General features: G+C 43.2%; 2 protein-coding genes across 7 annotated transcripts in view; both read left to right on the plus strand.

Annotated features, from left to right (window-relative positions):
* The first annotated feature begins 28372 nt into the window (after positions 1-28372).
* ankrd55 (ankyrin repeat domain 55) lies at positions 28373-102817 on the plus strand. The gene is made up of 11 exons (XM_033030314.1): positions 28373-28851; positions 32696-32815; positions 35315-35445; positions 54951-55060; positions 79945-80005; positions 81416-81544; positions 83115-83299; positions 86672-86839; positions 90947-91611; positions 101100-101201; positions 102253-102817. Exons 1-11 carry the CDS (start codon positions 28812-28814, stop codon positions 102519-102521), a joined length of 1980 nt encoding a protein of 659 aa, XP_032886205.1. The 5' UTR covers positions 28373-28811; the 3' UTR covers positions 102522-102817.
* A 40283-nt stretch (positions 102818-143100) lies between these two features.
* The window catches only part of il6st (interleukin 6 cytokine family signal transducer), a 74765-nt gene continuing 73686 nt past the window's right edge, over positions 143101-144179 (plus strand). For 2 of the 6 annotated variants that reach the window (XM_033030347.1, XM_033030366.1), the window contains exon 1: positions 143449-143545. The gene's annotated coding sequence lies outside the window, so the exon portion shown is untranslated. The other 4 variants (XM_033030356.1, XM_033030328.1, XM_033030337.1 and 1 more) reach the window with 4 other exon arrangements.

The following is a 144179-nucleotide window of genomic DNA, read 5'->3' on the forward strand; positions in this document are numbered from 1 at the left end:
ATACTGTTCTATGACCCTGAAACTATATTCTATTCATATTTGGAACATAATACATCTATCTCTAAGCTAAATAATTTTTCATAAGAGAAAGGGTTCTTTCAGTAAATGGTTATAATGCCATTTATTTGACCATGCATACCTTTGCTAATTACCTTAGATTAAGTTAAGTCTGGTTTACTTTGCTTCAACCCTTTGTTTATGGACTTCTTGAAACACATCCAACTCTCTAAATAGGCAAACTTATGACTTTCCAGTGAAACTACTTTCTGATGAAAGGTTCCATGCATTTTGAGAATATTAGTTCTGTCTGTTTCTGGCAACATATTAGCTGACCTTTTACAATGACGCACATGCATATCACATGATGCTTTTCCATCTAATTTCAAAGACACGTCCAGAAAATGAAATGTAATACATCATGCAATACAAAACATAATTCACGGGTTATTTGACACACATAGAATATTCTCCAGCATGCAATAATACAGCCCTTGTACAGACACAAGGAACTGCAGATACTTGTATCTTGAGCAATACGCAAAATGCTGGAGTAACTCAACGGGTCCAACAGCATCTCTAGAGGGAATGAATGGGCAGAATTTTGAATCGGTCAGCCTGAAGAAGGATCCTGGCCCAAAACATCACCTATTCATTCCCCCCACAGATGCTTCCCAACCCACTGAGTTACTTCAGCGCTTTGTGTTTAGGTCTTGTCCTCTTAGGCGACTGTAGGAGACTATGCGGTTGCCACATGGTCGCCACATGTTTGTGGATGGTTGTCGGGTAGTCGCCTTCGTGGTCGTGAGGAGTTCCCGCATTTGTTGAAAAATTAGCAGTGACCAGAATGAAGCCGCCATGGAGAGTAGTGAGAATTCTTGTGCCGTAGGTGGGTCGCCAGGAAGTCCTAGTGGGTTGCCAGGACGTTGAAGGTTCTTGTAGGTTCTCATAGGTTGTAGCCGGTGCTGACCAGTGAATTTCATTGGCTCATTGGGAAAAAAAATGTAAGCAGTAGTTTTCAGAACCAAGGATAACCGACCGGTAATGTTAAATGTCCACCGAGCTTCACAGCCGTGTATCTCTGGCTTCTTAAAAGTTGTCTCCACTCCTTCTCCCCCCTCTTTTAAAGGACTTACCTTACACTAGCCATCTTAATTACAGCGCCAACCTTCCTGTTCATCACGGTGTGTGTCTGTATCACCTTGGCTTTGCACCGAGTGAATTTCACTCAGACAGCGCTCCCCCCGCTTGCCCTGTCCCCCGCCTGCATAACGGGCTGGTAAATGAAGCAATGCGTTTGCGTGTGTGTGTTCCACTCTGCCTGTTGCCATTCCAGTTGCCGGTTTTTCAGGTGACCGCCTAAATAATCGTCTAAGTGAGACAGGCCCATTACAGATCAATCTGACAAAACATTGTCTGTCCACTTCCTTCTAGAGATGATGTCTGTGATTAAAATAAGTTGCCCAAACTCCTCACTTTGGTTTTGCTATCGTTGAGAGCAAGATTGTTTTTCTATCAAAATTATTGATCTCCCTCCTGACTCATCATTACCCGTATATCGTCGGTGAATTTAAAGACGGCATTAGACCTGTGTCATGCATTAGGGTTGGTGACTACATCATGTGGCATGTTAGCTGTGTCAGGGACTGGACATGTGATCCTGAGGTGTGGACCCATGCTGATGGTCAATGAGGAGTTGCCAGGACTAGAGGGTCTGAGCTACAGGGAGAGGTTGTAGACTGTGACTATATTCCTTGGAGCGCAGGAGGATGAGGGGTAATATTATAGAGGTGTACAAAATCATGAGAGAAATAGTTCGGGTAAATGCACAGAATCTTTTGCCCAGAGTAGGGGAATCAACAACCAGTGGACATAGATTAAAGATATGGGTGGAAAGATTTAATGGGAGCCAAGGAGTAACTTTTTTTACACAAAGTGCGGTGTGGGTATGGAAAAAGCTGCCGGAGGAGGTAGGTTTAAGAAACATTTAGACAGGTACATGGCTAGTATAGGTTTAGAGAGATATGGACCAAATGGAGGCAGGTGGGACTAGTGTAGATGGGCATGTTGGTCGTAGTGGGTAAGTTGGGCCAAATGGGCCAGTTTCATGCTGCATTGTTTATTTATTTTTTTCGTTTAGTTTAGTTTTCAAGATACAGCGCGGAAACAGGCCCTTTGGCCCTCCGAGTCTGCACCGACCAGAGATTCCTGCACATTAACCCTATCCTGAACACACAAGGGACATGTTTTACATTTACCGAGCCAATTAACCGACAAACTTGTACATCGTTGGAGTGTGGGAGGAAACCGAAGATCTCGGAGAAAACCCACGTAGGTCACGGAGAGAATGCATAAACTCCATACAGACAGCACCCATAGTCAGGATCGAACCCGGGTCTCTGGCGCTGCAAGGGCTGTAAGGCAACAACTCTAGTGCTGCACCACCATTCTATAATTGTCTTAAAAATTATTGAGTTATGATCACTGTTCCAAAAATTCTCTTCCATTGAAACACCAGTTACATGTAAATAAAAATTAATATAAATATAAAATTTTAGACATTCATAATAGGAAAAGTGAATTCTTCACCTCTGCAGAATTAGCTGAAATCTTAGGCAGTGATATGGCTATTACATCTAAAGGTCCAGGCATTAGACAAGGACAAATCAGATGCGGATCTGTGCAAATGAACATATAAAAACAAAATCATTATCAACTGAGATGGCCCTAATTAAATAACTGGTAGATTAGTGTATACAATGCAGTATTCGAATGTAAGGAAATATATTTGACAGTCTAATTAGGTTCCATATCTTTGATATGACAAAATCAGGTCCATCTTTTCCTTTACACCTTTCGCCCCTCCCACTAATCATTTTACCAAACCATATGGCCCATGTTCAGTTCTGAAGAAACCCAAGCTTCTTCCGATTAAACATTTGGAAAAATGACCTAATTTTCATGAATATTACTACTGCCTAACGATGCTTTGAAAACCCACTTCCCCATTTCAAAATAACGGCAAAATGTTTTTACAGCTTAATAAATGGAACATACAGCCCCATTTGGTCATGAGAAGGCAAGCTTCTTGAGATCATGAGATCCACAGCTTCTGGGCGTAACGGTCCTTGGACAATTTTCCACACTGCTAGTGGAATGAGAATGCAAGTTGGTCTCCTTGTGTCAGAGAGTGGACTGAACTTCAAAAAGAAGACACTAAAATGGAAAAAAAAAATTTAAAATACTAACCAGCCACCACTTCACTGTATCAAAAAAACTCCTAGTTCTCTCATGGGTATATTTTAGGGGGGGTTGTTTTTAATTATAAACAAGGAAACAAATCAGAAAAAAAAATAAAAACAATATTCTTAGTCTACATTATGCAGAGCGTTTGTATCACAACCTCTGTCTGCACTGACCAGCGATTGTGTTCGGCACGGACTAGAAGGGTCGAGATGGCCTGATTCCGTGCTGTAATTGTTATATGGTTATATGGTTATTAACCTCTAATGGAGTTTACAAATTTCTACATGAAAGTAAATAATAAAATATAAGCGGTAATAAAATATATAATTTCACACTTCGATGATTAATTTTCATTACAGCACATACAAAGCTGAAAATACAAATAAATCTTCAGAACCTTTTAGTATTGGCTGGCCTTGAAACTCCACAGCTCTTGTTTGGGCCTCTTAGTTTTGTTTACTTCAGAGAAACATCGCAGAAAACAGGCCCATGAAGTCTGCACTGACCAGCGATTACCGCACATTAACACTATCCTACACACACTAGGGACAATTTACATTTATACCAAGCCAATTAATCTACAAACGTGTATGTCTTTAAAGTTTGGGTAGAAACCGAAGATCTCAGAAAAAATCTTAAACTAATGTGGCAGGGGGATGGGTACAAGAGCAGAGAGGCAGGGGGGTGTAAAATGAGGGTAGAAGCAATAGGTAGCAAGGTGAAAAGTAAAGTGGCAGGCAGACAAAACCAGGGCAAAAATCAAAAAGGGCCACTTTTCAACATAATTGTATAAGGGGTAAGGGTGTTGTAAAAACAAGCCTGAAGGCTTTGTGTCTCAATGCAAGGAGCATTCGTAATAAGGTGGATGAGTTGAACGTGCAGATAGTCATTAATGATTATGATATAGTTGGGATCACGGAGACATGGCTCCAGGGTGACCAAGGCTGGGAGCTGAACATCCAGGGATATTCAATATTCAGGAGGGATAGAGAGAAAGGAAAAGGAGGTGGGGTAGCGTTGCTGGTTAGAGAGGAGATTAACGCAATGGAAAGGAAGGACATTAGTTTGGAGGATGTGGAATCGGTATGGGTAGAGCTGCGAAACACTAAGCAGAAAACGCTGGTGGGTTTTGTGTACAGGCCACCTAACAGTAGTAGTGAAGTTGGAGATGGTATCAAACAGGAAATTAGAAATGAGTGCGACAAAGGCAAAACAGTTATAATGGGTGACTTCAATTTACATATAAATTGGGTGAATCAAATTGGCAGGGGTGCTGAGGAAGAGGATTTCTTGGAATGTATGCGGGATAGTTATCTAAATCAACATGTAGAGGAACCAACGAGAGAGCAGGCTATTTTAGACTGGGTATTGAGTAATGAGGAAGGGTTAGTTAGCAGTCTTGTTGTACGTGCCCCCTTGGGCAAGAGTGACCATAATATGGTTGAGTTCTTCATTTGGATGGAGAGTGACATTGTTAATTCAGAAACAATGGTTCTGAACTTAAAGAAAGGTAACTTTGAGGGTATGAGATGTGAATTGGCCAAGATTGACTGGCAATTAATTCTAAAAGGGTTGACGGTGGATGTGCAATGGAAGACATTTAAAGACTGCATGGATGAACTACAAAAATTGTTCATCTCAGTTTGGCAAAAGAATAAATCAGGGAAGGTAGTGCATCTGTGGATAACAAGGGAAATCAGGGATAGTATCAAAGCGAAGGATGATGCGTACAAATTAGCCAGAAAAAGCAGCATACCAGAGGACTGGGAGAAATTCAGACCAGCAGAGGAGGACAAAGGGCTTAATTAGGAAAGGAAAAATAGATTATGAAAGAAAACTGGCAGGGAACATAAAAACTGACTGCAAAAGTTTTTTATAGATATGTGAAAAGAAAGAGATTAGTTAAAACAAATGTAGGTCCCTTGCAGTCAGAAACAGGTGAGTTGATCATGGGGAACAAGGATATGGCGGACCAATTGAATAACTACTTTGGTTCCGTCTTCACTAAGGAAGACATAATAATCTGCCGGAAATAGCAGGGGACCGCGGGTGAAAGGAGTTGGAGGAATTGAGTGAAATCCAGGTTAGTCGGGAAGTGGTGTTGGGTAAATTGAATGGATTAAAGGCCGATAAATCCCCAGGGCCAGATAGGCTGCATCCCAGAGTACTTAAGGAAGTAGCTCCAGAAATAGTGGATGCATTAGTAATAATCTTTCAAAACTCTTTTGATTCTGGAGTAGTTCCTGAGGATTGGCGGGTAGCAAACGTAACCCCACTTTTTAAGAAGGAAGGGAGAGAGAAAACGGGGAATTACAGACCAGTTAGTCTAACATCGGTAGTGGGGAAACTGCTAGAGTCAGTTATTAAAGATGGGATAGCAGCACATTTGGAAAGTGGTGAAATCATTGGACAAAGTCAGCATGGATTTACGAAAGGTAAATCATGTCTGACGAATCTTATAGAATTTTTCGAGGATGTAACTAGTAGCGTGGATAGGGGAGAACCAGTGGATGTGGTGTATCTGGACTTCCAGAAGGCTTTCGGCAAGGTCCCACATAAGAGATTAGTATACAAACTTAAAGCACACAGCATTGGGGGTTCAGTATTGATGTGGATAGAGAACTGGCTGGCAAATAGGAAGCAAAGAGTAGGAGTAAACGGGTCCTTTTCACAATGGCGGGCAGTGACTAGTGGGGTACCGCAAGGCTCAGTGCTGGGACCCCAGCTATTTACAATATATATTAATGACCTGGATGAGGGAATTGAAGGCAATATCTCCAGGTTTGCGGATGACACTAAGCTGGGGGGCAGTGTTAGCTGTGAGGAGGATGCTAGGAGACTGCAAGGTGACTTGGATAGGCTAGGTGAGTGGGCAAATGTTTGGCAGATGCAGTATAATGTGGATAAATGTGAGGTTATCCATTTTGGTGGCAAAAACAGGAAAGCAGACTATTATCTAAATGGTGGCCGATTAGGAAAAGGGGAGATGCAGCGAGACCTGGGTGTCATGGTACACCAGTCATTGAAAGTAGGCATGCAGGTGCAGCAGGCAGTGAAGAAAGCGAATGGTATGTTAGCTTTCATAGCAAAAGGATTTGAGTATAGGGGCAGGGAGGTTCTACTGCAGTTGTACAGGGTCTTGGTAAGACCACACCTGGAGTATTGCGTACAGTTTTGGTCTCCAAATCTGAGGAAGGACATTATTGCCATAGAGGGAGTGCAGAGAAGGTTCACCAGACTGATTCCTGGGATGTCAGGACTGTATTATGAAGAAAGACTGGATAGACTTAGTTTATACTCTCTAGAATTTAGGAGATTGAGAGGGGATCTTATAGAAACTTAACAAAATTCTTAAGGGGTTGGACAGGCTAGATGCAGGAAGATTGTTCCCGATGTTGGGGAAGTCCAGGACAAGGGGTCACAGCTTAAGGATAAGGGGGAAATCCTTTAAAACCGAGATGAGAAAAGCGTTTTTCACACAGAGTGGTGAATCTCTGGAACTCTCTGCCACAGAGGGTAGTTGAAGCCAGTTCATTTGCTATATTTAAGAGGGAGTTAGATGTGGCCCTTGTGGCTAAGGGGATCAGAGGGTATGGAGCGAAGGCAGATACGGGATACTGAGTTGGATGATCAGCCATGATCATATTGAATGGCGGTGCAGGCTCGAAGGGCCGAATGGCCTACTCCTGCACCTAATTTCTATGTTTCTATGTTTCTAAAACCCACGCAGGTCATGGGGAGAACATACAAACTCCGTACAGATAAGTACCCCGTAGTCACGATCGAACCCGGGTCTCTGGCATTGTAAGGCATTGACTGTACCGCTGCTCTACCATGTCGGGGTAGCGTGCTGCAGGCCAATAAACAGTTTGTTTGACACTCCATTGCTGCAACATATCCAGTGGCTATCATTTTCATATGATGCTCGCAAGAGTCCAGCCAAAAAGAGACACAAAGTGCTGGAGTAACTCTACAGGTTAGGTAGCAATCCTGGAGAACATGTACAGTATAGGTGATGTTTCGGGTGGGGACCCTTCTTCACTACCTCCCCTCCCCAGGTGTTATTCTGGGCCCCAGACATGGAGGATCTATCCCCTCCTCTCCAAATGAAACAGTGAGTCTGGAAATCACAGAATCCATGCTTCATGGATTGGGTTAAGGTTTTAAAAAATACTGTCCATTCATCAGTTGTTATGATCAGTTGTCATTCATCAGTTGAGCTTCATCCCTTTATAGATGCAGGCATGTCTTCAATTGCCTCATGTTTTGTTCATCTGTTATGCGCAGTTCCAGAAATTACACTAGGCCAAAAAACATTAATGCACCATTAACACTGGCACTAGCTGGAAACATGGTAATTTAGCGCATGCGTGAATTTTGCATACAAGCTGCACACAAACAATCTGGCACACGTCCCTCATCCAATGGCATTATCCAGCTAATTTCCAAGTGCAATTGTGTTTCATCTAGCTTGACCCAAACATGATGCTTTCTACCAGAATGCAAGTAATCCCCTGAGTGACAAGGATAAGTTAAATTCAATTAAGTAAACAAATTGCATAATTTTATTTGAAGGCAATTAAAGCCAGTCCTAAAGTCCCCAAATGATCTAGTCAATTTGACAGCTTTGGTAATCCCATTATCTAGTTTTTCGCCTTCTAAGTGATTTTTGTGTCACTAGTCTCACATATAGGCCAGGAACCAAACTGCATTATTCAGAGGTCAGGGGGTTAACAAGATAAAGTCTTCTTGTTTTTCAGGATCACAACTCTTCATTTGCATCATTTGTATGCGCAGCACATTTGATTTAGCTGTGAATTCTTGCCAAAGGTTCTTCCAATCTGGGTTAAATTAAGACTTCAAATCAGTGCTGGAATACCCTGGTTTACTTGGTTAGTATTACACCATACAATTGTGGAGTTATCCAAACCCAGTTGGGAAACCAAAGAAATGAAACAAGAAAAAAAATAGGTAAACAAACTACACCCCAAACAGCAGCAAGATATCAACTATTTTATCCAATCAAACTCTGACAATTTGGCAGCTTTGGGATTTGTTTGTGCCATGCTGACTTCAATGCTACTCTTGTTAAACAAACATTTGGTTATTTTTTCTCACATAATACATCATTGTAGTACAATAATTTTTCAGTAAACCAGTGACATTAAAGGGAGCAGAAAACATACAATCACTCTGTAGGACACAAAGTGCTGGAGTAACTCAGCAGGTCAGGCAGCATCTCAGTAGAACATGGGTAGGTGATGTTGCAGGTCACGTCTCCATGTTCTCCTGAGATGCTGCCTGACCTGCTGAGTTACTCCAGCATTGCAAATGTTGGTTGTACACAAAAGGACACAAATAGTTTAGTTTAGTTTAGTTTAGATTAGAGATATAACATGGAAACATGCCCTTCAGCCCACTGAGTCCACGAGAACCAACGATCACCCGTACACTAGTTCTATCCTAAATTGTCCCTCGGGTGTAGGATAGACCTAGTGCATGGGTAATTGTTGGTCAGCGTGGGCTTGGAGGGCTAAAAGGCCTGTTTCCATGCTGTATCACTAAACTGAACTAAACTAAACAAAACTAAACTAAATTAATCTACATCTGCAGTTCGTAGATTCTACAAGCACTCAGGATCCTGGTCCCAGATGTTAATATACTCTGGGTTCTGGATCCCCAACTCTTGCTGCAGTTACACACCTGGCCCACAGTTTGGACCCTGTCCACACACTAGCCCCACTTACACTCCCAGCACACACTCCAGGTTAGTAATTGAGCCACATGCTGTACCATCACAATCTCTGAATGATCAAATAATAGATTATTGCAGCTTTACTGTATTTATGTAAAATTTAGCATGATATCAGAATCAGAAACAGAATCAGAATGCTTTATTGTCATTGCATGTGTCACATACAACGAGATTACTGTGTCTCTCCATTTAAAAGAACTTCAAACATTCACATACTCATACTTTTTACACTCCCTCCCTCCCCAAACCCACCCATGGATTCACATTTACATACATTAACACTCTCTCCCCCCCCCCCCCCATCCTTCCCCATAACCCGCTCCCGAGACAGAGTTCCGTTCCAAGATAATTAGTTAGTTACCTAATTGTAGCTAATTTCAGACTTCAATTACTAGATCTAAACATCTATCCATTTCTTAATAAATGATTAACATTTTTAAATAGCCTAAATGTCCAAATAATATTCACAAATAATTCACAATAAAACATGATTTTTAAATCTCATTTACATTAATTTATAGGCCAAATGGAAGGAATTCAGTGTTCAATTGCTGTAAATAAATGCCCATTTAAATCAGCTTTCCAGTGGGTCCCTGTGAACGCGCTGGTTTAGAACGTTCACATTGCGGTAGATTTGTGCCTCAAATGCCGAGAAAAATACTGCGCGATATAATGGGCCCAAATTGAGCTACTCGCAATATTAAATTTTGTATAAAAGGATCTTTAGAAGCCCTTTTGAATGTAAAAATATACAACCTACCTTCTGCTATTTTCTTTATGAGACCCTGCGGTTGCTGACGGTCGCGGGTTTAAAGATTGATTTTTAAACTACTATAACTATTATTCTGCTGATGGGTAAAAGCTGTTCTTGAGTCTGGCAGTGCGTGACTTTAGCGACCTGTACCTTTTTCCTTAGGGCAGCAGTGTGAAAAGGTGGTGACAAGGATGTGTAATGTCTTTCACGATATTACAGGTCCTGCTGCGGCACCTGGAGTGGTAAATGTCCTCCAGAGGGGGCAGGGGGAGTCCAATGATACCCTGGGCAGTTTTTATCACCCTCTGGAGAGCTGCTCTGTCAGCTGCTGAACAGTTCCCAAACCAGGCAGTTATGCAGTAAGTCAGTATGCTTTCTACCGAACAGCGGTAGAAGGACTCCAGCAGTTTAGCAGACAGATGGGCCTTCCTCAGTGTTCTGAGGAAGTAAAGTCTCTGTTGCGCCTTTTTTACAACTACAGCAGAGTTCACAGGCCATTTAAGATCCTCACTGATGTTGATCCCCAGAAATTTAAAACTAGGCACCCTCTCCACCTCCTCGCCCCCTATCTCCAGTGGCCTGAGCTCCGCTCTATGTCGCCTGAAATCAGTGATGATCTCCTTTGTCTTTTTAGTGTTCAGAGAGAGATTGTTGTGAGCACTCCACTCAGAAAGTCTGTGCACCTCCTCTCTATAGGCGACCTCGTTCCCATTTGAGATAAGCCCCACCACGGTTGTATCGTCCGCCTATTTGCGGGGTGATGGGGCAAGCAGTCATGTGTGTATAGGGCGTAGAGGAGCGGACTGAGCACACAGCCCTGCGGTGCTCCTGTGCTGAGGGTCAGGGATACCCAAATAGCCAAAAAGTACTGCCGAGAAAAAGAACAAGTTGTAAAAGCTCTCGCATCCACACAATTAAACTTTAAGTTTCTTAAATACAAATTAGTGTTTAAGAGTGCCATCTAGTGGACTATGTATTAATTGCAGCAGACAGAAGTGCTGGAGCGAAGGAAATAGGCATTGTTTCGGGCCGAGACCCTTCTTCAGACGTTTGCTCTCTTTCTGTGTTTTATGTTGATGAGTTAATTGGATTTTTGGGGCCAGAAACTGTTAAGAATTGTGCATCTCGCAATAGGTATACCAGATTAGTTATTAGTTTCCCCAGCTTATGGATGTATTGTGTTTTTAGATGGAATCTGCTGCTGATACAGAAAACTATGGCAATTTTATCCAGGGAGCAAGCTCATAATGGGTCATGTGATATATTGCATTAACCAAGGCAAATTACTGAGTAAATAATGGTAATAAAGATATGGAGTGAGTTAGAGTCAATTTATATGTCAGAAAGGAGGGACAATAAGATTAAGTGTGAGAAAAAAAACACAAGAATGAAAAGTAATTTTGAAAAATGTTTTAGAAACAATTTACTACCAGCAGTAGGATTTCATTTTCAATAGTTCCCTTGGCCATTTCTAAGCGCACATAACATATTTTATGAGTATTATGCCATGAAATAATTGATTAATATGTTTTACTGCAGTAACCATTCAAGTTTACGGTACAAATTTGTCAATTTGTTGACGTTGACCAAGAAGTTTACAGACTCTCATTTGTTCAATGTTAGCAAAGCAGCAAAATAAATGCTGCAGTAAGCACAGAAAGCTTACATAAATCATCATGCACAGGAAAACATCTCAGAAAAAAGAAAAAAAAGAGAGAAATAAGCAACACAGAGGTGCCAGTAATCATGTACTTAAAATAACATTCTGGCAATGTACACCCTAAATACATAAGGTTATACATGATGAATAAATTTGGTTAATATTCCATTTCCTGAAATTATTTTATGAAGTTTTAACTGTTAATAATGGGATTTAGTAAAGTTAGTAATTGGAGTGTTCACTACATAATACTTAGGATATACTACAAAATTATGGAATTTATTGATAAGATGAATGTGGTTAAATAAGTTCGTACACAACCATTAGAAAAATTGAATTGGTTTATTCAGGGAAATGCTATATAATTGAACAATGGTAAAATGGTCCTCTTATAAAGACAAATTCTTAATATAAACTGGGACTTCAAAATGTAACATAATTGGCAATCCAAAGTAATTGGTTAAGTTTAAATATTTTGTTAAATTAAAGCTGGCCTACATAGGACCAATTAGGCTATGAATTTCTAGTAATAATTTGGCTGAGCATCTCTTTAGAGTACTAAAGATATACACACAATGCTGGAGTAAGTCAACGGGTCAGGCAACACCTCTAGAGAAAATGGATATGTGATCATTCACGTCAGGACACTTCTTCAAACTGATCGTAGTAGGGAGAGTGAGGAAAATAAAATTGGAAGCAAATAAAAGTACAAATCAGGGCTGGCAACAGATGACCCCAGGCAAGGAGGTTCTCTGATAGGCCAATGTTTGGATAGAGATGGTGATGAGCCCAGGAGGGAACGTCATTGTGACTGTGGAGCTGGTTAACAGACTTTTAGTGGAGGATGGGGGAGGTGGAGGAAGCATTTTGTGTCTATCTTTAGTACTTGATCCATTGAGTTACTTCAGCATTTTGTGTCTATCTTTGGTAATACCCGGCTCTATCCAAAAATCATCTATTGATCTCCTTGCCTGAGGTCAGCCCTGATTTTCCCTTTTTTTTTTGCTTCCAATTTTATTTGCACTCCCTATTACAATCAGTCTGAAGAAGGGTCCTGACCCAAAATGTCACCTATCCATTTTCACCAGAGATGCTGCTGAACACACTTGCTGCAGGGTGAAGTGCTCAGGGGCACTGGAAATCCCACTAACAGCACACCACTATCCCACCTGCAATCTCTATGACAACAAAACCTGGGAAGAATTACACAGAAAAAAAGCATATTGTACTTAAACTCCCATCTCCTATTTTTCAGCCCTTTTGCTGAAGCCTCTTAATTCAAAGCCTGAGTCCTGCACTTACACTCAAAACACAGCACTGCTTACATAGCCGATCCCAATAGGTCACTCCGCTAAACCTTTCCTTCCATTTATTGGCTGCTATGCCTGTTCCTGAGCCGATCAAATGCCTGCTTTTTAAATGTCCCTCCTTCACTTGATAAAAAGTTTCTTTCCAATGAGAAGCAGCTCTTTCAACTCTCCTGCCAATTTTTCAAAAATTCTTTCATTCCCCTCAAAATGGATGTTCACCAATTCCCTCTTTGATTTTTGAAGATTAAAAAACAATCTCCTCAGTTTGCATTGATGGTGCCGAAGTAGAGATGGTCGAAAACTTCAAATTCCTCAGAGTCAATATCACCAACAATTGTCCTGGACCACCCATATTGAAGCTATACATGGCATGCCAGATGTAAGTTGTATGAAAGCCTAATATTCTCAAGAATAGATGAAGTATTTATAATTCTTCAAGACTTATTCATCGGTTAGAATAAGTGTAATAAATGCGTGCATTTTAAAGTTATTGGAAACTTTATACCTCAAGCAGCCTCGGTAAGGCCAGCAGCAAGGACGAGTCACACAGATTCACAACTCTCTGGATGCACAGTATACAAAGGTCTTAGACCAATAAAATTGAGGAGGCGCGGAATAAAATCCAGGTGCCAGACAGCACACCAACAACCTTCATGAGCACTCGCATGAAGTGATGTATCTTTCACTGTATTCATACAGGCAGCACTGGTAAATCATTCTGGAATTAACGGGAAACAGAACGGCTGAGATTATAACACTTCACTTGAATTTGCTTTGTGCAAAATATTAAATTTTCAGCACTCAGATACAACAGCATTATACGATAAGGAATTGATTTTATGGAAACAGCATAAAAGTAGAGAAGATGATCGCATGCACCAAAGAAAAATTTACATGGAATGGTTGATGTTAGGCTCACTGCTATACTTATTCAAAAGGCATCGTATGAGTGCTTGCTAAACCTGTTTTCCTTGTTGGATTGCTGATACTTCAAGTGGTTCTTCATCGTTACCTTTGTTGCTGCTGAACCATTGGAAAATAAATGAAATTGTCAGCCCAGCTAAATAAAGTATCAGTTACTGTACCTCATGGTGGGACCTGTGAAATGCAAATTGGGACTTGACACTGCATATGTAACATGTACTTATTTGGAATTATACCAATGCATAGAGGATCAACGCTGTGGTGACTTTTACTGCTACTGCAAGAGCTGCACTGATAGTAGAGTGTTTGCAAATCTCTATTCAATAGATGGCAGTGTTGTCATTCAGCCTCCCGTCTTATTCTAAAGCTCTGCAGCCACTGCACTTCAGTCATTCCAAGGTAACTTTGCCAGGGACAATCCCGATATCTAACACATCCCATGTAGGGATTAACGGGTCCCTTTCAAAATGGCAGGCAGTGACTAGTAGGGTACCGCAAGGCTCGGTGCTGGGACCGCAGCTATTTACAATATACATCAATGATTTGGATGAAGGGATTCAAAGTAACATTAGCAAATTTGCAGATGACACAAAGTTGGGTGGCATTGTGAACTATGAGGAGGATGCTATGAGAATGCAGGGTGACTTGGACAGGTTGGGGGAGTGGGCAGATGCATGGCAGATGAAGTTTAATGCGGATAAATGTGAGGTTATCCACTTTGGTAGCAAAAACAGGAAGGCAGATTACTATCTAAATGGCGTCAATTGGGAAAAGGGGAAGTACAACGGGATCTGGGGGTCCTTGTTCATCAGTCTTATGAAAGTAAGCATGCAGATTCAGCAGGCAGTGAAGAAAGCGAATGTCATGTTGGCCTTTATAACAAGAGGAATCGAATATATGAGCAAATAGGTCCTTCTGCAGTTGTACAGAGACCTAGTGAGACCATACCTGGAGTATTGTGTGCAGTTCTGGTCCCCCAATTTGAGGAAGGACATTCTTGCTATTGTGGGAGTGCAGCGTAGGTTTACAAGGTTAATTCCTGGGATGGCGGGACTGTCATATGCTGCGAAAATGGAGCAGCTGGGCTTGTACACTCTGGAGTTTAGAAGGATGAGAGGTGATCTCATTGAAACATATAAGATTGATAAGGGTTTGGACACGCTAGAGGCAGGAAACATGTTCCCGATGTTGGGGGAGTCCAGAACCAGGGGTCACAGTTTAAGAATAAGGAGTAAGCCATTTAAAACGGAGGCAAGGAAACACTTTTTTTCACAGAGAGTGGTGAGTCTGTGGAATTCTCTGCCTCAGAGGCAGGTTCTCTGGATGCTTTCAAGAGAGAGCTAGGGCTCTTAAAAATAGCGGAGTCAGGGGATATGGGGAGAAAGAACGGGGTACTGATTGGGGATGATCAGCCATGATCATATTGAATGGCGGTGCTGGCTCGAAGGGCTGAAGGCCTACTCCTGCAACTATTGTCTATTGTCTATTGTTGCCTGCTTTGAAAATGCTAACATGTTGCCTGCTTTGAAAATGCTAAAGTGGCTTTTGCCTAGTGGAAAATGGAAAAGTGGCTTTTGCCTTATTGAGGGGGCAGGGACTATAAAACCCGAAAGTGTGGACGTGGCTCAGTCTCCGCAAGATGGGGAGGGAGAACTTGAATTTAGTTGCCTTGCACCCTGCTAGAAGTCGCATGAAACTGCACTTCAATTTGGTGGCCTTGCACCCTGCTTGAAATGGCATGAAACTGCACATGAATTTGGTGGCCTTCACCCTGCTTGAAGTGGTATGAAACTGCACTTGAATTTGGTGGCCTTGCACCCTGCTTGAAATGGAATTTCGAGGAATAGCCGTGAGTCAACTGCCAGCCCACCAGCCATGAATGAATGAGCTGCCAGCACACCAGGCTTGAGTGACTGCTGCCCGCCCCAGAATCCATTCGGTCCACAATGTCCATACTAGCTCTCCCGTATGAAGCTGGGACCCAATGGGTCCCACTTAGTCTAGTGTTCTTACTAGTCCTCTTCAGCTAAGTGAAGTGATACACTAATTCCAGTTCCCTTAGCTTTCCCATAGCTTAGGGATGACACTGTAATGCAGCAGTAGAGTTACTGCCTTACAGAGCCGGAGACCCAGGTTCGATCCTGTCTGCAGATGCTGTCTGTAATGAGCTTGTAAGGCAAGGCAAGGCAAGTTTATTTGTATAGCACCTTTCAACAACAAGGTAATTCAAAGTGCTTTACATAAAACATTAAAAGCATTGGAAAGAAACACATATAAAATGACATTTAGATGTAAAACGATTATTAGATTATTCAGATAAAATAATTACAAAATTAAAAGCAATCAAATAAAATATTTAAAATAGAATAAAACCAGGAATAGTTCAAGTTCAAGTTCAAGTTAGTTTATTGTCATGTGTCCCTGTATAGGACAATGAAATTCTTGCTTTGCTTAAGCACACAGAAAATAGTAGGCATTTACTACAAAACAGATAAATGTGTCCATATACCATGATATAAATATATACACACATGAATAAATAAACTGATAGTGCAAATAACAGAAAGTGGTTGGTAATAATCAGAGTTTTGTCCGAGCCAGGTTTAATAGCCTGATGGCTGAGGGGAAGTAACTATTCCTGAACCTGGTTGTTGCAGTCTTCAGGCTCCTGTACCTTCTACCTGAAGGTAGCAGGGAGATGAGTGTGTGGCCAGGATGGTGTGGGTCTTTCATGATACTGCCAGCCTTTTTGAGGCAGCGACTGCGATAGATCCCCTCGATGGAAGGAAGGTCAGAGCCGATGATGGACTGGGCAGTGTTTACTACTTTTTGTAGTCTTTTCCTTTCCAGGGCGCTCAAATTGCCGAACCAAGCCACGATGCAACCGGTCAGCATGCTCTCGACTGTGCACCTGTAGAAGTTAGAGAGAGTCTTCCTTGACAATCCGACTCTCCGTAATCTTCTCAGGAAGTAGAGGCGCTGATGTGCTTTTTTGATGATTGTTGATAGAAGTTACAGTGCAGTATAGGTAATTAATAAATTGTATTGTTTACTGAAAGGCAGCGGCAAACAGAAAAGTCTTCAGTCTAGATTTAAAAGAACTGAGAGTTGCAGCAGACCTGCAGTTTTCTGGGAGTTTGTTCCAGATATGTGGTGCATAAAAACTAAATGCTGCCTCTCCATGTTTAGTTCTGACTCTGGGGACACAGAGCAGACCCGTCCCAGACGATCTGAGAGGTCTGGGTGGTTCATAGCTAAGCAGAAGATCAGAAATGTATTTTGGCCCTAAACCATTCAGTGCTTTGTAAACCAACAGTAGTATTTTGAAATCAATTCTTTGACAGACAGGAAGCCAGTGTAAAGACCTCAGAACTGGAGTAATGTGATCTACTTTTTTGGTCTTAGTGAGGACTCGAGCAGCAGCGTTCTGAATTAACTGCAGCTGTCTGATCGACTTTTTAGGGAGACCTGTAAAGACACTGTTACAGTAGTCGAGCCTGCTGAAGATAAATGCATGGACAAGTGTTTCCAAATCCTGCTGAGACATAAATCCTTTAATCCTTGATATATTCTTTAGGTGATAGTAGGCTGACTTTGTGACTGTTTTTATGTGGCTGTTGAAGTTCAGGTCTGAGTCCATGACTACTCCTAAGTTTCTGGCTTGGTTTGTTGTTTTTAGCATTACCATTTGAAGCTGGGTGCTAACTTTTGATCGTTCTTCCTTGGCTCCAAAAACAATTATTTCAGTTTTTTCTTTGTTTAATTGGAGAAAATTCTGCTTCATCCAATCGTTGACTTGCTCAATGCATCTACTCAGTGCTTGTATTAGACTATAGTCTCCTGGTGATATTGTTATGTAGATTTGTGTGTCATCTGCGTAACTATGTATGTTCTCCCTGTGTGGATTTGCAGGTTAATTGGCTTTAATTAAATTGTAAATTGTCCCTAGTGTGTAGGATAATGCTAGTATCTGGCGTGATCGCTGGTCGGTGCGGACTCGGTGGGCTGAAGAGCCTGTTTCCACGCTGTATCTTTACAGTCAAAAGTAAAGCTTTCAACAGAGACAAATAATTAATTTTCAATCTAATTGATTAGCTCTGACTAAAGTTGTTTACATCAGCTGATAAAAGCAACAATCAATAATCAACTATCTTAACATGCAAAGTAACCACATTGGAAAACAGAGCAAAGTTCATCAGGTCCACTAATAAAACTTAATACTAAATACCAATTAGACACTTCTTGCCAACAGTAATATTTTAACATATGCTAAATCCAGGTATTAAGCACAGACTATTTTTGAAATTTCTTGCTAATGAAACAAAAATTATTCACACACAAAATCAGTACCCCGCTCCTGCCTTCTCCCCATATCCCTTGATTCCTTTAGCCCTAAGAGCTATATCTAACTCACTCTTGAAAACATCCAATGAATTGGCCTCCACTGCCTTCTGTGGCAGAGAACACAGATTCACAACTCTCTGGGTGAAAACGTTTTTCTTCATCTCAGTCCTAAATGGCCTACCCCTTATTCTTAAAATTGTGACCTCTGGTTCTGGACTCCCCCAACATTGGGAATTTTTTTCCTGCATCTAGCCTGTCCAATCCTTTAAGAATTGTACATGTTTCTATAAGATCCACTCTCATCCTTCTAAACTCCAGTGAATACAAGCCCAGTCGACCCATTATTTCATCATATGTCAGTTCCACCATCCTGGGAATTAACCTGGTGAACCTACGCTGCACTCCCTCAATAGCAATAATGTCCTTCCTCAAATTAGGGGACCAAATTTGCAAACAATGTTCCAGCTGCGGTCTCACCAGGGCCCTGTACAACTGCAGTAGGACATCCTCGCTCCTAAACACAAATCCTCTCGCAATGAAGGACAACATGCCATTAACTTTCTTCACTGCCTACTGTACCCCCAGTAGCATCATTTGAATTCCTCGCCTTCAAAGCCCTTTCCTCCATGACAGTCATCCTCATTTACCGGCCACCTAAACCAAACCCCTCCTTCCTATCTGACTTCACTGAACTCCTCACACTTGCCTCATCCCTCGCCCCACGTCTGCTGCTACTTGGTGACTTAAATATTCATATGGACTCCCCCACCTGCAAGCTCGCATCTGAATTCGCCTTTTTACTTGACAACTTCTCTCTCACTCAGCACGTCACCTTTCCCACCCATGACAAAGGTCACATCCTTGACCTGGTCTGCTCCACAAATCAACCGGTACTCGACCTCCATCCTTGCCTCTTCCCCCTCTCTGATCATAAGCTTATACGGTTCACCATCCCTTCTCCGACACCTCGCCCCCGCTTCCTCTGAGAAATCACCTTCCGTAATCTAAAATCCATCGATCCCCACCATCTCTCTGACCTGCTCTCCACCACTCTCCCCCTGGACTCAACCCATATCTCACCTGATGATCTCACAAACCATCTCAACTCCACCTTGTCTACCTCCCTTAACACTATGGCCCCCCTCAAAACAAGAATCGTAACTTTCAAGACATCTTCACCCTGGTACACACCTGCACTTCGTAAACTGAAACAGACTGGTCGCCGACTTGAACGACTCACAAAGAAATCATCTCTCACAGTCCACCTTGAAGCTTACAAACTCCACCTCACTGATTACAAAGATGCCCTCATTGCTGCAAAATCTGCCTACCTCTCCTCCATATTCACCGATCCCTGCCTAAACCACAGAACCCTCTTCTCCACAGTGGGCAACCTCCTCAAGCCTCGAGCCAACACTCTCCCTACCTCTACTCCGGTTCTCTGCAACTCATTCCTCCACTTTTTCGCTGATAAAATCAGCACCATCTATCAATCTTTATCCCCTGTACCCGACTCCCCAGTGTCTACTTCACCACCTACCAAGGCCCCTCCTTTCAACATCTCCACTGACCTCCTTACCCCTCCTCCACACTGCTTCCTCTCCCAGTTTGACCTGGTCACCCCTACTGAAATCTCCAAACTCATCAGCTCTTCCAAACCCACTACCTGCTCCCTCGACCCTCTCCCCACTCCCCTGCTGAAGTCCTGCCTCCCCGTTCTCTGCCCCTACCTCACTAATCTCTTCAACTCCTCATTGTCCCAAGGAATTGTCCCCTCCGCTTTCAAAACTGCTGCTGTCACACCAATCTTAAAGAAACCTGGTCTTGATCCCTCCTCTCATTAACTACCGCCCAATCTCAAACCTCCCCTTTCTTTCAAAAACCCTGGAGCGTATCGTTGCGTCGCAACTTCATTCCCACCTCCTTGCGTATAACCTACTTGAACCCCTCCAATCTGGCTTTCCCCCCCTCCATAGCACAGAAACTGCTCTCCTCAAAGTCCTCAACGACCTCCTCACCTCTGCTGACACTGGTTCCCTCAACATCCTCATCCTCCTCGACCTGAGCGCAGCCTTCGATACAGTGAACCATAACATCCTGCTCACCAGACTCAAAGACCTCGGCATTGAAGGCTCTGCACTCAGCTGGCTCCGTTCCTACCTTTCCAACAGATCCAACTTCATCTCTCTCCACAACCACACCTCTGCTACAGCCACAGTCACTCAAGGCGTTCCCCGAGGCTCCGTACTCGGCCCCCTCCTCTTCATCATCTACATCCTCCCCCTTGGTCAAATACTCCGCCACTTCAACCTGGACTTCCACTGTTACCCTGACGACACCCAGATCTACCTCGGCACCAAATCCCCCCACAATCCCCACCTCTCCCATATCAACTCCTGTTTGTCAGCTATAAAAACCTGGATGCAACATAATTTCCTCAAACTCAACAGCGATAAGACAGAATTCCTCCTCATAGGCTCCAAAGCCACACTCAGCAAAATCAATAACCCCACTCTCACCATCGACGGCACCACTGTCTCCCCATCTCCCCAGGCCCGCAACCTTGGCGTGATCTTTGATTCCACCCTCTCCCTTGAGCCTCACATCCGCCATGTCATTAAAACCTCCTTCTTTCATCTCCGCAACATCGCCAAACTCAGACCCTCTCTCACACCTCCCGCTGCTGAAAGACTCATCCATGCCTTCATCTCTTCCCGACTGGACTACTGCAACTCACTTCTCCTTCGCATCAGCTCCACCTACATCAACCGACTCCAACTGGTCCAGAACGCAGCCGCCCGACTCATCACCCACACCAAATCCTGGCATCACATCACTCCAGTCCTCAAACAACTTCACTGGCTTCCCATCTCCCACCGGATCAACTACAAAATCCTGATCCTCACCTACAAAGCCCTCCACCATCTGGCCCCCCCAGATCCGCAATTCCGTGTCCCTCACCATCTTCCAGTCCCGCCTCAAGACCCATCTCTTCACCACTGCCTATCCTTAGCCCCACGTCCCCCTCCCTTTTCATCTGTGCATTAATTGCCTCATATTGTGTTTTGTATTGAATTCTGTCTTTACTTTGTGTACTAGTCATGTCTCTACTATTTATTTCAGACTGATTCCTGGGATGTCAGGACTGTCTTATGAAGAAAGACTGGATAGACTTGGTTTATACTCTCTAGAATTTAGGAGATTGAGAGGGGATCTTATAGAAACTTATAAAATTCTTAAGGGTTTGGACAGGCTAGATGCAGGAAGATTGCTCCCGATGTTGGGGAAGTCCAGGACAAGGGGTCACAGCTTAAGGATAAGGGGGAAATCCTTTAAAACCGAGATGAGAAGAACTTTTTTCACACAGAGAGTGGTGAATCTCTGGAACTCCCTGCCACAGAGGGTAGTCGAGGCCAGTTCATTGGCTATATTTAAGAGGGAGTTAGATGTGGCCCTTGTGGCTAAGGGGATCAGAGGGTATGGAGAGAAGGCAGGTACGGGATACTGAGTTGGATGATCAGCCATGATCATATTGAATGGCGGTGCAGGCTCGAAGGGCCGAATGGCCTACTCCTGCACCTAATTTCTATGTTTCTATGTTTCTATTCCCCTTACATGTTTTTCCTCTACCTGCTAAATTTTTGTAAGGTGTCCTTGAGACTCTTGAAAGGCGCCCATAAATAAAATGTATTATTATTATTATTACCTGCACGCTTACTTTCAGTGACTAATGTACAAGGACACCCAGGTCTCGTTGCACCTCCCCTTTTCCTAATCGGACACCATTCAGATAATAATCTGCCTTCCTATTCTTGCCACCAAAGTGGATAACCTCACATTTATCCACATTATACTGCATCTGCCATGTATCTGCCCACTCACTCAACCTATCCAAGTCACCCTGCAGCCTCATTTTGCTATTTTGCTATTTTACTATTTTGCAAAAGTAATCCCATTATGTGCAATTCTGATGCAAACATGCTTCTTTATGGCAATCATTATAAAGTTTGAAAATATAGCACAAATTTGCAATGCTCTGACAGATTTGTGAATGTATTAATTTTGAATTTGTTTCCTGTGTGTTTTGTTGCATTTATATTAATATATCCTAATTGTAATAAAAATGCATCAAAATGTTAAATAGACATTATTTACCGTTTGGAACCATTACATTATTTCCCAACTATTACACCCAATTCACATACTCCATTGGTATTGAGTTGGGTCGGAATAGTGTCCATTATTGTAGCCGGTTGTTCGCTATAACATTTAAAAAAAGTAAAATACCATAATTTCATTACCGTTTGTAGATGAGAGATGGGCTTGTTATGTGGAGATCTTAGATTCTGCAACTTTTTACTGTGTCAGTGGAACTATGATGTTCCACCGGCTGTGTCTGTCCTTTCCATACACATCCTGGTGCCCGTCTAACAGCCTTTTAAATGCCATTATCATATTTGACTCCACCACCGTCCCCGGGAATATGTTCCAGGCACTACCACCCGCTGAGTAAAAAACATATCTCCTTTAAACTTTGTCCCTTTAACTTTAAAGTTATGCCATCAAATCATTGACGGTGCCACCCTGGGAAAAAGGTTCTGACTCTCTACCCTATCTATGTCTCTCATAATTGTGATTAGTGAGGATTATTTGCTACAATGATGGTAACAAGTTTGAGTGTCTGGGTTTCCTACCACTACTTGATATGAGTGCAGGCTCCCAACACATGATAAATACTGCATTTACCATAAATTAAATCCACCTTCCACAGATTTTTGTTAGCATTTCTTTTCCTTTAAATGAGATAATCTTGTCTCTTCTATAATGACTACATGGCACTTATTAACACATTACAGCTCCAATTGAAAATTCAACTACAGTTTATCGGCGGCAAAAAATCATCTGCACATTTACTTGAAGTGCATAACTTATTGTTCCACAGTTAAATAACTGTGCCTCTTCCAAATCCACCTACAACTTTTCTAATATTAGCACCGATCCACTGCTTCCATTGTCATACTTGCTAGTACTTATCAAAGAAAATCATTTTAATGCACTTTTCAGCCTGCGTGAATCTGAGAACTGCAGCTCCCACTGAGACACTTACTGTAATATCACTAACATTTTCCCAAACACAGATACAACATTGTGTCTGGCTGACTCACGACCGAGTTCACAAAACAAAGTGATATAGATTTGAGGTTTGACTTTGTATCATTTGCTAAACAAATTGTGAACTCAAACACAAAGAGGCAAGATAAAATAAAAATGATAAAAACATCACAGTCTGAAGGCTGTTTGAAATATGCATGACGAGAAAGTCTATGCAGATGGCTATGCCTTATCTTGTAACCATAGCAAAACTTTAGCAATGTAGAAACAAGGAACTGCAGACGCTGGTTTCCAAACAAAAGGACAGAAGGTGCCGGAGTAACTCTGCAGGTCTGGCAGCATCTCTGGAGGACATAGATAGGTAATGTTTCAGATCTGCAACCAGATTGTGGGGCAGGGGAGGAGGGGAGAAAGCTGATAGAGAGGAGAAGCAGGATAATGTGTGGCAGTTAATAGATGAACACTGGCGAGGGGTGGGGGGGGGGGGTGGGGGGGGACAATAATATGGTGTGCTGCTTAGGCATTTATAGTGCTAAATACTCATATAAAATAAATTATCCATGTTATATTCTGATTCTGAATGTTTTATTGTTTTGCATCAGTTGCTGTTGGGCAACAAGTTTCAACAGTGGGCAAAGTGAAGAAACTGAAGTTTGTTCAAAGTGAAGAAACTGAAGCACAGTGTTCTATGAGTAGGCAAAGTGAAGAAACTGAAGTTGTGAAAGAGGGGAAACTAAACAAAATCCTTACTTTCAGGGATCATCTGAGTGTTAAGAATTGCTCGTCATTGAGAACCCCTGGTTGATGATGATTCTGGAACCTTTCACCTTCATGACTTCACATGGATGCTCCATCTGCAAGTCATATTGCTAACTCTGATCCAGAAGCTTTCCTGAAAGAATCCAGTGGTGTATGGAGGCACTGAAAACGTGGAGGAAGAGGGTGTTATAGCTTCATAAACATGCCCTGTCTGTGGCTGACCATGCTGTACTGGCCATCGTGAAACTATCTATCTATACTATTACTAATACTCTCATCTTGACCACCTCCGGTTTGTGTTTTTCATTTATTTTGCACAAAAACGGTACCTATATTGTGAGTAAGATTTTCACCATCTTACTCACCATTCTCCTCTGCTCCAAGCGCACCAAGTTTTGTTCCGATCGGTGAGATATTAGAAAAGTTATGAAGGTTTAAAAAATCGTGATCAATTTTCGCAGATTGGTCTTCTCACCTGTCAGTCACCATGAAGGTAACGCCCCTTCTGGCACCCGCGGAGAATAAATTCCCGGAGGCGGGGCTGAGTCCGTGAGCAGCTTGCGGGCACACAGCAGCGTGCGGGCTGCTTCTGCAACGACCAGCATGGCGAGCCGGGAGCTGTTAAGTTGAATCAGAAGCCTCTGAGTGAAGTCGGAGTGGGTCCGGGAGCTATTGTGTAAGGCAGAAAGCTGAAAGTGCAGGGTGAGCAGAGTGCAAGCTGCGTCTGCTATGACCACCCCCCCTTCCCACAACCCCCCTTCACCCTCCCCCCTCACACCCTCCTCCCCCTCATCTTCCCTCCCCAACACCCCCTCCCCACACTCCACCTCCCCCAAACGGCCACTCCCCCACACACACCCTTCCCCACACACCCTTCCCCACACACCCCTCTCCCACACCCCCCCCTCCCCCACATCCCCTCCACCCCCACATTCCTCCCTTCCTCACCCCCCCCCACCCCACCTCCCCCACACCACCCCTCCCCCACCCCCCCCCACATCCCAACCTCCCCCTCCTCGACACCACCACCACCACCCTCCCTCCCCCTTACCCCTCTCCGCCACAACCTCCCCCACACCCTCCTTCCCCACACCCCCCCCACTCTGCACCCCACCCCCCTCCACCCACACCACGCTCTCCACCCCACCTCCACCCCGCTGCCCACACAAACCCCACACCCCTCCCCTACACCCCCACCCCCACACTCCTCCCTTCGCCACACCCCCCACCACCCCTCCCCCACATCCCAACCTCCCCCACACCCCCCTCCCCCACACCACCCCCCACACCCCCCCCCTTACCCCTCTCTGCCACAAGCCCCCCCACCCTCCTCCCCCACACCCTCCTCCCCCACACCCTCCTCCCCCACACCCCCCTCCACTACACCCCCCTCCCCCACACACCCCTCACTACACCCCCCTCCAACACACCCCCATCCCCCACTCCGCACCCCCTCCCCCCACACCACGCTCTCCCCCCCACCTCCGCCCCGCTGCCCACACACACCCCACACCCCTCCTCCCCTCCCACACATGAAGAGGAAGGGGGTGCTGGGGGATAAGGGGAAATGAGCCATGCTTGCGCAGTTAGGGGCTATGGGTGAGTTGTTTGCTTTGGGGGAACGGGTTGCGTTGGGAGTGGTGGAATATTGCGCTGGGGAATGGGTTGTGTTGGGGGGACCAGGCCTCCCATGTGACTGGGACCCAACTAGTCTAGTCATGATCATATTGAATGGCGGTGCTGGCTCGAAAATCCGTATGGCCTACTCCTGCACCTATTTTCTATGTTTCTATGTTACTTATGTTGCCACTTTCAGGGTTACGGTTTTGGATCATAATATCCCTCGGCTCATCAATGCTGTTAAGGGTCTCGCCATTAATTGTATATTTTATTATTAGTTGTATTATTTTTATTAATTGTATTAATTATGTATATTGAGAATGTCGATATGTACAATTGTATATATTGAGAACTTCGTGACCTGGTGTCGAGACAACAACCTTTGTCTCAGTCAACAAGGCAAAGAAGATAGTGATCGACTTTACGAAGCGGCCATGTGACAATAGATTTAAGTCAAGTCAAGTTTATTTGTCACATACACATACGAGATGTGCAGTGAAATGAAAGTGGCAATGCTCGCGGACTTTTGTGCAAAAGACAAACAACCAAACAACCAAACAAACTATAAACACAATCATAACACACATATTCTTTTACATAACAAATAATGGAAGGAAAAACGTTCAGTAGAGTTAGTCCCTGGTGAGATAGGCGTTTACAGTCCGTGGCCTCTGGGAAGAAACTCCTTCTCAACCTCTCCGTTCTCACCGCATGGCAACGGAGGCGTTTGCCTGACCGTAGCAGCTGGAACAGTCCATTGCAGGGGTGGAAGGGGTCTCTCATGATATTGTTGGCTCTGGAGTTGCACCTCCTGATGTATAGTTCCTGCAGGGGGGCAAGTGAAGTTCCCATCGTGCGTTCGGCCGAACGTACTACTCTCTGCAGAGCCTTCTTGTCCTTGGCAGAGCAATTCCCAAACCAGATGGTAATGTTCCCGGACAAGATGCTTTCCACCGCCGCTGCGTAGAAGCACTGGAGGATTCTCGGAGACACTCTGAATTTCCTCAATTGCCTGAGGTGGTAAAGGCGCTGCCTTGCCTTACTCACGAGTGCTGAGGCGTGTGATGCCCATGTCATAAACAGAAACACAAGCCAACTAAGGGCAACATATTGTTAAATTAGAGTGTTTAACTCAACCATTCAGCTATTACTGCGAACCGAGTTCCACACAGCAGAAAATCCTTCCTGTTGGACTCCCAAATGCTCTATTGCATTTACAGGCTGTACATGCTTCTGGCATTCATAACCGGGGAATGAGACTCAGCCCAGACCATCACGCAAACCAGCCTCCCTTCCATTAACTCCATCTTCACTTGACGCTGCCTCGGCAAGGCCACCAACATAATCAAGGACAAGTCTCCCATGTGAAAACGCATAACTCTAGATTCAGGGACAGTTTCTTCCCAGCTGCTATCAGGCAACTGACGCATCCTATCACCAACTAGAGAGCAGCCCTGAGTTACCATCTACCTCATTGGTAACAACTTTATATTACATTAAACATTATTCCCTTTATCCTATATCTATACACTGTGGACAGTTTGATTGTAAACATGTATAGTCTTTCCGCTGACTGGATAGCACGCAACAAAAAAAATATTTTCTCTGTTCCTTGGTACATCTGACAATGACGAAAGTAAACCTATACATTAATTCCCTCTCCACTCCACTCTGACTGCGGCCTCTTACATTGTTCTAATGAAGCCCAACATAAGATTGAAGAGTGAGCATCTCATGTTCACTTACTAGGTATGTAAAACCCTCAGGACTCAACACTGAATTACACAATTTAAGATAATCGACCTTTTCAGTTTGGTCATAGGTGGCCAGTTATGATGACAGATCTTCAATCGGAAACATTTCCCTTTCCACATAGACTCCTTGAACTGCTATTTCCAGCATTTTCTGGACGACAGCCCTTTCAACTCACAATGTCTGTGTCGAACATTATGCCAAGGCTATCATTTATCTATCTGTAAATAACCCAAGTCACTCCACATCCACATGCCTGTCCAAAGTCTTTTAAATGCTATTTCCAGTATCTTTATTTTTTTTTTGCTTTTTTAATTTGCTTCATATTTCTAGACAAATACTATTTTTGTCTGTATTCGGAGACCTATATTCTTAGTCAGAGACATAATACAGGAGATGATGGCAAAGTGTGCTGGGTTTTTTTAAATGTATTATTAATAACAAATTGTAACTATGTATATTTTCTTTTCCCTGAAGATAGACACAAAATGCTGGAGTAAAGTGCCTGTCCCACTTTCACGACCTAATTCACGACCTCTGCCGAGTTTGCCCTTGACTCATACTCGCAGCATGGTCGTCACAAGGTCGTAGGGGGTCGTAGGTAGGTCGTAATGCTAGTCCTAGGTACTCGTGGAATCAAGTAGGTCGGGGCGTTTTTCTAGCCTGATGAAAAATATCCACAAGTAAAAAAGGGTCGTGAATCAGGTCGTGAAAGTGGGACAGGACCTTTATTCAGCAGGGCAGGCAGCATCTCTGGAGAGCAATGGATGACGTTTCGGGTTGAGACCCTTCTTTTCCCTGCTTTAATAGTTTTTAGAAATTTACAAAGTAATTTTCCAAACTGCAACGGGTATGTGCCCTGAAAATAAACAGGTTATTCAGAATTCTGAAATATTCCAGTTCAGTGGCCCAGCAATGGTCCACTGGTTTTGCAATTTTATTAATGCCTCACTTATTCTTCAAAAAAATGTGAACAGCACCTTTACATTAATGATATCGTACTACTAGTAGTTATTTTTCACCAGCTTTTCAAGAAAAATAGAAAATGTCTTTAAAATAAACATGCTTGATATATTACTAAATATTCTGGATACCCAAAGTGCATTGCCAGTTTGCTCATGCTCAGTTTGGATATGAAAACCCTTGTTCATGATAAAATGCTGCTGTTTTATTTCAGGAAGTATTCCTTTGCTCCTTTCATCTGCACCTTCTTCGAGTGGGAGATCACTGGTGCCTGCTTCTTGGCTTCATGAATTGAATGTTGAGCACTCTTACCCGTACCTCTAGCAGGAAATCCTGGATGTTCTTCACTTTGATATCGTGTGGATATATTCAATGAGCTCATTTGTTTGCATCAGATGTAGCCTTCCAGAAGGTGCCTGTGAAAGACAATTTGTTTCAGTAATAGGTACAGGCCACCACTATTATTCTCCCCGACAACCAGTGGCCGTAAAGTGATTTATTCCCCAAAATATTGCTTGGCAACAGATGCTATTCTATTTACTGTAATCCCTGATTTTCCGCTTGAAATACTGGAGATGCTGTTCTCTTGGTCCTATTTTAAGTGATGATATAGAAATGGATTTTAGTTCTTCATCTGTTTTTGATCAGCACAAAGGTATGCTTATTTTTGTTCTGAATTAGTGTAACAGGATCCTGCATGCCTGCATGAATTTAGATTGAAATGCATATGGTTCAGAACTACCCGTGTTCTTCAAATAAAAGTAAATGGACTGATAAGCTGTGTATCAAAAATGCTACATATTCATTTGAAGTAGAAATACCAATTTTTATCGCATTTATATGTGTTTCACATGTTAAACTTAGAGCTTAATATAGTGGCTATTCCAGCAATGGTCGGGATATTATAGAAGAGGCCGTTCAAACAGACAAATCAAGGACAATTTTTTATGGAGGTCCACTATTCAAATTCACAACGTATTAGCATTTTAGCACAAATCTAATAAACTGAATTTTCTTTGTAAAACCAAACTAGTATTCTGGTGGGGGTGGAATTGCAATTTATACTATTTAATAGTTGTGTTATCTGGCAATATCTTTTGCAAGCAGGAAATATATTCATTTTGCTTTATAATTTTGACAAGTTGAAAAAATATTAGTTGGGAAAGCAAATATAAGATTGACTGCGTAGAATGAAGTATGGCAGGGAAGATTTATTCAGCTGTCGGCGAGGCAACACCTTGAGGACTGCTAACAGTTATTTTGAGAGGTTTACAATTGTCATTCATAGAGGGTTCACTGAATTGATTATTTGAATGAGGGAATTCTGTTACAAGAGATAGAGCAGCTTGAGCTCTATCTTTGAATTTTAAATTCTTTGAATTTAGAAAAATTAGAGGTTATCATATGGTAACTGATAATATTCATAGGGGACCAGAAGGCAAATCTTGAGGAGACGTTTCCACTAATGAGAGAGTCTAAAACCAGGAGGCATAGTTCCAGAATAGAAGATAATTCATTTATGGTGGAAATAAAAAGGAATCCCCAGAGACATGTCAAAACTGCATCCTATATCCAAGGCCAAATTTGAATTTTGGTTTATATGGAAGGTGTTGTTTATGGGAACCAGACGAGATAATGGAGTTGAGGTCCAGGTCAGATCAACCACAATATTATTGAATAGCAACGATGTTCACTTTTTAACAAGTAATTTTGTGTACCTCCAGAGTAGGATTCTTCTATAAGAGCTGCTAGTACCTGTACTGGAAAATTTAGGGCCAATACAATGAAAAACTTTCAAGTCATTCTGTTGATACACTGTTGTGATAAGTTTTATAATTTCAGAAGGGTATTTTTTTAGAGCGTTACTCTAACTCTAATGTGAAATTTCTTAAAATGTTCACCCATCTTTCTTCCTTTAAAGTGCACATTAATACTGCCTTAGGGAGAGTGATATAGGGCCAAAAGCCCTTACTGAATTAAAAACCATATAGCAGAAATGAACACTCAACATCTGACATCTCAGAAACCGGCTTTTCAAATTGATATGGTTGAGCTTTTTTATTTAAATTTAAATTTATCACTAGAATTGTTCATGGAAAATGTGTATATCCATTCTTTGTTAAAGTAAAAACGAATGCAGAGAATGTTTCATTGCAAGATAGATACTTCAAAACTGAAACAGTCATATATAGAAAAAGTGAACCGCCCAGCATTTGGGCAATCAATAATCTGCGAATAGTTTGGTTAGCATTAAAAGTGAATCTTCTTCCACGATTATAACATTGGCCATGTGCAGTGGGCTCAACCCCAAGCTTGCCTTCACCATCTCTGAATATTTGAATTCTTCTCTGACCAGCTTTCAGATTCCATCCAAGAGAGTTAGATTTAGCTCTGATGGTTAAGGGAATCAAGGGATATGGGCGAAAAAGCCGGAAAGGGGTACTGATTTTGAATGGCGGTGCTAGCTCGAATGGCCGAATGGCCTACTCCTGCACCTATTTTCTATGTTTCTATCAGCTTCAATTCATCCAAAGCACTGCTGCCCATATCTTACTCCTGTTTCAGTAATCAATCTGTCCACAATGGTCTTGAAGCTCCTAGTCCTGAATTTTAAATTCTCTTTGTCGCCATATCTAATACCCTCTGATCCAACAAACATCCACTTCATTCTCTTTCCTTCCCTGATTCTATCTTTTTGTGGAAACTTTTAACCTCACTGATGGCCATATTTTCAGCATGAATAGCCTGCATTATGTCTTATCATTAATTCTCATGTCTGATTTTATCAATTAAGTTCTGAAAACTATTTAGGTTGAAGAATATTTTGGTACAAGATGCTGCTCAACAATCGAATGGTTTAATTTTTAGAACAACATAGAAACATAGAAAATAGGTGCAGGAGTAGGCCATTCGGCCCTTCGAGCCTGCACTGCCATTCGATATGATCATGGCTGACAAGCATGAGGTCTTTACTCAAATAATACCCGTGACAGCAATAAATGGATTTATGATGCCCTGCTGGAAAGTAGAACATAGAACAGTACAGCACAGGAACAGGCCTTTCGGCCCACAATGTCTGTGCCGACCATGATAGCAAGATGAACTAATCCCGTTTGCATGTGGAAAAACTAATTTCATTCTGATAAACATTTTCAAAGCCTCCACATCCTTCCTGTTTTGGGGCAACAAGAACTGCGTGGAATGTTGTAAATACAGCCTCATCAAAGACATATAAAACTAACTGATGAGGCCAATGTACTAAAAACTTTCTTGACCACCCTATCAATCTGTGATGCCACTTTCAGGAAACCATGTATCTGTACTCCTACCTCCTTCTGCTCCACAACACTCTCCAGGGCCTATCATTCAATGTGAAGGTCCTGACCTGGTTTGACTTCCCATCATGGAACACCTCACACTTATTTGCATGAGACTCTATTACCCTTTCCTCAGCCCACTTGCCCAGCTGATCAAGAACCTGCTGTAATTTTTGGTAACCATCTTCACGATCTACGATGCCACCTACTATATTATCATCTGCAAACCTACTAATCGTGCCTTGTGTATTCTCATCAAATTTGTTAATATTAGCCACTAAAATGGGCCCAGCACTGATCCCTGAGGCACACCACTCACCACAGGCCTCCAGGCGAAAAACATCCTTCCACCACCAGCCCCTGCTTCCTGCCATGAAGCCAATTCTGTATCCAGTTTCCTAGCTTTAGACTTTCGGGACATAGTGTGGAAACAGGCCCGTCGGCACACAGAGACCTTGCTGACCAGCAATCACCTCATACACTAGCACTATCCTACACACAAGGGATAATTTTCAATTTACAGAAGGCAATTATCCTAAAAATCTATTAAAAAAAAAAAAAAAATCCTACAGATCTATACGTACAAATGTCAACCCATAGTCGGGATAGAACCCAGGTCACTTGCACTGTAATGCCCCTGTCCCACTTAGGAAACCCGAACGGAAACCTCTGGAGACTTTGTGCCCCACCCAAGGTTTCCGTGCAGTTCCCGGAGGTTTTTGTCAGTCTCCCTACCTGATTCCACTACCTGCAACATCCGGCAACCACCTGCAACCTCTGGGAACCGCACGGAAACCTTGGGTAGGGCGCAAAGTCTCCAGAGGTTTCCGTTCAGGTTTCCTAAGTGGGACAGGGGCATAATAAGGCAGCAACTCTACCGCTGTGCCACTGTGCCGCTCTCCATGGATCCCATGCGATCTAACCTTCCAAAACAGTCCACCCTGTGTAACCTTATCAAAGGCCTTGCTAAAGTCCATACAGACATGTCCATACAGTCCATGGCCTTGCCCTTATCAACATTTTTGGTTACCTCTTCAAAACACTCAATCAAATTCATAAGACAACTGTTAGGGGTGGAATACGATCCCTTGCCTCCAGTGTAAACGGCATCAGTTCTGGCATTAGGGTGGAAAACATAAATCTGTTCACTTAATAGCTGTTTTTTCATTTGTGAACTCATAGACTCTGCAGAGGAAATCGACCTCACTGAGGTTTATCAGGCAGCATCCAATGGAGATATCAACACCCTGACAGCAGTGATTCGTGAGGACCCTTCCATTTTGGAATGTTGTGACAATGAAGGCAAGTATGTTATTAATACACTTACCTTAACATTAGACCACATTTTATACACACACTAACTACCCCCCAACACACACGCTAAATACCTCCCCTTGATATTATATTAATATTATTAATTTGCTCCTTTTACCCCATAACCGCCCTATCCACTGACACATAGCCCCCAACTCGCAGGCGCGTCTAGAGAGGGAGTGGGGGTAGAGAGTGAGAGCAGAGAGAGAATGGGGAGAGACAGGGAGAAAGGGTCAGATACAGAAGGGCAAGAGACAGAGGGAGAGGGGGTGGAGGGGAGGAGGAGAGGGAGGGTGGGTGAGGGGGGAGGAGGGGTGAGAGAGATGCGAGGAGAGAGAGAGGGTAGGAGAGAGAGGGGGAGAGAGAGGGAGAGAGGAGGCTGAGAGGGGGAGAAGTGAAGGGGGGGGAAAGGGAGGGGGAGAGGTTGGGGGGAAGGGAGGGTGGGGAGGGGATGGGGTGGAGGGGAGGGGATAGTGGAGGGGAGGAGGGAGGGCAGATGGGGTAGGGGAGAGAGGGGGAAGAGTGGGGAGGGAGGGGGAGAGGGTTAGGGGGGAGAGAGGGGGAAGAGTGGGGAGGGAGGGGGAGATGGGGAGGGGGTGGGGGCAGTCCATCTATTCCCCACTCCCTATCACCCCCTCTCCTCTCCCTCTATTCCCACACTCTCCCTCCTCACCTCCCCATTCCCCCCTCTCCCTCCATACTCCCTCCTCTCCCTCAATCCCCCTCTTCACCTCCCCAGGATCTCGCCTGTCCTCCGGATCTGCAGAACATGCTCGTTCACAGAGAGGAACACAGAACAGGGAGGAATCAGAGAGCCAAATGCCAGCGTGCTTCGGGGGGGGGGGGGGGGGGGGGGGATGTTCACGTAACTCGGCCTCACGACGCTCGCAGCCATTGATAACTGCCAGCTGACAACAGCCCTTAGTTCTGCAGAACTTTCTCGATATTTCTGCGCCTTTAATCCACAGCGGCGGGGGGGTGGGTGGGCCTGGAGTGGTGGGCATGTGGGCATTGTGACGTCAGCAGCTGGTTAAAAATTGAGTTTTGTGAACAATTTTATTCAAAATCTCGGGAAATAATTGACCAAGGAGCAGATTTCTGAACTCATGTTAAATCCCTACCAAATTTGTAAAAATCTCTGCATTTTTGCGTCTGGTTTTCGAGGAGATACGTTTCAAAGGCAAAATGCCATACACACACACACACACACACACACACACACACACACACACACACACACACACACACACACACACACACACACACACACACACACACACACACACACACACACACACACACACAGTTTTAAAAGTATACTAGACCAAGTGCAGACCCGTTGGGTCTGTTCCCACAACACGTGGTTGCGAGGGGAGGGGGCGGCCTGAGCCGTCATACACACACTAACCAACCTCTCACACACACACACACACATACACTGACCACCCCCATTGATATTATATTAAGAAGGGAGGGAGGAGAGGGGTAGTGCCGCCCAGCAGCCGTCGGCTTCAGAGTGAGCCTCAGCTCCATGGCCTCACATCCTCGGCGCTTCAGACCCCGAGTACGGAGAGGGGGGAGGGTGGAGTGGGCGGGCGGGCATGATCCTGAGTGAGCCTGCCTGCCGTTAGCGGGGACGGTAAAAAGCAGCGGGGGACCAGCCGATCTGTGGCTTCGGCCAGCGTGACAGAGCCGGTCCTGGGGGGGGGGGGGAGGAGTGATGGAGAGCCGGGCGGCAGCAGCCATTATGGTCGCACGGGGCACGCGATGAGAAGGTGGCTGGAAGCAGGTGAAAAAATGAGTGGGGAGGGGGGGTGAAGGATTTTATTAAAAATGTGTAGAGAAAAATGACTAAATTTAATGAGGAGTGGATTTGCGAATGTAAAAGTGAAATCGCTAACAAAATGGTAAAAATCTCAGCGTTTTTGCTTTGGTTTTCGCGGAATAACGAATCAAAGGCAAAATCAAAATGACATACACACACACACACACACAGGTTTAATAGTATTTAGATAGATACAGATGGTATTCACTTAATTCAGTCTAGCCCCTGTTTTTAAATGGAACATGAAGAATATACTGATATAAAATTCAATTGACAATGAATAAAACCCTCTAACAGATAATTAACTGGTGTCAAGACCAAGCAATTATAAAACCAGATATTATTATTATTATAATTTGCTGTTAAACTCTTTTGAGGGGCCGCCCAGAAAATTATTCCTTATCTTACCGATATGACATTTCAGTCAGTAATAATAGTGTTAAAAATACATTTTATCCCAGCACACTTAATTTATGTCTGAAGCAACAGCAGTGAAATGAAATTCTCCTGCACCCAATAAAATTACCATACAACTGCAAGGGAGCAGCTATGAATTTTAGTGGTAGAATTATATTTATATTCTAGCTAGTGAAATTTTGAGAAAATCTTAAATATTGCAGTTGTGAGAACCTTGCAGGATTAACTGTTTTCAAATATTTCAGGGTCAACTCCATTGATGCATGCAATATCAGGCCGGCAACTTGATACAGTGAAGCTGCTGCTCAAGATGGGGGCTTCTATCAATACGGAAGATGCATGTGGACGAACAGCACTATCTCTAGCTACATACTTGGTACTGATTTCCTGTCATTTTCTTTATCTTAGTCCCAGTTTGCAATAAATGTTTACATCACATATACTTACAATATGTACTGATTAGGATTAGTCAGCATTTATTTTCCATATCTTGTTTTATTTTCATTTATAAAGATTAGTAGACATTTGAGTCCCTCGACCTCCATCTTCTAAAGATGCGGGGAAAAAATTGAGATCCCTATTGGATAGTTATCCCAGCTCATTGTGACATGCCACCAAAACTCATTGCAGTCAGAGTATGAGTGTAGACATTGGGAGATCATGTTACAGTTGTCAAGACATTGGTGAGGCCACATTTACAGTATAGGATTCAGTTTTGATCACCTTGTAATAAGAAAGATGTTAAGCTGGAAAGGGCGCAGAGAAGATTTACAAGGATGTTGCCAGGAATTGAGGGCCTAAGTGATAGGGAGCGGTTGAGCGGTCTACGACTTTATTACAGGAGGATAAGGAATGAGGCGTATAAGATCATGAGAAGAATATCATACATTCGACAAGTTCCGCATGGTAGGCTGCTCTGGAATGTTAGATCACATGCAATCCAAGAATAGATAGTTAAATAGATAGAAAATTGGCTTCATGGAAGGAAACAAAGGGTGGTGGCAGAAGATTGATTTTTGGACTGGAGGCTTGTGACTACTGGTGTGCCTCATAGTTCAGTGTTGAACCCACTGCTATTTAATAATAATAATACATTTATTTTTATAACACATTTAAAAACAACTCACGTTGACCAAAGTGCTTCACATCAGTGCAGGTACAAATTTGATACATACAACGGTAGACAGACCGTTGTAACACGTATATAAACTCAGAGGGGCTCAACAACGCTAGGGAGTAGAAATAGGTTTTAGAGGCATAGAAACATAGAAAATAGGTGCAGGAGTAGGCAATTCGGCCCTTCGAGTCTGCACCGCCATTCAATATGATCATGGCTGATCATCCAACTCAGTATCCCATCCCTGCCTTCTCTCCATACCCCCTGATACCTTTAGCCACAAGGGCCACATCTAACTCCGTCATAAATATAGCCAATGAACTGGCCTCAACTACCTTCTGTGGCAGAGAATTCCACAGATTCACCACTCTCTGTGTAAAAAATGATTTTCTCATCTCGGTCCTAAAAGAATTCCCTCCTATCCTTAAACTGTGACCCCTAGTTCTGGACTTCCCCAACATCGGGAATAATCTTCCTGCATCTAGCCTGTCTAACCCCTTAAGAATTTTGTAAGTTTCTATAAGATCCCCCCTCAATCTTCTAAATTCTAGCGTGTACAAGCCGAGTCTATCCAGTCTTTCTTCATATGAAAGTCCTGCCATCCCAGGAATCAGTCTGGTGAACCTTCTCTGTACTCACTCTATGACAAGAATGTCTTTCCTCAGATTAGGAGACCAAAACTGCAGTAGAACCTCCCTGCTCTTATACTCAAATCCTTTTGCTATGAATGCTAACATACTATTTGCTTTCTTCACTGCCTGTTGCACCTGCATGCCTACAATCTGAAGAAGGGTTTCGGCCCGAAACGTTGCCTATTTCCTTCGCTCCATAGATGCTGCTGCACCCGCTGAGTTTCTCCAGCATTTTTGTGTACCTGCCTACTTTCAATGACTGGTGTGCCATGACATCCAGGTCTCGTTGCATCTCCCCTTTTCCTAATCGGCCACCATTCAGATAATAGTCTACTTTCCTGTTTTTACCACCAGTGGATAACCTCACATTTATCCACATTATACTGCATATGCCATGCATTTTCCCACTCACCCAACCTATCCAAGTTACCTTGCAGCCTCCTAGCATCCTCCTCACAGCTAACACTGCCACCCAGCTTCGTGTCATCCGCAAACTTGGAGATGTTGCATTCAATTCCCTCATCCAGATCATTAATATATATTGTAAATAGCTGGGATCCCAGCACTGAGCCTTGCGGTGCCCCACTAGTCACTGCCTGCCAGTCTGAAAAGGACCTACTCCTACTCTTTGCTTCCTGTCTGCCAGCCAGTTCTCTATCCACATCAATACTGAACCCCCAATACCGTGTGCTTTAAGTTTGCATACTAGTCTCTTATGTGGGACCTTGTCGAAAGCCTTCTGAAATTCCAGATATAACACATCCACTGGTTCTCCCTTATCCACTCTACTAGTTACATCCTCGAAAAATTCTATAAGATTCGTCAGACATGATTTACCTTTCATAAATCCATGCTGACATTGTCCAATGAATTCACCACTTTCCAAATGTGCTGCTATCCCATCTTTAATAACTGACTCCAGAATTTTCCCCACCACCGATGTTAGACTAACTGGTCTGTAATTCCCCATTTTCTCTCTCCCTCCCTTTTTAAAAAGTGGGGTTACACTAGCTACCCTCCAGTCCTCAGGAACTACTCCAGAATCTAAAGAGTTTAAAAAAATTATCACTAATGCATCCACTATTTCTGCGGCTACTTCCTTAAGTACTCTGGGATGCAACTTATCTGGCCCTGGGGATTTATCGGCCTTTAATCCATTCAATTTACCTAACACTACTTCCCGGCTAACCTGGATTTCACACAGTTCCTCCATCTCATTTAACCCCCTGTCCCTTGCTATTTCCAGCAGATTATTTATGTCTTCCTTAGTGAAGACAGAATCAAAGTAGTTATTCAATTGGTCTGCCATGTCCTTGTTCCCCATGATCAATTTGCCTGTTTCTGACTGCAAGGGACCTACATTTGTTTTAACTAATATTTTCCTCTTCACATATCTATAAAAACTTTTGCAGTCAGTTTTTATGTTCCCTGCCAGTTTTCTTTCATAATCTATTTTCCCTTTCCTAATTAAGCTTTTTGTCCTCCTCTGCTGAATTTCTCCCAGTCCTCTGGTAGGCTGCTTTTTCTGGCTAATTTGTACGCTTCATCTTTTGTTTTGATACTATCCCTGATTTCCCTTGTTATCCACGGATGCACTACCTTCCCTGATTTATTCTTTTGCCAAACTGGGATGAACAATTGTTGTAGTTCATCCATGCAGTTTTTAAATGCCTTCCATTGCATATCCACCGTCAACACTTTAAGAATCAATTGCCAGTCTATCTTGGCCAATTCACGTCTCATACCCTCAAAGTCACCTTTCTTTAAGTTCAAGACCCTTGTTTTTGAATTAACAATGTCACTCTCCATCCTAATGAAGAACAACCATATTATGGTCACTCTTGCCCAAGGGGCCACACACAACAAGACTGCTAACTAACCCTTCCTCATTACTCAATACCCAGTCTAGAATAGCCTGCTCTCTCATTGGTTCCTCTACATGTTGGTTTAGAAAACTATTCCGCATACATTCCAAGAAATCCTCTTCCTCAGCACCCCTGCCAATTTGATTCAACCAATCTATATGTAGATTGAAGTCACCCATTATAACTGTTTTACCATTGTTGCACGCATTTCTAATTTCCTGTTTGATGCAATCCCCAACTTCACTACTACTGTTAGGTGGCCTGTACACAACTCCCACTCGTGTTTTCTGCCCCTTAGTTTTTCGCAGCTCTACCCATATCGATTCCACATCCTCCAAGCTAATGTCCTTCCTTTCTATTGCGTTAATCTCCTCTCTAACCAGCAACGCTACCCGCCTCCTTTTCCTTTCTGTCTATCCCTCCTGAATATTGAATATCCCTGGATGTTCAGCTCCCAGCCTTGGTCACGCTGGAGCCATGTCTCCGTGATCACAACTATATCATATTCATTAATAACTATCTGCACATTCAACTCACCCACCTTATTACGAATGCTCCTTGCATTAAGATACAAAGCCTTCAGGCTTGTTTTTACAACACTCTTACCCCTTATACAATTATGTTGAAAAGTGGCCCTTTTTTATTTTTGCTCTGGATTTGTCTGCCTGCCACTTTTACAATCCACCTTGCTACCTATTGCTTCTACCCTCATTTTACGCCCCTCTGTCTCTCTGCTCTTGCACCCATCCCCCCGCCACATTAGTTTAAATCCTCCCCGACAGCACTAGCAAACACTCCCCCAACATGGACATTGGTTCCATTCCAGACCAGGTGCAGACCGTCTTGTTTGTACTGGTCCCACCTCCCCCAGAACTGGTTCCAATGCCCTAGAAATTTGAATTTCTCCCCCTTGCACCATTTTTCAAGTCACGTATTAATCTGCAATATCCTCCTATTTCTACTCTGACTAGCCCGTGGCACTGGTAGTAATCCAGAGATTATTACCTTTGAGGTCCTACTTTTAAGTTTATCTCCTAGCTCCCTAAATTCACCTTGTAGGACCTCATCCCTTTTTTTACCTGAATCGTTGGTGCCAATGTGCACCACGACAACTGGCAGTTCACCCTCCCCCTCCAGAATGTCCTGCAGCCGTTCAGTGACATCCCTGACCCTTGCACCAGGGAGGCAACATACCATCCTGGAGTCTCGTTTGCGGCCGCAGAAACACCTATCTATTCCCCTTACAATTGAATCCCCTATTACTATTGTCCTTCCACTCTTTTTTCTCCCCTCCTGTGCCGCGGAGCCACCCATGGTGCCATGAACTTGGCTGCTGCTGCCTTCCCCTGATGAGCCATCTCTCCCAACAGTATCCAAAATGGTATACCTGTTTAGGAGGGAGATGACCACAGAGGACTCTTGCACTACCTGCCTACTGCTGCGCTGGCTAGTTTTGAGTCGTGACTTAAAGTAGTCGATGGAGGGGGCAGTTCTGATGAGGAGCGGGATGCTATTCCACAGTCTAGGTGCTGCAACCGCAAAAGCGCAGTTACCCCTGAGCTTAAAACTAGACCACGGGATTGTCAGTTGCCCCATGTCGGCTGACCTGAGGGACCTGGAGGTAGAATGGTGGGTTAGAAGATTTTTGATATAGGTGGGGTGCAAGCCCATTAAGGGCTTTGTACACTTATAAGAGGAGCTTATACGTATAGTTGAAGTTGATTCTGTACCGTACTGGGAGCCAGTGGAGAGAGGCCAGGATCGGGGTGATGTGGTCCATTTTACGGGTACCCGTCAGAAGTCTTGCTGCGCATTTTGGACCAATTGCAGGCGGGACAGCGATGATTGGCTGATGCCAGTGTATAGGGAGTTGCAGTAGTCAAGGCGGGAGAAGATGAATGCATGGATGATTTTTTCAAGGTCGTCGAATTTGAGGAATGATTTGATTTTAGCTATTGTACGAAGCTGGAAGAAACCAGCTTTTACCACAGAATTGACTTGCTTGTCAAACTTTAATGAGTCAAATGCGGTTTGACTAAGGAGGTTAGGCTTCCAATGCTGCCTGTTATCGTTTTGATGGTCAGAGGGGCCAAGTAGGATGACCTCAGACTTGCTCTCGTTGAGTTGGAGGAGGTTCTGAGCCTTCCAACATTTTAGGTCATCGAGGTAGTGCATGAGGCTATTTAAATTAGACTGTTTTTGGGTTTCAGAGGGAGATAGAGCTGTGTGTCATCTACATAGCAGTGGAAAGAAATGCCATGCCTTTGGATGACTTGGCCGAGGGGGGTATATACAGAGAGAAGAGAATGGGGCCTAGGATGGAGCCTTGTGGAACCCCGCAGTAAAGGCTAGCTGGGGAAGAGAAAGAATTGCCTATGTTGGTAGAGTAACTCCTATTTTTTAGGATGGAAATGAACCAGCTCAGTGCCATCAACACCAACCCCGTACCGGAGACGGTCAAATAGGATGGTGTGGTTCACTGTATCAAACGCTGCGCTGAGGTCGAGAAGGAGCAGGATTGCACAGTCGCCGGAGTCGATGACGAGAAGGAGGTCGATGTGTACCTTCAACAAGGCAGACTCTGTGCTGTGGTGGGCCCTGAAACCTGATTAGAAACTTTCTAGGATGGAATTTGAATTGAATTGAATGGAATTGAATTGAATTGAATTGAATAAGTTTATTGGCCAAGTATTCACATACAAGGAATTTGCCTTGGTGCTCTGCCCGCAAGTGACAACATGACATACAGTAACAGTTAAGAATGATACATAAAACATTAAAGATTAATAATAAAACATTATTGATTTTACTTCGGAGTCACGTGAGTGACTACGTGAAGAACCCGCCAGGACGCATGCGTGTCATGTCGTCTAACGCATTGCGTGACATGTCGTCTAACGCATTGCGTACGACTGGCAGGGTGAACGTAATTCTCCTGCCAACAGTCAGTCCTGAAGGTAAGTTTTTAAAAATTTTTCCAGGTTTTATCTTCCTACAGGAACCTCTACCTAGAGGTCCTGTTAAAGCCCGGGGCGAAGTCCGGAGGACCCAGTCAAGGGAATACCGGTCGCGACCTCGGGCATACCCGACATATAGCCGCATTAAAGACCGCGGAATGCGGGAGCGGGCGGCGGTGAATTTGCCTCTCGGGCCGCTGGCGTTGGAGCCAGCAGCTACACCCTGGTGCCGGTGGCACCTGGGGGGGGGGGGGGGGGGGGACATAGTGGATACCGCCCGACATATAGTAGCAATGTTACAAAATTTTGAGATTTAAAAAATCAAGTCTGCAATTTATCCCATCAGATAAAGCATAAACATAAGTTTAATTTGACACCTAATTCACTTTCATATCTCAAGTATTTAAAAAGTTATGGCCATTTTCATACTGGGAAATGAGCATCTTGTTCCCTATTGATTTTCTATGGACATAACAAAAAAGCTGTGATCGTGAACAGTCAAAAGCCCATAACTTTCTTAAAAATTAAGAGAACTGAATGAAATTTTCAGTTATCATAGATTGAAGCATTCTGAAACAAATATAAAATAATCTTACTTGGATGACCTGAAATTAAAGCATATAATTAGTTAGTTACCTAATTGTAGCTAATTTCAGACTTCAATTACTAGATCTAAACATCTATCCATTTCTTAATAAATGATTAACATTTTTAAATAGCCTAAATGTCCAAATAATATTCACAAATAATTCACAATAAAACATGATTTTTAAATCTCATTTACATTAATTTATAGACCAAATGGAAGGAATTTAGTGTTTAATTGCTGTAAATAAATGCCCATTTAAATCAGCTTTCCAGTGGGTCCCTGTGGAACGCGCTGGTTTAGAACGTTCACATTGCGGTAGATTTGTGCCCCAAATGCCCAGAAAAATACTGCGGGATATAATGCGCCCAAAATGAGCTACTCGCAATATTAAACTTTGTATAAAGGGATCTTTAGAAGCCCTTTTTAATGTAAAAATATACAGCCTTCCTTCAGTTGACTGCTTTATGAGACCCTGCGGTTGCTGGTGTTCGCAGGTTTAGAGGTTGATTTTTAAACTACTATAACTATTTTACGAGGCCTTTAAAACTAATAATAGCTTTTGCGACGGGGTCTTTCAGCGATTTTTCGTTAATAATTAACTAGGCTGAACATCCTCGATTTGAACAGCCTAGAGAAAATCGCGTTTTAAACCCGCCCCCTCTAAACGGCGCCAAAATCGCGCACACGGGCTGGGACAGATTTTCAGCGACCCTTCAGGTAGGCTTTGCAACATACCTACATATAGCCGCTTATAAGACCGCGGAATGCGGGAGCGGGCGGTGGTGAATTCGCCTCTCGGGCCGCTGGCGTTGGAGCCAGCAGCCTCATATTACCAGCACCTGGGAAACACAGCGGGGATACCCCGACACACAGCCGCTTGAAAGACCACGAAATATGGGTAGCGGGCGGCGGAGAAGTTGTCTCTCCGGCCGTTGGCGTTGGAGCCAGCGGCTTCATACTGGCGGGGATACCACCCGACAATGTATATCGCGGCTCTCCCTTTCACAGGAACCGCGGGGATACCCAGCACGGCGGGGGGGGGGGGCGACTATTAGGGAACCCCGGCTGCATACAAGGACCTCGAGACGAAGCTCGAAGGGGGGTGGAGCGTTGCCCCCGCAGCAGAAGGTTTAAAACAGGACCTGCAGGTAAATTCTTTACTCTCAGGTTGTTTAGTTCTATTTCTGTGAGGATGTGTTACAGGAAAGGAACCATGGACTAAGTCCAAATGGAGACTGACTGCGGAGGACCGCGGGAGTGCGGGCAGTCAGCAGCGGTTGGCTACACCTGGATCGCTAATCGATCATCACTCTCCGACCTGGCACCTGCACAGTCGGAATCGACACCTCAGACTGACGGGAAGGCCAAGCAAAGTCGGACAGGCCCGAAGACTCGGACAAGTCGGGCTGTGAAGACTCACCGCCGGCTGGAGCACTGTGATCGCATATCCCACATGGATTCAATTTCAATTTTAATTGTCATTGTCAGTGTACAATACAGAGACAACGAAATGCATTCGTTGAGTGCTGACAGGGGCGTTCTGGAGGGGGAGTTCTGGCTTTGATGGAGAACGATGGAAGAGGGGTGCGTGTCCAAAGCGATCTGCAGATCCAGAATGTAATCGATGACATGCTGGAGGATTTCCATTTTGCTGACTTTCTTGTTCTGCGGGTTGATGGAGCAGATGCTCCAATGTGACATGCTCTGGTATATGGAGTCTAGTCACCATGGGGTCCTAGGACGCCCTAGGCAGCACCTTATTGAGGGCTGCATAATGCATCTCCCTCAACAGAGGGGAGCATTAGGAGTCACTTCTGGGCTGACTCTGAAGACAGGGGTTTTTGGCTGAAGATACCACAAGTGTGCAGGGGGTGCAGGAATAACACAACCAGCAGCAGGAGCTCGACGAGAGCCATCGGGCTCAGGAAGGCCACATCATCACACAAGACCTCACATCTCCGGCGGCAGCACCCCTACGCACCCACCAGCAAACCACGATGCATTGAAGCTAGTGAAAGCTTGAAGGCCGTACAACCAGGACAAAGATCTTTTTTAGGCCATAGCCCAGAACGGTCTTCCTGGAAGATGCGCCAACCCCGTACTCGAGCTCCTCTACCTCCCAGGAGCAGAAGTGCAAAATCATGCACACATGGTTGAGGCAGCTCCTGGGTCGGGTTGCATAAGTCCTCCCATTCGGATAAAGGTATGGAGCCACATCGATGACGTCTCCCGTCACGGATACAAGTTGGTAATACTTAAACTGGTTTGAATATTTACACTGGTTTGGGATAACATAAGATTAGTTTATACTGCACAACAGGTATGGTGGAGTTTGCCTTTCAAGGCAGGCTCACAATATGGGATGTGGACTGATCAATGTCAACAGACTCAACCCGCATGTGCAATATAGACATTTCTGAATAACTTCCATGTGATCATTTCCTTTCACAGAAGATATTTGAAATTTAACTGGATGAGGCAACGATACACTCAGCAGCGTTGCAAAATGGGCTAACTTCAGTTTCCAGATTATTACCAAATCACTACAATCAGTGCTTCGACTGCACAGAGCTAACAAATAAGTGGCATGGCCAATCTGGATGATATTGAACATACTATATTTTACTAAATTAGCCTTTTCAGCCACGTAGCTATATTTGAGAAATTGAGGTTCTCACCCGTCCAGTTAAATTCAAATTAAGTTGATACCAACTGAAACTATTGATTATTGGGATACAATCAAACCATTTATTTGTCTGGGATCAGCTCTGAGAAAAGATTAGACCTCTGCTATTCTCAGCTGAAACTAACAAAGTCACAATGATGGACGAACAGTATTCAGTGTTGCTCCACTAAAAACCTCTCATCTGTAAATCTTCAGTCATTTCCAAACTGATGCTATTGCCCAAAGATGGGAAATCTACTAATACCATCTCTAGTTACGGAGGCAGATGGGATTAGCATGAGTTATCAAGTGTTCAGTTATGGTATCAACTGCCAATGGACACCAGGTGCATTCTGTGCATTAAAGGGCATGTGGATATGCATAACCTGCAAGCACAAGTCCAAGGTGATACACTTTGGTGGTGGTATATGTTAATCACAAAGGTACAATCAAATCAAAGTATCAGGTGATAGTTTTACCTAACCGCATTTAGCACTGGTGTATTATCATGCAAAATCAATGACAACACAGAGTGAATGTGTGATCACAAAGCATTTAATAACATTGTGGATCGATGGAACACTAACGATTGAGATGCTTGCATCCAGGCTCAATCAACAGTTGCAAAAAAATACAAGGCATATAAGTGGCGATGGGTGCATTCTCGCTACACAAGGGACGAATGTTCTTTATGTCTTCCTCCATTTGGCCTCAATAGACGGGTCTTGCAAAATTCAGCAAGATTCCCGCTTCCGGGTTTCATAGTCCCTGCCTGGGTTATATACCCATGATTCCCGCTGATGTGGGGAATGAGCATAAAACCTTACATGGTTATTTCCGGATAAAAATTATGCTGGTTCAGTTGTGATGTTGAAACCATCCTCTGCATGATTAATCAATTCATAGACTTACAGACTCTGAGAGACCCTTTCCTGCGGCTCGGGTTGTCTAACCATAAGCATTAGGAGTACCCACTGCAGATTGCAGGGATAGCACCAAATAGCAGCAAACCGAATAGGAGATGGGAAGTATTGTTTATTCTTCGTTACGTTTAACTCGGCACGGATGACTGACACATTGAAATTCAGTTTTATGGGATTATAACATCAAGTTAAAATTCCATTTACTGTGCCTGAAGTACCTCCTCATCATTTGGCTGCGGAGTATATAAACCACTCTTTCCGGTCTCACCCTCTGACGTCTAGATTATGAAGGGTATCGTCAACTAAAAACCTCCTAGGCCTAGGGACGCAGAGATATGGGTTGTTAACATTGTGCTACATCATTTCGCCGATAGGCACCAGCAACATCCCTGTCCTTGGTCAAACCCACGTACTAGTGGTTATGCCATAGCATTGAGTACAGCGCTACGGGTCCAGTCATTGCTACACTGGATAGAATGATCATACCTGTGGGCTATAATAACATGTTTTGTTTATGATTAGTCAAGCAGAGTAGACAGGGACACAGACCAAACTAGATGTTGCATATCCCATGGACCTTGGGTTGCTTGTGATCACGCATCTACACCAGTATGTCAAGGTCCCTAAGAGCCTCATAGACTCTGACAGCAATATTGTTAGTTACATAAAACCTCGTTAGAATGAATCACTATGAACCTTCTCCAGAGGGTTAAATGGGTCTGGCATATACAGGAGTGTACATTGAAATTGAGTCTCATTCTACCAGGACCGCTAAACCTCAGCAGCAGGCTTATGGACCACATCCTAGCGGCTGCAGGATGGTCAAACTATTAATCTGTACAAATATTCAGAATAAACCCATTGCCAGATCGGGGGTATTTGCCAACTCTATGTTAGATATGGTTCATACTTCCTCCAGGTTGAGGGAGGTTACGATTCCCACTATTGTTCATCAATAGCATCAACATGTCTATATCTATGTCATGTCTGAATGCTATATTAATATTCACTCATCATTGGCCCACTGATGCTGTGTATGATGCCTGGACTCGTTTCCATGGCATGAAATCACAGAGCTTTAAAATCTTCACGTAGTCACTCACGTGACTCCGAAGTAAAATAGTAAGGTTAAACGAGAACTTACCAGTTTAAAATTTGATCTTTATTTTATGAGGAGTAACATTGAGGGATTACGTGCCCTCCACGCCCATCCTCGATCATAAAGTTCAACTGGTATCCTATTTCTCTAATCTTACTATGTTCAGTTCATTTACTGTTATCTGTGATTTCACACCGCTGCTTTGAAGATAGACACGCATGCGTCCTGCGGCTTCTTCACGTAATCCCTCAACGTTACTCATAAAATAAAGATCAAACTTCAAACTGGTAAGTTTTCCTTTAATCTTACTATTAAACATGTGAATTAAATAAAATACCAGATCAAAAGGAGGCTACAGATTTTTGGTTATTGAGTAGAGCTACTACTCGTGGAAAAAAAGCTGTTTTTATGTCTGGCTGTGGCAGCTTTGACATTCCGGAGTCGCCTTCCATAGGGAAGTGATTCAAAGAGTTTGTGGCCAGGGTGAGAGGGGTCAGAGATGATCTTACCAGCTCGCTTCCTGGCCCTTGCAGTGTACAGTTCGTCAATGGAGGGAAGGTTGCAACCAATAACTTTCTCAGCTGATCGGACGATTCGCTGCAGCTTCCAGGTGTCGTGCTTGGTGGCTGAGCCAAACCAGACCATGATGGAGAAGGTGAGGACAGACTCTACGATGGCAGTATAGAATTGGACCATCATTACCTGTGGCAGATTGTGCTTCCTCAGCTGTAGGAAGTACATCCTCTGTTGTGCCTTTTTGACTGTGGAGTCGATGGTACCCCCCCACTTAAGGTCGGTCCTTGGAGATAATGGTTCCCAGGAACTTAAAAGATTCCACAGATGTGACTGTGGTGTTGTTGATGGTGAGTGGGGTGAGGGGAGGGGGAGCTCTCCTAAAGTCTACTATCAATTCTACTGTCTTAAGACCATTGAGCTCCAGGTTGTTGCAATGGCACCAGGACACCAGCTGTGACACTTACTGTCTGTAGGCAGATTCCTCCCCACCCTGGATCAGTCCAATCAGGGTTCCGTTGTCCGCAAACTTGAGAAGTTTGACAGAGGAGTCTGTGGAGGTGCAGTCATTGGTGTAGAGAGAGTAGAGAAGAGGGGAGAGTACGCAGCTTTGCGGTGCTCCTATGCTGAGGGTTTGCGGGTCCGAGATGTGCTTTCCCAGCCTCACATGCTGCTTCCTGTCTGTCAGGAAGCTGGTGATCCACCGACAGAGGGGTTCAGGCACAGTCAACTCGGAAAGTTTGGAGTATAGTAGGTCTGGCACAATGGTGTTGAATGCAGAGCTAAAATCAACAAATAAAATCCTTGCATAGATCCGCTGGCGGTCTAGGTGCCGGAGGATGAAGTGCAGGCCCAGGTTGATTGCGTCAACCACAGATCTATTGGCCCAATATGCAAACTGCAGAGTTCAGCAGGGGGTTTGTGATATTTTTCAGCTTGGCCTGCACAAGCCTTCCAAGGGTCTTCATGACTACAAAGGTCAGTGCGACAGGCCTATAGTCATTAAGATCAATAATTCTTGCCTTTTTGGGTACAGGGACAATAGTGGAGACTTTGAAGCAGGCAGGGACAGTACAGGTTTGCAAGGACTGGTTGAAAATGTCTGTGTAGACTGGTGCCAACTATATCATCTTGTCATCTACAGTATATCAATGATTTGGATGAGAATGTACTGGACAATGTGGTATTATAGATAATGAAGATGGTTGTCAAAAATTGCAGCAGGATTTTGATCGGTTGGCCAGGTAGGCTGAGGAATGTTTTATGGAATTTAATGCAGAGAAATGTGAGGTGTTGCATTTTGGGAAGACTAACCGGGACAGGACCTACACAGTGAATGGTAGGGCTCTGGGGAGTGTTGTAGAGCAGAGGGATCTAGGAGTGCAGGTAAATAGTTTGTTGAAAGTGGCACCACAGGTAGATAAGGTTGTCAAAAAGATTTACGGCACATTGGCCTTTGTCAGTCAGAGTATTGAGTACAGAAGTTGGAAGGTCATTTTGCAGTTTTCTAAGACGTTGGAGAGGCCACATTTCGAGTATTGTGTTCAGTTCTGGGCACCATGTTATAGGAAAGATGTTGTCAGGCTGGATAGGGTGCAGAGAAGATTTGCAAGGATGTTGCCGGGATTGGAGGGCTTGATCTATAGGAAGAGGTTGAGTAGGCTAAGACTCTATCCCTTGGAGCTCAGGAGGATAAGGGGTGATCTTTTTGAGGTCTACAAAATCATGAGAGGAATAGATCGGGTAAACGCACAGAATCTCTTGCCCAGAGTAAGGGGATCGAGAACCAGAGGACATTGGTTTAAGGTGAAGGGGGAAAGATTTAATAGGAACCTGAGGATAACATTTTCACCCAGTGTGTTGGGTAAATGGAACAAGCTACCAGTTGCTGGAGGTGGTAGTTGAAGCAGGTAGTATCGCAACGTTTAAGAAACATTTGGACAGATATATGGACAGGACAGGTTTAGAGGGATATGGGCCAAATGCAGGCAGGTGGAACTAGTGTAGATGGGACATGGTGGTCGGTGTGGGCAAGTTAGGCCGAAAGACCTGTTTCCACACAACTATGACTATGACTATGACTCTAATAGACAGAGTAAATGCACATTTTTACCCAGAGTAGGGGAATCAAGAACCAGAGGACATAGGTTTAAGGTGAAGCAGAAATATTTAATAGGAACCTGAGGGGCAACCCTTTTACAAAAAGCATGTTAGATATATGTAATAAGCTACCAGTGGAGGTAGTTGAGGCAGGTACTTTCACGATGTTTAAAAAACATTTGGACAGGAACATGGATAGGATAGGTTTAGAGGGATTTGGGCCAAATGTAGGTAGTTGATACTAGTGTAGATGGGGTTTATTGGCCAGCATGTGCAAGTTGGCCGGTGGGCCTGCTTCAATGCTGTATGACTCTATAATTGTCTGTGAAGTCAACGGATCAATGCATCATGTTGTTCCCTTGTATGCAGCAAGTTCAAGATTTTGTTTTAAAAATGAATGCCAGCTGTGAACAGTAAGGGACCTGTTACAGGGCAACAAATGAACAAATTGTAAATCTCCTTAAGCAATGTAATTTAAAGATTGAGAAGCATAATGAGAAAGGACTGAAAATGAAAGCGAATTAGAGTACATGATGTCAAATCAGGTAAACAAAACGTAAATAAAAAGGAATGAAAGACGCCAAAACAGGCAGAAAGAAAAGAAAGAAAATGTAATAAAAAATTAAAGTCTAAAATATATATATTTACAACCAAGTACACCTCAATTTTCAGAAGGCAAATTGTCGAGAAGGCTCTTTATTAATCACTATACTTACGTTTGTTGGGTAATTAGGGTGTGAATGCAGCAAATTCATGAACATAGTGACTTGCTAAGTGTGAAACGCTGTTTATGTAAAACTGAAGCAGCGAAATCATCCAGCAATTTACGATGACTCACAAAATGTATATCAAAGAGGTGAAAATAAAGTACTTTGACTTTGTCTTCTATTCTAATTGGGGCTGAGCACTGTGTTTCCACTATGAAGGAAATTACCCAAAATTCGGGAAATTCTGGTTGTCCGGGTAATTTTAGGGAAATTAAACAATTTTGAGAAATTTCCGCATCCGGCCAGCGAAGGGGTCCAATCCGGCCCGCGGGACGATTTGGTGAAAAAATATATATTTACGACCATAGTTGTAGGGAGACCACAGTTGTAGGAGAGGCCGTCAGCCGTGTCACAATTGAAAATGGTCGCGGTAGGGACGCAAAATGACGCTGTCTCCCTGCACGTGCGCAGTGAGCCCGGTATCTGCGCATGCGCAGTTGGGGTGGCAGTTGGTTTAGAAAATTGGTTTTCCAGACAGGAAACAAAGAGTAAGGGTTACCAGGTCCCTTTCACAATGGCAGGCAGTGACTAGTGGGGTATCGCACGGCTCGGTGCTGGGAACGCAGCTGTTTACTATATATATCAATGATTTAGTTGAAGGGATTACAAGTAACATTAGCAAATTTGCAGATGACACAAAGCTTGGTGGCGGTGTGAACTGTGAGGAGGATGCTATGAGAATACAGGGTGACTTGGACAGGTTGGGTGAATGGGCAGATGCATGGCAGATGCAGTTTAATGTGGATAAATGTGAGGTTATCCACTTTGGTAGCAAAAACAGGAAGGCAGATTATTATCTAAATGGTGTCAAGTTGGGAAAAGGGGAAGTGCAATGGGATCTGGGGGTCCTTGTTCATCAGTCAATGAAAGTAAGCATGCAGGTACAGCAGGCAGTGAAGAAAACGAATGGCATGTTGGCCTTCATAACAAGTGGAGTGAGTATAGGAGCAAAGAGGTCATTCTGCAATTGTCGAGGGCCCTAGTGAGACCACACTTGGAGTATTGTGTGCAATTTTGATATCCAAATTTGAGGAAGGACATTCTTGCTATTGAGGGAGTGCAGCATAGTTTAACAAGGTTAATTCCTGGGATGGCGGGATTGTTATATGCTGAGAGAATGGAGCGGCTGATCCACAATCAGTACTCCGTTCCTGCCTTCTCCCCATATTCCTTGACTCCGCTATCTTTAAGAGCTCTATCTAACTCTCTCTTGAAAGCATCCAGAGAATTGGCCTCCACTGCCATCTGAGACAGAGAATTCCACAGATTCACAACTCTCTGGGTGAAAAAGTTTTTCCTCATCTCCTTTCTAAATGGCCTACCCCTTATTCTTAAAATACAGACATTGGTATAAAATAGTTGACCAAAAACACAATCAGAACACAATATTAGAGATACAAACAGGAATAGCCCATTTAACATCTGTTTCATTATACAATATAATCATATCGAAACAAGAAGCGCAGTGCTGGTTTATTTTTTTTAAAAGGGACACAATGAGCTGGAGTAACTCAATGGGTGAAGCAGCATCTCTGGAGAACATGGATATGTGATGTTTCGGATTGGGATTCTTCTTTAGACTGATTGTAGGAGAGGAAAGAAAGTTGGAAGAGTGGTAGACTCTGGGGCACGTCTGTGTGAATGGAATGGAATGAATTAGGAATCAAGTTTACTTCAAATAAGTGTAGATGTTGCATTTTAGGAAGTCAAGCCAGGCCAGGACCTCCACAGTGAACAGATGTTCACCGCCTGACTTCACTACAGTGAATTCAGATGGTGAACATGCCAATAAGATGCAATTTATGTTGCATCAAGTGAATAATGACAGAAAATGTTCATGGTGGTTCAGTCCCGATTAGAAAGGAAGAAAAGTCAAAGTACTTTATTTTCACCTATTTGATATATATTTTGTGAATCATCTTAAATTACAGGGGAGTGTTATGGACCAGAGGGATCCAGAAGTTGCAGTAAATAGTCCCATGAAAGTGGTGTCACAGGTAGATAGGGCTTTTGGCACATGTTTATTACATGTAACATCTGGTTTCCTGTTGTCTACAACCAATTTAATGATTTTGATTGGGAACCTTGGTATAAAGCTGGATGGTACTTTGAATTGAGAGGAGAAGGTCTACATTATAGGGTGACAGTCTCAAAATAAGGAATCAGCCATTCCAGACTGGGTTGAAAAAGAAATTTTAAAAGAAAGATCAAAACAGAACATAATACTCCAAATGTGGCCTCACCAACACCTTGTACAGCTGAAACATAACATTCCAACTTCCATGCTCAACACCCTGACTAATCAAGGCCAATGTGCCGAAAGCCTTCTTGACTACACTATCTACCTGTGATGCCACTTTCCAGGAACTATGGTGGTCTGTAAGAGGAACAAATGTACAACCTTGTCATTACTAGTTTTATGTTTGTACTAGATTACCTTTGTATTCTACTTTCCTTTTTTAATCAATTTCTTGGTCTTCCTTTGTTGAATTCTGACTCTTACTCAGTCCTCAGGCTTACTGCTCTTATTGGCATCGTATGACATAGGTTGAGCATCTGTTGAGAAAACCTTCAAATGCAGCATTTCAAAGCAGTACATGTGTAAAATTAGATTATTCTAAAACAGTCATTTTCTAATTGTCCCTAAAGTGCTCATTTTAAATGGCATCAGTTTATCATAACTTAAGCCTGGAACAGCACTTGGTCTTCAGATTCACAACTCATGTTAACTGATTTCAAAATCTTGCCAGGATCCAGCCTGCTCAAAGCTCAATAAGTGGAGTATGAGAAATCCAGTGAATGAGATTGTATTCTATTTCCAGGGCAGATCCACAATTTTCACAGCATTGCTCATGTAAGAAATGTTCACCAGTCCGAACTCCAAGCAGAGAATTGTATTTACCAAGTTTTACCATGTTTTTACCAAGTTTTAAGTAAGAATTGACTTGTGTTGATGGTTCAAGTAAATAGCTTCCTGCAGTGACCCAGCTGTCCAAAAACGGTTACATTTCTTGGACCTTCTTAGAAGAGATCTCATTTGAATCAATGTTTAAGAAAGAACTGCATCTGCTGGAAAAATCGATGGTTGAAATTCTTAAAGGTTGTCGGAAGGAACTGCAGATGCTGGTTTACATCGACAATAGACACAAAAAGCTGGAGTAACTCAGTCTGGATTCGGCAGAAAATAATCGAATATAGGAGCAAAGAGGTCTAAACACACATTTTTGTCTCCTGTCTGCTCCCTAAGATCCACAAGGCAATGAAGAAAGCTAATGGCATGTTGGCCTTCAAAACAAGAGGAGTTGCGTATAGGAGCTAAGAGGCCCTTCTGCAGTTGTACAGGGCCCTAGTGAGACCACACCTGGAGTATTGTGTGCAGTTTTGGTCCTCTAATTTGAGGAAGGACATTTTTGTTATTGAGGGAGTGCAGCGTAGGTTTACAAGGTTAATTCCCGGGATGGGGGGACTGTCATATGCTGAGAGAATGGAGCAGCTGGGCTTGTACACTCTGGAGTTTAGATGGATGAGAGGATATCTCATTGAAACATATAAGATTGTTAAGGGCTTGGACACGCTAGCCCTTGAAAGGAAACATGTTCCCGATGTTGGGGGAGTCCAGAACCAGGGGCCACAGTTTAAGAATAAGGAGTAAGCCATTTAGAACGGAGACGAGGAAACACTTTTTCTCACAGAGAGTGGTGAGTCTGTGGAATTCTCTGCCTCAGAGGGCGGTAGAGGCAGGTTCTCTGGCTGTTTTCATGAGAGAGCTAGATAGGGCTCTTAAAAATAGCGGAGTCAGAGGATATGGGGAGAAGGCAGGAACGGGGTATTGGGGATGATTGGGGATGATCAGCCATGATCACATTGAAATGCGGTGCTGGCTCGAAGGGCTGAATGGCCTACTCCTGCACCTATTGTCTATTGTCTATAAAAGAAATAGGTGATCTTTCAGGTCGTTACCCTTCTTCAGACTGAGGGTCAGGGGAAGGGGAAAATAGAGGTATTAAAAGATAATCGGAAGTCTGAAGAAGGGTCTTGACCTGAAACATCACCTATTCCTTTTCTCCAAAGATGCTGCCTGACCCAATGAGTTACTTCAGCTTTTTGTGACTGTAATTATTAAAGGACTTGAGAGGATAAATGCTAATTTCCCCATTGGCGATGTCCTAGAATCAGGAACCCTACTATCAGGTTAAGACGTTGAAAATTAGGATTAGAACATTTTTCATTAAGTGGATTGCAAATCTTTTCAATTCTCTTGCTCAGGGAATCATGGGTTCCCAGTCAATGAGTATATTTAAAGCTGAGATTGACAGATTTTGGAGTACTAACAGAGTCAATGGGACATGGAGAGACAGCAGCATAGTACAGCTACTGTATAAATTCAGCCATGATATCAATCACTGGCAAAGCAAGCTTCAGTGACCAGAGGCCCACACTTGCTCAATTTTATAGTTTTTATGTGCTGAATCATTTTTGGCCTACCAATCTCAGTTAATGAAAATCCAGACAGAATGACATCATGTTTCTACAAATAAAATGTTCGTTTCTTTTACAATCATTCCTTTTTAAACATCCACTAATTATTAACAAATTAAGTCGACAAAAAATTTAAATTAATCATAGAAAATTTGACGAAGATTTTCATTTACAGGGCTGGCTAGATGGTTGTGTAACACTACTTCGAAATGGTGCCAAGCAAAATATCCCAGATAAAAATGGAAGACTTCCCCTTCATGCAGGCACTGCTGAAAATAATGTCAGGTAAAGCTATTTATTTATATTTTTTAAATAATATAAAAGGTATGCCTATCTAATGAAATTCCATTGTTATGTTATCTTCACCTATTTATAGAAGAACATAGGATGGGGATATTTTCCTAATTATATGAATATTTATTTTAGAGCCTACATATAAAGTTGTTCTGAGACAGCCTAAGGAGACTCAATTTCACATAAGTTTCAATTTATTGATTAAGACTTGAAATGAGATTGGTGTATATCGGAATCACATAAAACAGTTTGTTTCAGAAGACTAATAGTGATGTCAAGACAAGAGACATTTATTGTCACATGCACCTTTTGGTACAGTGAAATTTGGCGTCACCATACAGTCATACGAATAAAAAAGAATACAGAACACGATAGTCTTTAACATAAACATCCCCACACAGCGGAATCAAAGTTTCCCACTGTGGGGGAAGGCACCAAAGTTCAGTCATCCTCTTTGCTGTCATGCACTGCCTACAGTGCATTCAGGAAGTATTCAGACCCTTTCACTTATTCCACATTTTGTTACATTACAGCCTTATTCTAAAATTGATTAAATTCATTTTTTTTAATCATCAATCTACACACAATACCTCATAATAAAAAAGCGAAAACAAGTGTTTAGAAATTGTTGCAAAGTAATTAAAAAGAAATAACTGAAATATCACATTTACGCAAGTATTCAGACCCTTTGCTATGACACTCAAAACTGAGCTTCGGTTCATCCTGTTTCCATTGATTATCCTTGAGATGTTTCTACAACTTGATTGGAGTCCACCAGTGGTAAATTAAATTGATTGTACATGATTTGGAAAGGCACACACCTGCCTATATAAGGTCCCGCAGTTGACAGTGCGTGTCAGAGCAAAAACCAAGCCATGAAGACGAAGGAATTGTCCGTCGACCTCCGAGACAGGATTGTGTCGGGCACAGATCTGGGGAAGGGTCTAAAACAATTTCTGCAGCATTGCAGGTCCCGAAAAGCACAGTGGCCTCTGTCATTCTTAAATGGAAGAACTTTGAAACCACCAGGACTCTTCATAGAGCTGGCCGCCCGGCAAAACTGAGCAATCGGGGGAGAAGGGCCTTGGTCAGGGAGGTGACTAAGAACCTGATGGTCACTCTGACAGAGCTCCAGAGTTCCACTGTAGAGATGGGAGAAACTTCCAGAGGACAACAATAACTGCAGCGCTCCACCAATCAGGCCTTTATGGTAGAATGGCCAGACGGAAGCCACTCCTCAGTAAAAGGCACATGACAGCCCACTTGGAGTTTGCCAAAAGGCACATAATTAAGATTCTCTGGTCTGATGAAGCAAAGATTGAACTCTTTGGCCTGAATGCCAAGTGTCACGTCTGGATGAAACCAGGCACCGCTCATCACCTGGCCAATACCATACCTACAATGAAGCATGGTGGTGGCAGCATCATGTTGTGAGGATGTTTTTCAGCGGCAGGAACTGGGAGACCAGTCAGGATCAAGGGAAAGATGAATGGAGCAAAGTACAGAGAGATCCTTGATGAAAACGTGCTCCAGAACGTTCTGGACCTCAGACTGGGGCGGAGATTCACCTTCCAACAGGACAATGACCCTACATCACAGTCAAGACAATGCAGGAGTGACTTTGTGACAAGTCTGTGAATGTCCTTGAGTGGCCCAACCAGAGCCGGGACTTGAACCCGATCGAATAACTCTGGAAGGACCTGAAAATAGCTGTGCATCGACGCTCCCCATCCAACTTGACAGAGCTTGAGAGGATCTGCAGAGAAGAATGGGAGAAATTACCCTAATACAGGTGTGACAAGCTTGTAGCGTCATACCCAAGAAGACTTGAGGCTGTAATCGCTGCCAAAGGTGCCTCAACAAAGTACTGAGTAAAGGGTCTTAATACTTATGTAAATGTGATATTTCAGTTATTTCTTATTAATTACTTCGCAAAAATTTCTAAACAACTGTTTTTGTTTTTTTATTGTGGGGTACTGGGTATAGATTGCAGATTAAAAAAATGAATTTAATCCATTTTAGAATAAGGCTGTAACGTAACAAAATGTGGAAAAAGTGAAGGGGTCTGAATACTTTCTCAATGCACTGTATGTAGCCAATTACTGGCATTATTGTCAATGATAATTCATTGATGCTTTACAAAATGGAGGATACGAGATAAACTCATGTGCGGCCTAGCGATGGAGTTAATCTTGCCCCGTGTTTTGAACTTACTATGCTGTTTGGTTGTGGACACATACTTTAGTCAAAGATCAAGTTGGACATCATAACAAGCACAATTGTTGTTTTCCAGGCAGATCATGATGTAATTCTAATGATGTAATCCTGATTTAGGACCAGAGGTCTTCTTTGTACCTCAACACCGTGTTCAGGTATGGTCTTCCTGCTGTCGGAAAGATGCCATTAAGCGGAATAGGGTGCAGGGCAGATCTACGAGGATGTTGTTAGAACCTGAGGGCCTGGTCTACAGAGATTCTGCAGGATAGGACTTTGTTCCTTGGTGAGCACAAGACTGAGGGGTGGTTTATAAAGGTGTATAAAATCATGAGGGGAATAAATAGTGTGGAATGGACAAAGTATTTTTTTGGAAGTAGGGTAATGAAGAACTAGATTTAAGGTGGAAGGGGAAAGAATTAATAGGAACCCAAGAGGCAAATTTTAAACACAGAGGGTGGTGTATATATATATATATATATATAGAACTAACAGCTTGGGTAACTATTTGATGCAAGTCCAATATGAGCATAGAAAAGACACATTTACAAGTGTTTGGATAGGAAAAGTTTAGAGAGATATGGGACAAACGCAGGCAAATGGAACTAGTTTAGATGGGGCATCTTGGTTGGCATGGACGTTAGGTCAAGGGGTCTGTTTCTATGCTGCATGCCTCTATAACATCAGCATTTGTCCAGCATTGTACAGCTGAACATTTATTGAGCAGCAGAGAGCAAACCAACGAGCACTATTAACACAGATCATCGACTGTTCAGAAATCTAAACAATTCCAGATGATGGAAATCTGAAATAAAAACAGAAAATGTTGGAAACACTCAACACTTCAGACAAGATTCTGTGGAAAGAAACAGACCTTGTATTTCCGATTGAAGACCCTTGTCAGAACTTTATTTTTCTGTCCACAGATGCTGCCTGACCTGCTGAGTGTTTCCAGTATTTTCTCTTTTTATTATATCAACTGCTCAGAGGTTAGTTGGTGTTTGATTTCATTTTCTGAATGTTGATAAGATTTTGCAAGTGTACAATGTTATTTTCTATAGTGGTAAAAGTCTACAGTCTACAGGGAATGTTGAAGGACTGTTTTCTGCCTTGAAGGATTCTGTACAAACTAATTCCGCCTAGACATGGGAATATTAGTAGGAACTAGACTAAGTGGGACCCGTTGGGTCCCTGTCACACGGGAGGCCTGGTCCCCCAATGCAATATTCCACCACTGAGCCATAGTCCCCAACTGTGCATTATCGGCTAGCGGGCCCGCACTAACGGCAGAAGTTGTGTTGTTGCGGGAGCTCCGTAAAAACAGGTCACCAACCTGTGGCCTGCGAGCTCCCGACGATGTTGTACACTGGGCCCGTGGCCGAGCCCCGATTTCAGGTCGCCAACACCGCCTCAGCTCCGAAGCCCCAAAGCCGGGCCACCATCACCGGAACGCCGGAACGCCGGAACGCCGCCACAACCCGAAATCTGCCAGCCTCGCGCTGGTAAGTCCTGGCTGGCTCTGCCTCCGGAGCCTTGAGGTCGGTCGCAGTTGGAGACCTCCGCCATTAGGCCTCAGCGCAGACGGAGACAGAGAAGGGGGATACGACAAGAAAAAGTCGCATTCCCCGAATGAAGAGACCAAAACCATGTTTCACCCCCCCACATACACAACCTAATAAATTAAAATGTAACTAAAACAGGACAAAAGAAAACAACAAAAAAAGAAGAGACAGACGGACTGCAGGCGAGCGCCACCACCCTTCCTCTCTATCTTGTATCAGTCCAATCAGGGTTGTGTGATCCACAAACTTGAGAAGCTTGACAGAGGAGTTAGTGGAGGTGCAGTCATTGGTGTAGAGAGAGTAGATGAGAGGGGAGAGTACACAGCCTTGCCTGGGGGTCTGCGGGTTTGATGTGCTTTCCCAGCCTGGAAGCTCTCAGGAAGCTGGTGATCCACCAACAGAGGGGTTCAGGAACAATCAACTTGGAGGACACAGTGGGAGGCAGAGGAGGCACTGGGAATAAACATAGTCAAGAGCAATGGGATTCTGTGGGGACTTTTCGTAGATACTAGCTGCTAACCTGTTCTTTAGGATAGAGATCCAGATGTCAAAAAAAGATAGGGAAACATATTAAAGATGGACCATGTGGATGTAAGAACAGGGTGAAAGTCAGCATCAAAGATAATGAAATTCTTGAAACCTGTACTGGCAGCATCAATACATTATCAATGATTAGGAAATCAAAATCAGAAAATGGACAGAGTGTAACTAAAACAAGGATTTCTCCATGTATCTACAAATGGACAGCCCGACCTTGATACATGTGGATTTCCACAGCTGCACTTTGATTTAGCGGTCAAGGTCAGTTTATTTTCACATGTACCAATTAAGGTACAGTGAAATTTGAGTTACCAGTTGGACAGGGCCCTAGTGAGACCACACCTGGAGTATTGTGTGCAGTTTTGGTCCCCTAATTTGAAGAAGGACGTTCTTGCTATTGAGGGAATGCAGCGTAGGTTTACAAGCTTAATTCCAGGGATGGCGGGACTGTCATATGTTGAGGGAATGGAGAGGCTGGGCTTTTACACTCTGGAGTTTAGATGGATGAGAGGGGATCTTATTGAAACATACCAGCGGGTCCTGGAGCGACGTTTCCTGAGGGGACCTGGCCAGAACCTCGGCTTTGGCGGCGGCACAGCGCTGGAGCGCTATTGCGGAGCGGGCGATGCCTTTCCTGGGTCGCCGCGCTGGAACTCCAGTATGCTGGGACCGCCGATGAAAACATTGTGGAGCCGCGGTTCTGTGGAGCGGCCAGCTGCGGCGCTGAACTTTACATCCCGGAGCCTGGGATCTCTCGCCGAGATCGCCAGTGTGTGGAGCTCCGTCAAACGCGGTCTGTTGGCTTGGAAGCCGCGGTCTCCGGTAAGAAGGCGGCCGTTCCTGGCACCCCAAGCCGCTGAGGGTTCTCCCGACGCCGGAGCACCATCACCCGGCGAGAACATCGGGCGCCGTGGCGGCGACTGTGGAGGCCTCAATAGGCCCGACTCTGGGTGGACAAGAGGATGGGGACTGGACTTTGTGCCTTCCCCCACAGTTTTTGTGTTTTGGTGTTGAACTTCTTGAATGCTATGTTGTATTTTTATTAGTGTGCTGCAAGAACATCTGAATTTCCCCTGAATAAGGGGATTAATAAAGTAAATCTAATCTAATCTAATCTAATAAAATTGTTAAGGGTTTGGACACGCTAGAGGCCGGAAACATGTTCCCGATGTTGGGGGAGTCCAGAACCAGGGGCCACAGTTTAAGAATAAGGTGTAAGCCATTTAGAACGGAGACGTGGAAACACTTTTTCTCACAGAGAATTGTGAGTCTGTGGAATTCTCCATCGTGGAGGGCGGTGGAGGCAGGTTCTCTGGATACTTCCAAGAGAGAGCTAGATAGGGCTCTTAAAAATAGCGGTCAGGGGATATGGGGAGAAGGCAGGAACGGGGTACTGATTGGGGATGATCAGCCATGATCACATTGAATGGCGGTGCAGGCTCGAAGGGCCGAATGGCCTACTCCTGCACCTATTGTCTATTGTCAATTGTGAATCAGCTTCTACTGCCTTCCGAGGCAGAGAATTCCACAGATTCTCTGGGTGAAAAAGTGTTTCCTCATCTCTGTTCTAAATGGCCTACCCCTTATTCTTAAACTGTGGCCCCTGCTTCTGCACTCCCCCAACATGTTTTCTGCCTCTAGCATGTTCAATCCCTTAGTAATCTTATATGTTTCAATAAGATACCCTCTCATGTTTCTAAATTCCAGTGTATATAAGCCCGGTTGCTCCATTCCTTCAACTTATGACAGTCCAGCCATCTCAGGAATTAACCTTGTGAACCTACGCTGCACTCCCTCAATAGCAAGAATGTCCTTCCTCGAATTTTGAGACCAAAACTGCGTACAATACTCCAGATGTTGTCTCACTAGGGCCCTGTACAACTGCAGAAGGGCCTCTTAGCTCCTATACGCAACTCCTCTTGTTTTGAAGGCCAACATGCCATTAGCTTTCTTCATTGCCTTGTGGATCTTAGGGTGCAGACAGGAGACAAAAATGTGTGTTTAGATGAGTATGCGTATGAGCTCATCTTTGTTCCACTAAACTGTGAAAACCATAATCTTAAATAATTTTAGCCTTGCAAAAGCCTCAATAATGACGGTGAGCACCATTTGTTCTCTGGGATAAGATCATGCAGCTAAGCCAGTACTCCATTAGTTAACGGCTGCTATCTCCATTTGTGCACCACCTTGTCTTGCATGAGAAAGGCAAGTGTTTCAGTGAACAATGTACTATTTGGGTGATGCATCTGCTCAGGCTAAATACTGTAGTTGGCAGTGCATACAGGGTGTGAGAAGTGAATGTGACACTTGCACTAAGTTCATGTTCAAGTTCAAGTGAGTTTATTGTCATGTGTCCCAGATAGGACAATGAAATTCTTGCTTTGCTTCAGCACACAGAACATAGTAGGCATTTACTACAAAACAGATCAGTGTGTCCATACACCATTATATAAATATATACACACATGAATAAATAAACTGATAAAGTGCAAAAAACGAGAACTTACCAGTTTGAAGTTTGATCTGTATTTTATGAGGAGTTACGATGAGGGATTACGTGAAGAACCCGCTCAGCGCGCATGCGCGGCATACTTCCAAGCAGCGGTGTGGAATCACAGATAGACACAGTTATTGAAGTAAACATAGTAAAGAAAAGGAGACATCAGTTATCAGTTTGACCTATATTATGAGGGTGGGAGCGGAGGGCACGTAATCCCTCATCGTAACTCCTCATAAAATACAGATCAAACTTCAAATTGGTAAGTTCTCGTTTAATCTTACTATTTTACTTCGGAGTCACGTGAGTGACTACATGAAGACTTCAAAGCTCTGTGATTTCAAACCGTCTAACAGTTTTATTTCACTCACTGCCGAAGTTCTTGAGGGAGGAAGTGTGTTATCGTAACCAACCAATGAATCTGTTTTTCGAGAAACAAAAATGGTATTTAGTAACAATAACAAATTCAATTGCTCCCCCGGGTTTAAATTAAATATTTGCAGTTTGTAAAAAATTTCTGCAAACAAGTCAGGTTTCGCCAACGGCTTATTGTAAAAATTTCTGAATGTCGTTTCCCTCGACCATTCTGCTGTCGTCAGAATATGGTCAACCGGTACGTCCATTCTTTCGGCCGTTGATGTAGACGCAGCCCTGGTGGAATGAGATTTGAAAAAAGTTAGTCTATTCCGGCAGCCTTTAGTACCTGCTTGAGCCATCTTGCAATGGCTTGGCTCGTTACCCGGCCATGAGGTTTTTTGTGGCTGACCCATAAGGCTTTTTCACTCCCTCTGATGTTATAGGTTGTGTCTATATATAGTAGATAGGTCATGACACACAACCGCGGCTCTGGCGGGTAAGCCCGGAACACCACAACTGGATTGGCTATACCTGGCCTGCTCTGTTCTCCCAGACCCTGGATGATGAACGAGATCTGGTCTGGGGTGGTCACCATGTTGTCCAGTCGCAATCGACGTAGTTACTGGACCCTCTGAGTGGATACAAGTGCCATCAACATGAGCGTTTTCAGGGTAGTTTGTTTGAGGCTGAGGGATCTGGCTGGTGGCCATCCCCTGAGGTACATCAGGACCACACTGACATCCCATAAATGGGTATACCTTGGTCTAGGGGTTTGATGTTATAGATGCCCTTCATTAATTTGACCACCAGTGGATGGGATCCCATCGGCTGTTGTCCTGGTGCTGGTTTCAAATAAGCAGACAGGGCACTCCTTGCTGTGTTGATGGCACTGTAGCTGATTCCTCTTTGTGGTGTAGGTAGGCCAGGAACTCCAGTGCGTTGGTGACTGTTGCTGTTGTGTAAGTGGTCCTTGTTTCCTGGCAGTACTTCTCGCATTTCTTGATGCTGGTTAAGTACTGCTTCTTAGTGGATGTTCGAAAGGGATGCTGACATGGTGTTGATGGTTTGTTCTGACAATCCCAGTTCCAGATAAGGTCTGTTTAAAACCCTGCAACCCATGAGTTTGATTTTCTCATGGCATGGGTGGCATATCGGGTGAGTTGACAACTCTGGGTCACTGGGGAATACCATCGGTGTTTCAACAAACATGTTGAATGGTTTCAACAAACATGTCATGCAGTACTGGGAACCATGGCTGTGTAGGCCAGTCGGGTACTATCAAACCCTGAAAAGAGTCCATCTGTATTTTTCGTAGTACCTGACTGATGAGGCAGAAGGGAGGGAAAACATAGAAGAAAGAATTTCCCCAATCCAGCGTGAAGGCATCTACTACCGCTGCTGCCTCTGGGTCTGGTTCCCAAGCGACATGCATAGGTATCTGGTGATTTAGCCTTGATGCAAATAAATCGATATCTGGCGTGCCATATAGCTTGATAATGTTTGCAAATACTTTGGGTTTTACATACATTCGATGTTGTCATTGAATTTGCGTGACCTGGTGTCTGCCACTGTATTTAGCTTACCTGATAGGTAAGTTGCTGACAGCCAAATATGTCTTTTTGACACACCATTGCCAAATTGTGTTGACCAATTTGTCGCATGATAACGATTTTATGCCTCCCATATGGTTAATGTAGGCCACCACCGTAGTATTATCCATTTGTAACCGTACATGCAGTGATGCATATTTGATGTATATGCTTTTAATCCATAAAAGGCACCCAACATCGCTAAATAATTAATGCCCCGTGTAAGTAGTAATGATGGCTTTAGGTTAGTCCATCTACCACCTGTTAGATAATGATAGGGCTGAAACTATGCCAACTGTTTTGATATAGTTTCAGTGGGTAATTTCATGACCCGATCATAATGACCTGCATGATATTTTAATGCCTGTACCTTTGCTCTTTGAAGATTTTATAATGCAATGGTCCGAATTGTGTAGCCAGGAATGCTGCTACCATTTTCCCAATTACTCTTGCTACTTGTCGAATAGTTGGTTGCTCGTTGACCATTAAATTGTGCCATAATTGTGCTAATTCAACCGTTTTGTCTTTTGGCAAAGTTACAGTCATATGGACTGAATTAATTGTGAAGTCTAAGTAGTCCATGATAGTGGATGGCTTCAACTTTGATTTATCTGGATGTAAAACAAACCCCAGGGTTTCGAAAACTGTTTTGTAGCTGAAAAACAGCTGACATAGCCAATTCCATGGTCTTCTTATTAGTTTTGCCAGGGCTGGTTTTAGTATCTTGATGAATAACCTTGAGCTGACGTTACCCCATGGGGTAATGCTTTAACTGTCATAGTTGCCCCATCCAGGTAAATTTTAGGTATCTGCATAGATCCTTTTGAATGGGTACTGAATAGTAAGCATATTTGAGGCCAATGCTTGCCATAAAGTATCCTTAGAAATTAGATTCCTTATTTTACATATTCTTGTAGGCACCAGACCCACCTACCTCCATGGATATGGGCATTTCTTCTGTCTCTTCCCAGACCAGCGAGTCTGGCGCGTTGTCTGATGTGGCGGTGATGTTGGGGGGTGGCGCATTTTCCATGGGGTCCTGCTCTGGGCCATGGTCTAAAAGACTCCCGGGCATAAAAAAATGCGGTCCCCGAGCTTTCACCAGTCCCATATGGTAGGCGTCGACTGGTGGACGCGATGGGATGCTGCCGCTTGGGTATTGTATTTTTGGGGTTTGCTCGTCCTGGGGCCTGCCCTCATGAGGCCGAAAGTTTATTCCCATGAGGTTTTTTGCCAAAGAGCAGTGAGGCTGACTCAGTGGCTGGGGTTTAGCACAACCCAAATACGGGATTTAGGGCAGGTCTTATGATTTATATACGGAGGTAATTTATCTCGCTCTGCGTGTTGCACAACAGTGCGAGAGTGATTTGTTAGTTAGTGGTCATCTCCGTATTGTCCACAGAAAACGAGCAAATGGTGTGATGGCTGACGTCAGGAGCCTGAGGATCCGCTGCAGTATCAGCTCCTGTCCGAGTATTTGTCCCGACGTGCCCCCAGATTTGGCTGTTGAGTGCCGGAACTTTGAAGGACTATAATTCATTGGAGCTGTACATTTTAAGCCTTATTAACCACCTGCTCCTGTAGGTGCCTGTCGGAGAGGTGGTCAACGCTGGCCGTTAGTTTTTAGGCTCTAATGGCCTTCCTGCACGTGGGGTAGCCACGTAGCGGTCCACACACACCCAGCAGCTCTTCCTGTTCCTGCACCCCTGGCATACTCCCGAATTCTTCAGCCAGCGACCCCCTCTTCATGACCAGCCCAGCCCTGGTCACCCCAAAGCTAACCACACTAAGGAGGAAGCGATGGGCAGTGCCTAGGCACTGTGGAGGGTATGCCTGAACCCTCCAGCGAGACTGCCCCTCACGTAGCGTGTCTCGGAGGAGCTCCTGCTCCAGGAGCCGCTCCAGCGGCTCAGGCGGCTGTCTCTCTCCCATACGGGTGGAGAGACGTCCCCTCCGACAAGTCGGAAGCCACCGGCCGGATGCCTCTTCGGATGGCTAAACATCCAGCCCGCAGCTCAGGCACTAGCGGGACTGGGCTCGGCGCGGTGATGGGGATAGCGGCGCGCCCGGTAATTGTTCCTACCGCCTGTTGCTGCCCCCCCTGCAATGGAACGCTCCTCCGCTGGAGTCGAGCGGGGGACAGGTTCTTCTAGAGCTTTTGTGCCTTGTAGAAGCGAGAGCGCCCCTCAAGCAGCGCGTCTCGCAGGCACCTGCTCCGAGAGCCGCTCCAGCGGCTCAGGCGGCTCTCTCTCCCCCCGTGCGGGTGGAGAGACGTCCCGTCCCAAATCGGGAAAAACACCTGCCGGATGCCTCTTCGGGTGGCTATGCATCCAGCCCGTTGCTCAGGTACTAGCGGGCTGGGCTCGGCACGGTGTCGGGGAATAGCGGAACACCGGGTAAACGCTCCTACCGCCTGTTGCTGCCCCCCTCCCCAACGGAAAACGTTCCTCCTCGAACGGGGGACAGTTTTGTTCCAGAGCCTTTTTCTCTGCCTGTAAAACACAAGCAGAAAAAGGCTCCCCTGTAATAGAAACCCGACCTCAGGGTACTCACCTGACGGTCCGTTTCATTCTGTAGCGGGAGCGCCTAACTCCCGCTGCAGCCGCTGTTGCACTGCTGGCGTTAATGCCGCGCATGCGCGCTGAGCGGGTTCTTCACATAGTCGCTCACGTGACTCCGAAGTAAAATGGGTTATTAATGGTCATAGTTTTGTCCGAGCCAGGTTTAATAGCCTGATGTCTGTGGGGAAGTAGCTATTCCTGAACCTGGTTGTTGCAAACTTCAGGCTCCTGTACCTTCTACCTGAAGGTAGCAGGGAGATGAGTGTTTGGCCAGGATGGTGCGGGTCTTTGATGATACTGCCAGCCTTTTTGAGGCAGCGACTGCGATAAATCCCCTCGATGGAAGGGAGGTCAGAGCCGATGATGGACTGGGCAGTGTTTAATACTTTTTATAATCTTTTCCTCGCCAGGGCGCTCAAGTTGCCGAACCAAGCCACGATGCAACCGGTCAGCATGCGCTCTACTGTGCACCTGTAGAGGTTAGAGAGAGTCCTCCTTGAAAAAAACGACTCTCCGTAATCTTCTCGGGAAGTAGAGGCGCTGATGTACTTTCTTGATAATTGCAGGAAAGATCTTCAGAGATCTGCACACCCAGGAATTTGAGGCTCGGTGTGTGGGGTGAAAGGAATCACATGAATATTCAGTCAGAATACTACTTGATAGGTTGGTTGGTGAGTGATGGGGATGTCGTGAATTGTGCGGTGTCTGCGGCTAATAGTGCAGGTGATAGTATATGACCTTTGCATAACCTTGACCATGCATGAGACCATTAAACTTCTTGCAGTTCTGCATCCAGATCCATGGGGCTTGAATCGTTGTCTCGATTTCCTGCTCCCATTGCATTCAGAGCGTCTGTCTAAACATGAGGAATAGTGGATATCATTGTTTTTTCCCACCTCTTTTAACAAGTCCTGCAGTAATTACTCAAGAGTTTGAAGTCTGCCCTTTCTCCTGCAGTGACATTCCACACTCTTACCCAGGTTAAATTTACTTCTATCATGATCGCCAGTTCCCGTTCCAGACAAAATTCCCTTCCCTTTTAAGAGCTACAAGATTATTTTAAGCAGTCTAACCAGATGTAGCAGGGACTGGTAGATTATAATATTGGGCTCTTCGCCAATTAGGAGTATTTTATCTTTGTCCGAAAACTAAATTCCGATAATAAGCTTCAGCATGGAATAAGCATGTTGCCTCCCTTGCGATCAATTTTCTGGAACTATACGATTTGGCTGCTGGGAAATCCATTCCTGGCTCCACACACTCCCATGTCGCTCATCCTATTAAGTCCAGTCTTATTCGTTCTTTTCCTTACAAGACACAACAATATATTTTATGTAAGCCAGTGATCTGATGCAGCACATTCTGATCACCAGATTTGATTGGGTTCCTATTGGATTTATACCAGGAATGTATCCAAAGGCTTGCAACAAATAGAGATTAGCACTTGGCACAGCCTCCAGCAGCAGCAGCACTGCCAGATCATGTGCATTGCTAATACCATTTCCAGGAGCTCAGCAATGTCAAAACAAGCCATATACAGTGAACACTGACAATAACGAACCATGGTGCCCGTTATTGTCCATTGTCCGCTAGAACCGGGTATGAAGGGTAAATATTATTTTTTAACCCAAGGCCGGGTGGAAAGAAATGTGGCATCGTAGTGGGAGCAGGGAGGGTGGGGGTTGGTTAAACCAACAGGTATTCACAGGTCCGGAAGCCACAGAGCCCCTAGTCCCACATGCGGTGCATCGGGACGGGCTTCACACTCATGCCGTCTTCATGCTGCTCGCTCTCTCGGCTCCCACAACCGTAAGCATGGCACGTAGCGCCAGCTCATGGAGTAACCTGGTGGAAGTGGGAGGCAGTGCAACGGGAGTCTGGTGCCAAAACCAGGTGACAGAGGCATGTGTTGCCAGGGCGACGCAGGCGTAGGACCTCGCGTTGTGGCGGCCACTGCAAACCTGTTCCCAATGCAAAGCTCTTCAAGAGTATGTTACTGTTCACTCCCCGCCGTCACCTTACCAATGTGCTGTGCACCGCCTGCCAATGGCCTCCACGATAACCAAACTATTATTTTGAGGTCTGTAATTGCAAGGGTTTACTGTAGTCTTCAAAGCACATTGCTTTAGATTTACTTTGGATTTTACAAACTGAATTTCATAAATTATTTTTCATAAATTATTTTTCCATTTAGTTAAATGTACAAATAAGCAAATGGATCCTGCCAGCCAGTTCAATTTTGGATGCAAATTACACAATTGAGCATTTCAATGAACTGTCGACAATAATTTGCTGATGCTTGGCCTTTCATTTCAGAAAAAAAATTGCTTGATTAATTACTTATTTTAGTCGTCTATTTTGAAGGGGCTACTATTGACATTATATGGTAGGATCTCTACAGTCAACACAAAATTAAAATGTTCCTCAATCCAAATATTTATCTTGCACAACATTTTCTCGGAAATCGAAGGATATCCATTGACAGCTCCAGGAACTTGGGTTAATGTTTGCATGAAATCCCCTGAAGAACAGTTTGCATTCATAATGGGAGCAACGTTTTAGCAGCCAAGCGTATCAGGCAGCCTCAGCCTGAAACATAACTATTTTTTGTACTTATGCTTCCATATTACTAACCAGTTGTCAAAAGCTACGACACAAATATCCAAGAGTCCTTCAGCAGAACAAAAAAGGCCTTCAGCCACCAAGTCCAAGTCCAAAAATTTTGCACGGCAACAGCCTGCCGGCCCGCAGCCACCTCGACAGCCTACGCACCGCCTTGACGGGCGTGCGCAGCGTCTCGACGGTGTACGCAGTATCTTGATGCCGTACGTCACGCGCGAACTTCCCGCAGACTTCGCACGAACTTCACGTCACTCACTCGACCTCCGCGCAGCCTCCGCTTCCGGTTTGGTCACGCTCGCCGCATGCAGACGCATGCTGTTGGGACCAGCCCTGTACGGGGATAACTCGAGCTCCGCGTGGCCCCCGCTTCCGGTTTGGTCGCGCTTGCCGCATGCAGGTCGTATGCTCGTGGGACAGGCCCTTTAGGATCTGATATATCCAGGAGTTGATATACGCCATAACCAACCTCTCGAAGCCATTCATCACCATGGACATGAATGAGTACAACTAGTTCATAGTTATTGAGATCTTGGGCACTATCCTTTTAAAGCAGGTGGGGATCTTGAACCATAGTGAGTGGATGTTATGAAAACTCCAGCCATTTGGTCTGCAAAGGTTTTAAGAATGTAGCCAGGTACACCATCAGGGATCTGAGGAGTCGGCTCATGAAAGATCTTCAACCTCAGAGACTGAGATCAGTAACAGGATAGCAGTAACAGGATCGGTCCGAGTCAACATGGATTTACGAAGGGGAAATCATGCTTGACTAATCTTGTGGAATTTTTTGAGGATGTAACTAGGAAAATGGACAAGGAAGAGCCAGTGGATGTAGTGTACCTGGACTTTCAGAAAGCATTTGATAAGGTCCCACATAGGAGATTAGTGGGCAAAATGAGAGCACATGGTATTGGGGGTAGGGTGCTGACATGGATAGAAAATTGGTTGGCAGACAGGAAACAAAGAGTAGGGATTAACGGGTCCCTTTCAGAATGGCAGGCAGTGACTAGTGGGGTACCGCAAGGGTCAGAGCTGGGACCGCAGCTATTTATAATATATATTAATGATTTAGATGAAGGGATTACATAACATTAGCAAATTTGCAGATGACACCATGTGAACTGTGAGGAGGATGCTATGAGGATGCAAGGTGACTTGGACAGGTTGGGTGAGTGGGCAGATGCATGGCAATGCAGTTTAATGTGGATAAATGTGAGGTTATCCACTTTGGTACCACCTGGGTGTCATGGTACACCAGTCATTAAAAGTAGGCATGCAGGTGCAGCAGGCAGTGAAGAAGGCGAATGGTATGTTAGCATTCATAGCAAAAGGATTTGAGTATAGGAGCAGGGAGGTTCTACTGCAGTTGTACAGGGTCTTGGTGAGATCACACCTGGAGTATTGCGTACAGTTTTGGTCTCCTAATCTGAGGAAAGACATTCTTGCCATAGAGGGAGTACAGAAAAGGTTCACCAGACTGATTCCTGGGATGTCAGTACTTTCATATGAAGAAAGACTGGATAGACTCGATTTGTACTCGCTAGAATTTAGAAGATTGAGGGGGGATCTTATAGAAACTTACAAAATTCTTAAGGGGTTGGACAGGCTAGATGCAGGAAGATTGTTCCCGATGTTGGGGAAGTCCAGAACAAGGGGTCACAGTTTAAGGATAAGGGGGAAATCTTTTAGGACCGAGATGAGGAAAACTTTTTTCACACAGAGAGTGGTGAATCTCTGGAATTCTCTCCCACAGAAGGTAGTTGAGGCCAGTTCATTGGCTATATTTAAGAGGGAGTTAGATCTGGCCCTTGTGGCTAAAGGGATCAGGGGGTATGGAGAGAAGGCAGGTACAGGATACTGAGTTGGATGATCAGCCATGATCATATTGAATGGCGGTGCAGGCTCGAAGGGCCAAATGGCCTATTCCTGCACTTATTTTCTATGTTTCTATGTTTCTATGGTAGCAAAAACAGGAAGGCAGATTGTTATCTAAATCAGGGGTCGGCAACCTAAGGCCCCCGAAATCATCCAGCCCATAAGCGGACTTTTTTCCCCGTAATCATCCGGCCCACCAAGCATGGCCGAAGCAACGAGCGCCAAGCTCTGGCTGTACCGCATCCTGCGCAAAGCCGCCGGCACGGCCGCACACCTTCTGTGAACATGTTTAAGAAAGAACTGCAGATGCTGGAAAAATCAATGGTAGACAAAAATGCTGGAGAAACTCAGCGGGTGAGACAAGCAAGGATTGCATGAGGCTGCCTCACCCGCTGAGAAGGCATTTTTATCTACCTTCTGTGAACACGTGATTTGATGCCTGTCATCCGGGGTGGAATAGGGGGTGGGATCCATGTGTACACGTGATAAATGTGGCCCGCAATCCGCTCACAGACATGCGTCCTGGCCCAAATGCAGAACAAGGTTGCCGATTCCTGATCTAAATGGTGTCAAGTTGGGAAAAGGGGAAAGTACAGTGGGATCTGGGGGTCCTTGTTCATCAGTCAATGAAAGTAAGCATGCAGGTACAGCAGGCAGTGAAGAAAGCGAATGGCATGTTGGTCTTCATAACAAGAGGAGTTGAATATAGGACCAAAGAGGTCCTTCTGCAGTTGTACAGAGCCCTAGTGAGACCACACCTGGAGTATTGTGTGCAGTTTTGGTCCCCTAATTTGAGGAAGGACATTCTTGCTTTTGAGGGAGTGCAGCATCGGTTTACAAGGTTAATTCCTGGGATGCTGTGACTGTCATAGGCTGAGAGAATGGAGCAGCTGGGCTTGTACACTCTGGAGTTTAGAAGGATGAAAGGGTATCTCATTGAAACATATAAGATTGTTAAGGGCTTGGACACGCAAGAGGCAGGAAACATGTTCTCGATGTTGAAGGAGTCCAGAACCATGGGCCACAGTTTAAGATTAAGGAGTAAGCCATTTAGAACGGTGACGAGGAAACACTTTTTCTCACAGAGAGTGGTGAGTCTCTAGAACTCTCTGCCTCAGAGGGCAGTGGAGGCAGGTTCTCTGGATGCTTTCAAGAGAGAGCTAGATAGGGCTCTTAAAAATAGCGGTCAGGGGATATGGGGCAAAGGCAGGAACGGGGTACTGATTGGGGATAGAAACATAGAAACATAGAAACATAGAAATTAGGTGCAGGAGTAGGCCATTCGGCCCTTCGAGCCTGCACCGCCATTCAATATGATCATGGCTGATCATCCACTCAGTATCCCGTACCTGCCTTCTCTCCATACCCTCTGATCCCCTTAGCCACAAGGGCCACATCTAACTCCCTCTTAAATATAGCCAATGAACTGGCCTCGACTACCCTCTGTGGCAGAGAGTTCCAGAGATTCACCACTCTCTGTGTGAAAAAAGTTCTTCTCATCTCGGTTTTAAAGGATTTCCCCCTTATCCTTAAGCTGTGACCCCTTGTCCTGGACTTCCCCAACATCGGGAACAATCTTCCTGCATCTAGCCTGTCCAACCCCTTAAGAATTTTGTAAGTTTCTATAAGATCCCCTCTCAATCTCCTAAATTCTAGAGAGTATAAACCAAGTCTATCCAGTCTTTCTTCATAAGACAGTCCTGACATCCCAGGAATCAGTCTGGTGAACCTTCTCTGCACTCCCTCTATGGCAATAATGTCCTTCCTCAGATTTGGAGACCAAAACTGTACGCAATACTCCAGGTGTGGTCTCACCAAGACCCTGTACAACTGCAGTAGAACCTCCCTGCTCCTATACTCAAATCCTTTTGCTATGAAAGCTAACATACCATTCGCTTTCTTCACTGCCTGCTGCACCTGCATGCCCACTTTCAATGACTGGTGCACCATGACACCCAGGTCTCGCTGCATCTCCCCTTTTCCTAGTCGGCCACCATTTAGATAATAGTCTGCTTTCATGTTTTTGCCACCAAAATGGATAACCTCACATTTATCCACATTATACTGCATCTGCCAAACATTTGCCCACTCACCCAGCCTATCCAAGTCACCTTGCAGTCTCCTAGCATCCTCCTCACAGCTAACACTGCCCCCCAGCTTAGTGTCATCCGCAAACTTGGAGATATTGCCTTCAATTCCCTCATCCAGATCATTAATATATATTGTAAATAGCTGGGGTCCCAGCACTGAGCCTTGCGGTACCCCACTAGTCACTGCCTGCCATTGTGAAAAGGACCCGTTTACTCCTACTCTTTGCTTCCTGTTTGTCAGCCAGTTCTCTATCCACATCAATACTGAACCCCCAATGCCGTGTGCTTTAAGTTTGTAAACTAATCTCTTATGTGGGACCTTGTCGAAAGCCTTCTGGAAGTCCAGATACACCACATCCACTGGTTCTCCCCTATCCACGCTACTAGTTACATCCTCGAAAAATTCTATAAGATTCGTCAGACATGATTTACCTTTTGTAAATCCATGCTGACTTTGTCCAATGATTTCACCACTTTCCAAATGTGCTGCTATCCCATCTTTAATAACTGACTCTAGCAGTTTCCCCACTACCGATGTTAGACTAACTGGTCTGTAATTCCCCGTTTTCTCTCTCCCTCCCTTCTTAAAAAGTGGGGTTACGTTTGCTACCCGCCAATCCTCAGGAACTACTCCAGAATCTAAAGAGTTTTGAAAGATTATTACTAATGCATCCACTATTTCTGGAGCTACTTCCTTAAGTACTCTGGGATGCAGCCTATCTGGCCCTGGGGATTTATCGGCCTTTAATCCATTTAATTTACCCAACACCACTTCCCGGCTAACCTGGATTTCACTCAATTCCTCCAACTCCTTTGACCCGCGATCCCCTGCTATTTCCGGCAGATTATTTATGTCTTCCTTAGTGAAGACGGAACCAAAGTAGTTATTCAATTGGTCCGCCATATCCTTGTTCCCCATGATCAACTCACCCGTTTCTGACTGCAAGGGACCTACATTTGTTTTAACTAATCTCTTTCTTTTCACATATCTATAAAAACTTTTGCAGTCAGTTTTTATGTTCCCTGCCAGTTTTCTTTCATAATCTATTTTTCCTTTCCTAATTAAGCCCTTTGTCCTCCTCTGCTGGTCTCTGAATTTCTCCCAGTCCTCCGGTATGCTGCTTTTTCTGGCTAATTTGTACGCATCATCCTTCGCTTTGATACTATCCCTGATTTCCCTTGTTATCCACGGATGCACTACCTTCCCTGATTTATTCTTTTGCCAAACTGGGATGAACAATATTTGTAGTTCATCCATGCAGTCTTTAAATGTCTTCCATTGCATATCCACCGTCAACCCTTTTAGAATTAATTGCCAGTCAATCTTGGCCAATTCACGTCTCATACCCTCAAAGTTACCTTTCTTTAAGTTCAGAACCATTGTTTCTGAATTAACAATGTCACTCTCCATCCTAATGAAGAACTCAACCATATTATGGTCACTCTTGCCCAAGGGGGCACGTACAACAAGACTGCTAACTAACCCTTCCTCATTACTCAATACCCAGTCTAAAATAGCCTGCTCTCTCGTTGGTTCCTCTACATGTTGATTTAGATAACTATCCCGCATACATTCCAAAAAATCTTCTTCCTCAGCACCCCTGCCAATTTGATTCACCCAATCTATATGTAGATTGAAGTCACCCATTATAACGGTTTTGCCTTTGTCGCACGCATTTCTAATTTCCTGTTTGATACCATCTCCAACTTCACTACTACTGTTAGGTGGCCTGTACACAACACCCACCAGCGTTTTCTGCCCCTTAGTGTTTCGCAGCTCTACCCATACCGATTCCACATCCTGCAAACTAATGTCCTTCCTTTCCATTGCGTTAATCTCCTCTCTAATCAGCAACGCTACCCCACCTCCTTTTCCTTTCTCTCTATCCCTCCTGAATATTGAATATCCCTGGATGTTCAGCTCCCAGCCTTGGTCACCCTGGAGCCATGTCTCCGTGATCCCAACTATATCATAGTCATTAATAGCTATCTGCACATTCAACTCATCCACCTTATTACGAATGCTCCTTGCATTGAGACACAAAGCCTTCAGGCTTGTTTTTACAACACTCTTACCCCTTATACAATTTTGTTGAAAAGTGGCCCTTTTTGATTTTTGCCCTGGATTTTCCGGCCTGCCACTTTTACTTTTCACCTTGCTACCTATTGCTTCTACCCTCATTTTACACCCCTCTGTCTCTATGCTCACACATTTAAGAAACCCTTTCCCTTTAACTCCATCCTCCACTAGCCCATTCGACACCCCACCCCCCTTATTCAGTTTAAAACCACCCGTGTAACAGTGGCAAACCTGCCTGCCAGAATGCTGGTCCCACACCTGTTAAGATGCAATCCGTCCCTTTTGTACAGTTCCCCCTTACCCCAAAACAGATCCCAGTGATCTAAGAATCTAAATCCCTGCCCCGTGCACCAGTTCCTCAGCCACACGTTCAGGTCCCGTATCTCCCTGTTCCTGCTCTCGCCAGCACGAGGAACTGGAAGCAAACCGGAGATAACAACCCTGGAGGTCCTGCTTTTCAGCATTTTTCCGAGCTCTCTAAAGTCACGCTGCAGAATATTCATCCCCTTCTTTCCGACATCGTTTGTGCCGACATGCACTACCACTTCCGGATGTTCACCTTCGCCCTTGAGGATTTTCTGCACTCTGTCCGTGACATCCTGGATCCTGGCACCAGGAAGGCAGCACACCATCCTCGCATCCCGTCTGTTGCCGCAGAAACCCCTGTCCGTACCTCTCACAATGGAGTCTCCCACTACAATGGCATTGCCTGCCTTAGGCCTTTTTGGTTTTGGCTCAACAGCCCTATTCGCATCACAAGCCAGTCCGCCGCCCAGTGTAAACACCTTTTCTGTCCCGACAGCTTCTAAGTGGGTGAACCTGTTCACAAGAGGTACAACCCCCGGGGACGTTGGCATTCCATGCTTCCCTCCCGTTCTCACTGTCTCCCACCTTCTCTCTTCCAGTACCTTAGGTGTAACAATCGTACTGTAGGACTTGTCGAGGAACGACTCCGTTTCTCGGACGAACCGGAGATCATCCACTTGCTTCTCCAGTTCCCCAACACGGCCCTTCAGGAGCTCTACCTGGATGCACTTTTCGCATTTGTAGCAGCCAGAGGCACCAGCGTTGTCCTTGACCTCCCACATACTGCAAGCATCACACTGAATCAGCTTGCCTGACATCTCCTTCTTTCGTCTCTCCCTCTGCAGTGTTTTGCGTAGTCTCCTCTCCTCAGCCTCCTCTCCGAAGACTCTCGAGCCAAAGACTCACACTTTACTCACAGGGCACTTCCCTCGCAAGGCCGCTCACTCACTGCCGCTCCCTAAGAGCAGTCTTACTTAAATTGACTGATAAATTGCCTGATTTACCAATTTACAAACCAAATTCCTCAGTTTTCAGCTGTTTTCCCAGCACTGACTCACTTCTCTCCTCCCACTTGGGCTAGAGCCAATCAGTCGTATCTCTTGCTAATCTCCTCCTGCTGCTGCTGTTGTTGCTCCCAAAGCCATGCTCACATTGAATGGCGGTGCTGGCTCGAAGGGCCGAATGGCCTACTCCTGCACCTATTGTCTATTGCATATTGTCTGTTGTCTATCACAGTGTTGTTGGGGATTCTTGAAGGTACATCCTCATTCTCTTTTTTGAAGCAACCATAGAATGAAATAGGTAAATGTGTCACTGTCACTGTCACTTGAACTACTTGGTTTCTCGTTAATAGAAGTGATGATGTGAAATCCCTACCACAGTTGCCAAGCATCATCTGATCCTCCACTTTAGACCAAACGTGTCTCCATGTTCTTGATGGCCTTTCGGGGATCCCACCTGGACTTATATGTCCCTGTATCGCCTGACTTGAATACTGCAGATCTGGTCCTTGGTAGTCTGGTTCTATCCAGAGATGTCGCCTGTCCCGCTGTTACTCCGGCATTTTGTGTCTATCTGGTCCTCAGTAGATTCTGGACATTCTGGTTTCTGGTTCAGATGTTACAAGGCCTTCTACGCCCGCACCTCCAGACTCAGGAACAGCTTCATCCCCAGAGCTATAGCTGCAATGAACCGGCCCTACTGAGTGCCCCCCACCCCCATGAACTGTCTCCCTCGGATGGTCATGTCGCACATCGAACCGGCACAGACACATTTGCACTTTAGACTGTTTGACTGTTTTACTGTTCTTTTTATAAATCATGTTTCTCGGGGTATCTAAATCTAAATTTTATTAGTTGTTTACGTTATGACATTGGATGGAAGCTGCATACCAAATCTCGTTGCACATATGTGCAATGACAATAAAAGATATTATTATTATTATGATTATTATCCAAGGTTTCCATTTAGGGAACACTCCGATGGTCTAACATTGAGCCCAGGCACCCTAAAAATGCTGGAGTAACACAGCGGGACAGGCAGCATCTCTGGAGAAGGAATGGGTGACGTTTCGGGTTGACACCATTTTTTTGGCTACTTGAAGTTATGAAAAGTCAATGTTCATACCACTAGTGTGTAAACTACCCAAGCGAAATATGAGACATTGGAGGAGGCCCAGGACAGAAAGGTCAGATTGGGAATGGTAGGAGGAGTTAAGGTGCTAAGCAACCGGGAGATCAGGTAGGTTTAGGCAGACTGAGTGGAGGTGTTCAGCGAAACAATCACCGAGCCTGCGCTTGGTCTCACTGATATACAGAAGTTGACAATTGGAACAGTTGTCAGGGCTGACTTTCTTGAATGCACAGATACCCCATTATTGATGGACAGACATATATGCCTAGGACCATGTTGATGTGCAGTGACAAAAAAGTCCAGAAGCTTCCCCCATTTCTATCACAATGATGCAAAATAACAAAACAAAGATTCCTAGTTTGATGAAGACCAATTAACATAATGCATTCTTCTGCTGCCTATGTGCAGGAAGAAGGAGAATGCAGACAAATGGAATGATTTCTACAAATTCTTTCTCTTGAGATCCAGTACCAACCTGATTTTCCCAGTCTACTTGCATATTCAATTCCCCCATGACCACTGTAACATTGGCTTTCTTACATGCCGATTCCAACCAGGTTCATTCCTTACCAGCAGGACCGCCCCACCCCCTCTGCCCGTGTTGTGTCCTGAAGTCACCACTAGAGGGCTCTGTCTCATAATGAAGGTTTCCTCAGGGAGGGTCCCTGGGAGATCTGCAGGGTTTTAGCAGTAGTCATGTTTGGCTTGTAATAAATACACTTTGGGTTCTGTACACCAAGTGTAGTTTGTGAGTTATTTAGCCCTCGAATACAACAGCTCGCCCGCCTGTCTTTGCAATAGGATGTGTATCCTTGGATGTTGTGCTCCCAACTCAACCCTCTTTCAGCTGTGGCTATGATGGAGAAGGCATCGGGTTGCATCATGTGGTGTTTGTTGACCATGTAGAGCAGCTCCTCTAGTGCTTGTCAAACGTCTGCCTGTGGCAGGATGTAGACTGTTGTCATGAAGACGGAATGAAGAGGGATGGCTCTTCACTTCTAGATGTTCCTGGAGGCGAGAGTAGTAGTTGTACAAGACCACCATGTTCATGCACCGTGAAAACTCTACCATGAGGTAGAATCGGTAGATGATGCCGTCCGGTCCATACAAATGATCAAGAAACATTTGTGATGAAGGCTCGAATCTGGAGAGCTGGGGGTAAGTCACGTTTCTGCAAAACTGAGTATGAGATTCCCTCATGACCCTTTGGTAAAACAGTCTTGCCCTCAGGTCACCCAACACTATTTTCTAGGGATAGTACATTGGTCAAGGAAATTCCAGGGAGAGGGAGGGTCATAATCCCTCACACTTCATTTCTACTCGCATCCTCTCCCAGTGGCCATGTTTCAAGGCACAATGGAGAGCTCCCCTGTGCTTCTGGATATTGAAAACACTGTGCCTGCTTGAAACTCATATGTCCCAGCAACTAAAGATGCAGAACAGTTGTTGGCAACTCTTCAGCATACATTGCTGCATTCCTATTCTATGAATGAATGTGATTTCCAGAATAATCTTGGCATGGAAAGGCACCCTAGCTGTCAAGATCCAATTGGCTATACAGTCCAGAAAACCAATGTAGATTCTGATGTTTGGATATAGGAAAGATCCATGGACAAAAATAATGCTGCAATTAACTTGCCTCAATTATAATATCCAATAGATGGGGTGGAATCTTTATTTCTACATCTGGTCTGAAATAAGCATAAAGGGTTTCATTTTCCCCTGGGATCATATTGTCACTGTGGTTTATTCGATATGCAGGGAGCTTTCAGTGTGAAGAAAGGTCCCAACCCGAAATGTCACCTATCCATGTTCTCCACAGATGCTGCCTACCCGCTGAGTTACTCCAGCAATTAGTGTCCTGTTATGCTGCCTGACCCGCTGAGCTACTCCAGCACTTTGTGTCTTTTTTTGTAAACCTGCATCTGCAGTTCCTTGTTTCTACATCTGAGCTTTCATCCGTGTAGTACTCTCAAGAAGATTCTTCCCACAACTAAATCAGAACATCCAATATTTGCAAATTTCTTCTTCAACAATGTTGTACACAAATGGAGAACAGTTTTATATCTGGCAAATATGCTCGTTCCAGCAAAATCTAGTATTGTAACTAGTATCCAGGGTTTAAATATATATATGTAGGAACATTTTTTATAAATAAGATACACTAATTGCAAAGATAGACACAAAACGCTGGAGTAACTCAGTCAGGCAGTATCTCTGGAGAAGGGTTCCGACCCGAAATTTGACCAATTATTTTTCTCCAGATATGCTGCCTGACCCGTTGAGTTACTCCAGCATTTTGTGTCTATCTATGATATAAACCAGCAGCTGCAGTTCCTTCCTATACATTAACACTACTTCTTCCAATGATGCCTTTGAAATCTACAAATGAACACATAAATTACTGTCTGTTGTAATCATTTGTTTAAAAACTATATTTTATTTGCTCTAGACTCCTAGGTCTGCTGTTGCAGCAAACTACTATGTGTGAAATAAACCACCAAGACAATGAGGTAAGTGAAAATGTGATTTATATTTAACATTATTTACATTGTTCCAATAAATGCCTGTGAATTATTGGTGCATTAGAACCATGTTAACAACGTTAAAATCCTGTCATCTGTAGTTCTCCAACAGACAGGTGACCAGAAGGAACAATATAAATTAAAAAGAAAGATTGGGGTACTCTTCAGAAAATGTGCTACATTTTTTGAATAATACATAAAACAGACGAGTTGTACTAGCAAATGAATGAATGAATGAATAAGTTTATTGGCAAAGTATTCACATACAAGGAATTTGCCTTGTTGCTCCGCCCGCAAGTGACAACATGACATACAGTCATGTTTTACAAAACAATTTATATTCATCCAGAAATTCTGGTACTGAAAAGCACATTATTTGCGACTTCAGTCCTCACCTGTTTCTTCATTTACTACATACCTCGTCGGCTTAAAATGACATTGCCGGGAATTGAATCAGGTATCTGGGCATTCACTCCCATCTTCACCCAACGTCTAAAACAAATCTAGTTGAATGATCCACTCAGCCTATAGCTCCAATGCTTTTTGCCATGTCAACTTGTACTTTCAATACTATAATGTAAAATAATGGAGCAAAGGAATTAAAATGTGGAAGAAGTTTGCTTAATTTATTCAGTTAGTATTCGACAAGATTAGTTTAGTTTATTATTGCCACGTGCACCAAGGCACAGTGAACAGCTTTTTGTTGTATGCTTTTCAGTCAGCGAAAAGACTATGAATGATTACAAGTAAGCCTCCCACAGTGTGCAGATACAGGATAAAGGGTCTAACATTTAGTGCAAGATAAAGTCCAATAAAAGATACTTAGAAGGTCTCCAATAAGGTAGATGGGAGGTCAGGACCGCTCTCTAGCTGCTGAGAGGACAGTTCAGTTGCCTGATAAAACTATCCCTGATTCTGGAGGTATGCGTTTTCTAACTTCTGTACCTCTTGCCTGATGGGAGAGGGGAGAAGAGGGAATGACCGGGCTGAAACTGGTCCTTGATTCTGCTGATGGCCTTGCCTGTCCATAGTCGAATAACAATGGACTCTCAAAGTCTTGTGCAATACTTTATCGTTTCACATTTGACTTACTGCCTGAATGATCATAGATGCCTGAAAAATAGCACTTGAAGATTACATTTCAGAAAAACCTAAACTGCATATACTAGCTTGAGAAAAATAAAAAGTTGTAAAAATGTTACATAAATATGCAAAACTTTGGAAACTTGATCTTTATTTTCAAGTTCATAACATTGCAGTCTTCATTATGTTAAAACTGTGCAAAAACACTCATAACAACTCAATCATAATTATTTTGGGGCACATCCAAAAAATCCCAACACATGACAATGAAAAAGCTTGTTACTGGTTTGTAACACGAATATCTTAATGTTCCAGGGTATGACCCCACTTCATTGGGCTGCTTTTCATAACCGGCCACAACATGTCCAGGCTTTATTACAAAAAGGAGCTGATCCAACCTTGGTTGATAAAGACTTTAAAACAGCCCTTCACTGGGCAGTGCAGGTAAGATTATGTTTTAAAATCACATTCAGTTACTTAAGTAGCTGGTTACTCGAGTAGTATATGGAGGGGTAAACTGGTATGATCTGGAACTAAACTAAAAGGACAAGTCCTAAGTTCATTGATTGACTGTTGCATAGGCAAATGGATATATAGGGAATGGAGGGAATCAGGTTTGATATGGACATTGCTCAGCAAAGGACTTACTCCTGTGCTACATTCTATCTACTTTCATCATTCTAAATTCTAGTGAACATGGGTCTAATCACTCCTCTTGTACCAGCCCTGTCAACCCAGAAATTAATCTGGTGAACAGTTATTGCAGTCATTCCAGGACATGCATATCCTTTCTTCAGTAAGTTGAACACATAATACTCCTGATGTGGTCTCACCAAGTTCCCACATAATTTTGGAAGAATCTTTGCCACTGTATTTAAATCCTGTTATTATGAAGGTCAACATAGTTATTTGGCTTCTTAACTGTTTTCTACACCTGCTTTTTGCTCTCAGAAGAAGAATTCCGAGCCAAAACAGCATTCCAGAAATGCTGTCTTACCTGCTGAGTTAATCCGGCACTTTGTGTTCTTTTTTTTATAAAGCGACATCTCCAATTCCTTGTTTCTACATGTTTCCTTTCAGAAAGAGGGGTACAAACACATCAACTATTTTCAATTTATTGCCATTTAAGTAATATTCTGCCTTTCTGTTTTGCATGCCAAACTTAATAATTCACAATAATCCATATTAATTGTTTTATGTCTTAAAAGAATAACTTTCAGACTGTCTAAAATCTCTTCAAAACCAATTGAATATTAGCCAATAGCCTCTGGTGCTAAGTTGCGATGCAATTGTAATGTAGCAGATTATGATTTTCTTTTAGCTCTAAGCTTTATGCCAAACAACTATTGTGTACAAGACATGGTGAGAGTGTAAACGTTAATATTTGTAATACATTTTTAATAATGAAAGCATTATAACTGACTTTGCAGATAACCTAATAGCATTTCTGAATAATATCAGTCTAACATGTCACTCAATACACTCAAGACTGGATAGACTCGGCTTGTACTCGCTAGAATTTAGAAGATTCTTAAGGGGTTGGACAGGCTAGATGCAGGAAGATTGTTCCCGATGTTGGGGAAGTCCAGAACAAGGGGTCACAGTTTAAGGATAAGGGGGAAATCTTTTAGGACCGAGATGAGAAAAACATTTTTCACACAGAGAGTGGTGAATCTCTGGAATTCTCTGCCACAGAAGGTAGTTGAGGCCAGTTCATTGGCTATATTTAAGAGGGAGTTAGGTGTGGCCCTTGTGGTTAAGGGATCAGGGGGTATGGAGAGAAGGCAGGTACAGGATATTGAGTTGGATGATCAGCCATGATCATATTGAATGGCGGTGCAGGCTCGAAGGGCCGAATGGCCTACTCCTGCACCTATTTTCTATGTTTCTATGTTTCTATATATTTTTTATCAATTCTACTTTGTTGATTCTACCCCAGCTCATAATATCAGAAAATGGAAGACTACCATCACTGTTGAATGTTGCAATGTTCACCCTTTGTCCTTTTCACCAGAGTGGGAATAGAATCATGACTTCTATAATTTTGGATCATCACCTGACCCCATCTATAATAAACTATGATGATGAAAATGGAAAGACCAGTGTTCATATAGCAGCAGCAGCTGGGTACAGTGATATCATCTATGAACTTGCAAGAATACCAGAGTGCAATCTGCAATCACTTGATGTGGATGACAGGTACTATAACTATTCCATGCGATGTCATATCTTATGTTTGTGTAATTTGTAGGAAAATCCATATATAATTATATTAGCACAAAAGTTACATACTATGCATTTAAGGATACATGAACCAGAACTATCCCAGGACTATCAAACATACTAGTATTTCCTGAACTACTACCACCTCTTTGCTTTTGTTAGGCAGTATAAAGTAAATTGTGTTGCTAAATGCCTTATTAATAACACACATGCACAAATCCATTTATTTTGTTATTTACATTTAAGCAAAAAAGAAAGCAGAATGGAAGATACTCTTTTTTCAGTTTCTTTAAGGTTTTTTTGGAGCAAAATTTCTAATATAGCGTCATGCAGTTGCTATTTAGTCGAAGGCATACTTTTGCAAATCAGAGAATTGATCACTAAAGTTGATGCCCTGATATCAACATGTCCAATCTTACAGAAATTAAAAAGGGAACAAATAAAATGAGAGAAAATGAAAGAAACAATTCATCGTTGATGGTTTCCTAGTGTGTCCATTTAGGAAACATAGAAACATAGAAAATAGGTGCAGGAGAAGGCCATTTGGCCCTTCGAGCCTGCACCGCCATTCAATATGATCATGGCTGATCATCCAACTCAATATCCCGTACCTGCCTTCTCCCCATACCCCCTGATCCCGTTAGCCACAAGGACCACATCTAACTCCCTTTTAAATATAGCCAATGAACTGGCCTCAACTACCTTCTGTGGCAGAGTGTTCCAGAGATTCACCACTCTCTGTGTGAAAAAGGAAGGCATCAATGAGCGAATAGGGTGCCTATAGGAAGTGTCTTTGAGGGAATAAGGTTGGGGGTTCTTATTTCAAGGTTGGCTGAATCATCTCCAAATCATCTTTGCTCCCATTCATTCTTCACTTACCACTTGGTCAACTTTACCTAGTACCCCAGGTCCGCAATTGCAGTAATGTTCTATTCCCCTCAATAGACAATAGGTGCAGGAGTAGGCCATACGGCTCTTCGAGCCAGCACCGCCATTCAATGTGAACATGGCTAATCATCCACAATCAGTACCCTGTTCCTGCCTTCTCCCCATATCCCCTGACTCCGCTATCTTTAAGAGCCCTATCTAGCTCTCTCTTGAAAGTATCCAGAGAACTGGCCTCCACCGCCCTCTGAGGCAGAGAATTCCACTGATTCGCAACTCTCCGTGTGAAAAAATGTTTCCTCGTCTCTGTTCTAAATGGCTTACCCCTTATTCTTAAACTGTGGACCCTGGTTCTGGACTCCCCCAACATCAGGAACACGTTTCCTGCCTCTAGCATGTTCAAACCCTTAATAATCTTTTATGTTTCAATAAGATCTCCTCTCATCCTTCTAAATTCCAGTGTACAAGCCCAGCCGCTCCATTCTCTCAGCATATGCCAGTCCCGCCATCCCGGGAATTAACCTTGTGAACCTACGCTGCACTCCCTCAATAGCAAGAATGTCCTTCCTCAAATTCCTCACCAGCCAGGTAATGGAGTTGACCAGCTTTAGTTAGAACTCCAGTGCAAATTAGTGTAAAGAGTTTTGCCAGTTAAGGTTGTCTTTTGGTTTGAGGCTTGCATGCATCATATCCACCTTTCCTTCATAAAAGCTGAGATCATAATGTCAAGCTTTGCCTAGTAATAACAGTTTCATCTTTGATTCACCTCAAAGACATAAACACCTAGTCAAGTCTAAACTTTCAGCATTGCTCATTGGAGGTGGCTTCCTTTGCAAGATTCTGCTGTGGTCCTTACAATGCTTTTATGCCAACATAAAAGATCCCACCGCATTAATTGAATAAAGAGCTGGGGAAGTTTTCCTTGTGTCCCATCTAATAGTTATCTCACAACCAACATTCCAAAATCAGGTTTGTGAAAACCTTACAGTTCAGCAGAGACCATATTTTTTTTAAATAATATAAACTAAGAAGCACTTCAGAACTTCCTGCGAGGTAGTATATAAAATTTGGTATTTTAACTTGGACAACAGCTTAATTTTTAAATTATATATACTCTTAATGTTGAAATACATTTGTTAGAGAGCTTAATTTTGCTATGTAATACTGTGAGAATGGAAAAATCAGAGGAAGAGTGTTTATGGATGAGAGTAAAAGCATGTACTGGAGGGGAAGGGCTTGGATCGCCCTCACTGTGAATACTTTTTATTCATCAGGCAGCTGTGCAGAAAACCTGAGACATCGGCTGTTATGAAACACGACAAAGGAATCTGTTTTTGCCCATTTCTTAGTAAATGGTTATATGAGCATAAGGGATCAAAATACAGATGTCAAGCGACATATAATCTCTGTTTCATAAACAGAAAGAGATGATGAGCAAACATATTGGACTGCATTATAATCATTATTGCCCATTTCAGCAAAATAATAAAAACAATTTAACAAAAAAACAAGTTGCAATAATATAGCTTTCTATCGTGTCTACAGACTATTCTAAAGCTTTTAGCATTTAATGATTTCCATTCTAGGTTATTGTTGTATGTCATTAGACATTACTATCAATTAGTGCAGAAGAGGATTCCATAAATAGCAGAGGCGTAATCGCTCTTTTGGAACATTGAAAACGTTTAGTTTCATTTGCCAGCTTTATACTAAAGCACATTATGATTTATAGATTGAAAATTTGGTGATAGTGCATTCCTAACCTTAGAACATGTATTCCAAATTACCTTACTTTTTAAAATAAATTTATGCAGTTCCCAGGGTAGGAGAGTCTAAAATTGAAGGACATTGGTTTAAAGTGAGAGGGGAAATTTTTAATTAGGACCCGTGGGTTAACCTTTTCATACAGTGGGTGGTAGATCGATAAGAAAGATTTGAAAGAAGGTGGTCCAAGCGCAGGCAAGTAGGATTAATTTAGTTTATCAACTTGGCCAGCATTGATAGGCTGGGCTGAAGGGTCTGTTTCTGTGCTACATAGCTCTATGACTATACTGCTACCGTTCCTATTCTGTGCATGTGAGATAGCAGTAAACATCCTTGCTATTATTTTATCTGACAGTTTGCAAGTTCTCAGAAGTGTTCTGGTTATAGATAAGTTCTGCTTATCTACCCTGAACCTCTGAACAAATTTAAAGAGCTCCAGGTTCAAACATCATGAATCTCTTTCTGCTTCTCAACCCAGAGTTGCAGTTTCACAGTATAATCAGTGAGAAATGTACACTTTGAAATCTATTCTTACCCTTAAATCTTCTTTGTAATTTTCACCACATAGCTTTCCCACTGTACTCATATCGAAGCATCTGATCAAACATGCATTGTTGATATGTGTATTAAGAATCAATGGTATTTACTAACAAGGGGTAAAATATGTTGCCTTTTTGATATGTGTTATCATTTCCCCAGGACACCACTTCATTGGGCTGCTGCTGCTGGGAAGACAGACTGTGTGCGATCTTTGATAGAGCTAGGCGTGGATAGCAGTCCAAGAGATATCAATGAAAACACTCCTTTAACATATGCAATGTACTGTGGGCACACAGCATGTGTCAAGCTGTTTTCACAGGAGAATAGGTGGGTTGCACAGAAACCTATCAATTATTTGTGTGAAGAGCATGTTGGATAAATAATACATTGCCCCTGATCTAGAGTATCACCTGGCTACAGTATAAATATGTTCAAATGAAAGATTGCAGCTTTTCTGTATTTTTCAACTCGAGGTTTTTTAGCTTTGGTGAATTGAATTAAGTACTTACGGTATAACACAAAAAGTGAATCTATCAGGCTAAATAAAGGATAGTATTCAAACTAATGATCAGGTTAGCTCATCTCTCTCAAAAGCCGTACTATTTTCAGATGAGACTGCATGTGTTGTGCTAATTATTGCAGAATTATGGACAGCTTTTAGGGCAATGTTGGAAACAAAGTCTGATAGGTCATGTTCAACATCATGCAAATAACTCTATTCAAAAGACAAACCACCAGGATACAAGATAAACTGAAGAATAAAAATGATGCTACAAAGCCGACACTAATTGCAAGAACTAATGCTAACTTTTTCCCAGTAATAATTATATTATAAAGTTACTATGAAAATGTGTTAATTAGTTATCCTGTGGTAGTAATACCATCTTAAAAATTAAATTAAATTAAATTAAATTGATTGATTGCTAGATACAGCATGGAAACCGGCCCTGTGACCCAACAGGTCCATGTCAACAATCAATCACCCATTCACACTATATTATCCCACTTTTGCATCCATTCCCTACACATTCGGGTCAATTTATAGATACAAATTAACTTACAAACTCTCACATCTTTGAGATGTGGGAGGAAACCGGCCTCGGTGGCACAGCGGTAGAGTTGTTGCTTTACAGCGCTTGCAGCGCCAGATACCCAGCTATGGGTGCTGTCTGTACGGAGTTTGTACGTTATCCTTGTGATTGCGTGGGTTTTCTCCGAGATCTTCAGTTTCTTCCCACACTCCAAAGAAGTACAGGTATGTAGGTTAATTGGCTTCGTGTTTTGTATAAAATTGTCCCTAGTGTGTGCAGGATAGTGTTAATGGGCGGGGATCGCCGGTCGGTGTGGACTTGGTGGGCCGAAGGGCCTGTTTCCGAGCTGTATCACTAAACTAAAAAAAAAACGAAACCTGGAGAAAACCCATGGGGTCACAGGAGAACGTGCAAACTCCACAACAACAACAACAACATCCAATGTCAGGATTGAACCCAGGTCTCTGACGCTGTGAGGCAGAAGTTCTACAACCTGTGCAGTGATACAACATAAATAAACAACATTGCATACATAGATAGAATTTTTAGGACACCAGGATGCTCCCTATAATTAAAATACCCTAAAATAAATCAACAAGTAGATTGGTCAGTGGTAGCATCTTCACTTGTCAGTTGTAAATATTATTGAATATGGGTTATCCTTCTACTTCCCTTCCTTCCTTCCTCTTCCAGAATACAGTTAGGCAAGTTGAGTAGTACAGGTAGAATAGCATAATTTACATGTCTCCAAGAAACTTATCGAAGATAGACACAAAAAACTTGGAGTAACTCAGCGGGTCAGGCAGCATCTCTGGAGGAAAGGAATAGGTGACATTTCGGGTTGAGACCCTTCTTCAGGCTTATCAAAATGTATTTCATAATAGCCCAGAACATGCTGTGATATATTTCTCATTATTACTGGATAAAAACCTCTGGCACCTGAAATTAGATAGGGATACAAAGGAATGCACAAAGGAATATTTGTGTTTCCTTTCTCCTCCAATTGATGCACTATTTAAGTCTCCAACAATGGAACCATTAATGAAAACACTATAAAGGCATAAACAAATTAATTGCCTTGCATAATTGAACAAGAAAAATAAAACACAATTAAGTTTATTTTTCAGTTGAGTTTATAGCATCACAGTAGGTTACAATCATAGTGAAACACCTCACAGACAATGAAAATTTAATTTTAAAATAAGAAAATTAATTTATGCCATTTTTTAAAATTAAAGTTAAAATAGTGCCTTCCTGTTTAAATTTCTGCATTAGTCCCGTGCAGATATCCCAATCATTACCTTGCGTTCTATATAACATTTAAGTACAATTTAAATTTCCTTCTTTTACTTCCTATTTTGCCACCTCTAAGGATTATTTAAACTGATTGGTCAAATCAGTTTGATTTTGCAGAGAATGTCAAATTCAGGATGTCAGGAAGAATTCTGTGCTCTAAAGCTGCAAAAACATTGTGAACAATGCTCTTCCAAGGCGAATAGGATGATTCTTTCATCAAACAACAAAAGGCTGGAGGAACTCAGCGGGTCAGGCAGCATCTGTGGAGGGAATAGACAGATGACGTTTTGGGTTGGGATCCTTCATCAGCCCTATGTAGCTGGCGGCGGAAAGCAGGAAAGGGAGAATAAGGTGGGGTGGAGGTGGGGCAAGTGATAGATGGATACATAACATAGAAACATAGAAAATAGGTGCAGGAGTGGGCCATTTGGCCCTTCGAGCCAGCACCGCCATTCAATATGATCATTGTTGATCATTCAAAATCTGTACCACGTTCTGGCTTTTTTCCCCATATCCCTTGATTCCCTTAGCCCTAAGAGCTAAATCTATCTCCCTCTTGAAAACATCGAGTGAATTGGCCTCCACTGCCTTCTGTGGCAGAGAATTCCACAGATTCACAACTCTCCGGGTGAAAAGGTTTTTCCTGATCTCAGTCCTAAATGGCCCACCTCATATTCTTAAACTGTGACCCCTGGTTCTTGACTCCCCCACAATCGGGAACATTTTTCCTGCATCTACCCTGGCCAATCCTCTAAGAATTTTAAACGTTTCTATAAGATGCCCTCTCATCCTTCTAAATTCCAGTGAATACAAGCCCAGTTGACCCATTCTTTCATCATATGTCAGTCCCGCCAACCCGAGAATTAACCTGGTGAACCTACGCTGCACTCCCCCAATAGCAATAATGTCCTTCCTCAAATTAGGAGACCAAAATTACACACGATACTCCAGGTGCAGATACAAGTGATGAATGGCAGATTGGTGGAGTATGTAACAAAGGCTAGATGTGAAAAGGAAACAAAAGAGCGACAGATAAGTAAATTGTTAAATGTGAATGCAAAGGGGGGAATATGTGTGGACATGCACAAGTGGGGAGAGAAAAGTGGGAAGATAAAAAGGTAATTATGGGACTTGGAGATGGAGGATGACGAGGGGAAAGGAGCAGGATGACTTGGGTGGTGGAAATAAGTGCAATTTGTGTATCCTGGGATGAAGATTAAGGGAAGGAGAGAGCAAGTGGGAAATTGGAGAAATCAATGTTAAATCCGTTGGGTTGTAAGCTTCCCAAATGGAATATGAGGTGTGTTCTTCCAGTTAGCGCAGGGCCTCGCTCTGGCAATGGAGGAAGCCATGGGTAGAAAGATTGGTATGGGAAAGGGAAGGAGATTTAAAATGGTTAGCAGAATGCAAGTGTTCAGCAAAACGATTGTCTAATCTATCTTTGTTCTCACCAATGTAATGGCTGAATAGCTTGAGAAGTTACAAGTTTCTTCCACCACCATTTACCTTTGAATGTCCAAATTAAAATCATCCCTGGTGAAAAATAGAGAATCTTTGGAGAATGATATGGTTTTATTCACATAGGAGAACATATTATTCCGGCTGATAGGTTTTTTGCAACTAACACCGAAAAATGAACTAAATGGCTAAAGCTACAATTGGTCCTCAAATGAAAGCTAGCCCAGTTGAATTTACAACTCAAGTAAGAATAAAATGTACAAATTAACATGCCCCTCAAAACACTAATGGTAACATTAATCCCTTCACATAAAATCGGCACACAAGAGCATTTGCCGGTACAAAATGCACTTGGTCGGTAACAATATCAAATAAGCAAATCAGTAACTGTGAACAGACTTCAATATATATATAGTAATAAAAAATGTAAAAATAATTCATTTAAAGTAACAAACTAAATACAGGGAAGAAAACTATAAAAACATGATTTATGTCTCTCGCCAATGATCAAACAATAACATAGTATGAAACTAAACATTACAAAAAATCCATAAAAATCAATGGTTACTTAATGTTTTAAATAATAGTCAAATTAAAAATGTAATAAAATCAATTTAAAAATTCTTGCAAATGTTATTATTTACCACAGATCTGACCCTATAAGACAGCAATCTGCTCAAAGCACAAAGAAGAAGGAGGGACGTTTTAGTGTTTTGAACCAGATATTCTCCTGTAAGAAGAAAAAAGATGAGCAAAAAATCACTCGGAAAGATAAAAACAAGGACAAATGTCTGAGAGATGAAACTTCTGAAGTTGATGAGATCATAACAACTTTTGATTGCATTTTGGATCCCAAAAATTGTGATGACCTGGAAAAGCGGGTACAAGAGAATAGACTGAGGAAAACAACTGCAGAGCTTACAATTCGAAAATGCCGGCCTTCAAACAAAAACCAAATATATAAAAGTCTTCCCCCTATACAGACAGAGAGCCTTCCGCCACCAATGCGTAACTATCCTCTGTTTTCAAATTCACCTTGTATGATTCAGAACGCAGATAGTAAAGCTAGTACACATCATTTTGCGCACATATCCCAAAAGAGCCGCAGTGAACATGACTTGTTTGTGAATCGAACCAGTGCTCAACAAATTTTGGATGGTCTTTGGGCTAAAGATACCAATCATATTTTGCCTCACAAAGCATGGACTGCTCCTCCTTCAGCAAAGTTGTTGGAAGTTTTTCTGCAAGAAAGGGCCAAACATATGGAACTCTCACAGCATCCTCACCTTCCCTACTTACACAGCAATCCTAAAGGTAATTCTTAAAATATTGTATTAAAATTATTGACTTCAAATAGCACTATATCTCAAAACTGTTCATGCATTTAAATGGTACAATGTAATGTAGATAAACCTGTTACTAACAGATGAACGCTAAAGGTTTAGAAAAATCTCTCTGCACTTCAACAAGTGCACTAACACAACTTTTCACGAGGAGCCCACACCTTTATATCCCAGTCTATCTGACAAACTGATTCCATGCTAATTAACATCAATGCTCTGAAAGGGATGTTTACTACTCATTTGCACCAATGCTGATAATCATCCAAGAACTGCAGTGTGATATCTTCAATTGCTGAAGAGTGACCAAGAATATTTGACAGATTTCTAGAGCCAGGAGTGATTCACTGTGAACGGTCCCAGCACTCTGTACTCCCTCTAAGGCAAGAATGTCTTTCCTCAGATTTGGAGACCAAAACTGTACACAATACTCCAGGTGTGGTCTCACCAATACCGTGTACAACTGCAGTAGAACCTTCCTGCTCCTATACTCAAATCCTTTTGCTATGAATGCTAACATACCATTCACTTTTTTCACTGCCTGCTGCACCTGCATGCCTACTTTCAATGCCTGGTGTACCATGACACCCAGGTCTCATTGCATCTCCCCTTTTCCAAATCGGCCACCATTTAGATAATAGTCTACTTTCCTGTTTTTGCCACCAAAGTGGATAACCTCATATTTATCCACATTTTACTGCATCTGCCATGCATTTGCCCACTCACCCAGCCTATCCAAGTCACCTTGCAGCCTCCTAACATCCTCCTCACAGCTAACACTGCCCCCCAGCTTCGTGTCATCCGCAAACTTGGAGATGTTGCATTCAATTCCCTCGTCCAAATCATTAATATATATTGTAAATAGCTGGGGTCCCAGCACTGAGCCTTGCGGTACCCCACTAATCACTGCCTGCCATTGTGAAAAGGACCCGTTTACTCCTACTCTTTGCTTCCTGTTTGCCAGCCAGTTCTCTATCCACATCAATACTGAACCCCCAATACCGTGTGCTTTAAGTTTGTATACTAATCTCTTATGTGGGACCTTGTCAAAAGCCTTCTGAAAGTCCAGATATAACACATCCACTGGTTCTCCCTTATCCACTCTACTAGTTACATCCTCGAAAAATTCTATAAGATTCGTCAGACATGATTTACCTTTCGTAAATCCATGCTGACTTTGTCCAATGATTTCACCACTTTCCAAATGTGCTGCTATCCCATCTTTAATAACTGATTCTAGCAGTTTCCCCACTACCGATGTTAGACTAACCGGTCTGTAATTCCCCCTTTTCTCTTCCCCTCCCTTTTTCAAAAGTAGGGTTACATTAGCTACCCTCCAATCCTCAGGAACTACTCCAGAATCCTCAGGAACTACTCCAGAATCCTCAGGAACTACTCCAGAATCCAACATATTCAACTCTCACTACCACCGTAACAGACACAAGTACAGGAAAAACTTGCCAGTCTTCTTTATGGCAATGCATCCATTCAAGCAGGCGTATTAATGTTAAGCTTCTTCATGGTGAGGCTATCACTTAGCAATGCATTTTCAATCATTTTTCTCACTGGAGTGAGCTGCATGCTTGGTGGTCGCTGCAAACTTCAGTTATTATCCTTCATTTTATTTTAATGCATCTCAAACATGATAATCTTTTATGGAAAGGCAGGTTGACAATATTAGAGAGTGGTGTTAGAGAATATTAGAGAATATTGTTCTGTATCCTGCCACCTATCAGTGCCTAGTAAAGGTGAAGTCTGGGCATTGGTTATGTCTTTGATAATCAAGTGGACATTACATCAACACTACTTGATGCTGAAGCAAGCAACATCCTAACCCTAACACTGGAGTGTTGCCATCATGTACTGTCTGTGGAATCCCTAAAGCCATGTGGTATATTTGCCTAAACTACTCCCACTGTCTGGGAGTAGAGCTGAAGAGGATCTTCAGTCTGTGAGATGTATTTTGACAGCAACGCAGGGAAGGGCTGGCATAGTCCTCCTTTGCCATTCTTCCAGGGTTTCTGGGAAATTGTTCTTGTTCAGTTTCAGTTTAATATATTGTCACGTTTTCACTCCTGCTTCAGAGTTCTTCACCAAGGTCTGTCTTACTGGTGGGTTTCTCTCCTTTTACATCTGGTTATGCCACACCGAGGAGCCACCATTGAAACATCCACAACAAAGACATATTAACCGACAAAAGTCATGCTGCACTTACCATTAGTTTAGAATTCATATTCTGCTGGAGCAATCATCTAAGGTCATCTGTACCTGACTCGCAAACAAAGTCATCTATTTAAATAACCAAAGTGCATTGGGTGCGTATAGATGGTGCACATTGCAGCCACGGGTGGTTGATGGAATGAATGCATTGGTAAATTTATAAAGTATCAATCAAGCAAGCTGCTTTGTCCTGAAAGTTGTTGACACAGCATTCCTCCATGTGAATAGATTTCAGTTACGCTGTTATGCTCTGTTTCTGTTATGCTCCTGTTTGTCTTAAAGATGGTGAAAAGGCCTGGGGTGTCAAGAGATGAGTCATCTACCATAGCATATCCACCATCTGAAATGTTCTTGCAGCCTTGTTATTTATGTGACTGGTCCAGGTGGGATTATGTTTAATGGTGACCACAAGGTATTGATGGTTAGAGAACTTGGCAATAGTGAAATCATTGAATGTCAATGATAGGTAAATAACCTCTCTCTTATCAGAGATGCTCATTGCCTTGCATTTCTGCCTTGCCACATATATCAGCCCATGTCTGACTGTTATCTGGCCTACCTCATTTGTTGAAGAACTGTAAATTGTAAAGAGTTATGAAGGAACATGCTTGGGTAACATCTCCACCCACATGTAGCAGGGTCCTGACAAAACCTCCAAATTCAGAATAATTTGGATATTCTGGAATTGGTTCCAGCATTATCATCATCTTAGTTTGGTTGCAACTTGTTTGGTAACAAGTAGTCGTAATAGTACTGCAACAGCTTTCGAAACATGGGCTACAGCTTAATAAGCCAGCTGTCACAATGTAAGAGAGATCTGATGCATGGCACAAGGTTCCAACGTTTCTCAGTCTTCAGCACAGATGCTACTGTCCCAGATATTTCAGAGGGGATAGGATCTGTTTATGGTGGTCAAGAAAAGCTGTCAAAGGGGATATTTAAAGGCATGACCAAAACAGTCAACTATTCAACAAATTCATAGGTATAACAAGAAAAGCATGCTAAAAAGAATCAGGCAAAGCTTACAAGATTGCACAGTCCTGCATATGTGTAAAAAGGAACTGCAGATGCTGGTTTACATCGAAAATAGACACAAAGTGCCGGAGTAACTAGGGGTTCAGGTAGCATCTCTGGAGAAAAGGAACAGGTGATGTTTCAAAGCAAGACCCTTCATCAGACTGAGAGTTACTGAGGGTTCCCTGACTCTCAGTCTGATGAAGGGACTTGACCCAAAACCTCACCTATTCCTTTTCTCCAGAGATGCTGCCTGAGCCACTGAGTCACTCCAGCATTTTGTCTCTATCTACAGTCCTGTAAATATTTGCTATTTACAACCACCCTGCCACACATTTTAAATGTTTGCTGTTGATATCTACAAGCCACTACATGGCTTTAAAAACCTCATCTAGCATTACACACGTGGTTATAAACATATGGTAAATACTCCTTTGATGTAACTGTCATCCTCCTCGATTTTTATGCCTTAACTACATCGCATGATAATCAAGGGATACATTTCTCCAAGGAAAATGTACTATAGTTGATTCCCTTCCAAACTTAGAATATAAGAACATACAAAACAGGAGCACAAATAAACCTATGAGACCCTTCAGTCTGGACTGCCATTCAATAAAATCACGATTGTTCTAATTTTAACATCAATACTTTGTTCCTGGTGGTTCAAACCTCTGCCTTAAATATATTCACTAATTCCCAATTCCACATTTGCCTGGGATAAAGAATTCCAAAGATCAATGATCCCCTGAGAGAAGTCATCTATATTACTAAAAGTAAGATCTTGACCACTTCCTGTTTTTCTGTTTCATGATTTTTGAAATAACGCTGCCACTTACGACTGAATTTTGGCCATCTTACTCAGAGTCCACCTCCGCTGCGTAGGACAAGAGGATTTTTCCCATCGATGAAAAATAAAAGAGTTATTAATGTTTAAAAAATGTTGACATTCTCTCTGCTGCCCCTGCTGGTGGGAGGGGGGAGGGACTATAAAACCCGGAAGTGTTGTGCCTCACTCAGTCTCTGCAAGATGGAGGAAGCGAGAGGGTCACGTCTCTCTGAGCTTTGAATAACACGGAACACATGTCTACTCAACTATGAGTGCCCTTAATGTGGTTTGAAAATGAAAATGTGGTTGCTTTGAAATGCTGCACTGCAAATGGTTGTTGATGGTGGCGGTAATAGCTTTGAAATGCTGCACTGCAAATGGTTGTTGGTGGTGGCGGTAACTGCTTTGAAATGCTGCACTTCAAATGGTTGTTGGTGGTGGCGGTAACTGCTTTGAAATGCTGCACTGCAAATGGTTGTTGGTGGTGGTAATTGCTTTGAAATGCTGCACTGCAAATGGTTGTTGGTGGTGGTGGTAACTGCTTTGAAATGCTGCACTGCAAATGGTTATTGGTGGTGGTAATTGCTTTGAAATGCTGCACTGCAAATGGTTGTTGATGGTGGCGGTAATAGCTTTGAAATGCTGCACTGCAAATGGTTGTTGGTGGTGGCGGTAACTGCTTTGAAATGCTGCACTGAAAATGGTTGTTGGTAGTGGCGGTAACTGCTTTGAAAAGTTGCACTGCAAATGGTTGTTGGTGATGGTGGTAACTTGACAACTTCCTGTTTGCACTGTATATTGATTTTAGATAAAATGATTCCACTTACGGCTGTGATTTTTGGCCACCTTACTCAGTCCCCCTCCGCTCATCAGCTGCAGAGGATTCTTCCCATTAATAAAAAAATAAAAGTGTTATTAGTGTTTAAAAAATTGTTGAGAATCTCTCTCCTGTCAATCACGCAATGAAACCACACCCTTTCCGGTGGGAGGGCGAGGGATTATAAAACCCGGAAGGGTGGGTGTGGCTCAGTCTCTGCAAGATGGGGGAGGGAGAGGTCACGACTGTCTGAGCTGTGAATCAACTGAACACACTGAATGTCTATTGAACTGTGAGTGTGGTGTTTAGGTGGTGTTTTGTGTGGGTTTTATGGTGGTTTCACCCTGCTTGAAATGGTATGAAACTGCATTTGAATGTGGTGGCCTTGCACCCTGCATGAAATGGTATGAAACTGCATTTGAATTTGGTGGCCTTGCACTCTGCATGAAATGGTATGAAACTGCATTTGAATTTGGTGGCCTTGCACTCTGCATGAAATGGTATGAAACAGCACTAGCATTTGGTGGCCTTGCACCATGCTTGAAATGGCATGAAACTGCATTTGAGTTTGGTGGCCCTGTACCCTGCTTGAAGTGGTAGGAAACTGCACTTGAGTTTGGTGGCCCTGCACTCTGCTTGAAGTGGTAGGAAACTGCACTTGAGTTTGGTGGCCCAGCACCCTGCTTGAAGTGGTATGAAACTGCACTTGAATTTGGTAGCTTTGCACCCTGTTGAAGTGGTAGGAAACTGCACCTGAATTTGGTGGCCTTGCATCCTGCTTGAAATGTTAGGAAACTGCATTTGAATTTGGTGGCCGCGCACCCGGCTTGAAATGGAATTTCAAGGAATAGCCGTGAGTCAACTGCTCGCCCACCAGCCGTGAGTGAGCTGCCAGCACATCAGGCTTGAGTAACTGAGCTGTCACCCCAAGAATCCATTTGGCCCACAATGTTCATACTAGCCCTCTGGAAACCAGTCCCTTCAGCCCACAATACCCATACTAGCGCTCCAGAAATTGGAATTGGTGGAGAGGTGGAATATTGCGTTAGGGGACCAGACCTCCCGTGTGAACATGGGACCCAATGGGTCCCACTTAGTCTAATATTCCTTACAATAAGGGCCAATGTTTCACTAAACTTCCTGATTACTTCCTGAATCTGTATGTTGTAGCGGGGACTCGTAGGAGTCCAGCCTAAAACTAGTCGGACACAAGTGTGTGCACTAGACGTGTATAATCTCTCTAATACAGTTCCCTACTCTTCGAAGGACACGGGCGTTGCCCGGCCTTAAATACCAAATCAGGTACTGACCCCGTGACTAGCGCCTCAAACACCAAGACCCCGCCCTCTAGAAACGATGTTTCGTTGTGACCTTGGATTGTCACCAGGTGCCACCACAATGTGAACTCAGAGTACTTCCTTTGTTCTGCAACATTTTACTGTCTCATCACAGTTAATAATATTTTTTAGTATGCTTGTCACCCGCCCTAGAAAAGGATGTGTTAGGGTAAGAAAGATTGCAGGGGAGATTCACCAGGATGTTGCCTCGAATAGAGGCCATTACCAAAAGGAGAGATTGGAGAGAGGCACAAGAGAATCTGTGGCAAAAACAGGAGAGTAACTGGAGGAACTAAGTGAGTCATGGAGCAAGTGGAGGGAAATGGATAGTCGACATTTGGGTTGAAATCCTTCATCCAGTCTAGATTTCCATGTGTCTGCTACCCTTGTTCTTCTTGATGGTAGAGATCATTAAATTGAAAGGTCCTATCAGAATAGCTTACTGCATTGTCTTTTGCAGGCGATACATACTTCAACCACAATGTGTTAATGGTGAATAACTTGAATGTGTAGGGTAATGGATAAGCTGCCAAACAAGTGAGTTGCTTTGGCTTTATTTTGTAAATCTTCTTCATTGTTGTATTTTATATTTCTGGCAAGTCTGTCAGGGGTAATGCCCTCTAGCTGAAGAATGTCAGTGTCAGGATATCTGCTTTGGAAAGGAAATAATCTGTCTGGAGGATCTGCAGGATCTGTCTGGTCTCTAAACTATTTAGATTTGGTAAGTCAGTTGGAATATTGAGTCTTCTTCTTCTTCTTGCGTATGGCGTGCACAGCCTAAAGTTGTAGGACAACTTGTTCTATTTGGTTGATTGCATTCGTCGAAACAGGGCGGACCACGTGAAGGTTGCAAACTCCCACCCCGGAATATTAAGTAAATATATTTGGATGAAAGGAATTTGTAGCTTGTGCCCTGTGTTGCGCTCTTCCTATATTTTATACTGCTGCCTTCAAAACTATTAGACTATTGCTTTTTCTAAAAGATGTTCCTTGACAAAGGTCTGCTCTAAATATGTTATTTACCTTCTATTACTTTATTTCTACTTAAGCAGAAACATTTTCTAACTATTATTGTATTATATTGTATTCTGAAGACATATATTCTGAACTAACTGTCTCCAGGATTATTCCCAGGATCCAATTATGCCCACTGATAATACATTTAGCATATCTCTTTGGTTTCTCCGAATTATTGTAAATTATGCTGCTTTCACAGAGCAACTTTACCAACATGAGACAGATAGCCTCTTGATATATTTATTCACAAATCTTTCAAAGACAGTCTGTTTATGTAAATAGTTGTAACTGTAACTTTGAGATTATCTCTATCAAACAAGCTTCCTGATCCATTTGAAGAACATTTTGTTTAGTTCAGAGATACAGAGTTAAAACAGGCCCACTGAGTCTGTGCCGTCCAACGATCACCCTTACAGAAGCCAATTAATCTGCATGTCTTTGTAATGTGAGAGGTAACCAAGACCAGGGGGAAACCCAGGCGATCACAGGGAGAATGTACAAACTCCATACAGACAGCACCCGTAGTCGGGATCTAACCCGGGTCTCTGTCGCTGTAAGCCAGCAACTCTACTGCTGCAGCACTCTGCTGCCCTAGTATGCTTATTATTATCTTTCTCCCAGTGGGCAATGAATGCTTTATCAATGTGTATTACCCAAACTCCTGAAAGCAAAATCTAACCATTCATGGAATACCTCAGTTACTCCAGCACAAGATTCCACCATTCGCATTTCCTTCTGTCTCTCTGACGATGCATGCCTGATATCATTATCATCATCCCATCCCTGTACAGCTGAGGTCACATTAATTTGTACTCTGTAAACTCCCCCAGCCCTCTGACATATGCAAATCAAAACCCAGTTGCAAGTTCCCCCATAGGAATTCTGTTCTCTAGATATGCTGCCTTACCTGCTAAGTCACTCCACCACTGTGTGTCCTTTTGTGTAAACCTCAAGTATCTTCAGTATTAAAAAAGTTATGGCCATTTTCATACTCGGAAATTGGCATCTTGTTCCCTATTGCTTTTTCATTGACTTAACACAAAAGCTGTGATCGAGAACATTTAAAAGCCGATAACTTTCTTAAAATTTAAGAGAACTTAAATACATTTTCAGTTATTATAGATTGAAGCATTCTGAAACAAATATGAAACAATCTTACTTAGATGACTTGAAATTAAAGCATATAATTAGTTAGTTACCTAATTGCAGCTAATTACAAAATTCAATTACTAGATCTAAACATCTATCCATTTCTTAAGAATAGATTAACATTTTTAAATAGCCTAAGTGTCCAAATAACATTCACACAAGAATTCACAATTTAACATAATTTTTAAATCTCATTGTCATGGGTTTATAGGCCAAATGGAAGGAATTTAATGTTTAACACCTGTAAATGAATGGCCATTTAAATCAGCTTGCGAGTGGGATTTTCTGGAACGGGACCATTTGGAACGTTCAGAATGCAGTGAATTTATACCCCCATATCGGCAGCAAATACACTGCCGGTTCTTCGGGGGGGAAAATCACCGTTTCGCAACTTAAAATGTGAATTAAATACATCTTAAGAAACACTTTTATACATAAAAGTAAACTACTTTATTTTACCTGGTCCTCCATAAAATCCATCCCAGTTGTCGGCATTGACGGCTTCAGAAGCTGGTTTTAAAATGACTCCAGCGATTAACTTGTCGGGTGAATTTTTTTTTTAAACACACAGAACGGCCGTAGGAATGATTCTTTAGCAACATCTTGCACTCCAACAAATATAATTCAGGACCCGGTCGGGAAAAAACCCCGTTTTAACCTCACCCCCCCCCCCCTCAAACGCGCCAACATAGCGTACACGGCCAGTGGCAGAATTGCAGCGCCGCTGAAGGTAAGTATTGTAACATACCTATGACATGGCAAATTAAATTTCTCGTATGTTGCAAAACATACTTGGCTAATAAAGTATTATTGTGATTGTGATATTGTTGTTACTTAGTACCGCAACAATTGGAATTCACAACCTTTGAACCTTTAGCTACGGTTGGCCATGTTAGTTACAAAACTGTTCACTGGATCACATCCAGATTAGACAATCAATAATGAAGCTGATTAGATAATCTTTAATGATAGAATATAGATCAAAACAGAAACAGATTCAAAAACAGATATTCATGGAAATCATAATGTTGAAAATATACTCTGCTTATTATTCATTTTAATTTATCTTTTGTCTACAGGTGAAAATGTACATATAACCCCCTTTGAGAAAATGAAAGTAAAAGATTCAATACCTGCAAGGTCCTACCTGGCGCCTATTGTCGATGACTCTGTTCATAAATGTAGGTGAATATTTATTAAGATATCGATGCAAACCATCTTAGCGAAGTCTGATTAATCTTGAATGTTTTTTTCACATCTACATATTCAGTATTTCCAACCAAAACCTTTGGCATATATTTTTTCATTTTGTAGATATTCAGTTCAGGCCCTGGTATAGAATATAAGGGACATCATGTTACAACTTTATAAAACACTGGTTAGATCACACATAGAATATTATGTGCAGTTCCGATTACCGTACTGTCGAAAGGAGGTGATAGCACAGGAAAGCACGCAGAAGAGATTAGCCAGGATCTTGCCTGGATTGAAGCACTTCAGTTAAAAGTCACTGGATAGACTGGGTTTGTTTTCATTAGAGTGGAGGAGGCTGAAGGCTGATCTGATAGGGTATATAAAATTATGAGGGGAATAGTAAAACATATATTTCCCATGATGGGGTGTCTCAGACAAGAAAGCAAGATTTAAAGTGAGATATAGGAGGCTTAAAGGGGATGGGAGGGGGATTTTTTTTCCATACAGAGATTGTTGGTTTGGAATATGTTGCCTGAAGAGGTAGTGAATGCAGATAATCTCACTACTTAAGACAGATCTTGAATCAGCAAGGCAGAGAAGACTATGAAACTTATGAGGGCGAATCAAATAATATGGATAGGTAGAAATGGCAGCATGGACGGTAGGATGAAAGGTTTGTTTCTGTGTTGTACGGCTTGATAGTCTAGCAATGTACAATGCATCAACATTTTGCAGGGAATTATATGTTTGTTAAAATATTAATCTTTCTCATCTTCATTGTAACAACAACAAAACAATACAATTATTGTAATTGTCATCTGCTTACAGAAAAAGTATCAAATGAGGTAAATACATGCAAATCAGCTTATTACTCCCTATATTAAAGTGGGATGTAGACACCTTACTGCAGCTGGCTCAATATCTTGGGTCTGAGGGCATTATTGTGTTGGCTAGGCAAATAATGCCTTTTTTTAAATTAGAAAAGTGAACTTAAATATGTTTCTTATCAATGTTGACAATTCTTTCTTTTGATTGTAGGTAATCTTCGATCAGAAGTGCCAAAAACCAGAGCACAGCCTCAGACTTCTGTATGGACTGCTCCAGTAAATCGCCCACCAAGACTCCCATCTAGAATGCAAAGAGAGGGGACTAGTCAAAGCCGTTCATTTTATTCATTTTTGCCAGTCATATCACGCGATTCTATGAGAGTCAACCCTGTACTTCCCGCTATCCCAATTCAGAAGAAGAGCACACATTCAGAAGACTTGTCCAAGTTTGAAAACGATTCCCAGAGAGAGAGTCAATAAATATACGAAAGAAGGACAAAAATTTGGAAATCAAGTTTGATACTTGATCGATTCTGAAAAAGGTGATTACAACCAATGTATTGATAGATAATGTGTTCAAATTAAGTAAGGGAAAACCAGTCGTCACAGTGTTCCTAATCATTAATCAGCAGACCTTTCTAAAAAATCCATACAAGTTAACAGCAGATAAGGACCCGATCAAGTAAGTAAGTAAGTTAGTTTATTGGCCAAGTATTCACATACAAGGAATTTGCCTTGTTGCTCCATCCACAAGTAAAAATATGACATACAGTGACAGTTACGAATGACTCAGAAAACACTAAACATTAATAATAATAAAACATTAATGATAAAACACCATTGATCAAGCATGCGAACCAACAAAATACCAGATCAAAGGGAGGCTACAGATTTTTGGCTGTTGAGTAGAGCAACTACTCGTGGATAAAAACTGTTTTTATGTCTGCCTGTGGCAGCTTTGACAGTCTGGAGTCGTCTTCCAGAGGGAAATGATTCAAAGAGTTTGTGGCCAGGGTGAGAGGAGTCAGAGATGATCTTGCCCGCTCGCTTCCTGGCCCTTGCAGTGTACAGTTCATCAATGGAGAGAAGGTTGCAGCCAATAACCTTCTCAGCTGATCGGACGATTCACTGCAGCCTCCAGGGGTCGTGCTTGGTGGCTGAGCCAAACCAGACCATGATGGAGAAGGTGAGAACAGACTCTACGATGGCCGTGTAGAATTGGACCATCATTGCCTGTGGCAGATTGTTTCTCCTCATCTGCCATAGGAAGTACATCCTCTGTTGGACCTTTTTGACTGTGGAGTCGATGGTAGCCCCCCACTTAAGGTCCTTGGATATGATGGTTCCCAGGAACTTAAAATACTCCACAGATGTGACTGTGGTGTTGTTGGTGGTGAGTGGGGTGAGGGGAGGGGGAGCTCTCCTAAAGCCTACAATAAATTCCACTGTCTTAAGAGCATTGAGCTCTAGGTTGTTGTGTCGGCACCAGGACGCCAGCTGTGACACTTCCTGTCTGTAGGCAGATTCCTCCCCATCCTGGATCAGTCCAATCAAGGTTGTGTCATCCGCTTGAGAAGCTTGACAGAGGTTCAAGTTTAACTACAATACTTTTACAAGACCAAATAGCTTGATACAGCATAAGAGAGTGAACTGATGTTATGTTAGCATTGTAGGCTTTGCATATGCCAAACTTTAACATCATCCTGATGACTTTTCTGAGGTCCACCTAATTGCAATACATTTTCCAATACTCTCACTAGGATTATCTCTAGCACACAGATCATTTACCCGCTTGCTACAATATATTAAATATATTGGTTGTAATTACATTATTCATCATGGATCAGGTATTAAACTTTACCACTCTGGATTGCTCATCCTCTCATTATGTTAATAATCTTACCTATGAAAATGAAAACTTTTTGGGGGGATTTTGATACCTTCAGCGTGTTCCAAGTTTTATTTTGCATATCCCCATTCAAATAATTGTGCAGTTACATTAGTGTATTATACAGATGTGAACATCCACAGTGTGCTGGACATCAGTCCCAGTGGAAGAACACACAAATCGCATTCCCCTCTTCTTTCCCTTTACCTCTGTAACTTTTTTTCTCTCACATGTCCAAGGGAATTAAGGGATAATATGCAATGATCTTCTGTCAATTTCAGGTAAATCTGGAGTGAACAAGCATCATGATTATTCATTTCTCCTTTGATTCGTTTGGCATGCCTACTCTATGCGCTGATTTACATTGCCAATTAACCTTCCAGTACTTTTTGCAGTGTTGGGGGGTACAGGATCATCTGGTGGAAACCCATACATTTATGAGAAAGATGTGTAAATGCCACAAAGACAGCAGCCAAAGTCAGGAAGAAAAATGATTGATACTTACTTGGAATATCTGCAACTGCCAAAATGAAGTACTTATTGTCAAGTGTAGGATCAAATTAGTGAAAAGCTAAAAATGTTAAATGCTTTCTGCCCACAGAAGTGACCTTGGATTCCAAGGTCAGGTTCTGATGACAATTCTCTATGCTTATTCACTCCAGATATGTCTGAAATCTCAATATCTTAATTACTTGGTTTACACATGATGAATGGTCACGTTAGTATTGCACCATATGGTGATTGGTATCATTGAACCAGTATACCTTTAAGAAATTGATATCTAAAAGAGACCAAAAGTGAGAAGAAAAGTCTATGGGTAAAATAAAAATATAAAAGTGCCAGTGAAATACGATTTACATTTTTGTTATGCATTATTCATATGAATAAATAAAAATGAAAATACATCACCTACAACTTTTAATCTCAATCAACCATTACATTTTCCAATGACATCCGCTTCAGGTCTTGTGCTACATTCATTCTTAAGCTCAACTATGCAGCCACTCATCTTAAGATCATATTTAATGTTTCCCTTCTAATACAATGCAATCATGCCAAAATATTAAATGAGTTTTGCAAATGAACTATGAAATTTTCAAATGCATCACAAATTATAATAGATAAAAATGATCCATGTTGTTATTTTTATTTGTCCGAGATCAGTGGGTGATGGGGAATGGTGCTGGGTCCACAGGGATCAGTGCTGTGAATACAGTTATTTGAAATTGAAATTAAAATTGTTCTTTATTGTCATTATAACATGTAAACATGTACAACAAAATTAAAAATGCTAACCAGTCAATGCACCATTCACACATTATCTAAAAGCTAACTATACGTAAAAGAGAAATACCTGAAATAAACAACTAAAATAAATAACATGAAAAAACCAAGCATAAACACACAACTATACATTCTTCTGTCGATTTCACAATCCCTTTGGTATGTAGCACACCTGCGCTCATTTGGTGGCTATATTAAGTGTAGTTATTGCTGTGGGATAAAAACTGTTTTTGAGTCTGTTTGTCCTTGTCCTCATTGATCTGTACCGTCTGCCTGACGGCAACAATTCAAACAGGGAGTGTCCGGGGTGGGAAGTGTCCTTTATAATGTTCTGGGATTTCTTGAGACAGTGGGAACAGTGTAGGTCCTCCAAGGTGAGGAGAGGGCAGCCGACAATCTTCTGGGCGTTGTCAATAGCCCTCTGGAGCGCTTTCCTCTTAGCCGCTGTGCAGCTGGTGTACCACACGCATACACAGTATGTTAGGATGCTCTCTATGGAGCACCGATAAAAGGACAGCAGCAGTCTCTGGGTGATGTTGTTCTTCCTGAGCACCCTCAGGATGTGCAGTCTCTGCTGCACCTTTTTCAGCAGCGCAGAGGTGTTCACGCTCCATGTCAGGTCCTCCTCAATATGGATTCCCAGGAAGCGGAAATCCGCCACCCTCTCCACACAGTCCCCTCTGATGATTAATGGTGTAATGTCCATTTTCTTCTTCCTGTAGTCTATTATGAGCTCCTTAGTCTTTGAGGTGTTGAGGAGCAGGTTATTCTCTCCACACCACACTGTCAGCTGTTCCACCTCATCCCTGTAGGCGTACTCATCCCCCCCCGGAGATGAGTCCCACCACCGTGGTGTCATCCGCGAATTTGACAATGGTGTTACTGAGGTGGGCGGGGGTGCAGTCATGTGTGTAGATGGTGTAGAGCAGGGGGCTCAGCACGCAGCCCTGTGGAGAGCCGGTACTGAGGCTGAGGGCCGTGGATGTGTGATGGCCCACTCTGACTCTCTGGCTGCGACCCGACAGGAAGCTATTTATTCACATGCAGGTGGAGTATGGAAGTCCCAGGTCCCCCAGTTTGTCCACCAGTTTGTGGGGAAGGATGGTGTTAAAAGCAGAGCTGTAGTCCACAAAGAGCATCCGCACGTAGCTCCCCCGCTGCTCCAGGTGGGACAGTGCAGCATGGAGAGCTGTGGCTACAGCGTCCTCTGTAGATCTATTTGTTATTTTCATTAATGATTTGGGTAAGAATGAACATGGCATGGTTAGTAAGTTTGCAGATTACACTAATATTGGTGGTCAGTGAAGAAGGTTATCTATGATTACAATGGGATCTTGATTAACTGGGCCAATGGGTGAAGGAATAGAGTTTAAGTCGGATAAATGCGAGGTGTGACATTTTGATAGGATGAACTCAAAGGGCCAAATGGCCTACTCCTGCACCTATTGTCTATTGTCTAAAACAGGACTTAGACACCTGCAGGAAAGATGTCATTACTCTGGATAGGATGCAAAAAACATTTGCAAGGATGTTACTGAGTTACTGAGGCTAGATTGTATGGATCTGATCTCCGTGGAATGTAGGAAGTGGAGGGGTGATCTTAGAAACATAGAAAATAGGTGCAGAAGGAGACCACTTGGTCCTTCAAGCCAGCACCGCCATTCATTGTGATCATAGCTGATCATCCACAATCAGGGCTGATCACAGGGCTCTCACTTTTTTTCCCTGTTGCCAGCCGGGCAACCTTGGCAGCTTTTTAGGTTGCCAAATGACAGTATAGATGATCATTTAAGATGGCTTGCATGACGCGTGTGATAATGTGCTCGAACGAAGTGTGTTATTATCAGTCGGAATTATGCTCAATGAAGCATTCACATATTATTTCTGCTTCAAATAAAGTCACAAACTAAACATATTCACCAATCAAGACATGATATATACCACAATGACATGCAGCAAAATTATAATACAGTATCTCAACTCTTTTTACACATTGCAATTAATGTAATTTCTATTATTTCTTTCCATTTCCAAACTAAAATGTGGTTGGATTACTCAGCGTATGATCAATTTGTGTCAATAAATCCTGGACCTTGATAACATATATGCTTAACCATGCACACTACAGATTGATGCAAGTATGTTTTCTGTGAAGGACCGAAAATTATCATGACATGGCCAATAGCATGGGTCGTTATTGCTATTGGTACAGAAACACTCTCGCTTCCCACATAATTTAACCACAACAAAATATACAGGTTGCAAGGAATTTTCTAAAGGCATTTTATGATAATAGCTGTTAAAACTGACTATACCCATCTGACAGGTTAAACATTACACTAACTAACAAAAGATGGCCAAAGGACATAAATGCAGCAAATGTTCTTTTGGTAATATGTTTAAAGGTTTCAAAACGCCACATTACCGGACATTCAGATTAGATGTATGTGTTGTGAACAGCAATGAAGATACCCAGTTTGTAAGCACCAAATTAAAAAATAATTGTTGATAAACGCTTTTTCCATCATTCCCACTTCAGAATTAACATTAAAATTTCAACTGAAATATCTCCTGACCAAATTTGTGATGTATATGACTGACCGTAGAAGTAAAACCTGGATAAATCCAACGGGTAGTTGTGAATGTTGCTCATCAAACTAACAGTACTGATACTCCATAGTAAGAGCATTGATTTGCCGTTAAAATGAATTCTGTAATAACATGTGTTGACATGTGTTGACATGGTAGCAGTGACAATCGAACACTGTGGTTTTAATGTTTCACGTGTTCGCAATTTAATTAATCCATCCTTTTGGACTAAAACAAATAATAACATTGGGATTTAAAACATATTTGATTGCATTCCGTTATCAAACATAGTCAATGATTGCTCTGAAGACATCTCCAGCACAATAGGGTCGGGAGGGGTGCTTGTGTGTGAATCAGTGCAGGATGGATAGATGGCCATGGGGGGGGGGGGGGGGGGGTTTAAGAAGGCAATCGGTGCGGAATGGATGGATTGAGGCTGGGGAATTAGTGCGTGTTGGAGTAGGTAAAATTGTGAGGGGAGAGCGCAGGGGATGACAGTGGTGTTGAATGGGGGGATCTGTGCAGGGTGGATGGGTTAACATGCGGGATGAAGGGGAGGAACAGTGCAGGATGGATGGGAAGGGGGGGTCAGTACAGGATGAATTGGGGAACCAGTGTAGGATTGATGGGGAGTGGCAGGAGAATCAATGCGAGGTGGATAGGGAGATCAGTGCACGATGAATAGATGGGGGGGGGGGGGGGGGGTAGATGAGGAAGGGAGCACACGGGATGTCAGTGAGAACTGAATAGAGGTAGGAATGGGAATCAGTGCGGGATGGAGAGGAGGGGTCTCAGGATAAGGGGGGTGGAGGGGGGCGTACAAGAGAGAGAGAGAGAGAGAGAGAGGAAGGGGCAGAGGAGGTGAGAATGAAGGTCAGCACTCCTCGGACAACACCGGCATCATCACTGCCTTGGCCATCGCCAAGTGTCGCTGCCAAAGGGGGAGGCAGTTGGGATCTCCTCGCTACCGCCTCCCTTCCTCCACCAGTCAACAGGAAGGTGCGGGGCCGAACGGTGCAGATGCTTCAGACGGCGGAAGGGGGCCTCCCCCTGCCTCTGTCCCTCCCTCCCTCCTCCCGGCCTCGGCGTGCGAGAGGGTTTGTTTTGAAAGCGCCATTGGTGGAGTGGCAGGCAGAGGCCGCTATCAGGCTGGGCGGGGTGCGGGAGGAGGAGAAGATGGAGCCGCCGCCACTGCTGCCGCTGCTGTGCGGGGCCCGTCATTCGCACCGACCCTCCGTCACATCACACATAGCATCTTTCCCACGCATTACAGCTGTCGCCTACACAAAACGTCACTTTCCTTTTCTCCAGAGATGCTGCCTGACCCGCTGAGTTACTCCAGTTTTTTTGTGTCTATCTTCGGTATAAACCAGTATTTGCAGTGCCATGCCGGGCAAAATGGCTCGGCGTTTAGGTTGCCCAGCGACACTTTGGGTGATCAGTGGCACCCGGGCAACCGCTAATTTCGAGCCCTGAGTAACCCTTGCCTGCCTTCTCCTCACATCCCTTGATTCCGCTAGCACCTAGAGCTCTAACTCCCTTTTAAATTCATCCAGTGAATTGGCCTCTACTGCCTTCTGTAGCAGAGAATTCCACTAATTCACAACTCTCTGGGTGAAGAAGTTTCTTCTCATCTCAGTTTTAAATGGTCTCCCCTTTATTCTTAGACTGTGGCCGCTGGTTCTGGACTCCCCCAACATTGGGAACATTTTTCCTGCATCCAGCTTGTTCAGTTATTTAATCATTTTATATGTTTCTATAAAAACCCCTCATCCTTCTAAATTCCAGTGAATACAAGCCCAGTCTTTCCAATCTTTCCTCATATGATTAACCTTGTGAACCTACGCAGCATTGCCTCAATAGCAAGGATGTTCTTCCTCAAATTAGGAGACCAAAACTACACACAATCAGTCTGAGGAAGGGTTTTGGCCCGAAACGTTGCCTATTTCCTTCGCTCCATAGATGCTGCTGCACCCGCTGAGTTTCTCCAGCATTTTTGTCTACACACAAAACCCAGATATGGTGTCACCAGGGCCCTATACAACTGCAGATGGACCTCTTTACTCCTATATTCAAATCCTCTTGTTATGAATGCCAACATGCCATTAGCTTTCTCCACTGCCTGCTGTACCTGCATTTTTACTTATAGTGACAAGGACACCCAGGTCTCGTTGCATTTCCCTTTTTCCTAATCTGACACCATTGAGATAATAATCTGCCTCCTTGTTCGTGACGTCAAAGTGGATAACCTCACATTTATCTACATTATACTGCATCTGCCATGCATCTGCCCACTCACTCAACCTGTACAAGTCACCCTGCAACCTCCTAGCATCCTCTTCGCAGTTCACACTGCCACCCAGCTTGTGTCATCTGCAAACTTGCTGGTGTTACTTTTAATTCCATCATCTAAATCATTAATATATATTGTAAATAGTTGCGCCCCTGTACCAAGCCTTGCAGCACTCCACTCGCCGCTGCCTGCCATTCTGACAGGGACCCGTTTATTCCTACTTTGTTTCCTGTCTGCCAACCAATTCTCTATTCATGTCAATACAATACCCCCAATACCATGTGCTCTAATTTTGCCCACTAATCTCCTGTGTGGGACCTTATCAAAGGCTTTCTGAAAGTCCAGGTAAACTACATCCAACGGCTCACCTTCATCCTTTTTACTTGTCATATCCTCAAAAAATTCCAGAAGATTAGTCAAACAGGATTTCTTATAGTGGTATCTATATTACTAAAAGTTAAATCTTGATCATTCCTGTTTTTCTGTTTCATGATTTTAGAAAAAACGCTGCCACTTACGGCTGTGTCCCCTTCAACTGTGCAGGACAAGAGGATTTTTCCCATCGATGAAACATAAGAGTTATTAATGTTTTTAAAATGTTGACATTCTCTCTGCTGCCCCTGCTGGTGGGAGGGGGGAGGGACTATAAAACCTGGAAGTGTTGTGCCTCAGTCAGTCTCTGCAAGATGGGGGAAGTGAGAGTGTCACGTTTCTCAGTCTGAGCTGTGAATAACACTGAACAAATGTCTACGAAACTGTGAGTGCCCTTAATGTGGTTCGAAAATGAAAATGTGGTTGGTTTAAAGTAAATGGTTGGTGGGGTTTGGGTTGAAGTAAAAGCACTGCAAATGGTTGGTGGGGCGTTGGAGTTGAAGTAAAAGCACTGCAAATGGTTGGTGGGGGTTTTGGGTTGAAGTAAAAGCACTGCAAATGGTCGGCGGGAGTTTTGGGTTGAAGTAAAAGCACTGCAAATGGCTGGGTGGGGATTGGGTTGAAGTAAAAGCACTGCAAATGGTTGGTGGGGGTTTTGGGTTGAAGTAAAAGCACTGCAAATGGTTGGTGGTCTAAACTTGACAACTTCCTGTTTGCACTGTATATTGGTTTTAGATAAAACGCTACCACTTACGGCTGTGATTTTTGGCCATCTTACTCAGTCCCCCTCCATTCATCAGGTGCAAAGGATTCTTCCCATCAATGAAAAATAAAAGTGTTATTAGTGTTTAAACATTTTTGAAAATCGCTCTCCTGTCAATCACGCCATGAAGGCTACACCTTTTCCGGTGGGAGGGGGGAGGGATTATAAAACCCGGAAGTGTGGGTGTGGCAGTCTCTGCAAGATGGAGGAGGGAGAGGTCATGACTCTGTCTGAATTGTGAATCAACTGAACACACTGAATGTCTACTGAACTGTGAGTGTGGTGTTTTGTGTGGTTTTATGGTGGTTTCACCCTGCTTGAAATTGTATGAAACTCCTTTTAATGTGGTGGCCTTGCACCCTGCATGAAATGGTATGAAACTGCATTTGAATGTGGTGGCCTTGCACCCTGCATGAAATGGTATGAAACTGCATTTTAATTTGGTGGCCTTGCACCCTGCTTGAAGTGGTTTGAAACTGCACTTGAATTTGGTGGCCTTGCACCCTGCTTGAAGTGGTCGGAAACTGCACTTGAATTTGGTGGCCTTGCACCCTGCTTGAAGTGGTAGGAAACTGCACTTGAATTCGGTGGACTTGCACCCTGCTTGAAGTGGTAGGAAACTGCACCTGAATTTGGTGGCCTTGCACCATGCTTGAAATGGAATTTCAAGGAATAGCCGTGAGTCAACTGCCAGCCCACCAGCCGTGAGTGAGCCGCCAGCACATCAGGTTTGAGGGACTGAGCTGCCACCCCAAGAATCCATTTGGCCCACAATGTCCATACTAGCCCTCTGGAAACCAGTCCCTTCAGCCCACAACACCCATACCAGCGCTCCAGAAAGCCCCCCCCCCCCCCCCACTGGCCACCAATATTGGAATTGGTGGAGAGGTGGGATATTGCATTGGGGGACCAGCCCTCCCGTGTGAACATGGGACATAACGGGTCCCACTTAGTCTAGTACTGTATACAATTATGAGGAGCACAGATAACATGAGTTGCCACAGTATTTTCCCCAAATTAGAGGACCTGGGTTGAAGGCAATTGGATAGAGATTTAAAAGGGACATGAGAGGTAACTTTTTCATACAGTAAATGGTATGTACCTGGAATGAGCTGCCATAAGAAGTGATAGAGATGGGGACAATTACTACATTTAAAAGACACTTAGCGAGGTACATGGGTTAAAAAGGTTTGGAGAGATATGGATCAGGCAAGTAATACTAGCTTGGTTAGGCAACTCCATAGGCATGAGTTGGGCCTAAGGGCCTGTTTCTGTGCTGTATAACTATGAATTTATGGCTCCAGAGCCATACTGCACAAAAACAGGCCTTCAGCCTATCCATGTTCATGCCAACCGTCTATATTCATAGCTGTCCGTCTACTCTATCTATTTATGTCTGATGATTTTGTACACCTCTATCAAATTACAATCAGCCTCTTCTACGTTAAGGAAAACCAACCTCGCTTATCCAGTCTATCTCCATTCTAGCCAACATCCTGATGAATCTCCTCTGCAGCCTCTCCAATGTAATGATCTTGTTCCTATAGACAAGTCAAGTCAAGTTTATTCATCACATACGCATACAAGATGTGCAGTAAAATGAAAAGTGGCAAAAAAACTACAAAACAGAATAGAACATAATCAGAATTACATATTTGTGGGAGAAAATTAAAAAGACACCACACAACAGTAAATTGGTACAGTAAGTTAGTCCCTGGTGAGATAGGAGTTTACAGTCCTATGGTCTCTGGGAAGAAACTCCTTCTCATCCTCTCTGTTTTCACAGCATGGCAAAGGAGGTGTTTGCCTGACCGTAGCAGCTGGAACAGTCTGTTGCTGGGGTGGAAGGGGTCCCCCATGACCTTGTTGGCTCTGGATTTGCACCTTCTGATATAATACGGCAAGTAGAATTGTACTTAGCTACTTCACCTGTAGCCTGACCAATGTTTTACAAAATTGTACCATAACTTTCCTACTCTTATATTTTATGTCCAAGGTATTGATGGCAAGTTTCCTGTATATCTTCCTCACCACTTTGTCGACCTGTTCACCCACCATGAAGGATACTTGTATATATCTCTTTGTTCCTCAATACGCCTCAGGACCTAGATAGAAGGAATCAAGCATGATAGGTAAGACAGGTAGAGTAATGGTAGATGGAATGTACGTGCGTGGTGTTACACTTTGATAAGGCTAATAATGATAGGACAGATACAATTAATTGTATCTGTCCTACCATTATTAGCCTTATCAAAGTGTAACACCACGCACGTACATTCCATCTACCATTACTCTACCTGTCTTACCTATCATGCTTGATTCCTTCTATCTAGCGGCTCTGAACCGGCCCTAATGAGTGCCCCCCCACCCACCCCCTTTGGACAGTCTCCCTCAGATGGTCACGTCAATCAATTCAGCTTGTTTATTTATGTATTGTATTTATTTACCTTTCTTGTACATCAGTGGAGCTGCACACTAAATCTCGTTGCACTGACGTGCAATGACAATAAAATATATATTATTATTATTATTATTATTATTATTATCTATACTCTTGTGCAATACTGCTTTAAGAATTCAGTAATACTGCTTTAAGAACACAAGCACATAAGAAATCACAGCAAGATTAAACCAACTAGCTCCTCAAGTCTGCTCCATCATCCATCAAGATCATGGGTGAACTTAAGCCTCAGCTTCATTTACCAACTCCATCAATTCCCTGATTTCTCTAACATTGAGTTCAGTTTTGAATGACATAATAGCTGAGTCTCCACAGCTTTCTGAGGTGAGGAATTCCGAAGGTTCATTATTTCCTGAGTGAAAAACTATTTTCTCATCTTAGTCAAAGCACACAGTTCTCTTTGAACATCCAATCTTTGACATTAACTTTTCTGTTTTGTTCACTAAAGTGGATTACTCACATGTTTACACATTATATTCCATCTACCATCTACACTCATCCTGTCCATAACCTCCACAACCTCAACGGTTATGGACATAACCAATCCTATATCTCAGCCGGAGTATCACCTCCAATTCCATGTGCTTCAACCTTGTTGACCAACCTCTTGCAGGATATCCAACGATCCAAGTTGACTATATCCACTGGTTTCCTGTTAGTTATTTTACTCATCGAATCCTCAAAAAAAGCTTCAGTAGATTAATCAAACAAGATTTTCCTTTCCATTATAGATGTTGAGGCCCCAACGTTGATACCTATGGCACAACACTCGTTACATCTTGCTAACCAGAAAATGGTCAATTTATGCCTACCCCTGATTCTTGTTAGCCATTTAATCTACTAACTACAGCAATACGCTAGCTCTGACATAACACACTTTTATTTTCTGCAATAACTATTGACACAGCACCTTTTTCAATTCCTTCCATAAATACACCAGTTCCTCATAACCACAGCATGTGTTACTTCTCCAAAGATCTCTAAAATAAATTGGTCAAATGTGATTACCTTTTCATAAATGCATGTCGACTTTGTTTGATTATTTCGAACTTTTCAATGTGTTTAGCTACAACAGCATAAATAACAGCTTTCAACATTTATCAATGCCAATATTAAGTTAGCTGACTATAACTTCCTGCTTTCTGTCGCTCCCTTTCTGCATATATGTGAACTCCATTTACAACCTTCCACTGTAATGGAATCTTCCGCACATCATAGGAATTTTGGAAATTTAAAACCCAGTGTAATTAAGTAAGGAGACCAATGCTGCACATGTATGGTCTCACCAGTTTCCTGTACAATTATTAATAGTGTACCTCATCGCCAGCCAATAAATGTGGAGGATGAGTGTCTACCTACTTGCTTTCTGTAGCTGTGCCAGCGTGACCGCCCTATTCTATGAGTTACATCCTCAAAAAATAGAGTAGGTAAGTCATATAAAATTTTCCTTTCATAAATCTAGGTCTCACTTTCTTTCTGTCAACATTAAACTAGCTGTTCCATGGTTCAATGTTACCTCTTTCTATCTCCTCTTAAATAGTGAGTTATATTTGCCACCCTCCAATCTGCAAGAACTGTTCCATAATTATTTTAAAGAGGAAACATAATGCATCCACTATTTCCAGATTTCAGCCTTCTTTTGGGTGGAAAACAATTTTCCTTAGGTCCCTATTATTCCGCACCTTCAATCTCAGCCCTCTGGTCTTAGACACCTTTGCCATGAGGAAAAGTTACTACACATTTCCAAGGACATTGTTGCCATGAGTTAATGCAACTGCATATTGTGTTTCAACATATTAAAGAGAAATAAACCACTGTAAGGCTCTTTCAAAGTCAGAATACCCCAATTTTATATTTCTATGACTTCTTCCATGTGGCACCATCTGGTGGACCAAATCTCCCTTTACTCCAATTAAAAGACAGAGGATTTCAAAATCTAATCATAAGGACATTGTTTGGGACCTGGGTGAGGGCTGGCTGGCAGCAGTATGCCGTGGTGAGACTTATGATCATCAACCCTAGATGGAACTCATTAAGTTGGGTTATTCACCATTTGGGAAATGGGGAAAAATTGGCGAGCTGGGCAAGGGGTGGGTGGTCACTGAGACAAGCTTTTGGGATTGTGGAGTTAGCTGGAGATCAGAGGTGGGGAGGGAATTTTGTAGGATGTAGGCTGGTGGTCGCGAGAGGGAGAGAGGACATCTGTCAAGGGACAAATTGTGAGATGGAGTCCTATGGGATCAAGCGGATAATTGGTGAAAGGAGGGGCAGGAACAGGTTGTGACTGGGTGATTCAGAGCCATAGGGAGCAGGTAAATAAATTAATTAAAAGGGGCAAAAACATAAAGAGCTGGAAGAACTCAGCAGCTTAGGTGGCATCTGTGGAGGGAATGAACCTATGCGTTTCAGGTCAGGACCCTTATCAGATTGAAACAAAAAACTAAAAGAAGCCTGCTCAGGCCAGTTTCCCTTATAATTATAATGTTGCCGAGAAAGTTGTATTTTTAAAACCCTTATTGGAGTGACAGTGCCCAACTGAGAAGTGCCCTTGTCATTAATCATTATCATCATCATGGTTGGCATGGATATCGTGCACAACAGGGCTCTGTAACATAGCTATAGACTGTGCAACACCTGTCCCTATACCTCCTCCCTCACCTCCATCCAATCCTTCCAGGTTAACGCACACCTCCTCCAACCTCATCTACTGCATCCCGATGTGGCATCTTGACATGTTGAGTTACTCCAGTATCTTGTGTCTTTCCTTGGTAAACCAGCACCTGCCGTGTCCCCCTCACCAATGTTTTAATTTTAACCAGCAGCAACTTTCAAGTTTGAATGTTCTGCTGTCTCTGTTCCTACAAATGAAGGGCATATTAACAGAGTGGCAGCTGGAAGCCAGTTATCACTTCTCCGGGAACATTAATCAAACACCGGTTTTAAATACTGCTGCTTCCTGCCGATTGGAAAGTTACTACACATTTACAAAAAGTTAAAACAGTAATTTCCTCATCTCTCAACATTACATAATTTATTTCAAATAAGTCTCTTAAATATCATCATGTGGTGACAGCTTAAAAAAAATTAAGAGAAAAATCAGATTGTATTCATAGGCTTAAGCATGAGCAAACTTCAGAAAATTGAGAAATCTCAATTTTTGTGAACCTTTTTACTATGAACATGTACAGCTGCAATATTATTACTATTATTATTTATTTTGTAGTCATGCTGTTAGCTCTCAATTCTATCTATCATGATCTTCTAGAAGATCTTGATACTGTAATCCAATTGGTAACAAAATCGATACATTTTGGGCTGATAAATTTGGTTACTTGTTTTAAAAGGGAGTTGAATTTTCAAACTCTGCAGTTTTTCTTCCCTTTTTTTATTGTTATTCTCTCTGAAACAGTCCACTCATCCGTTTCTATATCTGTAATTCAGTTCGTCATTGGAGTACAAAAACACTACTTTAAATCCATTTTTTACAGAAGAAAGTAGCAAGTTTCAAAAAGTTTTAAAACGCTAATGATTACACAAAAATTATAATAAATTATTTTTTAAATTTTGGCCCTAATTTTTTCATGTGGCCCTTGGTATAAATGGCATTTGGGAAATTCTAATTTCGGTGTCTTTGTGTACACAAAGTTTAGATTAGTTCAGTTTCATTTATTATTGCCACATGTATCGAGGTATAGTGAAAAGCTTTTGTTTGCGTAATATTCAGTCAGAGAAAAGTCTCTACATGATTACAATCAAGTCATCCGCAGTGTACAGGTAAAGTATAAAAGGGTGCACCATTTAGTGCAAGATAAATGCCGATGAAGTCCAATTAAAGATAGTTCAAAGATCTCCAATGAGGTAGATGGGAGGTCAGGACCGCACTTTAGCTGTTCCTGAATCTGGAGGTGTGTGATTTCAAACTTCTGTTTCTCTTGCCTGATGGGACGGGAGAAGAGGGAGTGACCGGGGTGAGGTCTGGTCCTTGATTATGCTGGTGACCTTGCTGAGGCAGTGTGAAATATAGATGGAGTCAATGGATGAGAAGTTGGTTTGCGTGAAGGTCTGGGCTTCATGCAAAGAATTTCACTGTACTTGGGTAGATGTGACAATAAAGTATAATTGAATCATTTCTTGCGGTCTTGGATGGAGCAGTTGCTGTGATGCATTCCGATAAAATGCTTTCTATGGCACATCGGAAGAAGTTGGTGAGGGTTGTTGGGGGCATGCCGAACTTCCTGAGTTTCCAAAGAGGATTACGAAGTATGAAAGAAATGGAAATAAAGGAATTGAAATATCACACTCAAATTGCCAGGAATAGTTTTTGAAAGCTAGTCAACTTACTTAGACAACACAAGGGGCCTAACCTTATACAAGACCCATCTTACATGTCCAATAAAGGCACATTTTGAGGTTGTTTTTAGGACTGTTCAGCCCATTGAGTCAATACCAGAACTCAGAGAATTACCACTGGACTCCCAGTTTCCTGTAACTCATCACATCATGCCGCCCATCTTTAGTGTGGATAATTAATCTACCAACAAAATTTTGAGGTGTAGTTGGAAAGCAGGGCACCTGGAGGAAATACACACAATGATATTAAAAACATACAAACTCCATAGAGCATCCAAGGTCAGGATCAAATCCAGTGCTGGAGAGGTGTGGCAGTGGTACTAGCTGGTGCACCATACATCTGGTCATTAGATAGTGGATTAAATTTCCCAGAATTATACATTTCTCACTGCAAACACATTTTATGAAAATCATAAAGAAACTTCAGATGCAGAAAATCTGAAATATAAACAGAAAATGCTGGAAAAACTCAGCAAACCAGGCAGCATCTGCAGAAAAAGTTAACGTTTCCGGTCTGGGGGCCTTCATCAGAACTGGGAAAGAAAGAAACAAGATGCTGTCAGGCCAGCTGAGTAATTTGAGTATTTGCTGTGTTTATTTCACACATTATAGTTTGAAACATTTAAGTAATTACTCATAACCTACAGTAAAGACCAAGACAGATACAGATCTACAAAAACTTCAATGCCATTAAGGGTTTGCAGATAATGATGTAGATCATGGACTAAACTTTCAATAACTTTGGCAACCTTTGTAAAAGTTTGAGAGATGGCATAGTAGTTGTTTGCAATTAACATCCAAAAGGTTCTCTTCTCTTTATCTTTTCCTATTTTGTACCCATGATTTGCAGGCAATTGTTGGAGCACTTGAACTTATTTGATGGCTATGTCCATTGAACTGCAAGTTGTTCTACTTGAAATATGTTCCATAATGTTATACCCTGCCATTGTAATTATTATCTTTATGCTGGCCACAGGCAGATGTGGTGCCATTTTATAGTTATCAATAATCCTGGATAGTCTAATAACTATCTTAATCTCAGAAGATGCAACTCTGCATTAGTTTTTTGCTAACCTGGAAATGACAGGTACATTACAAAAATGACCAGTGGCATCAGAATAAGTATAATCAGTCAGGTTTTACATCTGAGAAATTGTAGTCGTTGGAAGTCTGAATTGTTGGAAATATTCAGCATGTCAGGCATCAGCGAACCTGAAACACTAACTAGTTTGTCTTCTGAGATTGAGACAGAGATCCAGAAAAGGAAGAGTATTGTCAGAAATAGTCCAGCTGAATTTATTATCTAAATGGTGGCCGACTAGGAAAAGGGGAGATGCAGCGAGACCTGGGTGTCATGGTACACCAGTCATTGAAAGTGGGCATGCAGGTGCAGCAGGCAGTGAAGAAAGCGAATGGTATGTTAGCTTTCATAGCAAAAGGATTTGAGTATAGGAGCAGGGAGGTTCTACTGCAGTTGTACAGGGTCTTGGTGAGACCACACCTGGAGTATTGCGTACAGTTTTGGTCTCCAAATCTGAGGAAGGACATTATTGCCATAGAGGGAGTGCAGAGAAGGTTCACCAGACTGATTCCTGGGATGTCAGGACTGTCTTATGAAGAACGACTGGATAGACTTGGTTTATACTCTCTAGAATTTAGGAGATTGAGAGGGGATCTTATAGAAACTTACAAAATTCTTAAGGGGTTGGACAGGCTAGATGCAGGAAGATTGCTCCCGATGTTGGGGAAGTCCAGGACAAGGGGTCACAGCTTAAGGATAAGGGGGAAATCCTTTAAAACCGAGACGAGAAGAACTTTTTTCACACAGAGAGTGGTGAATCTCTGGAACTCTCTGCCACAGAGGGTAGTCGAGGCCAGTTCATTGGCTATATTTAAGAGGGAGTTAGATGTGGCCCTTGTGGCTAAGGGGATCAGAGGGTATGGCGAGAAGGCAGGTACGGGATACTGAGTTGGATGATCAGCCATGATCATATTGAATGGCGGTGCAGGCTCGAAGGGCCGAATGGCCTACTCCTGCACCTAATTTCTATGTTTCTATGTTTCTATGTTTCTATGAGGGTAGGGTGGTGGTTGATGGCATAAGTGATAGAATTGATGAGTTCTACACGGGGGTGGGAGATTGCAACCTTCACGTGGTCCACCCTGTTGACTAATGCAATCAACCCGACGTGCACAAACAAAAGATCAAATAGAACAAGTTGGCTTTGCACTTTAGGCTGTGCACACCATACGCAAGAAGACGAAGAGGTTCTACACGATTTCAGGAAGCAGCAGCAATGGGAAGTTTGGCATGTCATCAACAACCCTCACCAATTTCTACAGATGCTCTGTAGAAAGCATTTTATCAGGATGCATCACAGCGTGGTTTGGGAACAGCTTCATCCATGACCGCAAGAAATTGCAGCGAATTGTGGACACAGCTCAGGCCATCACACAAACCAACCTCCCTTCCATTGACTCCATTTATACCTTACGCTGCCTCGGCAAGGCCAGCAGCGTAATCAAGGACGTCGGACCCTGGCCATTCCCTCTTCTCCTTCCCATCGGACAAAAGGTATAGAAGTGTGAAAACGCACACCTCCAGATTCAGGGACAGTTTCTTCCCAGTTGTTATCAGGCAACTGAACCATCCTATCACAACTAGAGAGCAGTCCTGAACTACTATCTACCTCACTAGAGACCTTGGACTATCTTTGATCGGACTTTACTGGCTTTATCTTGTACTAAACGTTTTCCCTTATCATGTATCTGTACACTGTGAATGACTCAATTATAATCATGTTCTGTCTTCCCGCTGACTGGTTAGCATGCAACAAAAGCTTTTTACTGTACCTCGGTACACGTGACGATAAGCTAAAACTGAAACTGAAACTAACAGAGAATAATTCAGGGAGGGGTGCCAGAGTAGGTTCGGAACAATGCTGCCTGACCTGCTGAGCATTTGAAATTAATAACCCTGTCAAACCTTCTTCAATCCTCTACCAATATTACGATGAGATAATATTGTTGTAGTACTTCTGAGACTTTCATAATTTTTGATGCTGCAACATTCGCATTAGTAAAGTAGTTTCATTAGTTATTACATTAGCGCTGCCTCAACAATGCTGAAAATAAGAAATCCTATGTTACATAAATATTTCAGTTTGCAGTAATACTTTGCAGTCACATAGCATCTTTAACATAAAACAATTTACCAAGGTACATTATAGGGGTGTAATCCATCAACACTAAACATTAACAGAAATTAGGAGATACAAGAAGCATCAATGAATAGCTTGGTCAGAGGGATAGGCATTCAGGACAGAGGTATGAGCATGAACAGCCAGAGGAACAGGCTCTAATAGTGGGGCAAAGAAAAGGGATCGCAAAAAAGGAGAGGAGACTTCAGATGCAAAGATACAGTTAGACGAGGTTACAAAGATAGAAAAGGGAAAGGCCTTTTGCTATTTAAATACAAAAATAAAAATTTTAAACTTGAAGTGTTGGGGAATGAATTCAAGATTGCACCACGACAGAATACTTTTCATGTTTGAGGGATTCACACTGAAAAAAAATATTGTTGACAGTAAAAGTTAAAAGACGTTAGACACAAGAGCCAGCAAAACTACGAGAAAATAAATTAACGCAGAACTTCCAAATTTTTTTCCAACTGCCTAATATTTAGCATGGATGCCCAGTCTTCATGTAGTTTTATTCCCATCAGGTCTTAAGGCCGTCTATTTATTTCTGAACAATGACCCTCCCTGTTGGTTCTTACCCATAACGATTTCTCTTTTGACTCCTTCCAGATTCTGAAAATCAAAGGTGTAGCCTTGGGCACTCGCATGGACCCTAGCTACAGCTGTATTATTTTGGAGTCACGTCGAATAACCTTTGTTTGAAACCTACTGTGGCAACCCTTTCCGAATCTTTCTCCATTACAATGACAACTGCAATTGGTGCTGCTTCCTGAAGTTGTGCAGAACATCAATGTTGTCACCTCCACCACCAATACTACAACCCTTCCCTCAACTTCATCTGGACTATTTCTGACAATGATCAGAAATTCTTCCTGTTCTGGACCTCCGTCTCAATTACAGAAGCCAAACTAGCCACCAATATCTACTATACACCCATAAACTTCCACAGATACCTCAGCCACACTCTTCATATCTCCTGTAAGGATGCTACAGCATTTTCTCAATTTCTCCATCTGCACGCTTCTGTTCTCAAGATGTGCCTTTTTGTTCTCGCACCTCCAAAATATTTTGCTTTTTCCAGAAAAGTGTCTTTCCCTCTGTCAAAGCTATTGGATCCTTGACACACATTTCCTCTATTTCCTGTACATCTGCTCGCAAACTCCACTCCATCCCCCACCCCATCCCCACCGCCCCCAGACAGAACAGAGATAGAGTTCCCTTAGTCCGCACCTTTCACCCAACTAACACACACTTCTTCCCCTTCCCAGCTCTCTCAAGCCTACTGTCTCCGCCTCTTCATTTCTTCCCCCCCCCCCGACATCAGTCTGAAGAAGGGTCTCGAGCCGAAACGTCACCTATTCCTTCTCTCCATAGACGCTGCCTCACCCGCTGTTCCTCCAGCATTTTTGTTGACGTTTGTTTCATCTTTTGTCATTTCAGCCAACTTCAATGAGATCCTACTGTTAATATTGGCTAAATTAAAGACACCATAAAATGGAGGATCCCTGCGCTTGTCAGAATTGCTTAACCCTTGTCAGCTGAACTTTACAGGCTTTGATTAGCACCAGCCAGTCTAGGCTCAGACTGATATGCAGGATGGTAAGGGGTCCAGGTGTTCTCCATGTTTCTCTTAAATTGATAACATGTATAGTGGTTTTGCAAACTCCTTAAATGCATCATTTCTATTGGTTCGCTGCAAAAGCATTGTAAAACAGTATACATAATGTTGCAAGACGGTCATCCTGTTAATTGATGATTGGTCGAATTGTTGAGCCTTGGAGAAATTGTTTGATTCTCAGGGCACATCTTTCAATGTTTGTTCTTGTTAGCATCCTTCAAGAGCTTTCTTTCTTATACAATGTACGAGCTGTTGTATTATTGGGTTAGGGGAATGCCTGTTATGTATGGGGTTAATCGATATCTGTATTTGGGTTATTAAGAGACCACCCCCGTGTGGTTCGGCCCCTCAAGGTCTCGGGACATATAAAGGTCCGCTACCACGAGGCTCAGCGTCGATCTTCTGGGAGAACGCTTGGGACTGCGTGAACTCTGGAGTGTCTCTGTCTGAGCAAGGCCTAGAGGGCTTGAACAGGCAGACACGAGGATCGAACCCGCGATGGGATACGTACAGTAGTTGAACTGTAACACGCTTTTGGTAAAATATAGATTAGTTGTTTCAAGTGCTTGGTTCAGTGTTTTTACTGAAACTAGACTGGGGGGAAGCTTAGAAACGAGCATTTATCATCACAAACAGTTACATCATCTCTCTTCAGCGTTCTGCAAGGACCACAATAAACCCTTGGCCTGCTCATCCCTTTCCACCCACCCCTCCCTATCCTCTGGGAACTGTATGAGCTGCAACACTTATCTGTTAATCTTTTCCCTCACAGCCATCGAGGGACCTAATCAGCCCTTCTGGATGAAGCAAAAGATTATGTGCACCTCTTCCAATCTGATCTTTTGCATTCAATGTATGTGTCGAGGAAATTGACAGAGGAAACTCAAAGGAAAAATGGAGACTGAGGTTTGCTTCAAGATACTTTATTACATGATATCATGGAAGATGGTGGCAGTTAACTGCTCACTGATTCTCTGCCTTTTGACCAGAATTAGCCAACAGTTATACAGTGCAGTAAATACCTTTTTGTTTGTTAAATACTACTTTACACATATATACTTTGTCCTTGGCCATATGTTTTCCTGTTATCTACTACATGGGTATTAATTATTTCATTGGTCATGATATACTTTTTGTTTATGTTAATCCTATTCAACAACAGATGGTTAATACGTCAAACATAATACAAGGGCATCTTGACATTATTCTATCTCATCTTTCAAGCAGACAGCGCCACTGCCCCCTCTCCGAGCCAATCAAAAGCCCCCATTTACTGTAACATTTCGGCACTACCAGCAGTAGGGGACGTCGGTGGTCTACCCAACTGTTGCTGTTCTGTTATTTATCACAATAGTTACTGACTTTACAGCAGGGCTCTCACTTAACTTTTTCCCTGTTGCCAGCCGGGCAACAGGCAGCTTTTTAGGTTGCCAAATTACAGTTTAGGTGGTCAATTTAAGATGGCTGGCATGACGTGTGCGATAATGTGCTCGAACGAAGTGCGTTGTTACCAGTCGGAATTATGCTCAATGAAGCATTCACATATTATTTCTGCTTCAAATAAATTCACAAACTAAACATATTCACCAATCAAGACATGATATATACCACAATGACATGCAACAAAATTATAATAGTATCTCAACTCTTTTTACACATTGCAATTAATGTAATTTCTATTATTTCTTTCCACTTCCCAACAAAAATGTGGTTGGATTATTCAGTGTATGATCAACCTGTGTCAATAAATTCTGGACCATGTAACATATATGCTTAACCATGCACACTACAGATTGATGCAAGCATGGTTTCTGTGAAGGACCGAAAATTATCATGACATGACCATAGCATGGGTCGTTATTGCTATTGGTACAGAAACACTCTCGCTTCCCATATAATTTAACCACAACAAAATATACAGGTTGCAAGGAAATTTCTAAATGCATTTTATGATAATAGCTGTTAAAACCGACTATACCCATCTGACGTTAAACATTACACTAACTGACAAGAGACGGCCAAAGGACATAAATGCAGCAAATGTTCTTTTGGTAATATGTTTAAAGGTTTCAAAACGCCACATTACCGGACATTCAGATTAAATGTATGTGTTGTGAACAGCAATGAAGAAACCCAGTTTGTATGCACCAGATTTAAAAAAAATTATTGATAAACGCTTTTTCCATCATTCCCACTTCAGAATTAACATTAAAATTTCAACTGAAATATCTCCTGACCAAATTTGTGATGTATATGACTGACCGTAGAAGTAAAACCTGGATAAATCCAACGTATAGTTGTGAATGCTGCTCATCAAACTAACAGTACTGATACTCCATAGTAAGAGCATTGATTTGCCGTTAAAATGAATTCTGTAATAACGTGTCAACGGTAGCAGTGACAATCGAACACTGCGGTTTTAATGTTTCACGTGTTCGCAATTTAATTAATCCATCTTTATGGACTAAAACAAATAATAACATTGGGATTTAAAACACATTTGATTGCATTCCGTTATCAAACATAGTCAATTTTTGCTCTGAAGACATTTCCAGCACAGTAGGGTCGGGGGTGGGGGGGGGGGCTGTTAATTAGTGCAGGACGGATAGATGGCGGGTGAGAAGGCAATCGGTGCGGAATGGATGGATTGAGGCAGGGGAATTAGTGCGTGTTGGTTGGAATAGGTAAAATTGTGAGGGGAGAGCGTGGGGGATTTCAGTGGGGTTGAATGGGGTAGATCAGTACGGGATTGACAGGGGGCATCAGTACAGGATGAATGGGGGGGATCAGTACAGGATGAATGGGGGTAGACAAATGCTGGAGAAACTCAGCCGGTAAGGCAGCATCTATGGAGCGAAGGAAATAAGCAACGTTTCGGGTTAACCCTTCTTCATTCTTCCTGAATGTACAGGATGAATAGAGGGATTAGTACAGGATGAATGGGGGGGGGATCAGTACAGTGTGGATCGGAGGGTCTGTGCAGGATGAATGGAGGCATCAGTACAGGATGAATGGGAGGGATCAGTACAGTGTGGATCGGAGGGACTGTGCAGGATGAATGGGCGCATCAGTACAGGATGAATGGGGGGCTTAGTACAGGATGGATGGGGGATCAGTGCAGGATGAATGGGGGATTAGTCCCGGATGAATGGGGGGGATCAGTACATGATGAATGGGGGGTTCGTTACAGGATGAATGGGAGATCAGTACAGGATGAATGGGAGATCAGTACAGGATGAATGGGGGGGGGGGGGGGGGTCAGTACAGTGTGGATCGGAGGGTCTGTGCAGTATGAATGGGTGAATCGCTACAGGATGGATGGGGGATCACTACAGGATGAATGGGGCATCGCTACAGGTTTGTCGGGGGATTAGTACCGGATGAATGGGGGGGGGGATCAGTGCAGTGTGGATCGGAGGGTCTGTGCAGGATGAATGGGTGGTTCACTACAGGATGCATGGGGGGTCACTACAGGATGAATGGTAGTATTTTTACAGGATGTTTGGGGGATCAGTTAAGGGTGAATGGGGGGGGGGGGGGGCGGTTCAGTGCAGTGTGGATCAGAGGGTCTGTGCAGGATGAATGGCGGGTTCGCTATAGAATGAATGGGGCGATCAGTAAAAGATGAATGGGGGGCTCAGTATGGGATGGATGGGGGGATCGGTGCAGGATAAATGGGGGGTGGGTCAGTACGGGATCAATGAGGGGATCAGTACAGGATGAATGGTGGGATCAGTACAGGATGAATGGGGGGAGGCAGTGCAGGATGGATGGGAAAGGGGGCAAGTACAGGATGAATTGGGGGACCAGTGTAGGATGGATGGGGGGGAGGGGGGTGGCAGGAGAATAAATGCGAGGTGGATAGGGAGATCAGTGCAGGATGAATGGATGGGGGGGGGGGATAGATGGGGAGGGGAGCACAGGGGATGTCAGTGAGGACTGAATAGAGGCGGGAATGGGGATCAGTGGAGAGGAGGGGTCCCAGGATAAGGAGGGCGTACGAGAGAGAGAGAGAGAGAGAGAGAGAGAGAGAGAGAGAGAGAGAGAGAGAGAGAGAGAGAGAGAGAGAGAGAGAGAGAGAGGGGGGGGGGAGGAAGGAAGGTCAGCGTTCATCGGACATGGACGGCGTCATCGCCCCGATGCCTTGGCCGTCCCTGTCCACCGCCAAGTGCCGCCGCCAAAGTGGGAGGCAGTTGGGATCTCCTCGCCACAGCCTCCCCTCCTCCGCCAGCCAACAGGAAGGTGCGGGGCCGAGCGGTGCAGCTGCTTCAGACCAAAGATCCGATAGCAAGCAAGATAGTCCACTCGACGAAAAAGACGTAGTACGGTCATGGGCAGATTCATGGGTAATTTTCGGCCCCATTTCCGTAACCGGCTTCCGTCTCCGCACCAAAGATCCCATAGGGATAACTAGTGTGGAGACGGAAGCCGGTTACGGAAACATCCTCGTAAAAATAAAAGTTCTTTCGTAAAATCTTCTCCTCTTTTTCAGAATTATAATTTACTAGACTAAGTGGGGCCCGTTGGGTCCCAGCATCACACAGGAGGGCTGGTCATCCAACGCAATATTCCACCTCTCCACCAATTCTAATATTGGTGGCCAGTTGGGGGGGGGGGGGGCTTTCTGGAGCGCTAGTATGGGTGTTATGGGCTGAAGGGACTGGTTTCCAGAGGGCTAGTATGCAAATTGTGCGCCAAATGGATTCTTGGGCTGGCGTCTCAGTCAATCAAGCCTGTTGTGCTGGCAACTCACTCACTCACGGCTGGTGGGCTGGTAGTTGACTCACGGCTAATCCTTGAAATTCTATTTCAAGCAGGGTATAAGGCCACCAAATTCAAGTGCAGTTTCTTACCACTTCTAGCGGGGTGCAAGGCCACCAAATTCAAGTGCAGTTTCATACCATTTGAAGTAGGGTGCAAAGCCACTAAAGACAGCAAGTCGTGACCTCTCCCTCCTCCATCTTGCAGAGACCGAGCCACACCCACATTACCGGGTTTTATAACCCCTCCCCCCCCCACCGGAAAAGGTGTGGCTTTCATGGAGTGATTGACAGGAGAGAGATTCTCAACATTTTTTTTTAAACTAATAACACTTTTATTTTTCATTGATGGGAAGAATTCTCTGCACCTGCTCAGCGGAGGGGGACTGAGTAAGATGGTCAAAAATCACAGCCGTATGTGGTAGCATTTTATCTAAAATCAATATACAGTGCAAACAGGAAGTAAGTGCATTTACAGAAGTGCCTTTTAACTTCAGGCCAAAGCACCCAAGCCACTATTTGCAGTAAGTAATGCATTTCAACTTCATGCCACCATTTGCAGTAAGTGGTGCCTTTCAACTTCAAGCCAATGCACCCACGCCACCATTTCAACTTCATGCCACACCCAAGCCACACCCAAGCCATCATTTGCAGGAAGTAGTGCCTTTCAACTTCAAAGCTCCCAAGCCGCCATTTGCAGTAAGTAGTGCATTTCAACTTCATGCCACCATTTGCAGTAAGTAATGCATTTCAACTTCATGCCACCATTTGCAGTAAGTAGTGCCTTTCAACTTCAGGCCAATGCACCCAAGCCACCATTTGCAGTAAGTAGTGCCTGTCAACCTCATGCCACCATTTGCAGTAAGTCGTTCCTTTCAACTTCATGCCACCATTTGCAGTAAGTAATGCATTTCAACTTCATGCCACCATTTGCAGTAAGTAGTGCCTTTCAACTTCAAGCCAATGCACCCAAGCCACCATTTGCAGTAAGTAGTGCCTGTCAACCTCATGCCACCATTTGCAGTAAGTAGTGCCTTTCAACTTCAAGCCAAAGCACCCAAGCCACCATTTGCAGTAAGTGGTGTCTTTCAACTTCAAGCCACAATTTGCAGTAATAGTACCTTTTCTACTTCAAGCCAAAGCTCCCAAGCCACCATTTGCAGTAAGTAGTGCCTTTCAACTTCAAACCAAAGCTCCCAAGCCACCACTTGCAGTAAATAGTGCCTTTCAACTTCAAGCCACAATTTGCAGTAAGTAGTGCCTTTCAACTTCAAGCCAATGCACTCACGCCCCCATTTGCATTAAGTAATGCATTTTAACTTCAAGCCATTGCACCCAAGCCACCATCTGCAGTAATAGTGCCTTTCAACTTCAAGCCAAAGCAACCAAGCCACCATTTGCAGTAATAGTGCCTTTCAACTTCAAGCCAAAGCTCCCAAGCCTCCATTTGCAGTAAGTAGTGCCTTTCAAGCATGTCACCAGTTGCAGTAAGTGGTGTCTTTCAACTTCAAGCCACACCCAAGCCATCATTTGCAGTAAGTGGTGCCTTTCAACTTCATGCCACACCCAAGCCATCATTTGCAGTAAGTAGTACCTTTCAACTTCAAAGCTCCCAAGCCACCATTTGCAGTAAGTGGTGTCTTTCAACTTCAAGCCACACCCAAGCCATCATTTGCAGTAATAGTGCCTTTCGACTTCAAACCAAAGCTCCCAAGCCACCATTTGCAGTAAGTAGTGTCTTTCAACTTCATGCCACCATTTGCAGTAAGTAGTGCCTTTCAACTTCAAGCCACAATTTGCAGTAAGTAGTGCCTTTCAACTTCAGGCCAATGCACCCACGCCCCCCATTTGCAGTAAGTAGTGGTTTTCAACTTCAAGCCACACCCAAGCCATCATTTGCAGTAAGTAGTGCCTTTCAACATCATGCCACCATTTGCAGTAAGTGGTGTCTTTCAACTTCAAGCCACACCCAAGCCACCATTTGCAGTAAGTAGTGCCTTTCAACTTCAAGCCAAAACAACCAAGCCACCATTTGCAGTAAGTAGTGCATTTCAACTTCAAGCCAAAGCAACCAAGCCACCATTTGCAGTAAGTAGTGCCTTTCAACCTCATGCCACCATTTGCAGTAAGTAGTGCCTTTCAACTTCATGCCACCATTTGCAGTAAGTGGTGTCTTTCAACTTCAAGCCACACCCAAGCCATCATTTGCAGTAAGTGGTGTCTTTCAACTTCATGCCACACCCAAGCCATCATTTGCAGTGCCTTTCAACTTCAAAGCTCCCAAGCCACCATTTGCAGTAAGTGGTGCCTTTCAACTTCGCCACAACCAAGCCACCATTTGCAGTAAGTAGTACCTTTCAACTTCAAGCCAAAGCAACCAAGCCACCATTTTGCGCTAGTATGAACCATTTTAGAACCAATAGACATTTTTTTTGCAAGCGTTAGAACCAATAGACATTTTTTGCAAGCTTTAGAACCAATAGACATTTTTTTGCAAGCTTTAGAACCAATAGTCATTTTTTTGCAAGCTTTAGAACCAATGGTCATTTTTTTGCAAGCTTTAGAACCAATAGTCATTTTTTGCAAGCTTTAGAACCAATAGACATTTTTTTGCAAGCTTTAGAACCAATAGACATTTTTTTGCAAGCTTAGAACCAATAGACATATTTTTGCAAGCTTTAGAACCAATAAACATATTTTTGCAAGCTTAGAACCAATAGAGACATTTTTTGCAAGCTTTAGGACCAATAGAGACACTTTTTGCAAGCTTTAGAACCAATAGAGACACTTTTTGCAAGCTTTAGAACCAATAGAGACACTTTTTGCAAGCTTTAGAACCAATAGACATTTTTTTGCAAGCTTTAGAACCAATAGACATTTTTTTGCAAGCTTTAGAACCAATAGACATTTTTTTGCAAGCTTTAGAATCAATGGACATTTTTTTGGAAGCTTTAGAACCAATAGAGACACTTTTTGCAAGCTTTAGAACCAATAGACATTTTTTTGCAAGCTTTAGAACCAATAAACATATTTTTGCAAGCTTAGAACCAATAGAGACATTTTTTTGCAAGCTTTAGGACCAATAGAGACACTTTTTGCAAGCTTTAGAACCAATAGAGACACTTTTTGCAAGCTTTAGAACCAATAGAGACACTTTTTGCAAGCTTTAGAACCAATAGACATTTTTTTGCAAGCTTTAGAACCAATAGACATTTTTTTGCAAGCTTTAGAACCAATAGACATTTTTTTGCAAGCTTTAGAACCAATAGACATTTTTTTGCAAGCTTTAGAATCAATGGACATTTTTTTGGAAGCTTTAGAACCAATAGAGACACTTTTTGCAAGCTTTAGAACCAATAGACATTTTTTTGCAAGCTTTAGAACCAATAGACATTTTTTTGGAAGCTTTAGAACCAATAGAGACACTTTTTGCAAGCTTTAGAACCAATAGACATTTTATTGCCAGCTTTAGAACCAATAGACACTTTTTGCAAGCTTTAGAACCAATAGACACATTCTGTAAGCATTTTAGAACCACTAAGGGCACTTACATTTGAGTAACATGTGTTCAGTGTTATTTACAGCTCAGAGAAACGTGACCCTCTGCCTTCCTCCATCTTGAAGAGTGAGTGAGGCACACCACTTCCTGGTTTTATATTCCCTCCCCCCTGCCGCCAGCGGGGGCAGCAGAGAGAATGGGGAATTTTGTAAAAACATTAATATATCTGTCATTTTTAATCGACGGGAAATATCCTCGGCGCACATGCGGTGGAGGGGGGCTCTGAGCGAGGTGGCCAAAAATGACGGCCGTAGGTGGCGGCGTTCTCTCGGAAATCGCAGCACAGATGGCCAAAACCGGTCAAGAACAGACTTTTAGTGATAGATAGATAGATAGATAGATAGATAGATAGATAGATAGATAGATAGATAGATAGATTGATTAACACAATAAGGTGGGACCTGAAACCTGATTGGAAAGTTTCCTAGATAGTCTTTTGGTGAAGGTAAGGCATTAGTTGACTAAAAATCACCTTTTCAAGGGCTTTTGAAAGGAAAGGTAGTTTTGAAATAGGTCTGTAGTTGCTTGGCAAGGTGGGGTCAAGGTTAGGTTTTTTCAGGAGGGGCTGGACCACCGCATGCTTGAAGCAGGTAGGAACAGTGCCAGTGGCCAGACTGTTGAAGATGGCGAGGATGCTGGGACAGGCTATTGTAATGACATCCTTCAGAAGGGCAGAGGGGACAATGTCGAGGGGGCAGGTAGTAGGTTTCATGGTGGTGACCAGTTTTACAAGGGAGGGTAGAGTAACGGGTTGGAAACAGTCTAATTTTGAAGAATAGACCAATGAGACAGCCAGGTCACGGATGGGAGGGGAAATATTCGTTATGTTGTTCTTTACTTTGCTGGTGAAAAATGTAGTAAATTCCTCGCACTTAGCAGGGGGCCCAGTTAAGCTGGTGCTGGGGGCAGGACATATGATAGAGGCGATGGTACTAAAAAGGAGCAAGTAGTATTGAATAAAGAAATGAGATCGTTGGTGCTGAGATGGAGGGGAGACGCCTCAATAGTGCAGATGTTGGGGGTGGCTATGAGAGCCTCAGAGAACTTACTGGCAGTCGAGGAGTTTAGGTAGCGGGAGTAGCGAGCAGGGAGATGGGGTTTTGAGGTAGAGAAAGGCAGAGATGCATCGAATATAATTGCACCATGATCAGACAGACAGGCATCAATAATTTCTGTATTACAAATTGGGAGACCAGACGAAAGCACTAGGTCTAGTGTATGGCCAAGCTTGTGCGTGGGTCCGGTGGTAAGTAGAGTCAGATTGAAGGGCTCAACCAGGTTCATAAATTCACTCGCAAGAGGCTTTGTGGGACAGCAGACATGAAAGTTGAAGTCACCAAGAATCAGGACCCGGTCAAATTTGGGCAACAAGCTAGCAATAAGATCACCAAATTGTGAGATAAAGTCCTTATACGTTTTTGGTGGGCGATACACAAGAACAATTAAAAGCGGATAGATTAGACCAACTATTATATAGTTGATGTTCAAAACTGGAGACGTTGATCAGCGTTCAGAAGGCGACAGTTGAAATGCTTCTTAAACACAGTGTCTAGGCCCTCACCGCGACCTGAGAGCCTCGGCGAGCTGAAAACTCAGGACAGAGTTCTACGAATGGAGCAAGCTCACCAGGATTAAGCCAGGTTTCTGTGATCAGTAGGAAGTCCAATCCACGTGCGGTGAAGAAGTAATTGAGGACGAAGGTCTTATTCAGCACTGATCTCGCGTTGATCAGGGCCACTTTTGCAGGGACTGCAGGTGAGTTGTGGTCCGGTAGCGGCTCCCACGCCAGCGGGCGGAGGTTCAGGGAGACCATACCGCTGCGTTTCAAGGTATGGGACGGGCCACAGGGATCACCTGCCCTCTCTGTTTACTGCCTTGCATCGTAGTCACCCATCTACTCTCATATAGTCATAGAGTGATACAGTGTGGAAACAGGCCCTTCAGCCCAACTTGCCAACATGTCCCAGCCACACTAGTCCCACCTGCCCATGTTTGGTCCATATCCCTCCATACCTGCCCCATCCATGTACTTGTCTAACTGTTTCTTAAACATTGGGACAGTCCCAGCCTCAACTCCGTCCTCTGGCAGCTTGTTGCATACACCCACCACCCTCTGTGTGAAATAGTTACCCCTATGATTCCTATTAAATCTTTTACCCTTCATCTAAAACCTATGTCCTCAGGTCCTCGATTCACTTACTCTGGGCAAGAGACTCCATGCATCTACACGATCGATTCATCTCATGATTTTGTACACCTCTATAAGATCACCCCTCATCCTTCTGCGTTCCAAGGAATACAGTCCTAGCATACTCAACCTCTCCTCATAGCTCAAACCCTCTAGTCCTGGCAACATCCTTGTAAATCTTCTCTGAACCCTTTCCTGCTTGACATCATATTTCCTATAACATGGTGCCCAGAACTGAACACAATACTCTAAATGCGGCCTCACCAACGTCTGAAACAACTATAACATGACCTTCCAACTTCTATACTAGATACTCTGACTGATGAAGGCCAATGTGCCAAAAGCCTTTTTGACAACCCTATCTACCTGTGACTCCACCTTCAAGGAACCATGCACCTGCACTCCTAGATCGCTCTGCTCTACAACACTCCCCAGAGGCCTGCCAATCACTGTGTAGGGCCTTCCTATGTTAGATTTCCCAAAATGCAACATCTCACTTTTGGAATGGCGATAAATGGATCATAGGGGACATCGGGATCATATGGATCATAAATGGACAGAGGAGATGAACTTGGCATCATGTCAACACAGACATTGTGGGCCAAAAGGCCAGTTCCTGTGCTGCACTGCTCTATGTTATATGTTTTATGTTTAATATGTCTTCATAGTCAAATCAAGTCAAGTCTATTCGTCACATACACATACGAGATGTGCAGTGAAATGAAAAGTGGCAATGCTCGCGGACTTTGAGCAAAAAGACAAACAAACAAACAACCAAACAAACTACAAACAGAATGGAACAGAATCACATATTTTTTTACATATTAAATATTGTGGGCGGAAGGAAAAAGGGGAAAAAACAGCAATTTTAAAAAAAGCAGTAGAGTGGTACAGTAAAAGTTAGTCAAAGTCTGTGAGCATTGCCACTTTTCATTTCACTGCACTTGGTGAGTTTACAGTCCTAATGGCCTCTGGGAAGAAACTCCTTCTCAACCTCTCCGTTCTCACAGCATGGCAACTGAGGCGTTTGCCTGACCGTAGTAGCTGGAACAGTCGTTGCAGGGGTGGAAGGGGTCTCCCATGATTTTATTGGCTCTGGAGTTGCACCTCCTGATGTATAGTTCCTGCAGGGGGCGAGTGAAGTTCCCATAGTGCATTCGGCTGAACGCACTATTCTCTGCAGAGCCTTCTAGTCCTGGGCAGAGCAATTCCCAGGCAGATAACATTGTCATGCTCAGAATTAATTTTAATCCAGAGAATCCATGGAGCACTGACTCCAAGACAAATTATAATTGCTAAATTGCACAAAGCACATTAAAATTTTTAATTTTATTTAACATTTTTAATTTTTAATTTATTTTAGTTAGTTAAGTGTTTTGTTTGGAGGTCTAGACTTTTTTTATGTGCGGGGTGGGTGGGGGGGGGGGTGAGGGGGAAACTACCTTTCAGGGTCCCTACCTGGTCGGAGAGGCAGCTTTTCTCCGGGCTGCAGCTTCGACCCGTCCTCGCGGCCTACCAGCGGGCCTGGAGCGGCGTTTCCTGTCGGGGACCGCCCAGAACCTCAGCTTCGGAGGCGGCACAGCGCTGGAGCGCTATCGCGGAGCGGGCGATGCCTTGCCTGGGTCGCCGCGCTCCGGTGAGCTGAGACCGCCGGGAACAACATCGCGGAGCTGCGGGACTGTGGAGCGACCAGCTGCAGGCAGCGGCGCTGAACAACATCGGGAGCCTGGGATCTCTAGATGAGATCACCAGTTGTGGAGCTCCAACCGGCTCGGCCTTGTTGGCTTCGGAAGACGCGGCCTCCAGTGCGGAAGCGGCCGTTCCAGGGTTCCCAGGCCGCTGCGAGGATTCTCCCGACGCTGGAGCAACATCACCCCGTGAGAACGGCCAGGAACATCGGGCCTCCGTAGAGGCAACTGTGGAGGCCTCAATAGGCCCGACTATGGGTGAACTGGGGTTGGGGACTGGACTTTGTGCCTTCCCTCATGGTGGGAGCCATTGTGGGGGGATGATCTATGTGTTTAAGACTCTCATTGGTGTTATGGCTGTATTCTTTTTTTTGTGTGCTGCAAAATGGCAAAAAGCATTTCACTTCACTACACCTGGGTGTATGTGAATGTGACTAATAAAATACCTTTGAAAACGAATCTCGTTAAAGCCTATGGCATCTCAACAAGATATCAGTACAATTATATTCTCATATTTTTCCACTAAAGGCTAAAGCACCATTTGACTTTCCATGTGCTTGCTCCACCAGGAACATTATTTTTATAACCTCATTTTCTATTTACTAATTTCTGAACATATGCTATTGTCTCATAGTGTGTATTTTAAATTTATCACAGTAAATCAGAAACTACACATATTTCTCAGAATATACTGCACTTGCCTTTTTTTAATTAAAAAAAACGTATTTACCCTAATTTCATAGGCAGACTATTTACATTGCACATAGAAATATGAGAAGAATGGGCCAGTTAGTCTTTCAAACCGACTGTTCCATAGGATCATGGTTGGTTATTTCTGTCAGTACCTCGTTTGTGTTCTCTTCCTTTATCCTTTGAAGTCTTTTGCATCCAGAAATGTATCTTCTTCTTAGGCCCACTTCAGTCATGGCTGACCATGGGTGTCTCCAGGGTACTATTCCCTATATGGAGGACGCCTGTGCGTGACTTTGCTTAACATGGGGAGACTGGTGCACAGACAGCCACCCCATGGTCCTTGACAGATCTGGGTCAGTATCCGGTGGCATGGAGTCCAAGACAACCGGAGACCCTTTCCTGCTGCAGCCTTCATCTGCCTTCCTAGCCGTTGTGACGCTCCACTAAGGTCAGCCATCGTCCTCAGCCTGTTCCACCATTGAGGTCTTGGTTGGATTGCTCTTTGTCAGAGACCTCCCCCTCGACCTTACCGCCTTCGGTGGCCCTACCAGGAGCATAGCTCCAGACGGCATCGCTCTCAATATCTCAGGTCCACCCAAGCTTCTCCACCACTACAAGGTGACAATCCACGAAGAAGTGAAATGTATCTATCTCCTTCTTAAATACATTCAAAGCATGCTGTAAACAAGATTGTCTGGTCACTGAGTGAATGGGAGCAGTCGGAGAGTAAGAACGTTGACAACGTTGAACGTTGTAGGAGTTGTGAAATGCAGAACATGAAAACATGGCTGGGGGATCAGGCTGGGCTGAGGAAGAGAACCGTGGCCTCCAGGCTCAGGAACAGTTTCTTCCCATCCACCAGTTTTATAAGCAATGTGTTTTGCATCATATTTACCGTCAATGTAAACATAGGTTTACCTCAAATCCTCTGTACTTTTTGCCCATCACTTTAAATCTACATTCCTTGGTTTGAACATACCCCAGTTGGATCACCTATCATTCATCTAAGTGCAAATGAACTCCCACAATCCTTATAAAATTATGAGAGACAAAGACAGGATGGACAGAACCTTATGTCAAGAGTGAAAATATCAAAGACCAGAGTGCACAGCCTTGAGGTCAGAAGTAGAAACGTTTAAAAGCGATATGTGGTCTAAGTTATTTTCCCCACACAGTGGGTGCCTGGAGCACTCTGCCAGCAGTGGTGACGGAAGCAGACACGATAGTGGCATTTTAGAGGCTTTTAGATTGTCTCATGGATATCTAAAGAATGGATCAGATAGACAGAGGAGATGAATTTAACAGCATCGTGTCCAACAAAGACATTGTGGGCCAAATGGCCAGTTCCTGTGTTGTACTACTACTGTTCTATGTAGTCATATGTTTTATGTTCAATATCCCTTCATAGGATAACATTGTCATGCTCAGAATTAATCCAGATAATCCATGGGGCACTGATTTCAAGACAAATAATACTTGCTAAATGCACAAAGCACTCCAAAAGAGAGGAGGTTATTTTGACTGATGGGGGGTGGGGAGAAGACAGGAAAAAGGAGGAGGAGGAGGAGCCCGAAGGCTGAGGGATGGGAGGAGACAGCTTTTGACTGATGCCTATTTCCTTCGCTCCATAGATGCTGCTGCACCCGCTGAGTTTCTCCAACATTTTTGTGAACACTCCAAAAGAGAACTCAGTAAAGCCTATGGCATCTCAACAAGGGATCAATACAATTTTATTCTAATCTTTTTCCCTTAAAGGCTAAAGCACTATTTGTCTTTCCACTTGTTTGCTCCACCTGGATCATTATTTTTATAACCTCACGAAACGGCATAATTTCCTATTTACTAATTTCTGTACATATGCCATTCTCATATATAGTGTATATTTTAAATTTATCACAGAAAATCAGAGACTACACATATTTCTAACATATTGCATATACCTTTTTTTAATTAAAAAAACGTATTTAACAATTTCATAGTTCGCTTTTCAGTGCATACAATTAAAATATCTCGACTCGGGGGAAAATGCGGAAAACACCACACTGCTGAGCCATTATCACAGACTGACAACTGATACAAATAGAGAAATCAAGTAACAGTAAGTTGTTGAACTCAATATTAAAATTATATCTCATTCAACTAACGTTTTGCAATCTCAGTATTTTCCACGTCAAGTGTTGGGTGCGATAGCTGCCGTTTGTAACAAAGATCTTATCGCAGATCGCTATAGGATCTTTGGTTTGTAAGACATCGAAATGCAAGGAAAATAAAGCGACTTTTGATTCAACTTTAAAAACATGTTTTCTAGCCCTAACATGTACCAACAATGTACATATGCAATTTTAATAATGCAATATGCGTTGCTGTAATGCATACGCCCACATATGATAATTAACCGTCTGATAATGACTCAATTTACCGGAAAATCACTTTTCAAGGGACTTTACCAGGAAGTGGATACATCTTCCGGCACAAGGCGTTTTTACTGTCGTCGCGATTGGTCCGAGAACTTTTCACAATCGAGTAAAAAAACACTCGAACTGCAGAGCAAGTACTATGTAAAAATGTTTTAACGTGTTCTCCTTCTCTACAAAAATCATGCCACGCTATTTAATTTATTTTAATACAGATTACAGAAGCACTCGCTTTATTCATCACGTTCATTGACCATATTTAATGATATCCATTCACAAGAACAATTGTAACACGCATTGAACATTATTTGCATCTATTATAACATTCCCGATAAATAATACAAAGTTTATTTTTTTCTGATTAACTCTTCGAACAACCTTGAGATGGGGAGAGAACGTATTGTTGCACGCGTTCTTGGATTGTTGGGAGTATCATCTTCCGTGGTACGAAAAAGGCATAATTGAACGAAAAAAAATAATGTGGGTGTGTTTTGAGGACTGCAGGAAGATGTAGAAAGACAATGTTGCATATTGTTTATTGACTACCATTCCCTCACTCTACCTAAATCATTCTCTTTTGCTAATACCGTCTCACAACTAGTTTATGTTAATTTTGTCTCAGACGTTGTATTAATTTATCTTGAATAGATTTTCTTTATTTTGTTGGTATCACTGGTGGCATTTACAGAGGCCTGCACATCTGATGGACGTCAGAGGAGACCTGACCATCCAGAGGAAACCTATGTAGTCACAGGGAGAACTCCACAGAGAGTACCTGAGGTCAGGATTGAACATGGTTATTTGGTGCTGCCCAAAGATCCTATAGCAAGCAAGATAGATAACTCGACGAAAAAGACATATTACGGTCATGGGCAGATTCATGGGTAATTTTCGGCCCCATTTCCGTAACCGGCTTCCGTCGCCGCACCAAAGTGGAGCAAAGATAACTAGTGCAGAGACGGAAGCCGGTTACGGAAACATCCTCGTAAAAATAAAAGTTCTTTGGTAAAAATCTTCTCTTCATTTTCAGAATGATAATTTATTAACACAAACTGTTCCCCCGCAACGTTGATTACACTGCGAAGAAGGGTTTCAGCCCTAAACGTTGCCTATTTCCTTCGCTCCATAGATGCTGCTGCACCCGCTGAGTTTCTCCAGCTTTTTTGTGTACCTTCGATTTTCCAGCATCTGCAGTTCCTTCTTAAACAAATTGATTACACTGCGAGTCAGGTCGGGTTACTGAAATGGATGGAAAAAAGGCCCACGTTCCGCTCCGTTGCGTATTACACGTCAGCCCATTTCATTTAAAAGGAGTGGTCTATCTTGCTCCGCTATAGGATATTTGGTGCTGCCCTTCTGACAATGGATAAACATGTAGGCTGTGGGCCGAGCATCAAAAATGTGTCTAGAAATCAACTTTTGTGACGCATGTCTCGGAACTACATTAAATTTTGCACAGATTTAGATAAAATATAATTGAGAAGGAAGTCATAACTCGTCAGTGCCAAACGTGGCACATTAATTAATTAAACTAATTAGAAAATGAGATCGAAAAAGTAAGCGCCATCTAGAGTCCAATGCCCATATTACACCATGGAGAGCCTATTTACGTGTTGCAGTCTATTTAACCCATATATTATTATATCATATATATATATAATTTGAATATGACTGTAATAATATATTATATAAAATAATATAATTAATATAATTGTGAGTGAGTTTTTTGAATGAGACTGCCGCAGAGGTCCGGCTCCTGAACCATCCAAATTAATGGGCGAGGGCAGTTCCTGCGGGTTCCTCCGTTTACTGAACCCCACAGACTGCCAGTGTGCAGAGTGGAGGTCACGGCCATAGTGGGACTGGGGCAGTGCCAGGCTGGGGGAAGGCTAAGGCATCTTCCACTGACAGGAAAATGCCTAACTCTTCCCCCTTCCAGAGCTGCCCACTGCTGGAGCTGCTTTGGGACCGGCTGCAGGCTCCTTAAGTGTGGCTGCTCATCGCATCCACCTCAGCCAGCATGCCCTTCTCGATCATCGAGGTGATGCTGGTGGGAAGTAGCACTGCCCTGCACGCCGCCCGGGCAGCCTTCAGGACCACCATAAGGCCAGCTCCGCCAGACCGTCCACCTGCTCGCTGCAACACCGGCTGCCCAACAGTCCAACCGACCCCTCGCAGCACCTACCGGCAGACCGACCACTCTCACCATCCACCGGCGGCCCGGCCACTCTCACCATCCACGGCGCCCAAACCGGAAGTGGACAAGATGAGAGTTTTAGTAATAGTATAGATAGATGAAGTAAACATAAAATATCTAAACTAGCACAAAACACATGGTCTACCAGGCAGCAGTGATCCTCAGTTATATTTCTCCAACTTAGACGACATTTATCAGTCAACAAGACATTAGAGAGATTCCCGTATTTTTCTCAGTTATGGATTACTTACAGCAGGGACCTCAAAGCACCGTGAGATAGCACAAATGCAGCCTCCACAAAATAATCCAAATCCCTTGAAAGGATAAACCAACCAACATCAGTGTCATCTCCCAAGCTAACATCCCCAAAGTCAGGTTATTGTAGTTACACCGAATCAGCTCCAAGTGGCAGGTTATGTTACTCGTTTGCCCGACAAGAAGCATGTAACAAAAAGCTTTTTCACTGTACCTTGGTACACATGACAATAATAATAAACTAACATCAACATAGCCACTCTATTCTGAGATCTGTCATGGGCAGATCTTACCAGATAGAAAAGGAACAAGATTCAAGGATGTTTCCAGAGTTCCCTTGAGTAAATGTGACTTCCCCACTGACTTGTGAGAATTACTGATACAAGATTAATCAAAGTGGGATGGAGCATTTTGGACAATAATGAAATCCTTGAGTAGGTTCAGTGGAAACAGAAGCCCAGTATAAAATGCAGAAGAAGTAGTCCATCTCACAAATTACACACAAGCGCTAACTGTTAGACATCTCTTGTCCCATTTTGGCTTCTTCAGCCTTTTCAGAACCACAAAAACCAGAATGGAAGTGGTAAACGAAAGATTTTTAAAACAGCAGATGCTTGAAATTTAAAATTAAAACAGAAACTGCTGAAAACATTCAGCAGGTCAGACTGCATCGAAGGAAAGAGGAACAGAATTAACATTTCCAGTCAGAGACCTGAATGGATTTACAAAGGTTTTTGATTTTATTCTGTTTCTCTTTCCATAGATAATGACTGTCCTGCTGGGAGCTTCCAGCATTTCTGCTTATTCCTGACTCGAAACATTACACTGGATCTTGAAAGACCATCTAAGAATATGATTCTATGAAATGTGCTGGAAATAATCAGCAGTCAGGCAAGACTGTGAAGATTAAAAATAGTTTATGTTTCCCATCAAAGACTTTTCATCAGGACAGGGAACCACTGACCCACGCTCACGCAAAGGGGCATTGGGAATGGTACTGAAAACCTCCAATCTTTGCCTGGGAAGCGGACTGAGAAACAAGTTCACTAGAAAAAAAATCTGCAGCTGCTAGAAATCCTAAATAATAGCAAAAAGTACAAAAAGCACTTAGTAGACCACACTGCAACAATAAGGAGTCAAATAACTTAAACACATAAAAATAAACTTTATTCAAGGTTAATAATATGTACAAAAGAAGAGCTGCGCAAAATTCCTCTGACATTCTCCACGGCTATACATCCATTCATTAGCATTATATTTGGTCGTGTTCCCCAAAACCCATGCCACTCATGTGGCACCTGGGGTGATATCCCTTCCTTTGCTTGAGGGGGTCTCCACCGCGCACTGACCCCCAATGTGCATTAGGGGAAGGACCTTAGACTGTGCTCCTCTCCTGCAGTCTTGGCGTTAGTTGTACCAAGCTTCATAGAAACGTAGAAAATAGGTGCAGGAGTAGGCCATTCGGCCCTTCGAGCCTGCACCGCCATTCAATATGATCATGGCTGATCATCCAACTCAGTCTCCTGTACCTGCCTTCTCTCCATACCCCCTGATCCCTTTAGCCACAAGGGCCACATCTAACTCCCTCTTAAATATAGCCAATGAACTGGCCTCAACTACCTTCTGTGGCAGAGAGTTCCAGAGACTCACCACTCTCTGTGTGAAAAATGTAAAGGCGAAATTGATTTAAAAAATGTGGAGGAAGGAACTGCAGATGCTGGTTTACACCCGCATTCCCTTTGATGTGTTCAAGAAGGAACTGCAGATGCTGGAAAATCGAAGGTACCCAAAGTGCTGGGGAAACTCAGCGAGTGCAGCAGTGTCGATGGAGCGAAGGAAATAGGTAACGTTTCGGGCCAAAACCCTTCTTCAGACTTCAGATAGGGGGTGGCGGGGAGAAGGAAGGAAAAGGGAGGAGGAGGAGCCCGAGGGCTGGGGGATGGGAGGAGACAGCTCGAGGAATTCTCCCAATTTTGTTAGCCCTTGCTGTCTCCTCCCCTTAGCCCTCGAGCTGTCTCCTCCATCCCCCAGCCCTTGGGCTCCTCCTCCTCCCTTTTCCTTCCTTCTCCCCGCCACCCCCTATCAGTCTGAAGAAGGGGTTTCGGCCCGAAACTATTTCCTTCGCTCCATAGATGCTGCTGCACCCGCTGAGTTTCTCCAGCATTTTTGTGTACCTCCCCTTTGATGTCTCGTTTTCACACCTTACACTCCCTAATCTCAGATTCAGATTCAATTTTAATTGTCATTGTCAGTGTACAGTACAGAGACAACAAAATGCATTTAGCATCTCCCTGGAAGAGCGACGTAATCTCTGTGTCTCCCTCTTCCCTGACTGTCAGTCTGAAGATGGATCTCGATCCAAAACGTCACCCATTCCTTCTCTCCAGAGATGCTGCCTGTCCCGCTGAGTAACTCCAGCTTTTGTGTCTATCTTCAGTGATTTAAAAACACGCTTCAAGAGCGCCTGTGGGCGGGTTGAGAGCGTCGCCGAGGCGGGGACTGGGTGACGTTTCATCAACCTGGCACCGAGAGGCTGGCGGCCGACATTACTCGTCAGTGGAAACGAATTTAACTCAGCTGCCGATAAAATGTCTTGAACGTTGCGCGAAGAGGGTAACACGGTAAGCAAAGTGCGCTTTACACGGGTTTAACTCAAAGCATAAAGCATGTTAAGAAATTATATATTTTATACACACGGAGCCCCCGCCTCTGGTAGCTTTGCCTCTGGGCGTTGCTTTGGCCGCGATGACGCAGCGGGGCTGCCGCGACCGGGCGCGCGTGCGCGGTGACGTCAGCGCCGGCTGGGCTGTGAGCGAGACGACGGTTTGGGCCAAGGATCCGACAGTTACAGGAGCTTTGGTTTGGGTGACGTCGGCCTCGCGGGAGCGGCCGTTGCACCGAGCGAGGGACAGGGCGGCGGGACGGGCACGTGGTATGTACTATCTGCAATTAGTGGTATGTACTATCTGCAATTAGTGGTATGTGCAATTAGTATTTATGGTTATTTAAACTACTGAGATCAGGAACGCGCTTTACGTTGTGACTGGACAGTCGTCTATTCCACCCTCTCCACAAGCTTCGTTCACAGTGTTAACCCTGGCAACGTAATCGGGTGGTTCTCAATACTGTGTGTGTGTGTCGTCGTTGCCCCCCCCCCCCCCCCAATCCTAGTCTGGTGTGTATGAAATTAATGAGACATCTTGTATACATCAGAAATAACACGCGTTTGCTATAGCTGTTTACTTTTTTTTCCAAGGCCGAGTGAATATTGATGGTGACACATCGAGACGCGAGTGTCAGTAATGTAATGAGTCAAAAGTAAGCACAGATTTATGCAATTCCTTTCCCATTCTCTGATTTGCAGTTCATACTTAGTAATTGCAACATTTTGAGATTAATTTATTGTTGAAAAGTATCACACGGTCATGGTAGTTGGTGTTGCTGACTACACTATGAACGTCCTTTCCAAAAGCTAGGGTACAGTTCGATTCTCCTCTACCCCATTGAGAACATTGGGCATTGTCTCTGGCCCTGTTACGCTACAATGTGGATAATTACATTCTACA

The sequence above is a fragment of the Amblyraja radiata genome, chromosome 1 (genome assembly GCF_010909765.2).
Source record: "Amblyraja radiata isolate CabotCenter1 chromosome 1, sAmbRad1.1.pri, whole genome shotgun sequence".
Taxonomy (NCBI): domain Eukaryota; kingdom Metazoa; phylum Chordata; class Chondrichthyes; order Rajiformes; family Rajidae; genus Amblyraja; species Amblyraja radiata.

Bases quoted from the DNA above. Each gene is read 5' to 3' on its own strand.
- ankrd55 (XM_033030314.1), top strand. From the start codon at position 28,812: ATGGATTTTAGTTCTTCATCTGTTTTTGATCAGCACAAAG. The intron at 28,852-32,695 runs GTATGCTTATTT...GTGAACTCATAG, and splicing joins TGTTTTTGATCAGCACAAAG to ACTCTGCAGAGGAAATCGAC. The intron at 32,816-35,314 runs GCAAGTATGTTA...CAAATATTTCAG, and splicing joins GGAATGTTGTGACAATGAAG to GGTCAACTCCATTGATGCAT.